This window comes from Chelon labrosus, assembly GCF_963514085.1.
Source record: "Chelon labrosus genome assembly, chromosome: 24".
In the NCBI taxonomy this organism is placed as follows: domain Eukaryota; kingdom Metazoa; phylum Chordata; class Actinopteri; order Mugiliformes; family Mugilidae; genus Chelon; species Chelon labrosus.
Window position 1 is genome coordinate 4,606,455 of NC_140357.1, and position 139,897 is coordinate 4,746,351.

General features: G+C 41.9%; 11 protein-coding genes across 11 annotated transcripts; 4 read left to right on the plus strand and 7 right to left on the minus strand.

The window, feature by feature from the left end:
* The first annotated feature begins 4,579 nt into the window (after nt 1–4,579).
* kpnb3 (karyopherin (importin) beta 3) lies at nt 4,580–14,124 on the plus strand. The gene is made up of 26 exons (XM_084574317.1): nt 4,580–4,738; nt 6,697–6,777; nt 7,361–7,553; nt 7,641–7,743; nt 7,838–7,934; nt 8,089–8,193; nt 8,610–8,732; nt 8,825–8,945; nt 9,027–9,114; nt 9,229–9,335; nt 9,414–9,538; nt 9,631–9,720; nt 9,809–9,982; nt 10,077–10,295; nt 10,387–10,470; nt 10,555–10,687; nt 10,765–10,886; nt 10,979–11,075; nt 11,176–11,348; nt 11,466–11,577; nt 11,677–11,732; nt 11,824–11,946; nt 12,023–12,242; nt 12,324–12,552; nt 12,639–12,780; nt 12,865–14,124. The coding sequence occupies exons 1-26, from the start codon at nt 4,661–4,663 to the stop codon at nt 12,949–12,951; spliced, it is 3,282 nt and encodes a 1,093-aa protein (XP_084430443.1). The 5' UTR covers nt 4,580–4,660; the 3' UTR covers nt 12,952–14,124.
* A 142-nt stretch (nt 14,125–14,266) lies between these two features.
* atg13 (ATG13 autophagy related 13 homolog) lies at nt 14,267–21,706 on the minus strand. The gene is made up of 17 exons (XM_084574318.1): nt 21,547–21,706; nt 20,793–20,872; nt 20,424–20,504; nt 20,172–20,291; nt 19,888–19,934; nt 19,080–19,220; nt 18,893–18,933; nt 18,357–18,453; nt 18,150–18,242; nt 17,951–18,044; nt 17,307–17,390; nt 16,923–17,032; nt 16,635–16,776; nt 16,470–16,547; nt 16,275–16,382; nt 15,820–15,948; nt 14,267–15,711 (listed from the first exon to the last, which is right to left on the minus strand). Exons 2-17 carry the CDS (start codon nt 20,859–20,861, stop codon nt 15,634–15,636), a joined length of 1,512 nt encoding a protein of 503 aa, XP_084430444.1. The 5' UTR covers nt 20,862–20,872; nt 21,547–21,706; the 3' UTR covers nt 14,267–15,633.
* A 237-nt stretch (nt 21,707–21,943) lies between these two features.
* Nucleotides 21,944–24,270, plus strand: harbi1 (harbinger transposase derived 1). Its single transcript, XM_084574487.1, has 7 exons — nt 21,944–21,997; nt 22,477–22,642; nt 22,737–22,939; nt 23,313–23,400; nt 23,515–23,722; nt 23,797–23,972; nt 24,069–24,270. The coding sequence occupies exons 2-7, from the start codon at nt 22,478–22,480 to the stop codon at nt 24,267–24,269; spliced, it is 1,041 nt and encodes a 346-aa protein (XP_084430613.1). The 5' UTR covers nt 21,944–21,997; nt 22,477; the 3' UTR covers nt 24,270.
* A 2,432-nt stretch (nt 24,271–26,702) lies between these two features.
* Nucleotides 26,703–47,644, minus strand: creb3l1 (cAMP responsive element binding protein 3-like 1). The gene is made up of 13 exons (XM_084574486.1): nt 47,278–47,644; nt 39,377–39,509; nt 38,185–38,271; nt 32,791–32,945; nt 32,616–32,697; nt 32,023–32,225; nt 31,392–31,538; nt 31,097–31,155; nt 29,464–29,532; nt 27,889–27,991; nt 27,596–27,755; nt 26,935–27,103; nt 26,703–26,839 (listed from the first exon to the last, which is right to left on the minus strand). The coding sequence occupies exons 1-13, from the start codon at nt 47,386–47,388 to the stop codon at nt 26,803–26,805; spliced, it is 1,515 nt and encodes a 504-aa protein (XP_084430612.1). The 5' UTR covers nt 47,389–47,644; the 3' UTR covers nt 26,703–26,802.
* A 4,407-nt stretch (nt 47,645–52,051) lies between these two features.
* Nucleotides 52,052–56,442, minus strand: LOC311509325 (ras-related and estrogen-regulated growth inhibitor). Its single transcript, XM_084574474.1, has 7 exons — nt 55,998–56,442; nt 54,997–55,053; nt 54,815–54,888; nt 54,082–54,211; nt 53,474–53,567; nt 53,296–53,367; nt 52,052–53,054 (listed from the first exon to the last, which is right to left on the minus strand). The coding sequence occupies exons 1-7, from the start codon at nt 56,047–56,049 to the stop codon at nt 52,946–52,948; spliced, it is 588 nt and encodes a 195-aa protein (XP_084430600.1). The 5' UTR covers nt 56,050–56,442; the 3' UTR covers nt 52,052–52,945.
* An 833-nt stretch (nt 56,443–57,275) lies between these two features.
* ndufs1 (NADH:ubiquinone oxidoreductase core subunit S1) lies at nt 57,276–62,481 on the minus strand. Its single transcript, XM_084574016.1, has 19 exons — nt 62,397–62,481; nt 61,462–61,538; nt 61,256–61,347; nt 61,061–61,168; nt 60,886–60,962; nt 60,710–60,791; nt 60,488–60,618; nt 60,197–60,382; nt 59,865–59,999; nt 59,661–59,775; nt 59,417–59,562; nt 59,202–59,330; nt 58,968–59,097; nt 58,716–58,876; nt 58,439–58,593; nt 58,168–58,343; nt 57,925–58,059; nt 57,761–57,833; nt 57,276–57,674 (listed from the first exon to the last, which is right to left on the minus strand). Exons 2-19 carry the CDS (start codon nt 61,532–61,534, stop codon nt 57,583–57,585), a joined length of 2,196 nt encoding a protein of 731 aa, XP_084430142.1. The 5' UTR covers nt 61,535–61,538; nt 62,397–62,481; the 3' UTR covers nt 57,276–57,582.
* Nucleotides 62,482–62,707: 226 nt separating this feature from the next.
* On the plus strand, nt 62,708–65,555 carry unc50 (unc-50 homolog (C. elegans)). Its single transcript, XM_084574180.1, has 6 exons — nt 62,708–62,825; nt 63,556–63,828; nt 63,955–64,075; nt 64,174–64,313; nt 64,472–64,579; nt 64,965–65,555. Exons 2-6 carry the CDS (start codon nt 63,561–63,563, stop codon nt 65,099–65,101), a joined length of 774 nt encoding a protein of 257 aa, XP_084430306.1. The 5' UTR covers nt 62,708–62,825; nt 63,556–63,560; the 3' UTR covers nt 65,102–65,555.
* Nucleotides 65,556–65,684: 129 nt separating this feature from the next.
* Nucleotides 65,685–69,046, minus strand: LOC311509121 (inosine-uridine preferring nucleoside hydrolase-like). The gene is made up of 9 exons (XM_084574179.1): nt 68,890–69,046; nt 68,700–68,752; nt 67,449–67,629; nt 67,196–67,375; nt 67,011–67,122; nt 66,796–66,932; nt 66,631–66,708; nt 66,436–66,552; nt 65,685–66,337 (listed from the first exon to the last, which is right to left on the minus strand). The coding sequence occupies exons 3-9, from the start codon at nt 67,626–67,628 to the stop codon at nt 66,185–66,187; spliced, it is 957 nt and encodes a 318-aa protein (XP_084430305.1). The 5' UTR covers nt 67,629; nt 68,700–68,752; nt 68,890–69,046; the 3' UTR covers nt 65,685–66,184.
* Nucleotides 69,047–69,553: 507 nt separating this feature from the next.
* On the minus strand, nt 69,554–74,369 carry LOC311509120 (nucleoside hydrolase-like). Its single transcript, XM_084574178.1, has 8 exons — nt 74,273–74,369; nt 72,750–72,930; nt 72,490–72,669; nt 70,878–70,989; nt 70,658–70,794; nt 70,481–70,558; nt 70,098–70,214; nt 69,554–70,022 (listed from the first exon to the last, which is right to left on the minus strand). Exons 2-8 carry the CDS (start codon nt 72,927–72,929, stop codon nt 69,870–69,872), a joined length of 957 nt encoding a protein of 318 aa, XP_084430304.1. The 5' UTR covers nt 72,930; nt 74,273–74,369; the 3' UTR covers nt 69,554–69,869.
* Nucleotides 74,370–75,187: 818 nt separating this feature from the next.
* On the minus strand, nt 75,188–84,875 carry LOC311509219 (protein-tyrosine kinase 2-beta-like). The gene is made up of 30 exons (XM_084574319.1): nt 84,325–84,875; nt 83,908–84,218; nt 83,501–83,679; nt 83,335–83,422; nt 83,183–83,262; nt 83,034–83,096; nt 82,667–82,721; nt 82,446–82,586; nt 82,205–82,276; nt 82,017–82,118; nt 81,780–81,897; nt 81,624–81,663; nt 81,349–81,380; nt 81,201–81,248; nt 80,669–80,763; nt 80,498–80,579; nt 79,669–79,769; nt 79,440–79,555; nt 79,135–79,235; nt 78,935–79,024; nt 78,499–78,703; nt 78,299–78,404; nt 77,908–77,955; nt 77,179–77,298; nt 76,974–77,006; nt 76,739–76,763; nt 76,534–76,574; nt 76,296–76,430; nt 76,016–76,096; nt 75,188–75,655 (listed from the first exon to the last, which is right to left on the minus strand). The coding sequence occupies exons 2-30, from the start codon at nt 84,109–84,111 to the stop codon at nt 75,413–75,415; spliced, it is 2,844 nt and encodes a 947-aa protein (XP_084430445.1). The 5' UTR covers nt 84,112–84,218; nt 84,325–84,875; the 3' UTR covers nt 75,188–75,412.
* Nucleotides 84,876–88,903: 4,028 nt separating this feature from the next.
* Nucleotides 88,904–104,215, plus strand: LOC311509380 (rho guanine nucleotide exchange factor 7-like; the record flags this gene model as incomplete). Its single annotated transcript, XM_084574569.1, has 22 exons — nt 88,904–89,068; nt 90,391–90,474; nt 93,420–93,504; nt 93,611–93,729; nt 93,849–94,053; nt 95,185–95,276; nt 96,411–96,505; nt 96,740–96,835; nt 97,397–97,519; nt 97,613–97,751; nt 97,910–97,969; nt 98,117–98,263; nt 98,412–98,498; nt 98,652–98,730; nt 98,998–99,134; nt 99,240–99,464; nt 99,588–99,681; nt 99,775–99,864; nt 100,278–100,436; nt 100,790–100,883; nt 101,015–101,069; nt 101,276–104,215. The coding sequence occupies 22 exons, from the start codon at nt 88,904–88,906 to the stop codon at nt 101,396–101,398; spliced, it is 2,553 nt and encodes an 850-aa protein (XP_084430695.1). The 3' UTR covers nt 101,399–104,215.
* Between the last annotated feature and the right edge of the window lie 35,682 nt (nt 104,216–139,897).

Below are 139,897 nucleotides of genomic sequence, written 5' to 3' on the forward strand. Positions count from 1 at the left end.
AGACTTTTGCCGAAATTCCAAACCAATACTAAAGCGGAAATACGCTATACTATCGAGCGGACCAGTCACCAATCTGCATCGCCGCGATGCGTGATCGCATTTCTGGGGAAGTGTACATCAGGCTTTGGTGTTAGGGTCTGAGCGGTCACCGCAGCTACAGCGTCAAATTTACGCAGAAGCCTAAACCGCCTATTAGTCATCTAGCTAGAGTTGTTAAACCTGTATACCTACACACAAGACAAAAGTTCTGCACTACACTTTTAAAGGTAAAAGGACCAAGATCAAGTAGTACAGACACACATAATTTCTGCTCATTAGGTGTCATAATGTGCATGTGATCAATCAGCCCAATTCCAGTTTGTGTCTGCCAGGAGGAAATATTACCAGTCCTCTCAATATTGACTGAGAAATGGTGGTTAGTCCGTTACGAGAAAGGGGTGGTGTCCCATTCAGAAATAAATGGCATCAATAAATCATTTACACTGAAGAACGACAGGCTCGTTTAGCTTCCCGCGTGCCCGGGAGAGCATGAGAGACGAATAACACTCCTCGGCCTCATCCCCAACTTTTACAGAGCAGGATATTCATCTCTCTCAGCCTCGGCCTCACCACAGCAGAGCACCAAACCCCCCTGAGAGGATGAATAGCTGGTTCCTGTGCAAACTTCGGGATGACCTCCTCCGGCTCTGTTTTTACAGCCCTCCTGTCACTGCTGAGGCTGAAAGATTATAGGCACGCAGCGGGACGCAGGGGAGAGCTGAGCACTAGCTGAACCAGGACCGGTGAAAAATGGGCAACTTTGAGCATTATAGAGGACAGTGGACTTCAGGGAGGCTGAAAGATGGGCAGCAAGCGCTCAGCTAAACAAGTGAATACGATAGTAACCTCTACATCACCTTGTGTGGTTCTGAAATTGTATCAGTTTTGGCTCAGTCACTTGTGATGCCTCTAAAATCCTTTTGCAATCATCTTTTATTTTTAGTGTGGCTAAACTTGAGTAGCTGCTATAAGAAAACACAGCAACCCGTGTCATACATATATTTGACCACCTTTAACACAGCTTTCAGTACATTTAGTCTACTGGTAATCTGTTATTAGTTGAGAATTATAAGCATGTTTTGTTGGAGAAAATGATTTTAATGACTTTAAAAAATCACGCCACTTAATCTCCAATGCTCTCCATTACACTCCATTAATCCATGGCCAGCTGCAAAGGAGGCCTGCAGTGGTTACCCAACAACTCTTCACCCCAAAACCCAGCACCCCCGCCCCACACGTCACAGCCTTCAATGGAGGCCTTGTGCGGCGCATAGTGCTCCACTGTGAAACAGGTCTGGGTGTCACAAAGAAATATTGACTTTTAATACTTCAAACATTCAGCTCGGTCCGTTTTAAAGACTGGCTGTGTTGACTTTTTTTGGAAAAACCCTGCAGTCCCTGAGGTTTACTTTTCTGCTGGAGCAATAAAACTACTGCTTACACGAGCCACATAGAGGTTAAGGAAGCAGCCCTGAGACGCTTATGGCAAATTATATGCATCCAAGTTACACTGCATGACATTTTGGGATATATATGCTAATTCAAAAAGTCCTAAAATAAGAGAATAAACACGCAGGATTGACATAGATAATGTATGAGCTTAGTTTAGCTTAGCATCAAGCAACATTGTTCTGCTCGCATGAATGAAATGATATTTCAGGAGCAGGTAGTTCCTGGCTACAAGGTTAATATCTCATGTTGCATCCTAAAATATGATACCTTAATTTCTACCCCATACAAGCTCATTAGCCGTTGACTGAAATTGTTAAATCCTTCCCGCTCCTCATCTACTACCACATGGCCCTCCAAATACGCCAACGCTGGAATGCTGCGGTTTTCTATGGAGACTTCCAGGAAGAAAGTAAAGTTTTAACAAGTTTCCCTAGATAAACAAAGGTTAAACTCACTCACACAGTCCAAGAGTCTTCTCTGAATTTTGGTCTGTGTGAGTGGAGCAAACCTTAACAGCCTGTCCATCACTGCCTCCACACTAAATCTACTCTTTTTCTCCTTTTCCACTTCAGCCTGACCTCATGAGAAACTGCGGAGGTCTGTGGGTAACACATTCAGGCGTCCAGTTTAATGATTTAATGCCACTTCCATTTAAGGGGTTATACATTAGCAGCAGCAGCGGGGTTGCAGCGTGTTGTGAGCTGTTTCCATTTAGCTCTGGGCCAGGTTTTAAGCTGAGGTTTACAAGGTGGTGGAAAATAAAATAAAAACTAATGTGCAGGAACGTCTTTGACCATTAATTCATTAGATATTACCTACACAACTGGTTCTTGTCTGTGGTCTAATTTTAAATTTAAAGTCTGACATTTTCAAATGTATTCAATAAATGTCGTTGACTAATTCATATGGGGCACTTTACATGTTGTTTTGTTTAAAATAAATGCATATGTTAATGTTCTGGGTGCACCATTTGTCATAGAGGTGTGATGATGCATGTGTTCTATCAATTCTTTGCAAGCAGTAGTCTGAATTTTAGATCTCAAAATTCTCACAAGAGCTGTCATATATGTTATATTAGCCCATGAAACACTATACATCACTACCAACTCTAATAATACGTGTAACACAAAGTAAACAACCTGCTGACAAATCAGCTGCTGGCTGAAATTGTGTAATTTCAACCCAAGATGGTGCTAGAGAACATAGAAAGGAAGCACCAGATTTAAATTTCATTCATGGCATGCAGTCATTTGGCAGGTGATTCTGTCCAAATCAAACCTAGATGGGGGATCTGTTCCAGTTCACACCAATAGGCAGGGCATGCTCTGGATCAGGACGCACAGACAGACATGCAGCCTGGATCACATCTACATAGTTTAGAGCTGCCAACTCAGGCCAGCTTTCTGACCGTGCAATCATCCATAATGTTTTTCCTTGCAATATAATGTAACACCTGAACACTGACTAGAACAGGATAAGCCACTCTAAGACTATTGATCATCAACATGAATGTATCTGCAACCAAGTTGCTAAAACACTAATGTGTGTTGGCTAACTGAAAATTAGATTTTGAGTTTATTTAACCGACATTCAACAACATCAATAAAAAAATCTACAATTAGCGCTACATTTCATTCAATCAAACTCTCAAATAATTATTTTCTCAACATTACATTTACATAACTTGAATATGTGTTAGTTAACGTACCGCCGAATTGGAGTTTGGAAGCGAAATACAATTTTCTTAAATGTTTAAAGTTGAAATGTGTCATCCAGCAACCGCGCCAACGACAGAAATTTAATTTTTGAACAGACTTCGGCGTCAATTATTTAGTCGCCGCGGCAAAAGAAAAAAAAATAAATCAGTGAGCTGGCAAATGCATCTCATTAACTCTCCGTGAAATTAAGTTAATATGTTTAAAATGTGCAACAATTTAAACGAATCTCGAGCTTACCTCTCAGTTTTGATTCATCTCGGGATTCCTTGCTGATTCGGGTTCAGAGACAGCTGGAGCTGATTCACAGCAGCCCTCTTACCCACAGCTGTGGAGTCTGCTGCAGCCCTGAGAACAGGAGCAAGTTATAGGAGTAACTCAGACCAGTAGGGGTGCTGTCAAGACCACACAGTGGACCACACGTGTATTGGACCCTGCCTGCTAATAATCTAAATCTAAATTAACTTCACATGAGTCTATATGCATGAATAACTGTTAAATATGCGATTTTATTTGCATTTTTCTGACCTATTTGAGGGGTTCTGAAAAACAATGACAAAGTGGTTGTGGTGAAATACTACTACTGAGACAACTGGTTTGTTTTGCAAACAGACATCTGTTTATCAGAAACCTTCTACATCTATTGCTAATTTCTGATTTCAATGGCACAATTAAGATGGATTCATTGAGAAAAAACTATTACAGCAATGGCAGAGCAAAGCTTTGCTGCCATCTAGTGGGAGAATGTATTCATACACATGCCACTCCAGTTAAACTGTGAAAGCTTGTATTTTAATCATAATACCGAATGAATACTCAACTATAAGTTAAAATGGTTAATTTCTTCTACGTTAAACTCTGGTTACAGTAGTAAAGAATTAAAGTAACGCTACTTGTTCTGCAAAAACTACAAACAGGTGTGGGGTATATTAATCTATAAAATATTATATATTAACATCGTGTTTTTAACGTTAAGTAATTGGTAATTATAGCTGTCAGTACTGTCAATAAAGCACAATACTTTCCTTTGAATTCCAAAATAGCACAAAATGTAAATACTCAACCCTAACTACCTCGAAATTGTACTAAAGAGTACTTGATTAATGTATTTAGTTACTTTGTAACAGCAACGACATCTATATACTTTAGCAGTGCAGTGTTTGTTGTTTCTCTCTTCTTACTGTTGATGTAATAAACTCCCGCGCTTTAGTAAATCGCTTTTAGTCAATAGGAAGAACGCATTCACTTTTCTGTGTGGATCCCATCCAATCAGCGTACAGAGCCCGTATCAGCCAATGGTGCGCGTCTGCGACAGGCCTCTGGTCCAATGAACGACGAGTAAAGTTGATAAAACAAGCCAATGGGACGACAGCAGCATTGTGTGACCGAGGAAGGGTCTACCGGGTTCATTTCGCCGCTTCTCCACCCGGCTGGTCTTTTTGGATCTCACTGCAATGGCGGAACAGCAGCAGTTCTACCTCTTGCTGGGTAACCTGATGAGCCCTGACAACAACGTCAGGAAGCAAGCGGAGGTAAGAGGAGGAATCGTCGCCGTTTTCGTGGCTGACAAGTTCGGCGATTGTAGAAAACCCGTGAGGTCATGTTAGCAACGGCTAACTGCCCAGCCGCGCGCAGCGAGCTCTCACGTCAGGCTCGGTAGCCCACGTGCGATGTGAAGCCGACACCAAGTACTAGTCAGCTAACGCTAACTGCCTCCATGTTGCGTAGTTATGTGGACACAACATGAAGCTTACATTTATGAGCCATGTCGTGACACTGTGTGGTTGTTTGTGTGTGTGTCTGTGTGAAGCTCGAGGGAACAGGTTGAAAGTGAAATGATGTGTTTGTTGCGTATCAATCCCTAAATCTCCAGCTGACAGTGGAGCTAGTCATGTAGCTAGTAGACTACAGGAAGTAGCACTAGCTAAGTAGCTACTACAGTCTTGCTAGTTTTTAGCTAGCAAGCTAGCGCTGAACATACAGGCTTGCTAACTATTTAACACAAGAACCAAGGAATTAAATGTGGACATACATGCCACGTTATTGACGCGTCTGTAAACAACAATTGAATTAGGTTATAGATTGAGTTATCATGCCAGTTCATTCAAAGGGCCAGCTATGCTGGCAGCACTTATGCAGTGGCCTTCAGCCGCTTTAACAGAAAGTCAGTCTAATAGGAGTTTTAAACGTGCTGCTCCCTGCTAGTCCGGGCTAGTGTCGCTCATGACGATCATTATCTCGGTTTCGGACACGTCACTACAAGGGCTCGTCCCTGACCATCCCCTCACTGGATTAATTTCTCTCAGAGGATTTGTTTGGGCTGCGTCTAGCTGGCCTATTCACATGTTCCCACCACGATTAGCCTCTCGCCGCGGCAACGCATTGTTGCCACAGTTTCCCTCTTCAACGCCCGACTTTTGGATGAGGTGGTTGAATCTTATCACACACCCCCCACCCCCCTCGCTAGCAGTCAGCGTTTCTCTTTATAAAACACAGACTGTCTGCCGCGATGCTAAGCTCATTGGAATTCATCCTTTATAGCGACTCTCTCTTTCTGTCTTGCACGCATAATAGGGATTGATCCAGCTGTAGAGGACTTAAACCCATACGTTAACAGCTATAGACTGTGGCTCCTGAACATTTTAGGTGTACTGATCTCTATTTCACCCCTTTTAAGACATGGTTAGGGCAATAGTATAACCATTAGGTGCAGCGTTATGTGGAAAGTTGTGTAGAGACCAATGCTTGTGTATGGAGATGCATATAAATAAATATTAATAGATGTATAACCACTGGGAGACAAGGCCACTAGAGGTTATTGTGAGAAATCTGAACGAAGCAGGAGTTGCCTATTGTGGTTTCAGGCACTGCAATAGTTACTTAATCTGAGCACTCATTCAAATTCTATGTAATTGTTAAAGTAATCTGATTTCTGCCCACCATACTGTTGCCACAGCGATGCTCCTCCCCGTCATGTGTTTTTGTTATGCGAATGTGTCCTCAACAACGCCCAGAGTCCATCAGAGATGCATTGTGTTTGTGCAATTGTTTCCGAAGCTCCTTTTAACCCTTTCACGTGATAAACGGGACGGAGTAGTTTTTGTTTACCGTTGGCACTGCTTGCACATGATCGTATGATCTTGTTCCTCGGAGCGCACACACCCAAGGCTCCGCCGCATCCCCACAGAGCCTCAAGTGTGTTTGCATTTCTCATTTGACTTTAATTGAGTAGCCCGGCAACGGTGAAGACCAAAGCAAATCGTGTCACAACTACCGGCTTTGATCATGAGACAAACATGTTGTGACAAAGTAATGAGTTAATGTCTGGTAACTTGAACTGTCCAAACTGCAATAAGAACTTGGACTGTTATTTTATTTTTCCACACTGATGTCTCTTAAAATTTTAGCTTCATGGTGTTTAACTGTAACTTGTTTAATGCTGTAAATGGTCCGTCTCATTCTCACCACTGTGCATTCGTTTTCTTTGCAGGAAACCTATGACACCATCCCGGGCCAGAACAAGATTACATTCTTGCTGCAGGCCATCAGAGATGCATCAGCTGCAGAGGAGGTTTGTGCATCTGACACGTCTACGACTGCGAATGTTGAATTCTTTGTCACCTACGAGCCAGTAGGTTGTGTTCACTCCGGCCTTATCTTAAGCGTTGGTGGATAACCTTTTAAAAGCTTTGAAATGGTGCAGCATTGATGGCATTTTAAGAATGCGGTGGAGCCATCACTACGATCCCTCCCCATGGCCTGTCAGCATAGGCTCGTCATGAGTCACAGTTTTAGATGTTGGGCAGTTATGTTTACTCTGAATCCACCAGCTGCTAGGTCCCTCCTCTCCTTTTCTTTACTTCAAGGTTGATATTTTTAGAGTCCTGAAATGGGAGCAGGCAGAGAGGTGCATGGCCCAGGGAGGGTGACTCTACCGTTCTGAGATGCTGCAGGTTTTGTCAGTGTGGTTTTATTTTTTTTTTTTTTAGGGTGACCAATGACTCTTCAGGAAACTTCCTGCATGCGTTTTGACAGTAGAAATTGTAACGTTTCTTCCTTGACACTTGCTTTTGACTGAATTGCTGGTGTTTGATAAGAGGTGCTGTTGACTGAAGCACAGCTCCATGTTGAACGCAGCGTTTTGTCACCTTCAGGTCAAACAGATGGCGGCAGTGCTGCTGCGGCGGCTGCTGTCATCGTCCTTCGAGGAGATCTATCCAGGCCTGACCATGGAGATGCAGACGGCCATCAAGACGGAGTTGCTGACCAGCATCCAACAGGAGACCTCGCCAAACATCCGCAAGAAGGTCTGCGACATCGCAGCTGAGCTCACCCGCAACCTCATCGGTAATGATCTGCACAAGCTATGATATCTAGATTAACAGTGTTAACATTTAGGATTTAATATTGGCAATCGTTGTTCCTTTAATCTAGATGATGATGGGAATAACCAGTGGCCAGAGGTGCTCAAGTTTCTGTTTGACTCTGTGAACTCTGACAGCGTCAACCTGCGAGAGGCTGCCCTGCACATTTTCTGGTGAGCTCTAGTTACATGATCAAGTCAAACGGCTCATTTATTCAGGCAGATGTACCAGTGGTTGACTGGTGTGCGTGTCTCTGCTGTGTTGTAGGAACTTTCCTGGAATCTTTGGCAACCAGCAGCAGCATTACATGGAAGTTATCAAGCGCATGCTTGTTCAGTGCATGCAGGACCAGGCAAACCCACAGGTAAAATTATATGACGTGGTGAACTTTGTTTCATGTCACACCCATCTCTCTACACCCATCTCTCTTTCATGTCTCACCTTCCCTATCAGCTGGATCCACAGTATGTTCAATGTTTCTTCGTGTTTTTTTTTTTTTTTTTTTTTAATTCTTCTAGATTCGTACTTTGGCAGCTCGGGCTGCAGCATCCTTTGTCCTGGCCAATGAAAGCAACACTGCTCTGCTGAAGCACTTCGCTGACCTGCTGCCAGGTATCCTGCAGGTAAGATACCAGTATGTTCCCAGGGTCTTTTAGCTGGGAGTCCTGAGCTGCCTCTGAACGTCAAATCATTTTGTACATTAGTTATCCCCATAAATGGCTTTGCAGTAGTCGCTACACAAGTGACTTGCAAGTTTACATGTGTTGGCTAATTTAGATCATGCAGGTGAAAGGGCTGCAGTGTTTACTTAGTTTTCCTCACTGAGGCGTAGTGCATATTTTCAGTCTTGTTAAGTGAGTCATGAGTCTTGGCCCTGAAAGAATAAGAAAGTTGAAATTTGGCTCAAATGAAGAACAAGCTGCAAGCAAGACTTTTGTCTTTGACTCGTGTAATGAACCTCAGAATGTTGCCGTGGAATAAATTCATCACCAGTTTGAATGCGTGCATTTGCAGCATTAACCCGTATGTTTCCGATCAGGCGGTGAACGAGTCGTGCTACCAGTCAGACGACTCTGTGCTCAAGTCTCTAGTGGAGATCGCAGACACGGCACCCAAATACCTGAGACCCAACCTGGAGGCCACGCTGCAGCTCTGTCTGAAGGTAACTTGGATTATTCTAACGTAAAATATCACTCTACCACTGTCTTAATGTTGAGTGAAAGATCACTATACGTAACTATGCTGTCTCCTCAGTTGTGCGCCGACACCAACCTGACAAACATGCAGAGGCAGCTGGCACTGGAAGTCATCGTCACCTTATCGGAGACGGCAGCAGCCATGTTGAGGAAACACACGACGATAGTAGCTCAGAGCGGTGAGGATTTAGTTCAGTGTGATCTCTTTTTGGCTACCAGAAGAAGTTGAGTAGAAGCACTAATATCTGTCTGGTCTTCAGTGCCCCAGATGCTGGCTATGATGGTGGACCTGGAGGACGACGACGAGTGGGCAATGGCCGATGAGCTGGAGGATGATGATTTTGATAGGTACGGCTTTTACTGAATTTTAGTGTCTACTGATTCACTGCAGGGCTTTTTTTGGACGATAACTTGAACCTTAAATATCACCCGTGCTTAAATGTGTTTGTCTTGTTTCACCAGTAATGCCGTGGCTGGGGAGAGCGCTCTGGACAGGATTGCCTGCGGTCTGGGAGGAAAGATCATTCTGCCCATGATCAAACAGCACATCATGCAGATGCTGCAGAACCGTGAGTAAACCCATTCATGGGTAGCTGCACCACGGGACGCAAATTTAAGAATGACACTGACCCCGCGTTTGTCGTTAGCTGACTGGAAGTACCGTCACGCCGGGCTGATGGCGCTGTCTGCCATCGGCGAGGGCTGCCACCAGCAGATGGAGGCCATCCTGCAAGAGATCGTCAGCTTCGTCCTCCTGTTCTGCTCCGACCCCGTAAGGAAAAAAACAATTATAGAAACGGTGACTAGTCTTGGAGGAGTTGTGCAGACAGCAAGTCTGAGTTGGGCTTTCTTTTCCCTCTGCAGCATCCCAGAGTGCGCTACGCTGCCTGCAATGCTATCGGACAGATGGCCACAGACTTCGCTCCAACCTTTCAAAAGAAATTCCACGATAAGGTAAATGAAATGAATCAGAATCACATGTGGTGTAACAAAATAACTGTTTAGTCCAGACTACAAAGACTGACCGCGTCACTTCCATCAGGTGATCTCAGCCCTGCTTCAGACCATGGAGGACCAGAGTAACCCTCGGGTGCAGGCGCATGCCGCCGCCGCCCTCATCAACTTCACAGAGGACTGTCCCAAATCACTGCTCATCCCTTATCTGGACAGCCTGGTGCAGCACCTCCACGTCATCATGGTTGCCAAGCTGCAAGAGGTACAACCCGGCGTCTGTCGTCATTCTGCGCTCAGCAGTTGTCCTACATATATGCAGCTGTCTGGAGTCGTTAGCGTGTGTTCTCTTCACTCAGCTGATCCAGAAGGGAACGAAGCTGGTCCTGGAGCAGGTGGTGACGTCCATCGCCTCTGTGGCCGACACGGCCGAGGAGAAGTTCGTGCCATATTACGACCTGTTCATGCCCTCGCTCAAACACATCGTGGAGAACGCCGTGCAGAAGGAGCTCCGGCTGCTTCGGGGGAAGACCATCGAGTGCATCAGCCTCATTGGCCTGGCTGTCGGCAAGGAGAAGGTGCGAGATCTCAGACTGAACTGGTTATTCAACTTCACATTCAGGCTTCAGGCATATTCACGCCCCTTTTTCCCCTTTCTTCTGTTACCAGTTCATGCCAGACGCCTCTGCCGTCATGCAGCTGCTCCTCAAGACCCAGACAGACTTCAATGACCTGGAGGACGACGATCCTCAGGTAGAAACTTTAACGGAGCGGAGCTGAATGATTATGTATGAAGTTATGTTCCCGCACAGTGAACATGTCATGTTTGTTGTTTAGATCTCGTACATGATCTCAGCCTGGGCCAGGATGTGTAAGATCCTGGGGAAGGAGTTTCAACAGTACCTGCCTGTGGTGATGGGCCCCCTGATGAAGACCGCCTCCATCAAGCCTGAGGTGGCCCTTCTGGACAGTAAGTAATGTGCATACGTACCTCTAAGAGCGATTACTTGAGAGGAATTCTTCGGATTAATAACGTCCGTCTTGTAGCCCAGGACATGGAGAACATATCGGAGGATGACGGCTGGGAGTTTGTGAACCTGGGAGACCAGCAGAGCTTCGGCATCAAGACGGCCGGCCTGGAGGAGAAGGCCACTGCCTGCCAGATGCTGGTGAGGAGAGAAGCACTGAAACAAGTGAATGCAGACAAAATAGATGTGGATGAAAACATCTGACGTTATCCTGTGTTCTTCTTTTATTCCAGGTGTGTTATGCCAAAGAGCTAAAGGAAGGCTTTGTGGAATACACAGAGCAGGTGGTGAAGCTGATGGTTCCTCTACTCAAGTTCTACTTCCACGATGATATCCTTTTTGACCTCTGACCTGCAGTATGAAAGCTAAAAATGTGGAGAATAATGAAAACTTGTAAAAGTATATGGGACTATTTCCTTAACCGTCTCACGTGTGCGGGTGGCGGCTGCCGAGTCGATGCCCCTGCTGCTGGAGTGCGCTCGGGTCCGGGGACCGGAGTACCTCACCCAGATGTGGCACTTCATGTGCGACGCCCTCATCAAGGCCATCGGCACCGAGCCAGACTCGGACGTCCTCTCGGAGATCATGCACTCTTTCGCCAAGGTATTAAAATGTAGCACTGGTTTTTCCTACTACCGGAATTCAGGAGACCGGAGCATAGTTTGAGCATTTCAGTGCTAAAGTGCCAACTTGGATGTCTTTTTTTTTTTTTTTTTTTAGTGCATTGAGCTGATGGGAGACGGCTGTCTGAACAACGAGCATTTCGAGGAACTGGGGGGAATCCTAAAAGGGAAGCTGGAGGAGCATTTTAAGAACCAGGCGCTGAGACAGGGTGAGAATGCATTTACTTTTTTTTATCATGTGCAAATAAAGCTCATCACAGCTGCCTCAGAATAAGTGTTGATCTCACACTTACCGTCTCTCTTCTCAGCCAAGAGAGAGGATGAAGACTATGACGAGCAGGTAGAGGAAACATTACAAGACGAGGTAAATATTTTCACTGCAGTAAAGACATCACAGCTGCTAATAAATAACATCCTTTCAGGGTTTCACAGTTATTCCTTTCCTTGTTTTTAAGGATGAGAACGACGTGTACATCCTCACCAAAGTCTCAGACATCCTGCACTCGGTGTTCAGCAGCTACAAAGAGAAGGTGCTGCCTTGGTTTGAGCAGCTGCTGCAGCTCATCGTCCAGCTGATAGTAAGTGCATCCCGTTAGCCGCTCCCGTCGTGCAGGCCGAGTAGAACGGGGAGTAAACTGTCCCGCTTGTCCGCAGTGTCCCAACAGGCCGTGGGCTGACAGGCAGTGGGGCCTGTGCATCTTCGACGACGTGGTGGAGCACTGCAGCCCCTCCTCCTTCAAATACGCGGAGTATTTCCTGCAGCCCATGCTGCAGTCACTGTGCGACACGAGCCCCGAGGTTCGACAGGCCGCCGCCTACGGTGTTGGCGTCATGGCTCAGTATGGAGGAGAGAGCTACCGCCAGTTCTGCACAGGTAGAGTCTCGTCTTTATTTACCAGTTGGATGTTTGCTGACGGCTAGAGGAGGATGATGATGATCTGTTTTCTTGCTGCAGAGGCCATCCCACTGCTGGTCCGAGTCATCCAGGCAGCTGACTCCCGCTCAAAGGAGAACGTCAACGCTACAGAAAACTGCATCTCTGCCGTCGGAAAGGTCACGAGGTTCCGGCCAGAGTGCGTCAACGTCAACGAGATCCTTCCCCACTGGCTCAGCTGGCTACCGCTCAACGAGGACAAAGAGGAGGCCGTCCACACGTTTGACTTCTTGTGCGACCTCATTGAGAGGTAGGATGCCGCCGCCGCCTGATTTTCCTTGTGTTAATCTTTTGAGGTGAAAGCATCTCTATAATATTATTATTTCTCCCCTGCAGCAACAACCCCATTGTCCTCGGGCCGGACAACTCCAACCTCCCTAAAATTTTCCTCATCATAGCCGACGGCGTCGCAAATGAATCGGTCAAAAGTGAAGATGCATGCAGCAAGCGGCTCGCAAATGTCATCCGTCAAGTACAGGTGAGCTGTCGCAAATAGGGATATTAAGATTTGGGCTCCGGAAACCGTTTTCACCTTTTTCTCACTCCTCTTCATTGCTTCCAGATGTCGGCCGGATTATGGACACAGTGTGTTTCAACACTGAACGAGACGCAGCAGAAAGCCATACAGGATCTACTGAATACTGCCTGAGCGCCCCGTCACCTCCCTGCTCTTTAAAAAAGAAAAAAGAAAAAGCCCATGAAGAAAAGCTGAGCTCCTGGATCTCCTCCATACACTCCCTCTTCTTCCTCCTGCTCTGATCTGTAGTGTGTATGGACGCCGGCTTCAACCCCCCATCACCACCCCCACCCTATTAATATAACTCCACCTACAATTCAGCCGACCAGGGGAGCAGGTTGGATATTAATGACAATGGAGGATATTGGCCATCCACCTCAAAGACTTTCACCCTTTATCCAAGGAAGTGGGATTAAGAGTAAAGCAGTCATCCATGTCTTATCACGTGTCTTCTATCTGGACGTTTTGTTTCCAACCATTCCCTGATGTGACTTGTCTCGCTGTGCCCGGAGGGACTCATTCACCAAGTCGCCCAATATGAACTCATTGGACAGCCAGGCTCAGAGGGGCCATAGAGGGGGGAAGTGGGGACAGGACATTCTAATGGACTGAGCAATTGAACGAGGTGGAAGTGCACACTGGGCGATCACTGCCTGTCTCCTGTGAATTTATTTTTTTTTCTTTTTGTATTTCTATTTTATTCTCGTTCCGTGTTCCCAGTGTTACCTGGGGGAGGGGGGGGGTGGGTAGCCTCTGTCTGCCACAGCTCAGAGTCTATGTTTCAAAAGTAACGGCATGTTTGTTCAGTGGCTAACTCTAGAAAATATACATAGTTAGGAAATTTCCTTCATTGTTCTCTGGGAGAGTTGACATCGATTTAAGCAGCTTTCCTCCATAGCCTTCCAGGGAGCTGCTCACAGGAAGTGTTTGCCGAACGGTTCGCAGCCCCCTTTAGGTAGCAGCGCGACGATAAGGGGACTCTGAAATGAAGCGCAATAATCAGTAGTTGGTTGCGAGGCGTGCGGCGAGTCGGAGGAACATGAATTGTAGAGTATTTGTAAATGCTACCTTACTCTCAACGTTATGGTTTTGACCCTTTGCAGTCCTGCGGGAATGTGGTGGAATTCCAGAAACTACCAACAATAAAATACATTTGAGAATTCTGAATAACGGGGTTTTTCGTTTTGACTTGAGTTATACACCAAAGGGAACAGTTTGAGCTGCATTCATTTTCTAAAATGTCAAAGCGACGAGACAGTTGAGTCTTAGAGGTGCTGAGAGTCTTATTAAAATATTTGGACAGGTTAGCGGTTTCCACTAGAAGTCTTTGTTTGGTTAATGTCTCTTTCCCAATTACTTAAACTTTGAGACAAACATTTCATCTATAAACCAAATGTCTAACAGGAGACACTGTGCTTTGTCATTGTTGGAAACGAAGAGGGGTAACACAAAATTAAAAATGCTGCTTTCAATGTACGTGACCTTTTCCATAGTTTTTTGTATTCTAAATGTCTTTCGGGCATATCTTCTGGGGCTCTTTGCATGGCACTGAATAAAGCATAATCCTCAAATTTAACATTCAAAATTAGCATTTCACTTCAAAGGTGGTTTTGTATTCTCCATTCTGATAAACTACCTGATCATTGAAGACATCGGTGGACAGAAACCAGTTGTTTGAACAGAGCAGCCATGCTTTATTAGGACATCTACACCAACAGAAAAAATTAAATTAAAGCTTTCAACCAAACACCGATGGTCATGGATTCCTTCCTGCAGACAGCTGGAAATGTGCATCCCATTTTTACAAAATCCTGAAATCTACACATTGAACAGTACACAGTGAGCGCTCTCATTCACCAGTCTATTAGAAAACTAATAGTGTAATGCAACTACCCTGCAATAAATCCAACCTTTATGGGGATTGCTATCTATACTGCTGCAGATTCAACTTCATGGTCACTTTGGAAGCTGTAATTGGAGTTTGACTGTATCATTATGCTACAGTCTTTCTTTAAACTCCACAAATTACAACCTCAACCAACCATTAGGTGTCAACACAGGCCGCTTTTATCATAGGGATGTCGTGTTGGTTTTGGCTCGGCGTCTGAGTGCGGTGGAGGTGTATTTTCTGTATATACATGGGGCTGCACTTATTTCACTTTAAACTCCACAGTGACTTCCACTTGGTTAATGTTTAAATCCCCAGACCAGCTCGGGACAATAAATGAGGGGCTCCTCCCTGCTGCTGCACTGTAACACAGCAGGTATCCACTGTAAGGCTATGTGCAACTTCCTTCACCAAGACCAGCTTCACAAGATTTCAAAATGGAAGGAAAAGCCTTTTTTGGAAGCCTATGACAATTTGTTTAGCTGATCTTTAGATGTGATCAGAAAGGCCATGATGGAGGAAGGGTCAATTACAGTGAGTTTGACAATAATATCATAAATACAGGTCGTCCTTGGATTTGCATGGCTGTCTGAAGAGACAAACCCTATGATTTCTGATTATACACTGACAGCAGATTCGTGCCACACAGATGATACAGACTTTCAGTTTAACACTACCAGACCAGAGGGAGATGTGTGCGTGCCAGTGTCTGAGGAGAAAATGCAGTATTTACATTGAAGTGAAAGGTCTGTACAAGCTGAACGTGTACTGAACAGAAAGGAGAATGTCAGACAGGAGCTTCACATTAAAACATGGTGATTTAGTCTGAGTAATTCTTACAGGACAAACAGAGAGCGAGAGAGCCTCCAGTCTGCTTCTCCCTTTCATTCTTGTTATCATACATTTTGGTAGTCCTTCTCTCCTATCTACTGAAGCATGTCCACAAAGGCGTCAAACTCGTCGATGTTTTTCTCATAGACGCGCAGCTTCTCTGGCAGCGAGTCCTGTCGAGGGAAAACACAAACTGCTGTTACTAACATACATTCAGTGTTTTGCTTTAACTTCTGTAGGATTCAGAAATTTAAGGAAAAAAAAACAAAAAGGGTGTTTACCAGGTCATCGGCCATCGACTGGGAGCTGATGTGAAGTGAGAGGCTGGCCAGCTGTGGAGGGTTCTGAAACTCCCTGTAGAAAGTCCCCAGATCCATCGGCAACAGGTCATCTTTGGAGAAAGCTGGGCGCTACACACAAGAAAACACATTTGAATTTTAGAACTGAACAACTCATCCAAATGAGATACAACTTGTTCATTATTGAGGTGCTTGTAGGCAGAGTTTTGTCAACTTTGGATCCAGCCAGGCCTCATACTACAATAATCAGCTGCTGTTTGTAGCCTCATACCTAGCACACATGCAGCATCTAGTCTAACTCTTGACAAAAAACAAAGAAGTATTTCACAGCATGTTGAACCATTTAGTTAGAATATTGTTTAAATGGTTGGTGTACATTTTACATTTCTGGAAAAATATCTTAAGACTCTAAACAGTAAATGTCAACAGGTACATACAAAGTCGACCATGACGAAGTCGTCCGGCTGCCCAGATCCCTCAGAGCCCTGAGAATGGAGACTGGCCTGCAGGGGTGACGGACAGGGTGGAGAGTCTGGAGGCTGAACCTGAACACACACACAAAATGTCTTTACTGTAGAAAACATGGAATCACTTTGGGGTATCATCTCCATCGATGATAAATCTTCGGTTACCATTGGATCGTTCTCCTCTGGGTCCAGGCCTCGAGGAGCAAAAGCAGCAAATGGCAGGTCCATATTGGCAGCTGTTATCTACATACACACACACACACAGCTGAATTCAGTGTGCTGGGTAAAGTGACTGCATCTAAAACAGCTAAAAATGCACATTTGATTTACCTGTGCGCTGGGTTTATTAACAAGAGCTCCAATCTTCCTTGTGAATGCACTGAGAGACTCTACTGGATCAGTGGGAGAAACGCTCCTCCTCCCTTCATCCCTCCGTCTTTCGGAACTCTGCGATAGGCCATCGTCGTCACCACTGGGAAGAGAGGTTCGTTATGATTTAATTTAATTACAGCACCAAACAGGAACCAGATCTTTTCTGAAAAAAATGTATCTGACAAACAGTGGAATGAGACGGATAAGTGAAAATAATTAAGCTAAGATTTTGCTGGACTTAATTACCTGCTGCTCGGTGTGTTGGGGGCGTGCTCTACTGTCAAATGGGCATCAGCTCCATGAGGAGGCTGAGCGGGAACCAGCACAACTCCGCCTTCCTTCCCAGTGTGCAACACCTAAAGAGAAAGAACAATTCACCCACTATTAGACCAACAGAAGTACTTTGATAATTATAGTAAAAAGTCCAAACTATCCAGCTTTTTAACTATTATCTAAAGCAAGAGATTTGTGGTGGGCAGTTTTTTTTGTTTGCTGGTCATCAAGACAAACTATATGTACTAGACATATATGCAGACACAGCGGCGATAAATTCAGCTAACGATCCTGAAGGTGCAGCTGTATGTCATATGTAAAATGAATCAGCTGGTGGTCATATGAGTGGTGTATTACCTGGTTAGGATTGCCAGCAGGGTGACAAAGCTCAGCAGCCCCTGCAAGAGCTGGAGGCTGATATAATAACCTGGATGCATACAGCTGAAGACAAAAAGAAAAAATATTAATGACAAAACATGGAGGATTTGAGACATACAGTGTGCGGTCAGAGCTCGTAAGATGGGTCAAACACCAACAGGTTTATTACTGTTGTTGTGTGATGGGGGTGATCAAACACAAGTCTAGTGAACAGTTGCCAACTAAAGCTACAACAACGCGGCACTAAATTAAGCACTGGAAATCTAAGGTGATGGAAAAATGAAGAACAACAGGATTGTTCAGTCTAGTTTCAGGGTGTCTAACACACACTCTCAATGGCCAGTATAGACTCACAGTGTGAGTGACAAGTCCAGGAGCCAATGGTAGCTGTAGACTGTCCAGGGGGAGGGGCTTGGACAGTTTAGAGGGAGACGGACTCAGTGTACACACACACTGAGTCAATGCAAACACACACACCCAGAGATAACCACACCATAAAGACAGGAAAGAAAACGGACAAGGAGAGAAAAGAGAAAGTGAAATGAAAAAACAGGTGGGAAAATGGAGAGAAGAAGTCACAGGATAAAGAGACTGGAAAGAAGAGTGAGGGAGCGTTCTCTTACCTGAGAGGGAGGGGAGGTGGAGAAGGAGGTGGTGCAGACCTCCTGAGAGTCCTGAACTCCTGCAAACTGACCTCCTTCCTCCTCATCTGGAGCTCTGCACAGACAAAGATACATTCTGATTTATACTATTGTGGCTTTACATCTTGTGTGTTGTTCATTTTAAGATGAAGCTTTTGTTTTCAGAGCTTTCCAACGATACCTGTAGTTGCAGGGCTGTCCCATGTTGCCGCAGGGAGGATCCACAAAGTGATCCACAATGATCCCCATGATAGGAGCGGATCTCTCAAACTGCCTGTAGAGAGCGACATTTGACAAATTTAATTCTAGATAATATCTAGAACATATGTTTCCCATTAAAATAAAAAAATATTAACACCTTTTGATTTAGATGTAGAGTGATGGTTACCTGTTAGACATAAATGCCAGGTTGGTGCGGTAGGCACATGAAAGTGTGACCGTGCCCACAGGCGTGCCAACGACACCAACACGCACTGTCTGAAAACCTTAAAAAGAAACCAGCAAATATAAACCACTGAGAGTTTTGCACGAGTTAACACATTCAGTTTCCCAAATGGTTACGATCAACAGTGAAGATTTTTTTGTTTGACTGATGTTCAAAACTCAGCTCATCTTAAAATATACTCATTAACTGTTTATTTTGTCCTTGTCTACTTTAGGAAACCTACAGAGAAATAAAAAAATTAAACTTCTTCAGAATAATCTAATGAAAAATACTAAGCCATTTTGCATATTACAACATTGTACAAAAAAAGCTCACTGCAAAATAAAACCGTAAATCTAGGACACACTGCCATGTGTTGACAAGAGTAGAACGCATGTAGGAGCCTCTGTTATTCAGGTCTTAAGTCACATGGGGCAGCAGAGCCTCCAGAAGCAACAGTGATTTCAGAAATGTCAGTGCAGGAGCACAGTTACAGTTACCTTCCCCTAACCCACTCAGCTGCACTTCCCCGAAGTAGATCCTGAAGAGAAGAGAGGCAGTAAAAAAAGAGAAACACTTAGATTCATATGACTGGAGTGTTCATAAACAAAAACTGCACAAACAGAAGCAGTCGTTCTCATGTACTGAGATGTGATCCAGAACAGAAAAAAAAAGATGCACAGTCACCTGTATAATATGACATAGTCATGTCCCTGCTTTCTAGACAGTTTATAGGCAGGCGTTACTCTGGTGATGGCCAGCAGAGACTTCAGAAGGACAGACAGACGATTATAAACGGTGTATGACACCTTGATGTCCTTATCGCACCTGCAACAGAGACAGACAATACAGTGAGTCAGAGCAATACAGCAGCCTGGTGATATTTCACATAAAGGTCAGTTTAATTTAAAACAAAAAAATAAATCTCTGCAGTTGATTTCTTTTCATGGCAATGCTGCAAATCTTTCCATGCTTCTGGCAGGAAATTTATCTACAGATGTCCTGATTAATGTTCTTGTTTATGGTCTAATACAACATCTATGCTTTCCATTTATAATGAAATAATGACTGAGATTTTGAATATGATTAGCTGTAGTTTTAACACCAGATACAACATTCAAATGTCACTGTAATACAGACAAAGCAGCAGCCGACACTCCCAGTAAACATTAGTTTCTTCTTCACTGCTGTATTTGATTTCATTGTTCACAAAGCTCTATGTTTAGACATCAATGTTTCGGCAGAGAGAAGCACAGATCATAAGTGTTGCACATGATGAATCCCAGCACAGTACTGACGCAACTAACATCAATGCTACATTTAAAGGATTTGTGATCCTCAAGGCTAATAATGTGCATTTTCTACAACAGAAGAATACAATAGAAGTAAGAAAACACACTGCCAACACTGACAAACTTCCTATTTTCTAAAATACTCACTACACATTTGGCCAGTAAAACAATAAAAAATAATCTGGAAGTGAAAATCAACCCACTTTTCATTCATCTCCAGGCACCAAGTCTCTAACTCCATTGAGTCACCCTGAAAAACAGAAAGACCAACGTAGAGACATTAAAGTGGACTGAAAATGGCTGCATACTAGGCAAATGCTTGGTCTGTTTATTGCTCTGTGTTTCAGAGGCACACAGCTTTGCATTTTGTCGTCAAAGGTATGCGAACACGGCATAAAGAAAACGCTTGTGTAAAATCAATGTATGGTTTTGCGTTTATCTGGGCCAAAGTTCTTTTTACAGAACAAAACAAAAGGGACGTTTTTACCTCTGACGTCTTCAGGGAGATCTCAACACACATGGAGCGTCCAATGCCTGGAAGTTGCCCAGCAAGTGCTTTCTTGGCTTCATGAGTAACCTCTGGGATGTCTTTGATGGCCAAATTAAACTAGAAGGAACATTGACAAACAAAAATGATTAGGACCAACAATACATGCTCGCGTGTGTATCTACGTGAATATCTATGGTGAATGTTAAACTAAATAATAATTTCAATAGCAAAAGATAACAGATAGCTCACCCAATCAGAGCCAGTCGGGGATGAGGATGAGCGAGTGCATATCTTCTCTCCAAGGCGAGCTTGCACTATTACCTGGACAGTCTACAAATAAAATAAAAGGCAATAAGAAACAATGCAGGACAATTTACATCCAGTGTGACAGTAAGACTGAATTGGAAAGAAAATAGTATTTTACGTCTCACAATTCAACACCGAGCGTCATAAATGAAAACTTTTACGATTCGATCAACCAAAACTGTCCTCAAAGCAAGAGCTCACAAGAGGTCAGTGAGAAGGAACGTATTATTAGAGGCTTCAAAAAAATCCCTTCAGACACTGACACATGCCGCATTAGCTACGGAAAAAAATCCCCCTAAACCAGTTTCTCACCTTCAAGGCAAAGAACTTGATGAACTTGTCCAAGTCTTTTTTATCCTGGGGACTCAGGTCACTGTCCATGTTGCCACAACCTTTCAATCACACCAGAAAGACAATTAGAAATGTTAAAACTATACTTAAAACTATATTTCCTGAGAAAATAAAACACATTATGTATGGATTTACAATCATATTTAAATAAAATTTGAAATAATACAGAGCTTTTAGTTGTAGAGTAGAATGTATATGTTGGTACAAATTAATATTGTAAGTGCAGCAGCTGAACAACATTAGTCAATTAACGAACCAAAGCCTGTTGACCAAAACAACCAACTTTATAGTGATTTGCTATATAAAAGTTTAACAATTACTACCTGGAAATAAAAGAAAATACAGTGAGGAAGCTATCTTCAGCATAAACAGGAAATATATTATTTATTACAGTTATATTTTACAATCTATATAGTAACTGTTGCTTAAGCAAGCTAGCAAATAAGGCCTCTACGTTGACATGAGACTGCCCTAATTAAAATATCCTACAAATGTAAAGAACAAGATACCGACAGTCACCTTACATGTGACAGTACCCACGCTGGCAACATAAAAATACACAAGTGAGTATTTTCCCCTCACGTTTAAGCTTCAAACGACGACCCAGAAGCACTGGATAGTGACTCACTGACCCATAGCGTTAGCCTATAGCTAACGTTAGCCACCTAGCTCAATAACGCGCACTTAAACTTCAACACAAAACAGCAACACTTACATTAGCTGTTCCCTTTAACAGCGAACCTTTAATAAAATACTGATCAGTTTTAACGAAGGTGACACTCAGCGCCGGGCTCCAGAAACATTTAACGGCCTGATTCAGATGTACACAACGTCAGCAGCGGCTGTGCTACTTTTCTGTTTATCTTCTCCATGTCGACGTGTTTGCATAGCAGGAGTTTCACAAAAGCACTTTCGTTATGTTATTCTGTAACTTCGATAAAATAAGAGTGAATACAAAAAAAGCGCGCAGTACGGACTAACACGCAAAACGAGCTGTGAATTTATTTGATAGCGAAATTACACTTTTTCCACATTGTTTTTAATATGTGAAGTTCATAACAAAACGGAATCTGCGCATGATCTCTGTGTCGAATCTGCGAATGCGCGTCGCAAGTACACACCGTGTTGTTCCTGTGACTTGTTTTGGTGGACAAATGCTGCTAAGTGTAAGATCGCTGGCCTTAATTGTGCAAAATTAATTAACTGTGCATTGCGTTTGGTTTGCAGTTATTCGTCTACATGTGTTAGTAGAGTTATCTACAGAATCGGGCATTGCTGAAATTAGAATAACTCCAACGCATGGTAGCTAGCTAGCTAGTTAGCACGCTGTTTTGACTTGATTCACTTATAGCTAAGGATAGTTGCTTACTGATAAGCTGGAACGTGATAAACGTGCCAGTTTCTTCAGGGTATCTTGGCCCTACAATAAGATGATACTGATAAAATTTTATGGGCAATAAACAACCCCTAAGAATTTATATTTCGTAAATTATTGAATGTTTTATATGGATGTGTGCAAAACACTGTGTTCTGTGTAAGATTACAATATAATAACACAGCCATAGATGCAAATTTAGAAATAAGAAAGCCTATTTTCTAGTCTCCGTGATCTATTGAATTAAACTAAATGTTTTCCTTCCCACAGCATGGCCATCTCTATAGCCATCTTGGACTGTGATCTTCTCTTACATGGTCGAGGCCACAAGACTCTTGACCGCTTTGATCTGGACTCAGTGTCAGACAACTTCCTCCTCACACAGTTTGGCTTCCCCAGAGACTTTATCTTGTACCTGGTGGAATTACTCAGAGAGGTACGCCCTGATCTTGAGTTTTTAACAGGCAAATCCTATTTATGATGCAGTGTCTGTACGGAAATCTGTGTTTTTTGGTATTTCTGTGCTCCAGGGTCTGAGCAGAAGAACCCAGCGATCAAGAGCGATCAGTCCTGAGGTCCAGGTGTTGGCTGCGCTGGGCTTCTACACGTCTGGCTCGTTCCAGACGTCGATGGGGGACACGATAGGGATCAGCCAGGCGTCCATGTCGAGATGTGTGTCCAATGTGACCAGAGCCCTGGTGGAGAAAGCTCCCCAGTTCATCACGTTCAGCAGGTATGCAGCAGACCGCTCCATTTGCGGGCCTTTTGGACAAATTCTCCATCTTAAGGCTTAGATAAGATTTGGAGACTTGCAAAATCTGAAGCAGTTTATATTATGTCCTGTAATGATTATATATGCCATTACATTTCCATTGAATTTGCATAGCTGTGCAGATGCATTAGTCAGTGTTGTTAAGTATTAAATAGATTATGTTGGTCATGTTTAAAATGAATCCACACAATTAGGAGGTTCCTGACATGGACTGAGGTTTAGTGACACTAAACTGGACCATGTAACGTCTCACTCTGCACTCAATAATTAAGCTAGTGTTATTGAAGGAGGAAGAAAAAGAAGAAAACACCTTATAATTCTGTTTTTCAAACAGAGATCACGCCATCAGAGAGCAGTCCTTCCAGGAGTTTCAGAGGGTGGCAGGATTCCCAGGAGTTCTGGGGGTGCTGGACTGTGTTCAGGTTAATTATGTTACACTGTATTAACAGCTCTGATCACTGGGAATATGTGTGCACACTTATTTATCATTCTCTCCGGGAGGTGACTGATTCCTCTTCTTTTCTCTTCGTGTCTAGGTTGCCATCAAAGCTCCAAACAGCGAAGACTCGTCGTATGTGAATAAGAAGGGCTTTCACTCTGTGGCCTGTCAGCTGGTTTGCGATGCCCGGGGATTGTTACTCAGCGCAGAGACGCACTGGCCAGGTGGACTCCAGGACGCCGTTGTTCTCGAGAAATCCGCTCTCTACAAACAGCTGCTGGACATCGAGGAGGGCTGGCTGCTGGGTGAGATGTGCATTTCATATCAACATTAGTTTGTGGTGTAAAGACCAGAGCGTAAAAGGTGGCGTGTTTCCCAGGTGACGGTCGTTACCCTTTACGGAAGTGGTTGATGACCCCGGTGGACTGCCCGGAGTCCCCTGCAGAGTTCCAGTATAATCTGGCGCACACGGCCACACATGAGATAGTGGATAGAACCTTCAGAGCCATCCAGACCCGATTCAGATGTTTAGACGGCACCAAAGGATACCTTCAGGTGTTATATTTATCCATCTTTTAGTATAATGCTTTCCCCAATAGTGTCGACCATGTTTTAATGCTTGTGTTATCACCTCTCCTCTCCTGTGAGCAGTATTCTCCAGAGCGGAGTTCATCCATCCTCCTAGCCTGCTGCGTCCTCCACAACGCCTCCCTTCAGTCTGGACTAGACGCCTGGACTCTGGAGAGGACGGAGCCTCTCGAGCAGCCCAAGACCCTCAAACAGAGACCCGAGGACCGCGACAGCCAGGCCGAGGACCTCCGACAACAGCTCATACTCAAACACTTCAGCTGAAGCTCGTGTTGAGGTCAAAGGGACTAAATGGAGACTGGGACCAGTGCAACGTTTCACAAATGAGCATCGCATTTAAAGCAAGAAAGTCCACAGACACCGTGTTGCTGATGCAGTTTTTTAATATTTTGCTGGTTTCTACTCTACTGACTATACTAAGATAACATAGTTAGATATGGAGGAACATGCAGGACGCTATACAACAACACCAAGGCAACAAGACATCCAAACACATTTCAAATAACTGAACTCACCGTGAAGTGCTTGATTGTTCATTCAGGACATTCAAATGTTTTCTAAATATTCAGTTTGGAATAATCAAGCACCTCAATGTGTTTTACTACTATTCAAATTGTGTGCAGCTGCTGTGTCGTCCAGGTTTCTTTACAAGTGAAACTTTTTGTTTTTCCCAATCCCAACCCTCGATCCTCCCACTATTTTTTTTACCCCTTTTCCACAGGTTAAAATCTTGGACAATGTCACAATACAAAAAAACAAAACAAAAAAAAAACGAGGCCCTTATTTACAACAACTGCACATTAAGTTGTCATCATTTATGTACATCGGTGCATTAAGACTTGTGAGTGAATGACAGGATGTGCAACGGGCTGCAGTCACATGATGTTTTCGTGTATTCTTGGCATGACAAAATAAAACGGATACAGACACGAGGAAGGAAAGCAAGACAACCTGTGACAAATGTGATTTGGTTTAGAGATCAAAAAATATTTCTGGGTGCTTTATAAGTCAGAACTCCTCCCTGAAGGATTTAGATTGGGATAGTGAAATGATATTTTTATTATATATTTTTTTTTGTGAACATGCTTTATCTTCTCAGTGGTAATGAAATAAAGACTTTTAAATGCCATAGCGTTCAATCAAATTACGTAGTAAACAAAACTAGTGGCATTTTACTTCCTGGAATGTAGTTAGTCCCCTGATTGGCTTCATCAATATATACACACTTTCTACAAACAGGAATAAATACACAAATGTACACTGCTGTCGCATGAGCACATTTTATCATCAGTGTTTTGTCTATTCATGATCTATTAAACGGCTTTTGGGCAGTAAAAATTTGCATTTTTGTTTGATTTGATTGTACAAATAAATGACATTTTAAAATCACGCGATTTCCAATGCGACAGCAGTGCAACATAAACACTGTATTACAGTTAAAAGACGCAAACTGATCATGTCAGAGCTTTACACGTGATGAGTCATCATCACCATCGTGTATAACTCCGCATCATCCTAAATGCCAACACACACGAAGCATACAAAACAATTCCCTTTTTTTTTTTTTTGCATAAAATAAATATGCTCTTTTTTGATGCTCTGAATATATTATAAGTCGTATTTTTTGTATCTTTTAAAACATTATTTTAAAAAAATGAGACAATAAGATAAACTGCCCTCAAAAACATTAATTTTTTTTTGTTGCATAAATTAAATATGCTCTTTTTTTCGATGCTGCAAATATATTATATGTACAATTTTTATTTCCATAAAAAATACTTTTATGTCACGTTTCCCCAGCCTCTTTATGGTATGAAAATATGGTCTCCCCCAAAAAGTAAAGCAGAGTTTTGGTCAGAGGTGAAAAAATAGTTTGAACTTCGGTTGAAAATGAATATCCAAAAGATATGCTGCATTGATCCAGGCTAATTTAATTTTACAGACGAACATTTTCATCTCTAACTTCAGCGGTTCTGTAGCAAATATGTGAGAATCCACCAAACTGAATCAAGTGGAAGGCACTTTGAAAATGTAAAGCGTGTGTTCATTTTAACACCAGTGGACCTGGTAATGTATGTCAAGCTAATGTATTAAGTCAATTATGAGCTTCTTAAGTGTGGCATTTGGGGCCTTTTGCACTATTTTCTGATTTGTAGGCAATTAGTAAATAAAATAAAAAAACTACAATTGATGATCATAATAAGTTAGTTGCAGCCCTTTGTTACAGAGAGTTAAAAATGAAAACTAAAGCACTGATCCAACACACTGGAGGTCTTTTAAGTTTCCACATGGGGGTACATGAGCCGTACTATTGAGTTTGCTGCGGGGAGACTCTGGCAACAGTTTGTGATGAGTTTAAAATGTCTTATGTCGCCATACTGGCTGGAGGTTCTAAGGTTTAATTAAGGCTACAACATTATTAACGTGAATTAAACACTATATATTCAGTTAGGTTAAACTGATTAGGGAGGGATTAGGTCGGTACCTTAAAGTATACCAAATTTTTAGTGCATAAAAATGGAAACTCTTAACAAGAAGGTCCATTTAAAGTCAAGAATATTCAAGTATAAGGAGGGAAGTGAACAACTACATCCAGGATACCAGGTGTGGAGGTCAGAACTGCCGTGCCCGAAGCCTCGTCAGATGCTCAATAAAGGGGGTGTGATGATGATGGAGGTTGTGTAGATACAGGAAGGTTTTGGGTCCAGCTGGACGCGGACATGAAGCAGTCTGGAGCGGTGTGGGGCTTTTTAGGGGTCAAGAGGTGAGAGGTCACGTGAGGAGGGGTCAGGCTGTGTCAGAAAAACTCTGAGACTCCGTCAGGTTTTGTTTCTCTGAGAAGGGAGGAGAGGCGGCGGATTAATGCTTGACACACAGTGTGTAAAGATCACAGTATCCGTGGAGTTTTTTTTGTTTGTTTTTTTTGTACCTCCGGTCTAACTTGGGCCCAGCTGTGTGGTTGCTGTGGGCGTCGGCGGTGTATCGGCCAGCCTGGATGTGAGAGTGGCCTTCTGACTCTAGCCTCTCCGCTTCTGATGGCACTAAACTTTCCTCCAGCGGAGCCTCCTCGTTGTAGAAGAGCAGGCTACGGGAACGGACTGGAACACACAAACAAAATGGTTTATTATTCTCATGGTCATTCCTGGTCTTGTGTTGGATTTCTTATGTTCATGAAGCATCAGATTTTAAATTTATAAAGCTTATATTACATGTAATGGTTTCGACTTTCTGTACATCCTTACGTAGCCTCCGTAGCTGTAGCCTCTATTTGCGCTTTAGACTATTCCAGACAGTTGCAGGGCACTACGCTCAATTTTAGATGGTTGCAGTCTATCAAACCCTTCCCTCACCACGCAGAGGATCCTTGTTGGCAGAAGGGAGTAGTACTTAACATGGTGGCAGGGGTTTTCCCAGGGGAGAGCGGTTAAAGGAAGTGAATTTATAGGGAAGTGGAATGCAGCAAGGAATGAAAGTACTTGTGTGCACTTCCCGGTCGGCTTTGGGACAAATAACTTTGGATGCGTGCCGTGAAACTGCACTCAACCTCGGCTAATGCAAACATGCTAATGCTGCTGTGTTTCGAGACCTACCCCGACTGGTGGTGTAGAGGTCCGCTGACGGCGAAGGGGGAGAGGAAGGGGAGGACGGAGGGGAGGAGGAGGACAGAGTGGAGGTGTGAGCGAGCAACGATCGGGGGGAGAGGCAGGGTGAGAAGGAGCCCAACACCAAGACAAAACACAAGGCCATCATCTGCACAAAGAGAGGTACAAAACATGCATGTTAATACATATTACAGTAACATGCTCAGATCTCAGTTCCAGGTTGATTTCTGTGATGTTCATCATGTGTCGTGCTGAATTGCGTTGTGCTTGCAGTAGTTTACCATGAGGCATGTTCCTGTTTGAGTCGAGGCCATTTTACAGGAACGGGGGACGACTTTCCCTGAAATCAGCGACTGAAGTTTCTGGAGCTGCTGAAGGAGAGACCTAAGGAGAAGAACACAGCGAACCATTAAAAGAGCAAGGACGGAAGACTCGCAAGCAAAGAAAGAGAGTTTGATATTGTTTTATATTTGGTCAGACAGACAAAAAAAAGCATAGAGGACAGAAAAAGCAATGAATTATTTATCTTATTTGCAAGAGCAAGTCAGCCAAAGCCAGTAAAGAGCACAGCACAGCACATGAGTAGAACAGGATAACTGAGTTGGATCTGGAGAGCAGGGTTCTGATGGTATGAGCAGTCGGCGGCTGCAAGGGAAAGCTGCGACCACTAAGTGGAGACAGAGAACCAGCTTCTACAAGGAACACCTCGAGGCAGCCGTCAGCAGAAAGCCGCCGAAGCGTTTAATTAGTTCCGAACAATGAGCCGAGCGAGCAGTTAGACGCTGTGTCTCTACATTTAATGCTTCTGTGACGCGACCCCGGCTGCAGCAAAGAAATCAGCAGCTTTAATAAACTGGTATGGGACGATTCGGATGATTCTCACCAGCATCAGACAGCTGCAGTTATTGCTGCTTAAAATAAACGGCATTTACTAAAACCAGGCTGCTCATACGAGTAGCTCATCTGTCTATGCCAGTATAAATAAAATGCAAATTTGCATAAGTGTGAAGCTTTACTCTTGTGCATCTAATAACCTCGTGGAGCTAGACCGGTCCTGTTTGAATCAGAGTTGACGTGCAGAGAAAAACAAGCAGAACAAAATGACCACTAATAACTGCATTTTAGAGCATTTTTAGAATCTTAAATTTAGCTCCTTTTTTTTTTTTTTTTTAGACCTGCACATGCTCTTTGACTTTATGAGAGCGAACGCGCCCACTCATGTTTCCCCACTTTGTGCCAACTCATTGTTCCTGCGCGCCCGCGGTTCAACATATTCATCGGTGTATGCGGTGGGAAGGGAGGGGGCTGCGTCTCATGATGAAAGCTACTGTGAGCTCGCCAATTTAATGACAGGCTGAGGCTTCACACACACAGACACAGACGGACCCCCCTCATCCATCCTCAGACCTCTCTCTTTCCACACCCACCCACCCATCTAACCACTCACTCCAGGATAATAGCAGATTGGTTTCATAATGTTGTAATAACAGAGAAGACTTGTTGAGTCTTTGCTTATAGAGGAGATACATTTCAGTTTAGGCTACTATAAGTCTTTCTGAGGGGTTACCCAGGTTACTGATGTAAGAGCATCCTGGTTGCAGTGATAATAATTCTCCATTACAGATCAGAGCAAACCGAGACCCAGTTTCTCCGGCCCCTGCTGCAACACAGACCACTTAGCTCTCGGCTTATCAGGCTGCATTCTTTACAAATGCGTTGTTGAAGATAATCCAAACATCTTCACATGAATAGCGGGGTCTGAGCTATGAGTATCTGGAGCCAACGGATTCAGTCGGCCCAGAAAGGAAGCAGGAAGAAAAGACTTAAATCAGCCAACGTGTGTGTGTAAATCTCACCTGTTGGCAGTCTCCAGGTTTTCTACTTTTCTCCACAGGTCGCTGTTTTCTGACGTGTAACTCTCCACCCTGACACACACAGACACACAGAGTTTTGTCAACATCTATCTGCTGAAACGATGTTAGTATTGTAAAAGGGCAGAGACCCCTGAGGGAACCAGAAAGATGTGTGTGTTCATTGGACATCAGCGAGACACACAGAATAACAAATAGGAATTTGTTTATTTTGCAAATTTCGACACTAAAGCAGAACTTTATTTGGGAATCGTGGCGTCCAAACAGTTCAGCCTTTTGTCCTTCAATTTATTTTGTGCTCTTACAGCACTTGCTCTTAATTAAACATGTTAAAAGACACACAGAGAATCTTGGCCGGGAGGTATGACTCAATAAACTTGTGCACGCTGGAAATACTTATGAAAAGTTGCCTACTGATTGATATCGATTGTTCTGAGTCACTAAAATAACATCTGGATCTTTTCACAAACCTCTAAATAACAGAGCTCCTGACTCAGAGCGACAAGGTCAGCGAGTTGAGCAACGGTTGCTGTGAAAATGTTCTAAACGAAACTGAACCGTTCCTGCGGGTCATCTTACTGACAAAATGAATTTTCGTCACTTTTTAATATCTTTACGAACCGGAGCCAGAACTTTTGAACCGATTCTCCGTTTTGTGCAGAAACCATACAAAGACAGACTCTCTCGTCTGTCTCTTACACTCATCCCCTCCGCTCTGTCACCTCCCACTAATCCTATTGATCTCTATTATCAACATAACATGTCGCTAATCTCTCACTCTTTTTGACTTAATCCTCCTGATCCCTTCCTATGTTTGGTTTGAAAACGGCTCATTCGTCTGCGTTCCTTTCACCAAGTCGTCCCTGCTGTTTTCTTTCTGAGGGCTCATCCAATAATCCCGTCGCTGTGTCCAAAAGAGAAATATAGATACAAAGAGGATATAGAGAGATGGATTCTCACATCTCGCCTCGTCTTACTCTAAAGGGATTAACAGGATGTTTTCAAATCACCTTTCTGGGCGCTTATTATTTTTCTTGTTGCGATGAAAGCGAGGTCAAAGCAAGCCCATATTTTCATCATTCTTTTATTGGCCCTGTCAAGAGAGTCAGTGAATCTGGCCCATGTGTTGAGCAGGTTATTGGAATCCAGCCGTCGCAAAGAACGGCTGGGATAACAAAGGAAAGAGGAGAGTGAGGGAGTTTCTGTTAACCTTAGCTGCGCTTTAACGGGTCAGAATAAGCACAGATGAGACGATGAAACGCATTTTATAGCTATTGTATGCTCTCCATCCTGATATATTTGTACCCAACCCCCTAAAGAGAACAGAGTTTGCCTCCACTTTCGTTCCTAAGCGCGGCTTTTGTGTCTGCTAGCACACAAGAAAGGCTCTGACTAAAATGTTCCTCCCAAGCTCAAGTCAGATTTACACAACTCTGTCTTTTCCGTCGTCGGTTAGTTGAAATTTCCTGTGAGCATATCGACTTAGCAGCCAACAGGGCTGCCTTCTGGGTCAGACTCATGCAACAGGTTCCGCACTGATATATTTAGGCATGAGTTCTGATTTCACAGCTCTGGACTAACTCTTCTAAATATATAACCGATATAACCTAAGTCTTACTTTTTCTCCAGACATTCCACATACTCTTTTTTCTTCCTCCGACTCTCCTGAGCTGAGATCTGTGAAGACAAACAGACGTTAGTATATTTATTATTATCATTATTATCACAATTTGTGTCGGGCGCCAAAAATGCATTTCCTTAAGTGGAGCTAAAATTACTGTTTGGGTAAATGTTACTATTTCAGTTTCAGCATCATTTTCTAGAGGTCACCGTGAGTCGCTTATTCTGGAAATAGCTGTAGTTTTTTGGGTTCAGCGGCGAGGGCAAACAGAACAAAAAGGTGCGGCGTTTACCTTGTTTTTAATCTTCCGACGGACTCTCTTCAGTGCCTTCTCTTCGCTCTTAGTGAGAGGAAGCTTGTTAGGTACTGGGTAACCCTCCGCGACCAGGGTCCTCTTCTCCTCTTCTGTCAGCATGAGCGGCCCTGAACCCTGCAGCTTCTGCACAAAGAAACTACCAATGAACACAACCTCATATCTGACGCTTCCCAATTCGCTTTTTAACAGCGTTGAAAACCGACAAAACTCTTAAACTTCACTGTTAATTCACTTTTTGTTTCTGTTCAAGAACAATACTGTAAAACTGGAGCGCCGATTCCACAGCAGTTCAGCCGTATCATTACAAAAATCTGAAATGCTGCTGACATTGAACTATTCTTGTTTGGTCATGAGGCATTACATTACTGCTTTAGAACAAATGTGATTCATTTGTTCAGACGAAAGCTGCTGAATCAGACAGATAATGGTCAGAGAGTGGATTTTCTGACTTTCTTTGAGTCGGGCCCATTCTGTCAGCAAATTATAGGGCTGATTTAACCCCGAAATGGCAGAAAAAACTCCTCACTACACAGTTTTTTTATTTGCACTCAGACAGCAATGAGTTTTTCCCAAAGTTCTTCAGAAAGCGGCACTTTCTTAAACTCACGTGTGGCGCAGTGAGGAGAGGCGAAGAGGAGATGGCCGAAGAGGAGGAGGAGGAGGAGGAGGAGGAGGCGCGACCCCCCGGCCTCTGCTGCGGCTGAGGAGAGGACGGTGGCAGAGGGAGGTGAGGGGAGGACGGTGGGAGCGAGCCGTCGCTGTCGCCATGGTTACTGCTGGGAGGGGTGGGCGGGAGCTGGAGAGCGTCGTCTGAAGGAGAGGAAATTGTTGAATGTTTATAGCGCCACAGAATGTATTCTCATCTCATGTGAAACTACTTGTTGTTGCACTTTATGTACTGCTGAAGAGAAAATAGATCCGCTAATATTTAATTTACTAATCCTCAACTCTCCATCATTGTGCTGCTGTGAATATTGTGAAAGAAGATAGATATACAGGTGGAAAGACAGAAAATTACCCTGAGTTTGGTCTGGTAGGTAGTAATGATGCTAATAACCAGGTTGTGCCTGGCAAGACAAGTTCAGGGTATGATTTTATCTGACCTGGGTTTGCAATGCCTGCATTACTTTAGGTGAAATGGGCCTTGATTATGAATAGATGTGGGTGTGTTTGTGCGTTGGTCTGTGGTGCGTTGTGTACCGCTGGGCAGGCTGAGGTACTGTCCAATCTCTCTGGGTTCATCCTTTATAGCTACCGGCTTCTCATCGTCTTGACTGCGCTCCTATAAACACATAAACGACAGTGAGCGCAACAGTAAACAACATCATTTATAGTGTTTTGCCGCCGAGACACGGGAGGCCTGACGGATGCTCACCGCGTGTTTCCATGGTGATCCTCTGTGCGCAGGGGCTGGACTTAATATGAGAGGGGGTCCTTCCATAGGTTGAGGGTCTAATCTTTGACCCACATCGGGCTCCTCCTGTTTGACCAAGATGGCCGACAGGTCCTGACTGAAGCTCCATTCAAACTCTGAAGAAAAGAAACCGTACAGTTAATGACAACTGCAGTTATTTTCTCCCTGATAGCTCCTGCAACTAATGCTGCATGTCAATATATCTGAGGCTGGAATACCGGAGGTGCACCTGGTAATTGTTGCATATCCATAAAGGCTAAACAGTTGCACAGTTGAAAACCTAGTTGATGTAAACTGGACACAATATAGTTACAAGAAGCAAAATGACCTCCCAACTGTCTGCGCCACTGTTGTAAAAGCAGCCTCTTCGGGGAGGCTTTGCTGTAGGTCTTGTAACGTGTAAATCACACTTTGAAAGCGCTTCCCCAAAATATTTGAGCACTTCCTGACAAGGCTGGTTATTACAGAGTGCTGGACAGCGTCGCTCTGGCAACTGTGGTGCATAATTTGCCTCCAGTGAGCGTGGATATACCCTGAAATAAAAGATGGGCTGAACCGGTAACTCGGCTTCATTATCCTCCCTGGGAAAAGACACAGTCGCCGCCTTTAAAAACTGCAGAAAATGTGCACGATCGGGGTGACAACAATTGAGTCTGAGTACAATTTCGAAGCAGAAAAAAAAATAATGTGTGCATGTTATAAATGCATCTAACAGGTTAGTTTGTTGTTTAGTCTACCGTGGACTGCAGAGTATTTTCAGTTCAACTGCAGAGCTGCAAATAAACATCCTATCCCCTGAAATGACATCTGATATTTAAAGCTGGCAATCAATGAGAAGCAAAGAGTTGACAGATTCATAAACAGACTTAGGGAGGCACTAAGTAAAGCTTATTAAACTTTAGACACCGTCTCGTTGACTTGTCCATAACTTTTTTACAGTTAAGGCCTTTAAGGCATCTGAGGTCGCTTTAAGCAGATTTATGATTTTGAGCAGCATAAATCAAAGTGACTTGACAAGGCTGAGTCCAGCTGATAACAGCTTGTACACTGAAGAGAGGGTGCTGTCATGACTCAGCAAAAGAAAATATAAAATAAGAAGAAAAACTAACTGCCACTTTGAAAACTTTACAGAACAGTAAAGTCCAGATTTGTAGTATTATAACCAGCTGTGTGGTGTTTTGATGTCTGCCTCCGAAAACCCATGGGTCTGTAACTCAAACCGGCCTTCCTGGATCAGATTACAATCTCCTTCTTGTACCTGTTCAGTGTTACATAATCCACAGTGACTCCAATCTTTCCATTAAGTGGCTTTAAAGGACCACGAAGTTCAATTACCTCATCGTGGGAAAGCGTCCCTGTATAATGTCCGCCGCAGCTCAGGCTGAAGTTTGTTGAGGAAAACCTTGGTTAAATGTGAGACTCTTAATGAAACGCTGAGACACCCCAGAGCTGCATTATGGAAACTGTATTAGAGTGTCACTGCATGTGCTTTGAGTTAAGTCCCTTTAAAGGTGAGATGTCGTAAGGGAGAAGCTTTTTACCTTTAGCTTTTCACTTTTAAAGCGTTAAACAGCAAGTAAAAGGTAACGGCAGGTGGAGAAGGTTGGAGTGCGTTTCATCATGTCAGCGTTAAGACGTGAACACCACGCCAGACACTTTGATGTTTGTCGCAACACACACAACCAAAAGGCTCCCGTAGCGTCCCGAAAGAGACCATTTGCAGTGTGTGTGTGTGTGTGCTTGGAGCCAACGTCACGTTAATCACCTCCCGGTTTCCTAGCAACATTGTGCTGGTAAAACGCTCTGAAGTTTACAAGCTGTGTGTGTCTGCGTCGAAGCAGAGGGGGGCGGAGGTGTGGAGCTGGTAGCTTGTCTCGTTATCCCGTCCATCACTGCGGCGGGGTTCGGGCACAGAGAGAGAATCCATCCTAAAAAAAACGAATCTCTGCGGCTTCTCTCCGCAACAATAAGTCAACAACCCAAACCCTAAAGGGCAAATATGACCGCTCGTGCATTTAAAATCAATAGGATCGGTTCATATGAGTCGACCCATTAACCCGCTGGGTTAGGGCTAAAGTGATGTCCAATCCAGGGTTGCAACTAACAATTATTATTGATTCACTTAATGACAGCCTTAAATAAAATTCTTCAAATGCTTGAACAGAGAAAAGAAGCACTGGAGATGCTACAGTTACAGCTTTATTTAAGAGTACACTTTTTTAGCTGCATCTTTGTGCACAAAACCACACAAGAAACAGCTCTGTCAACTAGTCGTGTCTCAAACTAGATGCTACTTAAATGCAAAAATTGCAAATGCATTTGCCCCAGGGGCATTTATCGTACACGGCAAACACAGCTGCTGCTAATAAAATAATATACATGCTTTATATTTCAATACACTTAACCCTGACTACAGCACGATGTACCCTCATTACAGCTCGTTACCGCCGAGATGTCACTAATGTCACGGGCCAGCATGTCGAAGCTTTTACGAGAATCAATGAGCAATTATGAGTAGCACAGCGGGTTCGTTTTTTGGGGTGGATCCACCGTTTAACTGTTCTCTACATCCTCTCCATCAAAAAGAGCCTTCAGACGCAGCTTCTCCTAATGAGGCCGGTCCCGCTGCTAGCCGGAGCCTTGTTAAGCCTCCTGAACTCGTTAAGCCAGGGCATGATTGGAAGCCCACTACGGCCATTTTTAATGAAAACCAGATGCTTTTAGCTGTTAGCAGACGCAAAACTGTCCTGGACATTTGTTTCTAGCATTCAAGTCCTGAATGAAATCTCTTCTTCTATCAAAAGAGCATAAATGTAGTTAGAATATTGAAGTAAAAGTCCCTGTGACTAATGTGCCATGGGGTTAGGCAGAAAGATGCCGTGAATTAACCAATAAATGTAAAACCCGATGTGTTGTGTTCCTACTTTCACTGGATGCTGTTAATAAAATAAAAGTCTTCCTGTGTGGGTAAAAAGTTGGAAGCCCAGGTAACACATCGGGCATTAATGACCAAACGCTCGGGGCGTTTATCGCAAGTGGGGGTTAACGGTGACTCTGTTTGATCCCGGCAGGGCAGCAGGAGCATTAAAACAATAGCCGGAGCAGCGCAACAGGAGCCACAGTTAAAACACACAGCTTCTCTTTGACTTGAGCAGCAGCAGCTAAAGACCACAGACTGAGAGAGAGGGGGGAAAAAAAGAAAAATTAAAGCTAGCATCTAAAATATAGTTCGTGAAGGTGTCCTGAGAGCTATAAAACATACAAAGCTTCATATTGTACGAAGCCAAAGACGACCGATGGGCTGACTTTTGTGCTGTTGTCCCGTCAGCACTGTGGAAGTGATGCATCTCACACCTTGCATTTCAACTTTCCATCACTTAAATTAAAAGCCTACCTGTAAGAACAAGGCATAGCAGGTAACTGGTTGTTTAAATATTGTACTTTTAGAAGAAATGTACACCCTGTAGTTCTAATTGGACGGGACCTTAAGCTCCTGTCAGGATTCTTCTCAAACAAAACATCCTAAGATCTACAAATTCCTTCATTCGGAACAGACCAGGGTTCGTGAAAGGTCAAGAACTTCTACCATCCCTCAGAGTCTAATTAACCTGACCCGCCATGACAAACACGCGGCGCACACAAGGATTCTTGGCGAGAGCGCTCTGTTCAGGTCTGCTCCAAGCTTCACCGGAGATTAGAGTTCAATACCAGGAACTGAGATATTAGTATTTACGGGCAACTCTTGCCAGAATCCACCGCCACTTCAGGAAAAATGCCTGTGGGACTCCAGGAATTTTTAGTGTATATTTGTACTGTCAGTTTTCTCCAAACCACACACAGCTACGTCCAATCCATATTACAGCGCCTAAATCTTCAGATTGGGTCTTGTCAGTCATTTTTTTTCCTCCCAGTGTAGCCGTGTCACGATTGAAAGGACATGATGGAAAGCAGGAGACCTGTTTACGATTACTTATGACACTAAAAACCTTGGCTTGCTGTGCTAATCTACAAGTCAGAAAGACATGCCTTGACAGAATCAAACTAATGCTGCAAGAGCTTGAATCAGTTAATTGTAAGGATACAGTTTTTCCTTTACCATATATTACATCTAGTGCTGCAAAAGCACATTAAATGTTCCATCTGCACACGGCTAAGAGAAGACTAAAAAATGAAAGTGAAAGTAAGTTTATAGTCAGGCTTTATGGAGCATTTGCATTTTATAAAATGCATGCATGCAAACGTCCCAGTATTAAATGTGTGTTTGTGTCATATGTAAACACGGACTGAGGCAATGGGATTGGAAAAAAACACACCTACATGATTCATTTTAGTCTTTTTATTAGGCAATAATATATATATAGCGTTTTAAATGTGCTGGAAGTTTTTATATCGCGTGTGCTTTGGCTTCAGCGCACATGCTTTCAAACCAAATGACATATGGCATGTTAGGTTTGGACCTCACACTGATTTATTCTGCCTGTCTGACATTATTTTATTCTTTCTACGGAGAAGAATATTATCTGAGTAAATATTATATTTCACAGTAGTTGTACTAAAAGTGACCGACAACACACAGTTGTTTTATTGTTTTTTTTTTTCATGTGTTTTGTTATGCTAAATGTGGTATTTTGGAAATGCCAGTAATCTGATATTCCAGTAAAGTGGATTTAATTGGATTAAAAGAGACACAGAAGCAGAGGAAAATAGAAAACAGGAGTCAGGGAGAGAGAGAGAGAGAGGGGAGGAAAGAAAGAGAGAGAGGCTAAGATAACCTGACTAAAGAGAGAAAGAGTTTCCGTTGGCTCCGGCTAAAGCTGCAGACTTAAAACCATATGCTTGTCATAGTGTTGTGCGTGCCTGTGTGTGTCTGTGTGTGTTAGGGGGGCAGGGCTTAGCTGGAGGAGAACTGCTCCGACTAGGATCCCGCTGCTCAGACAGCAGGATCCCCGGGACAAGCGGAGAACAGACAGACAGAAAGACAGAAAGGAAGAAAGACAGGTGGGGACAGACGGGCGCAGACGGAGAGGACGACAGATCGGGATGATGAGGAAAGACGATCGTATTTTTATACTGCAGCTGAAACCGACTTCTGGAGGCACTGTGTGTCTCACATACTAAATGACAGGAAGTGAATCCAGCCAATCAGAGTGTATCATATTTGATATACAGCAGACAGAGTCAGACGTCATGCTAAGTGTTGATATCAGACAGAAAAATGAGCCAACCTGATAACAGAGGAGACGAAGACAAACCAGACTAAACATCAGCAGCACCAGGAGCAGCAGCAGAGTTTTGATTGGCTCTGAGCAGGTTTCAAAAACAGCAATAAAGTATGAAAAAAAGTAAGTGACCTACCAGACTCTTGGTCCATTTTGACTGACAGGGCAGGGCTCTGGGGGGCGGAGTCTTCGCTCAAAGAGTAGCTGTGCTCGGCTTGAATATCTGCGAGATTAAAAAGATCTAGGTCAGGCAGAGCAACCAAGTCGCGCTCGTATTTGGCTGATTGACATGGCCGATAATGGCCGATGATCTTCACACAGGTGCATTGTTTGAGCTCCATCATCCAGGCTCCTTATTACGAGGCCCAAATATCATTCAGATACACAAAAGGCGTCTGATATGGAAATGTCCCTCCCAGCTTTATTCAAACATAACGGGGCCATTAATGCCACGGTGCTCGTGGAGCGCTGCGAGCTGAGTCACCACGGGAGAATAACGGTAATGATGGTAACTAGCAGGACAAAAGAAGCAGCAATCAGTCTGCAGCAGATATTAAGATTTTTTTTCTTAAATGACGATCATGAAAGATGTCAGAAATAAAGAAAGAAATTAAAAAATAAAACAAAAGTCACAAGAGATTCATTGAGAATCATTAATTCATCCATGCAACTTGAAAAATATGATAATTGCTGGTCAAGTTGAAAATATCCACATTTAAATGATGCTTTGGCCTTTGTGTTAATTTAAGTCACTCAGACTTGTACGATGAAATATAGTCCACATAGTGCTGCTTGTTATTGAGATAATAATAGCGGAATATATATATATATTCCTTCATCCAGTCATTTTGCTGACCGAGTGACCATGGCAACGTCAGGGATACTGATTCGTCTCCCTGACAAGTACTGCAGCAAGATGGTGACAGCCTCAACAAAGTGACAGACAATAGCTCGGAGCAACAAGTGAGCCTAATGTGTTTCCTTCTGGTTTACAGGCAAGAGGTTTGGAAGTCATAAACTTCGGCAGCGGAGACAAGCTGGATCTCATATCATGAAATTTGACCTCTCCGGGGTGGAAGAAGCCAGCGCTGATGTCACCGAGAAGGCTTTCAAATCAAACCGAGTAATGAGATTGGGGGCTTGTTGAACGAAATGTTGGCGAAGGAGCGCACTGATGCACCGACGGCGATAATGGAGGAAACAAGAAGGTCGTCTACACAGGACTACGAGGAAAAAACGAGAGCTTCTTGGGTCTAAAGATGCAATGTTACACACTGTACTTGTTTTTCCTTTTCTTTTAATGCTGTGAGTAGCTGTAGGGGGCTCACCTGGGCTGCTGTCCATATCCATGTGTAGAAGTGAAGGTCTGTCTGCCAGAAGGGGTCGCTCCAATAGGTGGTCGTCAAAGAAACTGTTGAACAGCTCGCTGCTGAAGTCGTCCATCTGGTCACCTGAGAAAGGCTGGAACATGCGAACAAAAAAAAACACACGGAAACAAATAGTTTAGCCAAAGAACTGTTGATCTTTTGGAGACAGGGCTCTAAGTTACGGCTGTGACACGCCAAGCCAGTGGTCTAGGTTTGCAGGTGTCGGGCCAAGGATACAGCCAATTCAGGCCTTCATTGCAGGTAGATCTTAGTTTGGCATGTCTGCACCTTTAAGTCGCCAGTGTCCACCGGATACCTGTAGTTTTATTAGCTTGATGTGTCATAAGACTAAATCAAAGCAGCCAAAAATATTCTGGTCACTGTAAACGAACAGAACCAAATCTCCTCAGAAGTAAATAGCTGGAAAAGGACTATTTCTGGAAGTCCACCAATCAAACATTTAACCTCTAGTTTCAGTTCTACGACGATTATCTCTGTGCGTCAGCAATAGAGACAACCTAGACCGTTGTGATAGCACGGCGAGTCAGTCAATGGGAAACAGCATCGATAGATTAATCTTCAGTCTGGATGAATGAGTCACCGAGCTGAGAGACGGTGTTCTGGGACAGCACGGTGCTCTGATTTCACTGCTTTACACACACACACATCAGTATACACACACACACACACACAACATGAGTCACCCCCGGTCTCGAGAAAACATTCAGAAAGTGGAACAAAAGCAGACGCACGGAGGTCGGAGCCCACGCTCCTTGGAGGCTCCCCAGACAGTGACAGAAATAACGTGATCCAATTAGCGACAAATAGAAAAATTGATTTACATGTTTTGTCCCCGGGAAAATTAGCTTAAGCTCGTCTCCAAAAAAACTGTGTGTCAAAGCTGATCGACTCCAGAAGCACCAATAAAGACATGACTGGGAAAATAAACACAAGGGGGACTCCAGTTCTTTTTTTAAATGTCAAACGATAAACCATTAGAGAGCTCGAACCCAACTCTCTCGCAACTTGTTAAGCGGAACCAGGGAGCTTTCATAAACAATCTGGACTTAATCTACTTGCACAGAAAACCACGTTAGCTTTATTTTTAAAACCTTTTTGCATGCTTTTATTTTGATAGGTAAATACTTTGTGAGCACCCCTGCATGCATATCCCCTTTTACCTGAATTCTGACTGGCAGGCAAACCCAACACCCAATAATCTACATACCTGATTTATTAGACTTTTAAAGCACCACATTTGTATATATGTGTCTGTAATTTATGCAATATTCTCCAAATACTGCTCAGACAAGCCTTCACACATGCATTATCTCAAGGTACGCTGTGTGTGTGTGTCTATATTTGTGTTTGAGAGGTCAAGTGCGTCCGCAGTGAACCTCTGGGACACATGCAGCTGCCTAATGAAAACATATGGAGCAAGCGCACACACACACACACACAAACACCGAGGGAATAAGTGCAGATGCTGGGCAAACTGACAGAAGCGCGACACGTGAAGAGGAGCGGATGTTTTGAAGCTGTGCGCACTTTCGAAAATGCGAGCCGAGAAGGAACGTCTGGATGACATTTTGATTTGTCGCAGCAGGACGAGTACAGGTGTAGCTAATAACGCCGAAGATGTTATATTTAGAAGGTCCAGTGGGCCAGCGAGGCAGCCGCCAAGAAACAGTCAACCACACAACCACAGCTTCTAATAATCTGCGTTTCTACTCTATATATACACATCCAACTTCAGATGGCGGAGTCATGTGTGTCTGGAGCCAATCCCGGCTACACAAGGGTGACATCCACATGAATACGTTTTCATTTTAAAATGTGACAATTCAGGCTACATTCAGGCCAAAAGGGAGAATTTTGGAAAATGTGTCTCTGGTTTGAATGAAGCTTAAATTTGCAAATCCTATATGAAGTCTTGTAGCTTCACAGTAAAAAGAATGGGAAGCATTTTAAAGCCGGTCAATAAACCGTAGCAACGTTTATACTTCACAACAATCTCAAGGCTCACTACAGAATAAAGCAACCGACTGCTGCTAAAGACCTGTGTGCACACACTCAGTGGTCCTGCAGCTTCTTTCATGCACACGAATGCCCACTCATTCATAAACAAACGCACCCACACACGGGAATAGTACAGTTGCCCTGACAGAGCTGCCTTGTTCTCCTGCTGCACTGAACGTCAAAACAATATCCGTTTAAAGAACCCCGCCCCTTTAACTCGGCTCCATTAAGGAGTACAGGTCACCCTTAAACGGGTGGAAATAAACACTGAGAAACTTTCCTAATGGGTGGAATAATTGCAGAAATAAAAAGCACACAGGCAGAGAAAACACAGAGAAAGTTCCACAATTAAAACAATTATATAGCATAGAGTTTGACTTATAAATTCTTCAGAGTTTCATCTCTGTGGCTTGAAACCAGGAGGTGGATTCCACACAAAATCGAAGGCGGCGAATAAGCCGCAAGGAGTCGGCTGGATGACGGAGTGTGTCTTTGACTTAAACGCTGATAAATATCATTAGAGTTTGTGTTGTGGGAACAACCGCGGCGTGCACCGTCGCCCTGCAGCCAAGAGCAATCATTAAGATTAACAGCAGTCCCCCGACATTCCTCGCATCTTATAATTACCGCGACGGCAACAAAAGCCCTCCTCCACGGTCATTTGTCTGTCACACCGCAACATGTGCTAGGATATGGGTTCAACGGTAAATGAATGCTCAGTCAGTCGTTAAATCAGTCAGCAGGGACTGATTTACCGTTGTCTTTTGGACAGCTAAAGAATTAAGAGCAAGCAAATATTACATGGCTATAAAGAAAATAACTAGAAAGTGTAATAACATTCTAGCTCCTGAGTCAGGCGGATGGAGAATGTCAGCCTAATTGCGGTATGGATGCAGACGCCACAATATTGTCCCACCAATTCATTGTTCAGACAAAAGGTCAACACCCAATACACCTGCACTAGCTGACATTCACATCATTCTGCAGCTCTGAGATCTTTAAATGAACAAAAACATATACTATGAGGCTGGTATTGTGATTATAAAGACAGGGAGCTTAATGGGTCCAGAGTGGCTGAGAGTTAGGTGGTCGACGGTGGAACAGCTGTAGTCAGTGTGAACAGAGGAACCAAAGTCTGGACCTGTCATTACCTGAAACCCTTCCCTCTCTGCTGGGAAAAGGGGCACATTAGGGAAAAACCAGTGTTTAAAAGCAGTTGACAGTTTTTATAGCTTATTTCAGGCCTGGTGTGTCATTAGGGGGTACGGAGCTGAGATGTAAACCACACAAAGAGAGCTGGGAAAGCCACATGCAAGGGGTAATTAGAAATGCAGAGAGCGGCTTTGTTATGCCTGTAATCAACGGCGGGGAGCCTCAACACATCGCTCTCCTCCCCTTTCATTTGGATGCCTCGCCGAGTTCAGGTGAAACAGAGGCAGACAAAGACCAAACTTTGGTCCGAGGGGAGAAGCGAAGTTTGGCGGCACGAGGGACGGTCAGAATCAGAGCCGAACTGCTCGACCGCCACCTTCTATGCGCGTATGCTCACAGTTTCCCAGACGCACCGAGGATCAACCGGAGTAGTGAGCTGCGAGGCCAAAAACTGCATGTCACTGCGGAATGAATATTGCAGTGGAAACTATCGTAAAATCTTCAGAACATCATGTCAAGGCCAAAGGAAAACGCAATGAAAGAAAATGGTATAAATGAAGTCTAACATTTAGCCTCCAAGGCTGTCATAAACAATCAGTTTGTTCTGATGAAGGAAAAAAAAAAAAAGGAAATCGCTGACAGCAGACGTAAATTGAACTTCAAGGCAGCAGGAAATATAGCTCTGCATGAGACAAGTTTCTCACACTGATAGCGTCTTGTTGCATCACTACTGTCATCGCCACTTAATTTTTGCCCTGTCATAAACATCGCACTTCATGTACATAACTAGATGTAGGTGCAAAACTGCAGTTGTTATGTCGTCTTTAGCCAAGTTTACTTCTTCTGATCAGTGTGCTGGTGATCAATTGTAAATAAAGCCATGATGAAGTCAATATCAGGTCTCAAGGAGAGGTATGTTAGGTCATATGGTTCTCAGGCTGATCCACCCCAGCTCCTCCCTCTCAGCCAAATACCGGCTTCAAAACAACCAAGACGGCAACGGCGGCGGCTGAATGCCAAAATCAAGGTTTCAAAATGGTTGTCCACAGACCGAAGGGTGAAGCCGCTGCGGCTACGTCCATTTGGGTTTCCATTTATTTCAGTTCACATAACAGCTCTGGCCCGTATTTCGTTTTTTTGTACAACAAAAACACGCCGTCATTAAATCAGCTGCAGTATAGACTGGGTGGTCATCAGAGCAGAGCTGTGTTAACATAAAATTCTTTTTTTTTGTGTGATTGATCGCTGGGGGAATTTCTCACACCAAATCCAAAAGCAACATGATTTTATCAGCAAAATGATTAGTCAAGTATCAAGATAATGAAAATATGCAAAACACTGGGCTAATCTTTTATTGCATATCCCTATATTAATCATATTAAACTGCTAAAATAAACTCATTCCTTTGCACTGGGGCTGACTTTTTTTTTTTTTTTTGCATTGTAAAACGAAATTGCAATTTCTTGAGACCTGAAAACATCGTGTCATTGTCCTGTAATCCTGGCTGCCACAGATAAGAAAATGACAATGTCCTCTACTGTATTTGGCCTCGTGTGGTGATGTGTGGCTGCAGCGCGCTGGCTGCATTTGGCTCCCCTTGAAATACACTTGCGAGGGCGGCGAGGCTGAGGTGGTCACCGCGTTTGTGTGTGTGTGTGTGTGTTGAGGCAGACGTGAACCGAGCTGTAGTTCCCAATAAAACAGCAGAAGAGTATTTTTCCTTCTCACACACACACACACACACACTTTCTCTCTCGGTGCATGCCTGCACACATTCCTCCTGGCAGCCGAGTAGCCAATCGGCAGGCGGCATGCAAATGAGATGGGTGTGTCCTTTTAAAGCTGGAGTACAGGGTCTGAATGGAGAGAAGAATAGAATAAAATAGAAAAGTGTGGCTGGAGGATAAAGGGGGGGGAAAGAAGAGAGGAGCAAGAGGGTGAAGGGATAAAGAAGAAATAGGAAAGAAAGTGTGTATCTGTGGAAATCCTGGACGTTTGTGCAACTGTAGAACAGAATCACATAGAAATATCCTAACTTGACCTTCTGATTTTTGTTAATGAATCAAAATTTTGATAATGTTACTGTTATAAATGTATAAACAGTGAAGAAAAAGCTAAATTGTGCTACTATGGCTGCAGTGGCTTTTGCTCATGCATGGTGTACATCACATTAAGCTGCTAGATATTGTGATATGGATCAAATGATTAATTAATGATCTAATCTGATATTAATTCCTTATGAAAGAATCATCAGTTGCAGGCCTACAGTTAACGTGCTTCAGGATTGAGGAGAGCTGCGTGCACATCTGCTCCGACGTGTTACGAGTTCCCGGCAGGTGGTAAATTTTATTAGCCGTGATGCCTGATATTGACGCAGCATGCCCGTCAGTGATCAGGTTCAAAGCATCCGAGCTCTGAGCGTAGCCATGGCATCCTCACATATAAATTGATAATGACAGGAGATAAAATGGTTCAAGTGTTGGCAAAGTAATTCACTCCCACATAGTAATCCTAGCTCAGTTTAAATCCAAGCACATGCATGGAGGCTTTCTGCGGCTTCTGTTTGTGAACTCATATCTTCTAAATTAAAAATTACAAGTTAATTAATAACATGCTTTTGTCCTGATGTTGTTTCTTTGGACACAAGCCTTTTATGGAAGACAACTCGCAGCCAAATGTCTCACTGATAATGAGTGACTTCATTTTATTCTTAAGCAACAGTCATCTCCTCCACGCTGCCAACACCTACTACTTATTCCCCCTGGTTATTAACAGGGCACACACTGTACTGGAAGAGGTAAACAAAACACAGAGCAGGAAGTGTCCAAATCTCTGATGTACTGCACCACAGTGCACTCCTTTGTAAAAACCAATGAGGTGACGCTTCTCCTTGTGTGTCGGTTGGGTCCTCCAGCTTTCAAAAGTCTTTGGTAACACTCATTTTAGAACGATTTGATAATGATTGCCATAGATGTAGCAATATGAAATCAAAATCATTGTTATTAAATTTTGGGTAATAATAGATGCAAGTACGACATGTTAGGAGAAAGAGTTACCAGCTGCTGAGGTAAGTCGGTAGAGACCAAAATAGAGGTCTCTACCACATTAGAGTGAAAAACTATATTTACATCAGGTAACCAGACACAATGAATGCTAATATATAACTACCACCACCTAAATGCTAAACAATACCGCTAACGCAGGTTTTAAAAAGTGACACACTGCCTTATTACGCATAAAGGGCAACGAGTCAAGTAGAGTTAATTCATGTCCATGCAAGAGACTAAATTTTAATAATTCGCTGCACTAAAGCTTGTAGCAGCATGCCATTTTTCAGCATGGCTAATCAGCCATCCTTTCCCATGTCCTCAGTGGTTCAGCCCAGCCCAGTGGCTTCACAGCGGAGTGGACTACTTTATTTAGAACAAGGGGGGGTTCAAACCACAAGCAGACTGCTCGGCTGACTCACTGACTGGAATAGAGGTCTTGCTAAAAAAAGAACTGGTTAGGTTTTAAAAAGTTAAATAAAGAGGAAAAGACACAAAGTGGAAAAAGAGACAAAGTGATGGAACAGGCGTGAAGACAAAAGACATCCCTCCTCAGTCTGTGCAAGCAGGGCAGTACACTTTTAACAAGGGATGTCCCGATCAAGTTTTTTTGCAGCCCGATCCAATATTTTAATATTCAGTATCGGCTGATCCAAGATCCTTACCAACCAGTATGAAAACAGAAGAGGAAGAAAACATTTTGACTTTGATGCAGCTTTGGTTTGTGGAAAACCTAAAATAAATAACTACAAAAATGCATGGATCAGCCCCAACACTGATTTCCTGATACCAGTCGGGACATCCCTACTTTTGACAGTTTGTGGCCAAGGTGCACACCCTCAGCAGGCTAGCAATAGGATGATTTACTGTCTTTACATGCAACACACTGCCAATACCACCAAAAAGAGTGCATGAACCAATAAATCAATTGCTGTAAGTAGTATTTTTTGTTTTTTTTGTGTTTTTTTTATTTTAAAACCACATTTCCTTTAGCCAGCATGGGTGTATTGATTAACAGGCATGATTCTGCACTACCACATCCTGTTGCAGTCACAGTTCTCAAGAGCTGAACTTGAAGACGAGATGTCTCAGGTGCCATGAAAGGATGGGGACATGCGTCGGTAGAGACAGGTGGTGTCTGAGGGGGGAGATTTCTTCGTGCAGCTTTGTTGTGTGCACACAAGTGTGGGATTATTTTGCAGCATAACACAAGACTTCCAGAAAACACTCAAGAGGATAATTAAAAGGTAATGGTCAATTAATATTCACACACACACACATATTAATAGCCAGGTGTGTTGCTCAACGCTGCAACACCTGCCAGCTGAGCACACACACAAACACACACACACAAGTTAACCAGTAACCTGTGTGAGTGTGTGTGTGTGAGTGTTCCCATCCTCACACTTAAGTTTACACAATTAAACACACACACATATTACGCACGGTGGGTATGAGCCCCGGATGTCTGTCAGGATATAATAACTACACCGCCCTCCTGAGGTCCGGCTCCGGGCGGAACAGGCAGAGAAGGTGCGTTTGATTAAAAGGCAGCCAGCTGACTTCCAGCTGAGAGACACGCTGGACAGTTTAGACTCATTAAACTGTGTAAGTAATGAGAGGCTGAAGGAAGCAAGGACTCACCACATTAGTGAGGAAATCCCCGTCGCTGAGTTCCTCCAGGTCCAACAGGTTGGTCCCTCCGGACGGATAGAGTTTCTCCGCTGTTAAACTGTCTAAGATAGACTCCATCATGACTGTCTGTGTCTGTCTACGGCTGACTGGACGGATGGACAAAAGCTCTCTGCACTGGTCGCGAAAGCAAGTCTATTAAATGCAAGTCATTAAAATGAGGCAGTTTGTTTTTCACGCGACCGTCGTTGATGACACCACCTGTACGCGAGCTGAGTCCGGCTGCTGCTGCCTTTCTTCAGTGACAAACTTGACAAATGTCGGTATTTGACATCCTCCTCCTGCTCCCTGCCGCGGAGACGTTGTTATCCATCCAGCTCTCTCCTCTCGTGCCCCAGTCTCAGCCACGCGCCGATGAATATTCATTACAGCCACGCCCCCCTTGTCGTCAACTATCGGCCACGCCCACAAACACACAAAGTTTGTTTCTGTCAAACGGTCATCAAAATTTAAAGTAAAATCAGTAAACGGAATCTTTTGAACACGTAGGATACAAATGAGAGACTATTGCATTTCACGGAGAAATACTGTAGTCTTCCCAATTATCAATGTATATCTAGCGAAGCCACGCCCCTGTTTTCATGTCCACGCCCACTAAACGTTGGTAAGGCAACATGGCAGCAACAAGTAGACACAGTTTTAGGTGCTTTTTCAGGAAATTGTTGTACTTTAACTCCACTTTGTTAATTATCACACCAATAAAAGTTGTTATGGTTCTTCTTGGTGTCAGATCAAATCTTTGCCAGTAGAATTTAATATAAACTCAGCAATAGAAGGTAACTAGTACACACACACACAGTTCTGAGGTGATTTTTGAGGGAAGTGTTGCACCTAAACTCCACTGTTTAAGTTCCACCTAAAATGAAGCTAGTAGCTACTAGTTATTGGTGCCTTCAAATGTTTTTGTGTCCATGCAAACGCCCTCCTCGCGTGGAAGACGTGTTCAGAAACGGTGGAGTCTATGGAAGTTCATTTTTAGACGGATTGTAAGAATATACTCCAATTTTTTTTCTAAAGAATATGTTGAAATTCCCAGCGGCCCCATCCATTCATTACAGCTTTTAATTTACTACATTAGGTAACCCAGTCTTTAGCTTGCTAGTGGTGTTTTCACAGCTTGAGCTGCGTTCAAGATTCGAGTGAAGTTACAAAACAGCTTACACAGCTACACTGCTGGCCAGTTGCCATTGTTGTTGATCCTTTTACTTCAGATCTTCAATCTTCTTTCACTGTATGCCATTATGAAATAAGTTGATGGAAAAAATACAGACAGATAAAAAATAAATCATGAAATGTAACTATAATTAATCACCATTTCAGTTTTCATGCTGTGTATATTACTTAAATGATAGCAGTTGACATTTGAGACTTATTTTTGCATTATATGCCTCGTACACTCTTGATACATCCACACAAGTAATTTGAATTATTACAGCTGATTTATTATCACGGTCAGAGTGTGTGAGCGTCTATATGAACTGACTGACTGATGTCTTTCATATACATATATATATATACTAATGACAAAAAGTGCTGTGCATGAGCCGCCTGCTGATCTTCAGGCCTGGAATACATGGTGTGGTCTGAGTCTGTGCTGAAGCAGATCCAGAGTGTTTTGACACCCCCTGCAGCTATTACACACACACACACACACAGACACACACGGGAAAGTGGGAATGAAAACGATATTTCTTTCTCTTCCGTGATTGCTCAGGCTCGCCCGTCTCATTCCTCCCCACTCATTCCGCTTGAGATTGCGTCTCCTCTGAGAGACAGATTGAAATACTGCGAGGAGAGAGACGCCCTGTTCATTCTGTTGCAGAGGTGCATGCATGTGTATGTGTGTGTGTGTGTGGGTTCTACAGCTCTGACCTGTTACGTAATGCGGGGGGAGATTTCAGTCAACTCACTGTGTAGGAAACTGATACATTTATTTCCATTTTTATTGCATTTTAGCCACACAATAAATAGGTTCCTAAGGGTGACAGTGATGTCAGTGTATGACTTTGATTCTGACGGAAACATTTAAAAGTTTATCAGAATGATTGCCAAAAATGTGTGCACACTCAGTCATAGTCCCCAGAGGTTGAATCCATGAATTTGATCCCCTTGCATTCTCCTCTTGAATAAACACGAGTTTGAAATTTGTGGTTGCACTGGAATTTGCACAGAATGAATATTAATCATGTTGGTATTTGGCTAAAAACTAATTACAGAGACAGTGAATGGCATTTCCTTCATGTGCTAATTAGCAAATGTTATGCTAACACACTAAAATTATTGTTACTGTGACCAGTTAGCTCATATCTTGAGCTCATAGCGCAAAGCACCAGTGTGCATAAACTGCCATACAGAGGTGTAAGCATGCCACCATCAGTCTATTGTATTAAATAAGAAAGGCTTATTCATTAAACTTCTAACTATTCTGATACAGGATCATTTTGGCTTAATTGTTTCAGCTTGGAACCGGCACTTGGTTTGGATTTGAAGCCTATGAGAACATGTCCACAACAGTGTCCAGGTTCCTGACTGTATTGTTCATATTAAGGTCACTGCAGAGGGTGTGGTGGAGGTTAAGAGACACAACTCTTCATCATAATGGACAACAGTGATTATCATCAGCCTTTTTTCTCTTTTATGTTCTAATTCAAACAATAGATTGTTATGTAACTGTCTCTTCTTACTCTCCAGGCTTTTTCTGCCTTCGATGTTATTCTTTTTTCTTTTTCTGCCTTTACCTTTTCCATCCTTCTTTTTTCCTTCCTCATATCAGCTTACGGAGGGACAAAGTGTCTCTGTATTTCTCTCGCACACACGCTGGTGTTGTATAACTGTGGTGACCTTTTGTTTACTATTGTAATTCCCACCTTAGCCTAGCAAATACTAATTAAAATTGAAAGGTGCTCCGTGCGGAGATTAACATTTGAAACACAAGACTAGTGTTAAAAATACAGTGCATTAGAATTTGTCATACCTAACTCTTGTGTGGTCATATCAAGTATAACCCAGAACATTAGGCTGCATTCATTCATATATTTTCTGACCACTTGTGTGTAGTTGTCAACGTATAATATTCCATAATGTCCATAGCGTTTAACGTGAGTGCAGGGTGCAACTGGCAAATGTTCTCATTGTTCTACTTTGAGCTCAGTTTTGGTCCCCACCAATCCCTTAGAGACTGATCTGTATCTTTAGATCTTAAATGTTCGACTATGTCTGCGAGGTAGTTGTTAATTTGATCTGCTGTTAACGTACAGTGTGTTTTTGGAGCGTTTCGAGAAAATACAGATGTCTGTGGCATCTGAAAACGAGGCTGTTGAAACCAAAACAAGGATCTTAAAGGCACTTTAATTGTTAATCTAGAAATATTGATTAGTGCAGCTTTAATGATTGGACATTTAAAGAGTGCACCGGCCCCGACAATGTACTACAAACCATGTAAAATTAAATTGCTGGCTAATCCTGTTTTGATTAGTTTGTTTCATGCCACAGCATTAATTCCACTTAATCTATGATCTTTGATTTAAACAGTAGTCATCTAATACGGAAAGTAAGTGTTCATCTCCCCTTAGTCACAGCACATAGCCCAGGTTGCAGACAGAGAGCAGGGTACATGGACTGTATGAAGTAATAAACTTTGAATATAAACTGTTAAATCTGACTAAGACCTCGGTCACACACTTAAAAGCTTTTTTGTCTGAATGCCCTGTGATTGGCTGCTCATCTCTCGATGCATGCTGCAAGAGGAAGCCTCCGATTGGCCGTTGCCGAAATGATGCAGGTATGACTCATCTTCTATTCTGAGCCGAAGAGTTGACATGGGGTCCTGACCTTTCATCTCCTTGGTGACCGCTGTGATGTCACCTCCTCTACCCCACCTCCCTAATCCGCTCTGGTTTGTTGGCATGACAGTGGAGAGGAGCAGCAGCATCGGAGCAGTTTTGCGCATGTTTGTTGTGACTCAGTGATGGGTTCACTGTCCGCCACACTGCCACCGCCAGACTATTACTACGAGTCCTCGCATCATCGCGCTCTCTGACTCCTTCTAACTCTGTTAACAGGCTCTGGCATATTCATTGTGGCACCCACTCCTGCTTTGAATATCAATTTACACTTTGATTTTAATGACTTCTATTTCCATGCAGTCTTTTAACATTAACATCGGATTGCACAAGCAGGAACCGACCCTAATCATCATTAAACACGCAGTTAGCCGTGGCAGAAATGCAGTTGAAAAACAATCAAGCAAATGGAAAGATAGATATAAATCAAAATAGGGTTTGACATAAAGGAAAAGCCATAATCTGTGACTATCTGCACATTTTCAACCTCTGTGTTTATTTCTAAGGTCCATGGGGCTTTGTTTGTGGTTGGTTAATGTATAATAAATGGTCATTGGGGTGGACATGGTGCAGGGACGGAGCACACATCCATCCTTAATAATGTGTAGTCAGACCCAGTGCAGTTGCAACAACCGGCTCATACTCTGCTTTCCCTGCTGCTCGCTAACTAACCGAGATGCCAGAGGAGAAGCCCTGTTTTTTTCCCCTTCCCTGTCAGATTCCGCTTTATTTTCTGTCTCTCACTGTCGTTCCTTTTTTTCTCTCTCTCTCTCTTTCTCTCGTTGATCATAAAGTTCAGAAGTTCAGAGAAAAGGGAGAAACACGGAGAGACGCGGAGAGCCAAGCCTGTAATGAAAGCCAGCCTCATTCTTTACATACTGTTACATCATCTACACCAAGGGTGACCGTTTTACTCACAGGTTCACTGACTTTATAGATTCTCGTGCTCTTGTACAAACCACACACGAAAAGTCAAAATTAGAAAAATTAATCACAGCAGAATGAGCATAAGTATGTGGACGCCCAGCCTTGATATTGTTCCAAATCTATGGCTTTGTGCTGTAGCAGCAGCTATTCTCTCTTCTACAAGCTTTTGCATGTCACTTATCTAATCAATGGGTTGAGGTCAGCTCGTTGTGCAGTCCACTCCACGCCAAGTGCTCTGGCCAAATAGTCTATTTGCAAGACTGTGGCCAATCTTCACCAAATCAAATGGCTGTACCGCCCCCTACTGGAGGATGGGTCGTATAACAAAAAAAGGACACAAAGTGGATGAATGTGTGCTTCTGTAATAAAACAAACATAATTTCTTTGTGATTCATGTGCCAGATAATATTTCTACTCTACAATAACTCATTGTGTACTTTAAATTCAGCCTGTAAAGGACAACATCCATCCTGTTTCTCTTCTGACTAACGGCCTGATACCCTCATCCAGGCCCGTTAAACTGTCCGCTGTCTTGTTAAAGAGGATGACAGGATTGGATGTGATTGTTACTGAAGCTCACCCCAGCTCTTTAAATGCTGACACGTTATTGCTCCTTCTTGTCATGTGTTTATCTTACCGGCTGAGCTGGAAATGTGCAGTAGGCTAAAGTCATACCTCATACCTCCTGCAGGATTTTTTTAAGCCAAAGCGTCAAGAAGCTGCAGGATAAAGCTACAAAAGGGCCAAAGCATCAGTGTCTTTAGCCTTCCATTTTCCTCCACGCATACTGATTGACATATCTTAATGTTTCAGTGGTAAGTCCCAATAGAGAAAGAGAAAAAAAGGGTTGGTCACCACTGCATGGTCTTAGATCGGGTTAGTTTCCTGGTCAGAGCGTGGCGAACAGTCAGCATGTAGGAGCGTCGGTCAGGCAGAGGGCGCTGCTGGTCCAACACCAGCCTGTTGTACACACAAAATAAATGATCAGCGCTGAGCCAAACACGTGCAACACAGTCACAAAAAAAAACAAAAAACAAAAAGCATCTCCTAGTCTCTCTCCTTTAATACTACATATAGTCACTACTGCTGTAACCAGGATTGGCAAGCAGCTTGTGTCACATGCATCGTGTGTGTTCTTATTATTTAAACATAATTTGATCAAGACTAATCTACAAGCAGATACAATAAAGCAGAAACAAACCTAATAAGCTGAAGCACTGCTGCCTCCACTGCTAAAACTGCTTCGGCCACCGACAACTCCCTGAAGCCACACCTAAACACGCACAAATTCAATGTCACAGATTCTTTATTACAGAAGATTATTAGGTGCATACTGGATCTGCAACAGTTTTGCATCAGTGCACACAAAGCACACAAACCTTAAATCCTTGGCAAGTCTCTGTCCTTCCTCTGTTGTCACCTCCCTTCCAATTTCCAAGTCGGCCTTATTGGCGACCAGCAGCGCAGGAACAACTGACAAACACACACACAGTGAAATGACAATAAAGCTGCCGGATGATGCTTCGGCACGCAGAGTTTGGCGTTCGCCCTGTCAACACGCTACCAACAGAGCACAGGAGGGTCTACCAAACATGGAATGTATGTCCTGCTCTGTCTGTGCATCGGTGTGTGTGTGTGAAGGTGACAATAGACAGATGTCAAACAGAGCTAGAACAGAGACGAGAAACAAAGTGAACACACTGTCCCTGTGGGGACCGGACCGCTGGTGTCAGTAGTTTCTGCAGCTACTTCATACATATTTACACAGGAAAAATACATAAGAATGATATTTTCTGTGTAAATCTTTAATAACTTCACTAACCTGCAATGGTTAGTAAAAAAAGATGTTTTTAATTGTGCTTTGTTTAGTTTATTGCTGTGAAATGAATGCCATTAAAGCTTTTATATGTAGGATTTAAACAGCTGTTACTTCTTAGTAGTAAAAATTATGTTTCCTCTTATAATGACTAAGATAGTATCTCCATACCCAGGCTCTGTTTGGTCTGGTCGATGAGCGTCTTGATCCGTGGGACCTCCAGGAAGCTGAGGCGGTGCGTGATTGAGTAGAGCAGCAGGAAACCATCAGCCCAGCGGATGGATGATTCCAGAGAGCTCTCCTGGATATCATCAGAAACGTTGCTTACTTGAGTTTAAACGAGCACACTTCCATGCTTCTATGCTAAATATGGTGCTAGAAATTAGCTAAGCTTAGCTAAGCTAAAACCACTAGCTAGACTAGCCCTGTCTAAAGTTAAAACCACCATTATGTTTGTTCTTTTTCATACATGTTTAATTAATTAGTTCATTAATGGCATTTAAATGTGGCTTAGGTACATTTTTTTACTTTGAAATCTAACCGTTTCTTTTTTTCTAGTCTTTACGCTAAGCTAAACAAAGCTAATTAGCCTATACTGCAGTTTCGTAGTTAGCATTCACAATATTAGTGGTTATCTGTTTTCAGTTAATTCAGAGGAAAGCTTATCTTTCCCCAAAATTTTAAACATACTCAAACCTTTTCCAGACTTTGACTTTTAAGAATATTTATTTACATTTTTTCTGTATTTAGCTTTTGTTAAAATGAGGAGGCTGGGCTCTGGCTCTGATTTAATAAGACAAACATTACATTTTAAACATCTTTCAGACATAGTATATATTTCCTTTGCGTCCTGTGACTGTACACATTTTATTTTTATGTTTTTTAAATAGAACTCAAAATGTACCTTACAAGCTATGTCCAAAATCTCCAGATCAACAGTTTCCTGGTCCACCACTCGACTGCATCTGTATGTCACCTCTGTATGAACACACCAACACACTCATTTTATCCTTTTAGAGAATAATGCAGACGAGTAAAGTGTGCTCCAATTAGTTTGGCAGCAATGGAAAATAAAAGCAGTCTTACCCTTTTTGTGGTCGTATTCGCCAATAAAGCGTTTGGTTATGAAACGGACACACAGTGCTGCAGACACAAAACAGACACGGTCACTGGATATATTGCTCTTGCACATTGTCACACTTGAAGTTACAGGCTTGCATGTGATCCGCATGCCGCTCATGTCCATGTGTCAAGTACGTTGTTTCTCTTAGAACTATCCCCTTAGCTTGCCGCGTGTTTGGCTGGAAGGAGTCTGAAGGGTTCATGTTTGTTTGACGTCTCTGTGTCTGCTGTTTAAGGACTCACTGTGTTTTAGCACCGCACACTGAAAGGTCTCCGAGGCTTTGTCATGTGAGCCTTTACACCTGGAGTTTTCATTGATTTCCACCTCTTTTTACCTGTTTTTGACATTGTGTGGTGTCTCTGAGGATTTCACGTATGGTCCTTTTAACCTATGATTGCATGCTTAAATCTCTGCAGGAAAGTGACTGCAAATTTTCCTTTAACGCACAAGTCAGTCAGAATGCTTTATGATTAAAATAATGCTTGAAGCATGCAAACTTATTTTTATATGAGGCTCAAATCTCCTCTAGAGTTTGAAAACCTTCCTCAACAGACTCTGTATTGTTTGTTCAACTACTGTATCATGGGATTCCAGATAATATGTTTACATATATAAGATAAATCAGTTATAAAAAAAAATTCATTTTCTGGCAGAAAAACAATCCTACAAGATCACATAAATTATCCAAAATGAGCACAATGAATAGGCTGGATACATTTACACTTCAACGTTCAGGTAGGTGGGTCAACTTCAGACCCGTGTATGGTTTCCATTTTTAGCAAAAAACCTCTAAACCGTGACAAAAACTTGACCGTAAACTTAACCTATTTCATTCAGTGATGAACATGTGATAATGTCCAGTCTACTGTATGCCACTGTTACATAATCCTGATTTCCAGAGTTCCCCTTCCTTGTCTACCTGTGCTTTTTGGCTGCATGGCGCGCTGTGCTCTGAGAGGTTTACCTGTTTTCCCGGTGTTCTGGGCTCCCAAAATAAGGACCTTAACTGGAACCATTTTCCCGCCGGGACCACTGTTAGTCCACCGTCTGTCCCTTCATGAAAGTCCTACAGAGAAAACCAGAAGCTTTACATTCAAATATGAAGTTATGGAACTATAAGTAAATTCAAGTTTGCAAGCAGCACAGTTTGCATAATCACACAATACTGACCTCAAAGTAAAAATAAATCCCAGATATGGAGAGGATATAAAGAAGTCAGTGTTCAGAGACTGAGCAGACAGCGGATGAAGAGATGTCTTCTCTCTTTGTGTGTGCGTCGCTCTGCTTGTTTGGTTACAAGAGCTCTCTCTCTCTCTCTCTCTCTCTCTCTCCCTCTCTAATATGACAAGAGCCATTCGTCTGGAGGAATGGTGTCCAACTCTGCATACAAATCCTGCAGAAGTACAGTTCATAGAGGTTTAAATGGATCTAAAATAGGATCTATTTAGTCGTGTACTACATTAGTGCAATTAAAAGGGGAAAAAATTGCCTTTACTTGGAAGTATTCTTACATTATAATTTCTATTAAAATTTTATGACATAAATATCTTCATCATGAAGTGGATGGGGTGCTGTCTTCGGGGGCAACACACTGAGGGAACTTCTTTTCTCTCAAACAACAGCTCTACAACAAGTACAACCCAACGCTATCACACCATTAATGACTGTGATATTAGCCCCGGACACTGCGAAGACTTCGAGCCTTCTTTATTTCAGCAGCTTTGTTCCAGACCTGACCGTATTTCTTCAAGGACTGTTTGGCAAACGCTGCCTGGAAAGTCTGAAAATCAAGACATTTTAATGTCTGATGTGTAGTTTGTTTAGGTAGGAGTACGAGGCTGCAGCTTTAGATATAACTTTAATTTAGTGTCCAGCAATCATGGAAATATCTGAGAGCTAAAGAAGCATGCAGGATACAGACTTGTGATGATTTGTTGTCCTGCTTTAAAGATGTTTTTTTTCACCCGAGCTGAATAATTCACATAAATGCAACATTTAAATTTGTAAAGTTTATGATTGGTGGTATGTATGAGAGCCATTAAAGGCCTGTGTATGGGAATTAGTGACATCTAGTGGTGACACTGAATACTGCAACCAAATGAATCACTTCATACTACTTACAGTGGCCACCACTTAAACATAAAAAGTTAAAGGTCCCGTCTAAAGCCAGTGTTTCGTTGGTCCATTCAGTGTTACCATAGAAACATGGTGGTGCCACATTCAAGAGAAGCTGCTCCCTATGTAGATACAAAGGCCTTTATTCTGAGCAAATGAAAACACAATCATTCATAGTTCTGCTCTTATGTTAAAGAGTGTAACACAACCAATGAAAAGCTCTTCAAAATGGATTAAGGACATTTGTAAGATTTTATTCATATACGCTTCTGGGCTTTATTCAACAAGGCTCGTTCTCAGGAGGGAAAACGATTTAACTGTATACAACAAGCATCAAGGACAACTTTAAATTAAACAGCGTGTTTGTTCAAAGAAGAGTGTGTCGTTTCAGAACAAGAGAAAGAGTTATTGTTATTTGGACTGCGAGGAGGTGTTCAGCAAACAGATGGCTCGTCCACAGCGGCGGCTCCTTCTGTGACGGCTTTGACGCACTTGGCCATCGTCTGTGAAGCCCTGCTAATAGGGTCTGAACACAGAGAGGGAAAGCATGTAAGCAGAGTGGTCTTTAACTTTCATACTGGTATTTTTACATTTGATAGAAATCCATCTTACCTGTCATGTAGAAGTCCTTTGCTGTAAGTTGAGGAGGCACCAGAGGAGCTGCTATGAGGTCCTGATTCACAGCCTGGGAGGAACAAAGGAAGGAAAAGTTTGAGTGAAGACATCTGGAAAATCTGCTCCAAATATAGAGTAAGTGATGGTGTGTGTGAGTGTACCTTAGCGAGTTCGTTGGCCTGTTTGAAGTAGTTTGCCTCCTCTACGTCGTCATAACGGACCAGGTTAGGAGAGACCTCCGCTAGCCTGGATCTGACCTCGTCCAGAGTGTCGTAGGGCAGTGTCACACCAGCCAGCTGCAAATACACAGAGACATTCCCCTTAATGAGTGTGTTTCTGGTCAAATTAATGTTAAGTATCTGTATGGACATTATTATAAGCAATGGAAGTGACTTCCTCCTTACTTCAGATACAGCTCTGATGATCTTCCAGTCCTCTCTGGCCATTCCAGGAGCAGTGACGGCCAGCTTGGTGTGCTGGCTCCTGCCTTCAGTGTTGACATAGGTGCCGTTTTTCTCTGTGTATGCAGCACCGGGGAGGATGATGTCTGCCATGGGTGCTCCTACGTCACCATGGTGACCTGAGGAGTTGAAAATGAATGTTGAGTATTACCAGAAATTTGAACATTGCTACTCTCATGTTATCCACTGACTGTGTGTTTGTGTGTGTCCATACCCAGGTAGACGATGAGGCTGTCTTTAGGCAGGTCGGCTCTGGTGATGCAGCCGGCATCAGCTCCCAGCAGGAACAGGACTTTGGGTGGATTTTTTCTAACGGCATCCACGCCGGCCTTGTAACCCAGATCCAATGCAGCCACCTGACTGGCGACTCTGTTCACACATACACACAAGAAATCTGACTCACTACGTCCATGTACAAAAATGAGCAATAAACTGATTTCGAGAAACTTGCCTCTGCTGAAAACCTCAAGTGGTTTGTAAATTAGTTGTACCTGTGAAGAACATTGAGAACTTTCCAGCCCTCCTCCACTCCGCTGCTGGTTCGGGCGTTCTGAGCGATGGTGGAGGCGGCGCTCAAGATGGCAGCTCCGTCCTCTCTCTGCAGAGCGCTGCTGCCCACAACCACCACTGGACGCTTAGCTGATGCGAGGACCTGCAGTTGAGGAAATAAAATAATTCAAGCAACAACTAACAAAGTTAATCTGGAAAAAAACTCCTTGGACTCGGGCACGTGTGTCTATTACCTGGCAGAAGGGGTGTGTGCCATTAGCCAGCTCCTTCAGGACTGAAGTCTCCTCTCCGAGGTGGTCGTATGTGTAATTCAGGTCAACGCTATGACCCACCATAGCAACCTGCAGCTCATTATGGAGCCAGCTGACAGAGGAAGAGGTAGGACAAGGGAGAAACATGGAGAAAGTTAAATATTCAATCGGATTTAGTGGAAAGAAATACCTATTAAGTGTGATATACGATGTTACCTCTTGCGGATTCTGGCGTTGAACAGCGGGGCTTCGTAACGCGGGTTTGTTCCTATGAGCAGCAGCATGTCGCACTCCTCAATACCGGCAATGCGGGAGTTCAGCAGGTAGTTGGAGCGCAGGTCAGTGCTGAGGAGACGGCAAGAACAAAACCACTGATAAATGAGACACTGAGAATATTTAAGGAATGATGGGAAGAGCGGAGTTTTCTTTACCCTGCTCCTGCCATAGGGAAGACCTCCTCGGTGCAGAGGTTTTCTGAGTTGAGTCTGTTGAGGAGATCTTTGAGGGAGACCAGAGCTTCGGCGTCGACCATTCCTCCAGCTATGGCTGCTACCTCATTACCCTGCACGCTCTGAAGCTGCACAGACACACACACGTGTTTATGCATCAAGGATTGCTCTACTCAAAGAACCTCTGTGAATGGACAACATCACATCTGGTAACACATCCACTTACTGCTCCAGCAACACGAGTGAGGGCGTCCTCCCACGTGGCCGTCGTCAGCTGACCCGAATTATCCTTCACCATTGGCTGAGTCAACCTTTGCCTCTTCAGACCATCGTATGCAAACCTGTGGATGCACATTTGAATCACAGCATCTGTCCCCGACATTTACAGAGTAATCAGATCTATAAACATTTTAATATTTTCTGGCTTTACCTGGTTTTATCAGAGATCCACTCTTCGTTGACGTCTTCATTCAGCCTGGGCATCACCCTCATCACCTCCCCTCCCCTTGTGCTCACTACGATGTTGCTGCCCACAGCGTCCAACACGTCGATCGACTCGGTTTTCCTGCAAAGAATAGGAGCATGAGATGAAGCTCAAGAAAAATGCATGACACAAAAACACGTTTACTGTAACTGCACTGCCTTAATGTACTCCAGGAAGTTCAGGAAAGCTCAAATGTTTACATGTCAGTAATTCTTTGATACCCAAGCTAATGGACAGATCTCTACCATCACATTAAAACAGAGCAAACACTTTCCGACCTGGTCTCCCATGGACGTGCGGTGAAAGCGTAGGGTTTGGAAGTGAGCGCTCCGACGGGACAGACATCGATAACGTTCCCCGACATCTCCGACATGAACATCTTCTCCACATAAGTGCCAATCTGCAGGTTGTTTCCTCTCCCAGTCGTTCCCAGATCTTCAACTCCGGCGATCTCGCTGGCAAAGCTACAAAATACCCACAAAAGAAGACATGAACGTGCTCTCTCAACACCTTGTTTATTTCACAAAATAAGTAAGATTATAAGATTATTCTTTACTGGAATCACTCACCGGACACAGCGTGTGCACTGGATGCAGCGGGTCATGATGGTTTTGATGAGAGGCCCGATGTTTTTGTCCTCCACTGCTCGCTTCGCTTCTGTGAAACGGCTGCGGTCTGAACCGAACTGCATGGACTGATCCTGAGAACAGAGGTGAGGTTTTTCTATTTACCTTTAAAGCCTCATTTGTGTATGTGGGAGCTTTGTGTAAACTTGAAGTATCCAAGGTTACCTGCAGGTCACACTCTCCTCCCTGATCACAAATGGGGCAGTCCAGAGGGTGGTTGGCCAACAAGAACTCCATCACTCCCTCCCTGAAGACACATCATCAAACCAGTTTACTACATTTAAAAAAAAAAAAAGAGTTATACACAAATAAAAGCGCACAGTGACTACTGAAGCTTGTACCTGGCTTTGCGCGTCTTCTCTGAGTTGGTGAGGATGTTCCAACCTTTCATGACAGGCATGGCGCAGGCTGCTACCGGCTGACAACACACAATCAATCAATTAGTAATTACAACAATTTATATCCTAAATAAATGTTGTTTAGTTGATGCTCTTGCGAGAGGGATATCCCCGTTACCTTTGGAGCTTTCTCAATCTCCACCAGACACATGCGGCAGTTTCCTGCAACAGAGAGGCGCTCGTGGTAACAGAACCTGGGGATTTGAACTCCTACCTTCTCACAAGCCTGACGAGGGAAAAGAAAGGGCCGGATGAGAATGCTTGAACGTGAAAGAAGTACCGTGAAAACTCTGTATTACTTCATGTTTATTACCTGTAACACGGTAGTACCAGGTTCCACCTCCACCGGTTTCCCATCCACAAACACTTCCACCATGTTGCTGGCAGCACGCACCGGAGTACGCACTGAAATTGCACACATAAAAGGACAGCCGTTTAAAACCTTCTCAAACTCAACCAATAAAACAAATGTCTACTTTATGCAACACTTTGCTCTGATCTTAACAAACACAATCTCACCTGGGTTGGAAGGAGCAAGGCTGCCCTTGGCGGCTCCGGCCAGAGCTCGGCCCACGGTCGGCAGTCGCAGCATGACGCTGTGAGAGAAAACAAATCAACTCTAACCAGGCATAACATATACCAAACGCCGAATAACAGCTTGATTGCGTGCTTCTTATTCTATCTGAGCCACTAATTATGTCATTTTAATTTCAAGTCTTTTATTGTCATATGTGAAAATCAACCACATTAACCTTTACAGTAGGAGTCTTGTATCAAGGTTACTCCGCAGCGACAACATGCATTACACATCAGACAAGTCACTAACTAGGTATTTGCAGCAAGGAGTACTATATATTTACAGGACAGATATGCAAACTGGAGGATGACAGCTGATGTGCAGCGTGACAATAGGTTTTGAACATGAATATTTACAATTCTGCTCAACCACAGTCTAATTAAAACGTTTTATAGAGACTTGGTTTGAGTCAAGGTTGCTGTATTGGACTAAATAAGTTAAAAACTAGCTGATAAACTCCCGAGCCACTGTCAGACAGTTTATAAAACCATATCAGTAACGGGTGCTAGCTAGCTTAGCTGTTCTTGTCAATAACAACAAGTGTTACTGCACCTCAGTTACGTAGCTAACGTCTTGCGGGGATAATGCAGGATTTCCCAAACATGCTGCGGTACCAACATGGTTAGCAATATTACATACAAATTTAAAATGGGCATTAGAAGGGGCTAACAAGCAGCACGGACGGTCCAGAGAGGACTCCTAGCTTGCAGGCTAACCGCGTTAGCAAAGAGTCCTACTCAAGGGCACGCGCACTGCATGTTGTTAGAGGGTAACTGAAGTTAAACGGTCAAACGCGACATTTTAGTCTGGTCGTACAGTTTAATAACACATTAACTTTTATACCTTCATGAGTGCATAATATGTTTTTGGTTCTTACCTTTCGCTATTTGGCCTTCTTGACCAGAACAGCAGTGATCTTAGTTATGCCACCAATGAACAGTTATGGCGTTAGCGGAAATGGTATTGCGTCCTACTTCCGTTTGAAGTGCTGTCTAGGTTTTCACAATAAAAGTAATATATGTAAGCAATATATATTTGCTTTTTAGGGGATGTCAACAAAAACATCCAAGGCGATTTCACTTTATTATTACTTTTATATAACTGTTCGTTTAAATAACATAATAAGAGTTGCATTAAAAAGCTAGGGTTTACACATTCGACTACATTTCCCATGATGAACCGGGCGTTTTACCGGAAGTATCTACGTGTGCCTTTTCACGAGAGGCAGTTCAGGAAGCGTCTAAAAACAGCTACAGAAACGAGCAAGAGTTGGTGCTCTCTCCTGTTAGGAGTACAGCAAAGAAAGGTAAATGTTGTCCACAGATAATAAATATTAGTTGTTTTTTAAATGCTAAACTGTGACTGCGACGTATGTGTCAAGTTTATTGCAGATAAAACGTTGGAGGCCTTCTCATCTTGTTAAACTAGCTAGCAACATGCTAACTGTTTGGTAGCAAGCATAGCGTGGAATAACAAGGATATTAAATATATCACTGTTTGTAGAGGTTGGAGCTGATTTTGTAAGTGTGTAGCTTTTTAAATCTGAGAACGTAAGAAGGTTTTGTGTAATTTTGCACAGTCTGAAGTGCCTTTGTGAGTATATAAGCATAGCTTTGCAATATCATCCTGTGTTTATGTATTTTAAAGCAGTTTTTTGTAAAGAAGTTGGTAATGTTTAGGAACTTAATAGAAGCAGAATGTTAAGGGAGATATGTATTATTCAATTAAATGAGTATATCATCAATTGTTGTTATACAGGACTCCGTCACATGTTGTAAACATGTTGTAAACATGTTGTAACTAAGCTACAGGCAGATCTGACATAATATAAAACTCTGGTTTAAAAATGTTATGAGCTGTAGTATCATCTGTGGTCTGATAGTTTTAAACTGAACCTTTACAGAGGATATTTTGAAATCAGGTTTTAATTTTGTTTTAATTTAAAGAATATTGTGTATTTCTGACATTTGTTTTATGCGTTTATCTACATGTTGACTGTTCCTAAACATTTTCCATACTCTTCTAATTTGATGCAGGCTCCATGTTGCCGACCACTTCTCCACACAGCAATGGCGCCCTCAGTTCCAGGGACGCAGCACGCCACACAGCGGGTGCCAAGCGCTACAAGTACCTGCGGCGGCTCCTCCATTTCAGACAGATGGACTTTGAATTTGCCTTGTGGCAGATGCTTTACTTATTTACGTCACCACAGAGGGTTTACCGCAACTTCCACTACAGGAAACAGACCAAGGATCAGTGGGCCCGGGACGATCCTGCTTTTCTGGTCCTGCTCAGCATCTGGCTATGCGGTAAATATGCTAGTTCATTAATAGATAATAAACATTCTCTATCAGGATTTCACTCCTTGCACTTGAATTAGTCTGAATTTGGTTGCTGTACAATGGTCACTAAACAATCCTTTTGTTATTGTGCAGTGTCGACAATAGGCTTCGGTCTCGTGCTTGACATGGGAGTCCTGGAGATGCTGAAACTGCTGCTGTGGGTTGTCTTTGTTGACTGTATAGGAGTTGGTCTGCTCATATCAACTTTTATGTGGTGAGTGGCGAGTTGATTGTGTGAATAAAATGTAAGTAATGAATGACATTTGCATAGGCTCATTCTAAGTTCTGTGTATCATTTGTTTTGACCTCCAGGGTCTTCAGCAACAAGTACCTGCTGAAACACCCCAGCAGAAACTTTGATGTCGAATGGGGCTACGCATTTGATGTTCACCTCAATGCTTTCTACCCACTCTTAGTCATCCTGCACTTCCTGCAGCTTTTCTTCATCAATCGTGAGTAGAAAACGTCTCCGTATGAGTTTAATCAGAAGTTGCATCTAATTCAGGTCATTTACTGATCATGTCTGATCAGTTGCTGATATTTAGATATGACAATTTAAAAGGTTCAGTTCACAAACGGCTCATGCACAGTTTTGTTTTGTGTGTTCCAGATATTGTTGTGATAAAGTCAGACTGGTTCCTCGGATACTTTGTCGGCAACACTTTCTGGCTGGTGGCCATTAGTTATTACATATACATCACCTTCTTGGGCTACAACGGTAAGTTCCCTGCTGAGAGTTCAATATTTTGCATCTGGAAACTCTTCTGTAGATTTGTCAAAACAAGATATTTGAAGACTTTAACCAGAGGTGTAGGAACCTGGCATGTACATTTGTTTTTACCATTTTCTGACCTAATAATTCATAAAAAACAAGTGCAAACAGAACCAGCAGTTCATCTGTTTCCCACACTACGTTTATGATCCTAATCTCTGCTGCCATCTAGTGGTCAAAAACATGCTCTAATTAAAAACACTGCACAGAAGTGTGAGGTTGAGATGTGGCACATTTCATGCTGAAACACAGATGCTAGTTTTATCATTTGGTGTTAACACTTCTGTTAGTGTTTCATTCAAACTCTAACAGCCTCTTTTAATCCTTACAGCTTTACCCTTCTTGAAGAACACAGTAGTGCTGCTCTACCCGTTTGCTCTGCTTGGTCTCCTCTACGTCCTCTCCGTCTCGCTGGGCTGGAACTTCACTCAGGGTCTCTGCTGGTTTTACAAGTACAGAGTCCAGTAGAAGCAGTTTCCTTCAGAGGGTCGAACACTAGTTGGCTCCGGGCCGACTCTAAATCTGTTTTGGACTATGTGAGAACGAATTGAAGCTGCTGCCAGAGACGGACCTCTGATTGGCTCTCGGTGAACTGGGACTCTTGGTTGGTTTTCTCTTTGGCTCTAATTACGAGCTGAAGCCGTAGCTGCAGAAACAAGGTGACAAGATGAGCCGCAGCTTTTATCGTTGGTTCTTTTTGTATGATTTGTAAATAGTGCTCTGGCAGGTTGTAATATATACACAGATGATTGTTTGTGAAGAGGTTCGGTTTGTTTCTTTGAGTTTTCTTAAAAAAAAATGATGAAGTCCTGCTTATTGAAGAGAAAAAGTGGAGGAACGTGGGATGCAAATTATTTCCTTTTACTTTTTCCTTGAAGTGTACATTCCAAAGCACTTTCAATAAAAGGTTTTATTAACTTAAGTTGCCTCAGTTGTTTGTGTCTGGAGTTGGAGAATCAGAACCGTTCTTTCATACTGCAGCAGTTTTGTAAGGTTTGCATAAGGATATTTTATTGTAGTGACATGCTTCATCCTCATAGTGCCCCTGCTGTTCTTCGTGCATTAACTTCAAAAAGACATAGTTACAAAAGGATGCACGGTATCTTCCACACAATACATATGAAATACTGGATGGATCAATAAGTAATGACTGAATACTGAGGACAGAAAGAAAGATTAGACCCCTTTCTTATTCAGGTCTTACACTAAATATAAAGTGCATAGATCACACCAGAAATTCAGTTTCGTCCTAAACTTCATATCTCACCACAAAATGTTTCTCTAAAGTCTCGTGCTTGTCCACAAAACCTACAAATAGTGCATTCCTCTCCCAGCTGGTCAGTTCCTCCAGCTGTGTGTCCCTTCAGCATCAGTTGTAAATACGGTATACATAAATGTGTCTTCAGCTGTGATGAACTACACTTAGACAAATGACTGAGCAGGATTCCAGAGATTGTTGTCAAACTCCCAGTAATTATGGTCTGGGTAATGATATGCGTTTGACTGGGCTGGAACGTTACTCAATGCTCTTTAAGGAATGTGGCTCAAGAGCTATTTCAGAGCATTCATCAACATCTGTTTGAACCGCTCCGTGTTAATTTTCTTCATGATGAAAACCTTGTGCTCCTTCTTCAGAAGGTCCATGTAGTCCAGCACCATCATGCCCCGGGTGTAGGTTCCCTCTAGCTCCACAGTCACGGCAACCTGGAAGAAGGAAGACGCGGAGTTGTGTCTAACCACCCTCGGCCTTTCTGCACGTGCTGATGCGAAGCAGGTTAAATGGATGAAAGCGGTGCTCTGACCTGTTCGCTTTCCGTCACCAGGGAGTCGTCGATGGCTGCGGCCAGAGCGTAGGAGTCACAGGAGTTGAATCCAGGTCCTGCCACCATCTCCTTCTGATACCGCTCGGTGTTGACCATCTGCGAGGAAAACTTATTTAATATCAAATGAAGACATGAGATGCTTATCCTAAAGAAATGGAAAAACTCAGGACGTGCCTTCCTGGTGTGGCGGGAAATCCTCTCCATGAAGCGAGCCTTTTCAGTGTCTTGGGCCAGCCACGTGTCACAGAAAGACTGAGAGAGAAACACACTCATGTGTCAGTCAAATGAGCAGTCAGTGAAACGAACTGGTTTTAAACTGGCTCCACTGCCTTTACAGACCCACGGCAGGCTGTTCCTGCAGCTGAACTCCCAGGTGGCGATGTAGGTGGGACAGGTGTAGCGATCCAGCACAATGTAGGCGGCCTCAGAGTCGGCCACAAAGTTGAACTCTCCACACACCGTGGTGTTCCCCCTGGCTGCACACACACACACATTTATCTCAAGTTGCTGTTAAAGTCAAAGTGACTGGCACACTGTTGATACAGACGACCTACACTCAGTGTTTCCTCCCATTATGTAGAGGGCCTTCAGGTTCTTGGGGAAGGATGGGTCCACTTTAACAGCGACAGCCAGGTTAGTGAGTGGCGCCGTGGCAACCAGAGTCACCTGTGAAAATATGAAACCACTTAGCATATCAAATCCTGACTTAAACGACATAATCCTCTGATAGTCTACCCACCTCTCCAGGGTTATTATTGACAAGCTTGATGATAGCCTGCACCGCATTTTCCTCCTGCAGCAGCTCCAGGCCCGGAGCTTCGGGGTCTGGGACGTCGCCCAGTCCATCCTTCCCGTGGAAATCCCCAGCGTGGAGTTTTCTGGCCAGGAGTGGCTCCGAGGAGCCTCGATACACTGGGATCTGTCCAGCATTAGAGGTTTTACTACACATGCCAACACATATGGGCTTAAAAAGCGTGACAACTGCAACTCACATCCAGCCTGTTGCAGATTTGCAGGACACGCAGCGTGTTCTTGAGGGCGTTCTCCACGGGTGTGTTGCCATGGCAGCAGGTTATCCCCAAAATCTCCACACTGGGGTCGGACAGGGCCACCATGATGGCTTGAGCATCGTCCAGCCCAGTGTCCACATCAAGGATCAGCTTCTTCTTCATCCTGGGAAAATACGGCCAATAAATCGCATCATCTCGCCATGTCCATTTCACCTCGTGATCTTTCTGTGCGTAGTGTTTCTGTGCATTGTTGTGTGTTGTGTGAACTTTCGGTAACAGTGATGCAGTTAATTACTTAATTAAAAGCCCTATGATGCCTCCCTTTTTGTTAAAATTATTACTCACGTAGTGTAGCGACCCTGAAGAAATGTTCTTTCTTATAATGTTTAAGTTCTGTGAATGTGTGGTACGGGCAGGTATGTGGTTGGATGAGAAAGCGAGGGAGTGGGGTGAGGTGAGGACGAGAGAGGCTTGCGTGTGTGTGATTAGGGAGTATCAGTGAGGAGCAGAGGAAGAACGGAGAACTGTCAGATAAGTTAACTGCCATGGTTGTTGTTTGGGTGAAGTTACGGCCGACAGTAACTATTGGGGTTCATGTAATAAAAGAAAGGTTTGCGACCAACTACTCGTCATCCTTTTAACGTCCGGTCGGACGCCACAGTATGTTTATGAGTGTAGAAAGTGTTTAAGTGTTTGGAAAAGGTTAATAAGAGTGTGGGAAGGGTTCATAAAGGTCTAAAATACATATACAACAGTATAATTAATTAAATAAATACATATAAAACAGCATGAATAATAAAATAAATATGTGGTGACGAGGGAATACTGTATCTTCATTTATCACGTTCTTTCCTCCATAATTCTTCCATAAAACTTGAATTTCCTTCGGGATCAATAAAGTACCTATCTATCTATCTATCTATCTATCTATCTACCTATCTGTCTTTCTATCTATCTATCTTCTTTTCACAGAGCTCTGTAAAGGTTCTGCGCTACAAACTAAATGCAGCTGCAGCTCATAAAATGACCAAATGTAAGGTATAGTTGAGGCAAAACAATTAGTCGATCCTCAACACCTGCTCTGTGTTTGTGCTGCACATTTAAACCCATCTATGCTAAAACTGTCACTCAGCTGTCAAGTTTGATTATTATATTCACTCAAATTCTATTGGTCAATCCCAACCTTTTTTTATGTAAAACAAACAACCATGATACATTGAGATGTTAACTTACCTTATCAGAAAGGTTTTGCAGGACACCTGTTGTCAGTTCAACTTTTGTCTCTGCTGCACATGTGAATGGAAATGGGGGAAGGTTACACAACAAAAAGAAAAAAGAAAGTGTGATGACTCATGCATGTCCTCAACCAATGCTTGACAGATGTAGCTGCATTTTTGTAGTTTGGTCTCCTCCTCCTACTCACATTAGAGCTGCAGCAGTTTCATTCCCATGTTACATGACAGCTGTTTTATCAGCTGCTTTGGGTAAAACACGAAAAGTAGTGTTATTGTTGTGCATGTGAGAGAGAGTTCATTAATCTCAGACAGGAGATTTGTGCTTTCTGCTATTGTCTGTCTCTGCTTACTTCCTTGCTTTTTCTCTCTAGGGGCGGGGCTTAATCTGCAGCAGGGAACACACCTGGGTCAAGGGCCAGAGCAGCAGGAAGTTGAACAAGTTGTCCTCTCCCAAAACACCCCCCGAGCTGTCTGGCGAAACTTTACAGATGAGTTCCGTATGTCACTGTAACATGTTCATGGGAATACTTAGCTTTGCCTAAACCAGAGTTTCATGGAAAACAGATTTATTTTTATTTTTTTGTTGGCTGCAGCAGCAATGGAAAGTCGCTGCATTATTTCTGCTACTATGGAGACTTTTATCCACTGTCTTCTTTAAATAACTCGTGCTTAACTATTTAGCATTCAGCCAATGGAACAATGAAGCTGAAAAACATCTGCAAGCCATCTTCACAGCTTCAAAAAACAAAACAAAACATGTGCTTATTTTGTGCTTCCAACAAGTCAATGAAATGTGTATCCCTTGAGAGGGGTGGGTGTTTTATGTGGTATGTGATAGACGACCAGAAAACATTTTCTTTTCTTGTTTATTCTTGATTTTGCAGTCCAGCTTATGAAATTCTACAAAAACAGGAAATGACATGAAGCGGCATTTTGAGTATATTCCTTGTTTATCCTGCGCTGTGGGTGCATGCATAGTCAGCCAAACTCACTAAATGTTTGCATGTTCTTTAAAATGTAAAATCTTAAATTTGAATGTGAACTGTTTAATTAAGATTAAGGAAATGAAAGGATTCTTGTCACCTCAGGCCTGACCAATTCAAATAATGCTTTACCAAACTGTTGAAGCCAAATCAAATTCAGGCTTTTGGCTTGTCAAAGAATCATTCTACTTGACTGAATTCATCAACAGTTGCTTCAGCTTCTCCAGGTCAACGGTTTTCATGACGAAGGCCTTGTGTTTCTTCTTCAGCAGGTCCATGTAGTCCAGCACCATCATGCCCCGGGTGTGGGTCCCCTCCAGCTCCACGGTCACAGCAACCTGAAGGTGGAGCGCAAGGGTTTGTTGAATAATGATTTTGGCCTGAAGTGTTTTGTGCTTAAAACAGACACCCACCTCAATGCTTTCTTTTATGAATGAGTCGTCGACGGCTGCAGCCATGGCGTAGGTATCACAGGAATTGAACCCACTTCCTGCTATGATCTCCTTTTGGTATTCAGCTGACTTCGACTTCTGTAGATACATATCATATTGAGACAGTATGTGACTGCTCATCTGTCGTCATAATCCTACTAGCTTATAAAAGGTAATTTAAAAATAATGAGAAACATAATTTAAAGACTGTATGTCAACCTTGACAGTGTGTGTCTACTTGCAAGTGGAAAATAACACCATGTTACACTGGTGCAGACATGCCCAGTCTTGAATGCTGACACATTTCTGATACTTGTCAGATTGACCACATAAAACCCTCCTTGTATTAGTTTGCAGGCTCTTACCGTCAGTGACAGGGCGGAAATCTTTTTCATGAAGGCAGCCTTCTCAGTCTTTTGGGCGAGCCACTCGTCACAGAAACACTAAAGGAGGAAAGCATTTTCATTTACACATGCAGCGAAATTGTTACGGAACCAGAAAGCGACGGGTTTCCCTTTTTCAGTGTGTGTTTTCAGCCTCACCCACGGCAGGCTGTTCCTGCAGCTGAACTCCCAGGCGGCGATGTAGGTGGGACAGGTGTAGCGCTCCAGCACGACGTAGGCGGCCTCGGGGTCAGCCACAAAGTTAAACTCTCCACACACTGTGGTGTTCCCCCTGGCTGCACATATACGTACACATCAGATATCATTCTCACTAATAAAGGCACAGAGACGGAAAAATAGGCGAAAAGAGATAACCAACATTCAGTGTTTCCTCCCATGATGTAGAGCGCCTTCAGTTTCTTAGAGAATGAAGGGTCCAGTTGCACAGCGACAGCCAGGTTAGTGAGCGGGGCGGTGGCCACCAGAGTTACCTGGAAACAGCATATTTTGTTTTGCAGATATTGTATTGCCTTTTGTTAATGGTAGAAACAGAAAAGAAGACGAATAGTTACATTCTAAAACTAAACATTTTAAAAATCCCTGTGGCTTTGAAAATTATTATTATTATTATTATTATGAATGCTTAATGCTGATGAGGTGAAGACTAGCACACCATGAAATTAGCATTTTGGTAGCTGGGATGTATAAGCTAATAGTCTGCTAATTGTTAGCAGGGTGTCTAATTATTAAACAAGTTTAGTCTTCTTTTGAACAAAACAACATTTGTAAAAATTAAATATGTCAAACAGAAAACAGAAGCGCATGTTACATATAATTTAGTAAACGGTTTATATTGTTGTTTTTTCCGTTATCTGCCAGATCTCGCGAGAATTGGGACAGGACAAATCTACACTGAGTCCATTGACCGTAGGCTTTGTCAGGTTAAAAAATAAAATTTAATTGTTGTAATATATAGAACACATGAATTCGGTGAAATTGGTCCATTTTTTTGTTAAAAATATTCGTATCAACATAAATATGCGATCCCTGGGCGTGGCGTTACTTTCTTAAAGGGGCGGGGCAGTGGCGAAACCCACGTGACACAGGTACAGGAATTAAGTGTATCAGGTTTTTCTGTACGGTTTAAAATGAGTAAAGACTTACTTCAGCTCTACAGGGAAAATCTGTTTAATTTATTAAATTTAATAATATTTAATTATTACATATTTGTAATGACACAAATTACTTGAACAGAAAACAGGGCTCTCAAGTTTTGAACTGAGTTCAGAATGAGATTTTGGCGGCAACGGCAGGAATTTGGTTGGGGTGGGGACGGGGGTTTCATCCGATAAATGACACATAAATTTGCACAAATAAAAATATTTATTTAATAATATGGTATTACATTATTTAGCCCCCTGGGAAAGATATTTCTGCAACTGAGTCAAATATGCAGCACTCATCAGCCTATCACGGAGCGAGGTGAATGCTAGCTCCTGCATGAGCCTTCAAGCTTTTCAAGCTTTTTTTTTCAAATCTCATCTAAAGTTGGTAATGTCCTTCCTAGAAGTTGGTCTCAATTGCTTTGTGAATAACGTTAAAGAAAAAACCTCTGAACTCTACGGGAACGCTTGATTCAGACCTATTCCACTGTTAATTGGTAACCTTGGTACGCGTTATCGTGGTAATTTCTCTGCGTGAGAAATACAAGGTGTGGCGTATGAGCGTGTGAACGGGTTGAAATGCGTGTGTCTCATGCCCAATATGTGAGACTTGAGAACCCTAAAAAAGCAGAGCAGAATTAAGGATTACATTAGATGAGTGATCCTTCTGCTTTCCCACACAGTTGTTAGTAAAAGCGGCATTTTTACTAACAACTGTGTGGAAACAGTTTGGTGTTAACTGTGTGTAACAACTTGTTTCTCAACCTGATACCTCTGTCCACCCTCCTTCCCACAAGTGGTTATATTTCAAGTATTAGTTTGCCTCACCTCCCCAACATTCTCTTTAACAATCTTGATCATGGCCTGAGCTGCTTTCTTGTTCTGCAGAAGCTCCAAGCCCGGAGCGTCTGGATCGGGAACGTCTCCAAGGCCATCTTTCCCGTGATAATCACCCGCATGTTGTTTATTGGCCAGGAGGGGCATTGAGCAACCTCGATACACTGGAATCTGTGGAACGGGTTGTATTTTAATTAAAAGCATGTCAGTACAAAGCATTCAATCACTCCGCCAGTGCACCGCAAACTCACGTCCAGCCTGTTGCATGCTTTCAGGACACGCAGAGTGTTCTTGAGGACATTCTGCAAGGGTGTGTTGCCATGGCAGCAGGTGATCCCCAAAACCTCCACATCGGGGGCGCTGAGGGCCACCATGATGGCCATGGCATCGTCCACCCCAGTGTCCACATCAAGGATCAGCTTCTTCTTCATCCTACATTCAAACACATGAGAAGTTTCTTGATGCCTTCTAATGAAGGACACATTCTCGAACAAGCACAATCGAGTTACAACCTGTTTTCCTGAAAGATGTCGAATGACTTTGCATGTGGTTTTACTAACTGATTTTAATTTTGTTGCTCAAAGTATTAAAAATAAAATATTATGCATGAAATTTGCCATTTCATGCATAATACAAGTCCTGCACTTTGGGTTTGAACATAGAGAATTTTGGTTTTGAGCCATTTATTGTGGATGCTTTTGTGTTCTTGGTCGGTAGTGACAAACGTGTCCCGATTAGGTTTTTGCGTAACAAAGGTGCTAAACATTCATTTATTATGGACTCAATACTGCCTTTTTCACCCAAAACGGAAACTGGAGATTTTGTGTTAATGCACAGCATGGAGCTTGGTTTGATTCCTGTGCCACGCCACAATATTGTATTAGATTGTGAGCTGGTACGGGGTACTGTTCCTGTCGGGGTGCGACCTGCATTACCACTTGATGTGGAAATGATTTTGGGTAACGACCTGGCTGGTAGTGCTGTGTGGGCCTCTGGACCATCGTCACCTGTGGTTGTTTCCAAGCTACTCGAGAGACGTGAGAGTGAGCAGGGAGTACCTGAAGTTCTTCCAGCCTGTGCCGTGACCAGGGTACAGAGTCTGACATGTCTGATTCTGACCCTGTTGTATTGGAAAAAGGTCCTGGTATGATGCTTGCTGATCATACGGTTTTGTTGCCTGATCTACCTCCATCTGTTAACAGGGAAGAGTGGGTGGAAAGCCAGAAGACCGATTCGTCCCTGTCTGGTTTGTGGAATGAAGTTTTGCCTTTGGACAAGATCAGGGAGGTTGCTCATGGCTACTTTGTTCAGAAGGACCTGCTTGTACGTAAGTGCCCTGCAATAAAAACTTTGTGGGGGAAGCAATTTTTCAGCTGGTGGTGCCAAGTACCTTCCGTGTTGCAGTGTTGAAGACAGCGCATGATAGTTGCAGACATTTGGGGATAAATAAAAGGTATGACCGCGTCTTGCGTTATTTCTTTTGGCCCTGGTTAAAGCGCGACATTTCAAGTTATATCAAATCATGTCACGCATTTAATGAATAAATAAAGTATTGTTCGGATTAAATACTGGTGTGTCTCTCAGTTATTGGGACCATTTGAGTCAGGGCATGACTTGCAATTACATTTGGCAATTTCCTGCAAACATTTTCAACATGTTAAATTCCTACAGCGTTTAAAACATCTTGATTTTTGCTTGTCGCTGAGAGACAAGGAAAATGCTTGTGAAATTACCACCAAGCGCCTAAAATTTGAGTAAAATATAAGATTCTCACCTGGTGAGTGGATCCGTAGAGGTGTTTCCTGCTCAGTGAGTAGAGAAGTTGCTGCTGTACGTCCTCTTCTAAGCCAGACTTATATAGGAAGGGGAGGCGTATCATATTACAAAAGGCAAACTCAGCCTCTGGGGAATTCCTGTAACTGTAGGTTTTTTAAGCCTTTGGTTGGTGTTTGTCATGTAAGGACTGTGTGTTCATTCATTATTTCATCTTCTGTAACCGCTTGTCCTGTGAAGGATCACGGGGGGGCTGGAGCCTATCCCGGACTGTGTGTTTATGGGACTATAACTGGCATTAATAGAAATATAAAAGCAGATAAGCTCCAAACACAGCTTTAGAGGTAACGCAAGCTTTAAAGTTCTGCATCAAGAAAGAAAGAAATGACAGCGGGAGCAGATCAAGTAAATACAGGAAACTCTCACAGGACACAGGAAAAGCTGTCTATTTTATTTCGAATGTTACCTTTTCTTTGCAAAATGGCTAGTCTGCACTCACCAGAGGCAATAGAGAACTTATTTTCACAGAACAACCCGTATGTGTTCCTGAAAAACATTTGCAGAACTTTTAACTTAGGTATAAATAATATAATAAGAGCAATTTGTGAAACTTAAAAAAGATTATCATTTTACAAATGCACAAACCAATTACTGAAAACAGAAATGAATGAGCTTTTGTTGCCAACGCTCTTCCTGGAACATCTTGCCGGGAAGATACTGTGTTCTTGTGTCAAGTTACAAGCTTATCACTGACGGTGCAAGATCAGCAAAACACCTGCGGATCTAATGCCCTGCACAGAGCTGTCATGTCCACTTATGAAAAGTGTCACCGGAGCTCCATGCTTTTATACCATAAATATGAGTAGATTTTATTTCTGTTTCAATTCAGCCTGGTGAAAAAAAAAAAAACATGCGGTGCATTTTATCAGTCTTTAATAGTAACAAAAAAAAAACAGAAGAAACATAATTGCCTTCATGTACTGTGGTAGTTCGTTCCTGTTCAGTTTAACATGGCTCACTCACATCTACAAATATATTATGATTTCTTTCATTAGAATTGTGCAGCAACGTCCCCCGACAACAAACTCATGCCCTCATAATTCAACCCCGATTCGATCAACAGGAGACTGTTGCTTTCTTCTCATTCGGCTGAATCTTCTCCTCCTTGAGAGTCCGGTCTGGGCTTGGCCAGGTTGGCCCTGACCCGAGCCTGATCCACGGCATCCAGCAGGTTCTTGGAGTCGAGCGCCAGAGTGTGAGCGGCCGCCAGCATCTGCCGCTGGCACTCCTCCTTCAGCGAGGTTATGGCGTTCTGCTGGGCCAGCCGCATCTTGTTGATCAGCTCCCCCAAATCCTTGTTCAGCAGTTTCTTAGTGCCCTCGATCTGAGACGGAAAGGAGAGGAGGTCACATGGTGCAGTTTGTTCACACTTCCTTCAGCTGAAAGTGCCATTTATCTAACTTTCTCTGCAAGTTCCTAATAGTGGTATTTATATTGCAAAATGGCTCCAAGGGAAGTTGTTCAGTTGCAGAACCACAAGAAAAACTGTGAAAATGCAAATAAGCTGAAAACTGTCGAGTCAAAACTAAGACAATGACCATGCAAAGTTTATGTGACTTTACATAGAAAACTTTCCACATATTTATATTATATAGTAAGTTTTACACGTCCGATCTAAAACATCATTTTATTATTTAAATACCATCTCCAAAGAAATAATGGTGACCAGTCTTATGAAGCCTACCTCTGTGGAGACGGAGCTGTGCAGAGAGGGCAGGATCTCATCGACACTTTGAATCAGGCTACGGAGAGTGATACCCACGGCCTGGAGGTGGATGGATGGAAGGAAGGGAGGAAGGGAGGAAGGGAGGGAGGCAAGAGGCAGGTGGAGGGATGTGGATGAGAGAGGGGTCGAAAAAATGTCATCAGCTGGAATTCACACAACAGTGCCCCCTCCCGCTCACAAGCCCTTAAACCCCTTCATTCAGTCTCCCTCACAGGCTGTATCAATGTGATGGAGCTACCTTGACAGCGTTGGGATACTCCGAGGCCGGGAGCGTGTTGACGTCATTCTTCAGCTGGACCACCTGCTTCACCATCGCCATGACGCCGGTGTAAACCTGATCACCTGATCGGTCCAGCTCAGCGGTGGGCAGAGGCTGCGACGCATTTTAGTGACCAAATTTAATATTTTCTTTTCAATTTTTAAAATACACAATAGACGGTTATGTTTGACCAAATCTTACTATAAAGGAGTTATACCTTTGTGACTGTGGGAGGCATTGGGGGTTTATCTGGGGCATCTGAAACACACGAGAAGGAGCTAATGAAGCCAACAATGTGCACATTTGCTATACATACACATATACACCGTGTTGCAGAGTAGGTCTATTTCATGCTCATCATTTGCTCCTTTCTGCATCATTAAACCACGTTCAAGAAGTTTAGCAAATGAACTCGGACTCACCATTTTCAGTTTTTTTTCCTGTAAGCTGCAAATGACAGAAAAAAAAAAAACATTTAATAGGTTTTAAACCTCTTTAAACCAAGAAGATGAGGCTTTTCTGTTTAATCTAAAAGTAATAAAACACTGAAGTGAAACCTTTAAAGGGCAGATTACAGAGATGCAATATGTATCCAGGTGGCTTTCTGCCCTCTAGTGATCAAAGCATGCTGAAAATTTGCAAAAGAAAACAGCGTACCTTGGTTTGTGAATCCTGCCGCACAATAGGGTCCTAGACATAGACACATCATTTGTAGTTTAAATAAAGCTTCGGTGAGACATGTTTACATCACGCAAGCATAATTATAGTCAGGTTTTTTAAAGCAGCACCAAGTTACCAATGTCTTTTACATCATTCGTTCACCACAAACACGACAACTGATAAAAGTGTGGGCATGTCTCACCAGTTGTCTCTCCTCTTTCTCCAGCCACTGTTTATCCATCATCATCTCTCTTCTTTGTCTTTGCAAAGTGTCCTCCACTCTCTCCTTCTCCCATACTGGCATCTTATCCGGCTCCGGTGCCTGCAGCCACACACACACACAGGAATTCTCACACTCGCATAACATTTCAAGCATTAAACGTTGTGTGGTTTCCGCAGCTTTTGCTCAGTTTCGAAGAAATTAATTTGCATGCTAAATCTGTCATCATTTTTTTGTCACTTAAATGTCACAAATATGTTGAGGTTGGCCCACACCTGCTACTGCCAGCAAACTTCCCTTTGGGTTGGAATGACTTAACATTATATACTCATATAAAGGATTTTTAATTTAACCCCAACTGATGCAATGAGTAGCTTCTCATTTCTTAAACAACCATGTCTAAAGACACATCCTGTGGTCGTGGAAAAGATGTTAGTCTGTTTGAGAAGGGTCAAATCATTGGCATGCATCAAGCAGAGAAAACATCTAAGGAGATTGTAGAAACTGCTAAAACTGGGTGAAAAATTAATGCAACACTGGATGGAAATAAATCTTGTGACACTGCAGAAGCTTATGGAAACAATTCCACAGTGAATGTGTGTTGTCATCAAAGCTAAAGCCGGTCCAACGAAATATTAGAGTGTGCGACCTTTTTCTTTGGCCAGGCAGCGTATATAGTATACTGTAAATGGTATATGTGTGTTTGGATACCATTATCTGTCTGGGCCGAGGTAGGGTGTTGCCTTGTGATCTGGATGGCTGTAGAGAGAGAGAAATTATTAAAAATTAGACAGAGGTTATTTTCATCCCGCTAAGCCACCAAGAGCCACTTAAAAAAAACTTGAGATTCAAACTAAACCGCAGACAAGTATTGAAAAAAAACACGTTATGTTAATATGTCAGAATTTATTGTGACTTTCTTTACTTTAAACGTCTAATTTGTGACGTCTAACTTGTTCATGTTAAAGATGTGCTGTGACAAAACTAGATGGCATCAGATCTAACTGCTGGCGTAGCTGGTTTCACGCCTAAGCAGGAAGGAAGTTAATACGAGTTACAGTTAACAGTTCAGACTCTGACATGGTGAGTGTGCGTGTAGTACTTTGGGTGGAGGCTCTGCCTGGACGGAGTCAATTATCGACGGGATGGAGCGCGACCGGTCCCGCCTCACATCCGACTCCTGCTCCTGCTCCATCCTGTGGATATCGCTGTCAAATGAATGAACACGGACGTCAGCTGCTTGCTTCGATGAGTGAGGGAAGACTTACACAAGGTGTAAGTTGTGTCTACAGGTGGGCGTACCTGAGGGAGCAGACCAGCTGGCCGAAGGAGGGGCGGGCTTGCGGCTCGTAGGCCCAGCAGCGGGTGAGCAGGGAGTAGATGGTTGGCGGGCAGTGCTGTGGCTTGTGGAGTCGAACTCCGGACTCCAGATGGTTGATCACTTGCCCGTTCTCCAGCCAGAAGAACGGCTGCTGGGCCTCTGAGAAGACCTCCCACACGCACACACCTGGGTGAACACACACACCAGCCACAGATACTTTTACCACGCTAAAAAGAATCTCTGTTGTTTAACACAAAACAAAAAGTAAAAGTTCCACATAAAAACACATGGAGAAGACAGAAAATTAAAAGCCAATCTCTTGAATTGATCATCATTTTAAACACTAATAAACACTGTCTGTCTTTGTTTCCTGTTCCTGGTTGAGGGTGAGTGGTTGAAGATGAGTGGTTTTCTCACCAAACATCCAGACATCACTGGCTGTGGTGAAGCGCCTGAAGTTGATGGATTCCGGCGCCATCCATTTGATCGGTAATCGAGTAATGGAGGCTGCACACGGACGAGAGACGCACAAAAGTAAGGACTTTTCATGACATCTCCTCACAAAAAGCTGAGATATTTTGTGAATGCACTCTTGAGGTGTGAGAGGACGTAAGGACCTTTATAATACTCTTGTTCGTCTATGTAGCGGGACAGGCCGAAGTCGCCGAGCTTGACGCATTCGGGCGATGCCACCAAAACGTTTCTCACCGCTATATCTCTACAACACACAGACGGAAATTACACAGGAACCACAAGATAAAGGAATATCGCACATCAGATAATCCTGCATACAATCTAGTAAGGTCTCTGTAAGCAACCAGTTTTTTTAATTGTTGCTTCCCCTAGAATGAGACAGTGGTCTCTTCCATCCAGTCCATTTAGCTTGGCGAATCTTAAATATAAATGCATGAGGCAGCGTTACCTGTGCACCATATTGAGACCTTCCAGGTAAGCCAAGGCTTTGCAGATTTGGAGACAGTACAGGATTAAAGTCACAGTCGTCAGGATGTGCTGCTGCTCCACGAGATAGTTCCCCAGCTGTCAGGAAAACAAATAATATATTATATAAGATACAGCATAGGGTTCTTTCAAACTCGAAATCGTCGATGATGTGTTGAGACATAAACATTCTGACGCGTCAAGAAACTCACCTCTCCGTGTTCATAGAGCTCCATGACGATCCAGACGGGATCGGCCTCGATGACTCCGACGAGTCGCACAATGTGGGGGTGATCCAGATGTTTCATCAAGTCTGTAACAGATCACATTTTCAGAAATGTGAGACTCTGCAACAAACTGCAAACACACAAATCCGGCGACTAGCTGGCGAACGGACGATTCCCTCGGAGCTGGCAGAGACCAAAACCGGAGCTAAAAGGATTCATCGTGAGTCAAATGAATGCTAATACGAATCTGAGAAGTGTCACTTGTTTGCTTGCACGTCACACGGTGGTCACACGTGCGGTTACAGCTTTTCTTGTTTCCTGTGTTCCCTGAGTTAAAAGATAAATGAGCATGTCTGTGGCGCCACACCACAAATCTCTAAAAAAAAAAATTATTTTCAATCACCCTACATCCTTTCCTGAGCTTTATATCATCAGGCCCATCAGTGTGACGTTGGTTGTGCTCAGCTCTGCTCTGAACACTGTGACCTCCAGGCTACCACAGCCACCTGCCAGCGCTGCAGCACGAAGCCACAAGCAGACTACAGGAAGTCGACTACAGCAATCTTCTGGCTGATGAAACGTGCAAAACCTTGAAATGTATTAATCTGATATACTTGTTCTGTTCTGTCGCCACACTTTTCCCGCTTCTGCTTAGTATTCAAGGAGTGTCGAACCCTTTAAAACCGATGTTAATGCCAGCTGAGGAGATTATTTTAAAGGCTTTGCAGCTACGCCACAAACCTTCACACTGATAACTGAAAGTGTGTCTGAGTGTTTTGAAAGCAAATAATCACTGCAACGGATACACACTCACCGGCTTCACTGAGAAACTTCTCCTTTACGTCAGCAGAACTGTCCTTGCATGTTTTGATAGCGACACGGATCCTCTCACCTGTCTGCACACACACACACACATGCGTTACATTCTCTATGATACTGCGCTCTTAGCATGAACCTGTGGGCCGTGCTCCTCATCCCAACTCACTGGGCTTTTATAAACTCCCTCGTGAACCTCCCCGAAGAATCCCTCGCCCAGGATCCGACCCACGACAACGTCATCCCTGGAGATCATGTGCTTCTCTGAAGGTGAAGAAACAAGGGTTAAAATTCAGCGGTGAACGTAGGACGTAATATGGCGTGGACAGCCATGCGCAAGCGAGATGCGAGTGCTGTGGTTTGGTTGAAAGTGTACGCTCTATTTTGGTGTCACAAAGGTTGTGAATAAACTGTAGGGACAGAAAAACACTGAAGCGATACGTGCTAATTCGAGCTGCTGTACATTTCATTTGTCTCCATCCAACCAACCAACCACAAGCTCAAAATCTACTTTACTTTTTGTGTTCTTAGGGTAAATTTGGAAGTTTTACTCCCCTGCTTAAGTCCATTTTAAATATTCCGTGTTTTGTAATGATTTTTCAACACGCTTCTTTCTCAAAGAGGAAGCGATCAGTGTGAAGGATTTTTTTAAGTGAAGACATGTGGGTTTTTTGACATGTTCACGCCGAAGTGCTGCTTACCACGAGGTTCTGTTCTGCCCTCTGGAATCTCAGCGTAAATATCTGAACCTGAAGTTGAAGAAGAATGTTGAAACAGACATTGAGGAGGCTGAAAGGAAGCCAGACATCTGATGTAGAGTGGAATCTGTGAATGAGTAATTGCACTTACTTAATCCTCTATCAGGAGCCCGAGAACCACCACTGTAAGACAGAGAGAAAGAAAAAAACTTATTTGAGTACAAATCGAGTTGGTGCCAGCTTTGCCGAAATGTTGACGACATTTTTTCTCCAATAAGAGGAGGTTGTAGTCAAAATAAAAGTAGTCTACTCCCACACAGCTCATGGTTCCACCACATTATCAGTTCGCTGGAAAAAAGCGTGTGTGTGTCATCTTTGTACATCATTCAAAAAACGCGTCTTTCCAACGTTATTCACCACGCTCACCATTTTGGGATGTCAGGAAGTTTCAGGTTTTTGTCTCTCCCTGTAAAAATCAGACGTGGTTAGCTTTGCTGCGGGGTTTATTTATTTATTTTTTAACTTTTTAACAAATCAAGAGGAACATTTTAATTGCATGTTAAAACATTGTTCTTGATGTACCTTTGCTGGGCCTGATAATGAGTGAACTCTCAGTTTTGGCCTGCAGCCGACAGTAGCCGTCAATCAGGTCGGCCATGTTTTCTGCTATGGCCAGGGAGGAGGTGTTGACTGAGAGCGGCTGCGTGGTTCAAGACGGAACATATATAGAAAGCTCAAGGTTATTAAAAGGAGTTAATCTATCGCATCATCTGAATATTAGAGAAAAGGTCACTGGACATTTGAAAATTGGGAGGTTACCAGTTTGGCCCCCTCTATGTGCACAGTGAGCAGAGCTTGGCCGTCGCTCTGTGCAGAGCAGGAGATGCTGCGAATCTGAGAGAAAGTGGCCAGACAGATGGGCTGCAAAAGAGACAAAGGAATAAATAACAACACCAGGTGAAAAGGCAAATTACTAAATCTGACAGTGCGGCAGACTTTCAGCCTACCGTTGAGTTCTCGGTTTGTTGACTGATTCCGTCGGGGCCGATAACCAGGTCTATTGTTAGATTCCAGCTGTGCTGTAAACGAGAGCAAGGTGCAAACAAATTTGCTTCTATAACAGTATTCTATTCTATTCTCTTCTATTTATTTATTTATTTTTTTAATATCTAAGAATCAATACACAGTAAAACCAACAGAGAGAAGTCGCTGCACGGCAACAAGGAGGGTTTCCTCTAAAATGCTCACCACGAGCTTGCAGGCGAACCGCTCCTGTGTGTAGCTGTAGCACTGAGCCAGAGTGGTGAAGAACTTGAGCATGCACTGGTCCTGCTTCAGAGTGGAGTAGCCCTGAAACGTCTGCTGGATCAGCCGACGCAACTGCTTGGGCTGACACGACAACACAGAGTCACTGACAGTTGCATTTCTTTGCTCAGAGGGAAGTCTGTAAAGCTGTTTTTGTTCTTTACCTTCATGCTGTCGATGAGCTCTCTGGGAAAGAACAGATCTAGGCCAACTTCCTTTCTAAAGGAGGAATGGAGGGAAGTCAGGCCATCATAATGACACCAGAGCGACATGTTTGCGTAGAAACAAAAGCTCTTCGAATATGTTGGTTAAGAGCGTGTAGGTTTTCACAGTAACCACAGGCCGAACTACTCTTTCTCTTCAACTACCATGAGCTAACCAGATGCGACATTTTTGTGGCCAAGGCTTAGAAATAAGGTTGAAGTGCACACGGGTTTGGTGTCAAAGATCGAGCTCTAACAATGTCACAGTAAAATGTATCAACCATTCAAATATATTGGCAATACATTCAGGCTGAAAAAAGGCACTTACTCAAGTAATTCAAAGTTGGACTTTTTCTCCAGCCCATTTGGATTCATGTCTTTGTAGAATCTCCTGCAACCACAACAACAGCGTTTGACTTTCCATGGAAACAACTGATGTCCTGTGTTTTTTTTTTTTCTGTAATCAGCAATAGTTACCTAATTTCCAGACAACCAAGCTGTAGCGCCATCCCATCACTGACTTTTGAGGCGTACTGCTGCATATAATCGCTTCGTACCTAAGCACAAAGGCATCTCTGTTACTTTTATCTGAACCTAATGCTGATTCTTATAAAAATGCCCAAACTGACCTGCAGGTAAAAGTAGAGCAGGGTGGTTCTGTCGTCTTGCAGTTTCTCCATGAAATCGGGTGGGATGTATCTTATCCTCAGGTCATATCTGGACAAACAAACATCACGGTTAGCTCTTCCAAGTCTTACAGATGAGCGTCCAGAACCGATCGTGGCAAAGACCGACCTCCACTCAGCCTCGAGGTGCTGCTGCTCGTAGCGCTGGGTGAGTTCGCACACAGTCAGGTCCGGGTGCAGCCAGTGCATCTCTGAGGACTTGAGGTGTTTGAGGAGGAGGCCGTAGCAGAGGTGGTGTTTTATGTCTGGACCCACACAGCCGCTGGACAGCACCATATTGACGACAGTCTGCGGTAGTAATACGTATACAGGCTAAGTATTCACATCTTAACACACAGCTGTCATAGTAGGCGCACTAGGAAATGGCTCAGTGAAAGTAAAAGTTTTCAAAGAATGTCTGTGTGAGGGTTATCCTTTATGATATTTCTTGTTTTATTACTTGAGTGTGAGTGTGTGTGTGTGTGTTTCAAGAAAGTTCAGCAGAATACCGTAGAGTATGGTGGCAGAGTACGATACCTTAACAGTCCATTCCTCCTCGCAGCGGATCAGTTTGAAGTTCTTGCCCATGTTGGAGCTGTTGCTAAGGAAACACACTTTTATAATCTTCACCGGGAAGATGCCTTCCGTGGGAACAGTCGTCGTGGGAGACATATCCAAAGAATTTGACCGGCTGGCGGGAGACACGCTCCTCCAGGACAGGGTGCTGGTGTCTCCTGACATCACACTACTCACGGGCGTCTACTTCACAAAGACATCCATGACTGACGCTATTTCACTTTGGCGCTTCCGTGTCCCTCACACGAGTACCGTGAAGGGCTGCATTGAAGCTGGGGACACACAAAAGTTTGGATATCAACAAAACCACGCTGTTGGATTGAAAGAAATATGTGTAAGTAATGCCAGTGACTACTGCTGCAATCCTTCTGTACTCACCAGTCTTGCAAAAGCTCCACACGGCTCCACAGATCAAAAGATTCACTCTCAATTTTTAAAAACTAAAAACAAATCAACCCCAGAAAAACACCGTATTCACACTCCGTTGTAAAGCGCAGATTTGTATCCTCTGACTTCAGATTAATAGAGAAAAGTTATCCGAAGCTGTCGCAGAAGTAGAGTCATATAGCTAACGAAAGAGGAAATGGTACTCACAGGCAAATAAGGAAGTTGAAGAGCAGCTACAGAAAAAATGACAGGACTGATGAAACCGCTGCATGTGTCACCCCTTCTTGTGTGCAATGGCACAGTCCAGCACCTTGCCAAAAAGCCACAACCCACAATTGATAAAAAGTGACCTGGCCCACAGTACAGTCATTTCCTCCAACAGTTTTCATGAACAAGTACACAACACAGGTGGAACTGGTGATTTATTATTACCCTAAATATTATGACACAACTATTTGTGTACTTTCTATAGTATTTTGAAAGAACTTCTTCAGTTTCAATGTCAGACATTACAGCCAAATTACAAAATCCAAATTCAGATGTTAGAGTGATTACTGAATTTTGTACGGGTAACATTTAAGCAAATGAAATAATTCTGTTTATGACTTCAACAGTAATGATATTCTATTCACCCTACAATGTGTATTAAGCCTTGTCCTTCTTGTTTGTCCTTAGTGGATCTGACTATTTTAAAAAGTTTGACACTGTAAAATGTATGTCATGTTGAGCAAGTGTTAGCATGCTAACATGCTAAATAGTTAAGTACGGCTTCATAGAGTAGATTTGGATGAGTATATTTTTTGTTCTTCTTTACTTGACTTCACTACGCTTTATTAATTAATTAATTAATTAATTTTTTTAATTAAAGATATTTCTTCACCCTACTTTGATGCTAAAGCCTTTAGCAAGTTTCAGCATTTGAACATGCTACACATAGGGTTGCCAAGCGTACCTTGAAAAAATCGTCCCGTATTACCCTGAGAATCAAAAATAGTGTGTAAAATGTCAATGGAATTAATGAATAACAGGGCGCTTTATATGATCATTTACGGTAAACCTATTCCTAGGGCCTGCTCTGTGACCAATGAGCTGACAGCGGGAATCCCACTCATCTCATTGGTCGAGGTACTGTCGCTTGCGAAGAAGATACCGGAAGACAACAAAGCAACAACTTGTCCTCACACTTTATGTTTACACTTTTCTATTGCACTATTACAAGAGGAATGTTCTGCTTACTATTGTTTTATATTAATTTATGCAGTTTTAAGTGAAGCAGGAGAGGTTTCTGTTTAAGAAAGATATTTATTTTATTCTGTTAATTTTATTATTTTGTATTAAAAATAAATTGTTGAATAATTGTATAAATAAATGTTTTCCATATCACTCAAAAATATGAATCTAATTCGAACCAGGTTTGAGTCAAATAGTAAAAAATCGTTTCACACACACAAACACACACAAAGGGGCTAGAAAAATTCACCAAGTAGGGAAGGGTGAAGGCAATCTGGTCGGCTGGTCCTGCCAATGAGGTGTCTCTTATGTATTTTTCAGGGAGTCGGCAACCCTTCTACACGGTGAAGTGAACAAACATACTTTGCTACTTGCTAGGTAACTTGCTAAGTATTAGCCTAAGGTATTAGCATGTTAATATAGCGAATGTTAGTGTGCTAGCTGTGCTAACACGCTAGATTTGGATGGCGAACTGCTAAATATTAGCATCTTAGCGCTGTCACTGTCAGCAGGCCGTATACTCTTGTTATTGAAATTCCCTTGCTTTTTCTGTTCTGTATTATTACATTTTATACAGAGAATTGACCTTATGGCTGTACACTAAATTATATTCTGTTCAAGAACCATAACAGGTGATGTTTCTCAAATACTAGCATGCTAACACGCTAATTTAAGATAGTTAACTGGATAAACATGAATGCCTGCTAATCAGCTAGTATTGCTATGTCTAAATATAGCCTTAAATAGTAGCTATGAGGCTGTAGACCCAGTTTTAAATGCATATTGTATATATTTTTTAGTCATGTTTGACATTAATACATTTCTGAAGTTAAAATTAGCAATTTGCAAGATTTCCACCTCACCCAATACACTGTACTGTAGTAATTAAAAGCTGCGCTCTCTCTGATGTTGCATTCGTAAAGCTGCATATTTAAAGCAAACTCGAAAAGAAGCAGCTAGACTCGCATGTGGTGAGACTGTGTTTGGAAAGTTCTTTAGCCCACTGGTTTCAGATACCCCCGCAGTGGTTTTGTTCTACTTTGAAGCACAGTTAGGTTTTACTAAGCATGTGGATTTGGTCACAGATGTTCCACAAGTGTGTGCTGTGTTTGATGACTGTCTAACACGCATGCTGACACTATAATGCTACTCATTTTTTATTTTTATTTTTTAGGATTATGCTTTTCTGGTGTTTTGATAATGATGTTTTTCTTTAGTTTTTCCCCTGCTTGTATATGAAAACAGTTCAAGTATATTCTAGCTGGCTGGTTTTAGACGCAGATGCCATGCCAAGGTAATGTGCCAAGTAAAATTTGTCTCTAGGCCAGTCGTTTCTTAGGCGCAGATAGTCCAGCAATGTTAAATAACATCAAGAATCTAACATGGACATTAAAAATGATTAATAACAGCACCAACTTAGCAAAAGCGAAGTCTGGAGTTGGTGTTGCTGAAAGCCTTGATATAGTTAGTGCATGATACTTTTTGAATTCTTAGTGTGACATCCTGTTGATACATGAAATTCTTCACACCCACAGCCCAGCCCAGTTTGCCTCTGAATGCAGCATAAACTTCAGCTGCGTTCATCGAGCACATGTGTCGAGTCACACATATGAGAAGGTACAGGAATTGAACTAATGTCAACATGTTTCCAGTTTTCAGTAAAGAAGAATAGAAAAATACGTCAGTTTCATATCATAAAACTGGAGCATCATGTTTTCTGGAACCAAAATCAAATGCAGAGGTGTATGTTGGCCATGAATTACACATTTTGTGATGTGTGCGTGTGGTTCAGGAAGGAAACAGCTTCATTTCTGACAATACAATGACATTTTCATATATTACTGTGCTTTGCAGTTGCCCTGTTATTATTGTCGGGCATTGACCTTCACTATTCTGAACTATTCTGTTTTCCAAGAAAGTTAGGTGTGACCGAAAGCTGTGAGCTGAACTCTCCTATAGGTGGCGATACAACCCAGTTTGACACAGTTCAGCATAGAAAGTTGTCCCAGACACTCAATATTGATGCATGACAGAAAGAAATCGACTTAACACAGGAGTTATGGTTCATTGAATGAAGTGCATTAGCATATTTAAAGCCCAATGAGCAACCTTTATATATCTATATTATTAGTTAAACGTGTTTGAATCTACAGTCAGTGGTTTGAATTGGCACATTTTAAGACAAGAGACTTTCTTCCTCTTCTTTTTAATAAATGTCCCGCATAACATTGGGGTGGTTGTAAAAATGTATACCTTAAATAAATAAAATTGAGACTAGATGGGAACAAAATATTCTAAGTGAGCCACACGTTTCCCTGTGGACAATTCATCCACATGTTTTAAATGTGCAGATCTTTAAACGGAGTTCAATGTGCATGTTGCTTTTGCTACCCTGTACTGTTCAATTGGTCCGATAGTCATCAGTGGGACAGTCCCGTGATGTCCAGCTGTCAAACACTTCAAAAGCGGTGGAGGTTAAAACGGAAGTGAGACGGTTTTTCCGTCAAAATAAAAGTAAGAAACCATCCGAAGAATAAACGTCTCAAGTGCAAGAGAAGATACATGATTTGTTTGCGTTTAAAGTCAAATCAAAAGTAAAAATGCAGGGTTTAAGTAATGTTTTTGGATTCATCACTTGCTCTGTCATTGCCTATCAACAAGTGTTTACAGTTCTGGCAAAAATAATTTCAGAGACCATTTGCTTTTCTCTCAAGCAAAGCACTTGGAAATGATGAACGATAAAATTAATTTGTTTAATTCTGATTTCTCTCCTTACAATAGAATACAATGTATTTAAAGTATTTTTAAAGGCAGCAGCGTACTTTCTGATTGTGTTACTTTCACTTAAGAGATTATTAGCTATTGTTTTTAGTTGGATTTATTGATTTCGAGAGTATAGACGTTTGTGTCGCCATAATAATGTGCTTAAAGTAAAATCAGTGAACGACAGTGATGCTTTATCACTGTCCTCAGATAAAGCCTCCTTTTAGTTTGAAAAGTATAACAGGAAGTCGTTTCTTACAGCACCTGTCTTCACTGTGGTGCTGCTGCTACAGTTGTGCATGAGGAAAGGTGATGCCAGCATCCGCTGAGAGAGAGGGGGAGAGACAGAGAGAGAGAAAGAGAGAGAGAGAGAGAGGGGAAGGAAAACCCTTATTCCTCACTTCCATCTTTATTTATTTTTTCTATGCTGGAAAACAGCCCGAGGATCCAGCCAGCGCGCGTTGATTTCAAACAAGGCGGGGCTGAGTCTGCTTTCTCATTTTGGACGAACCACAAGTAGGGTAGCTCCAAGGGAGTGTGCTTCTGCTTCTGCTGCTGCTGCTGCTGTTTTATGAACATGAATTCTGCCGAACAGACGGTAACATGGCTCATAACGCTGGGGGTCCTGGAGTCTCCCAAGAAAACCATCTCGGATCCCGAGGCTTTTCTCCAGACGTCTCTGCAGGATGGAGTGGTGCTGTGCAAGCTGCTGGAGCGACTCAGACCCGGGACGGTGGACAAAGTAAGTGGATGCAGGGATCCGGGACTATGACAGAATTAAGAGACTAGAATATAATACACATTGTTCGATATGATAAATAAAATCATACAAAAACAATAAAGCAAATCGACTGAGAAATGTTAAACCCTTTAGGCCACCTGCATGATGTATAAATAAACCGTATTGGGCTTCCTGGAGAAAAAGTTAATTAATAGTAAATCTATAGGGTACTTAAATAAGAGGAAAATATTAAGGGATTTGTTCTTGCTGTTGATTGTAGCCCAAACTCTAGTCAAAACAGAAGAGTTCTTTGTACATGTATGTAACAACAATGATGCTAATTATGGAAGCAGGCCCCTGGAGTTAATTTATCTGCCTTTCTTTATTTATTTTTTTTTACTGTATGGTTTGTTGTATTACACATTCCCTTTGCGTTATCTGATTTATTATAATATTCCAGGAGCAAATAAAATATGAATATGACCTGACTGAGGCCTAAATTAAAGCATACTTTGCTATTATGTTACTAATGCCAAAAGGAAATGCTGTAATAACCAACTATGAAATAAAGCCAAATTATACAGGCCCTTTTTTTAAGACACCTGCGCAGATTTACGCATACCTTTGTTCATGCTGAGACTGAACAAAACATGTCTTTAATTTGAATTTTACATGTTTATATCTCCGTCTCTGTGTCAGAAACAAACACACTCACACGCGCATACTTAAACAATGGACCATGAACCTGTCAACGTCATATCCTCCTTAGGTTTATCCAACCTGTTTCAAAATAGCCCCTGTTAACGCGACACCAAGGGAGTCCTTTCAAAATAAAGGCGCAAACGTGTCCTCTGGCGTGGATAACGTTATTGTTTGACTTTTAGGAACAGGTTTAATATATTTGGTGATATTTTATGAAGGAGTCAAACTTGTTTTCAATGTTATATTACATTTTAACGCTCCATTTCTTAATACGCTGCAAATATTATGAAAACGAATAGATGCTAGGAGGAAAAAATAAATAAAATCTAAGAGATAGCTGAAAAAGTAAAGATACACAAATTATAATAATTGGAGGTCAAACTATCTACAGCAGTAAAATAATGCCAATAGTGTGTTTTTAGTCGAAATTTAAATTAAACTAATGAAAACGGCTCTCAATTAATGCTTTATTTTGAAAGGTCAAACCGGATGTTAGGCTTATTAGCTAGCTTGATCCTGGAAAGCAGCAAGTGGCAAGTGCACCAGGAACGCCTGGAAATAAGATTTGTTTTCAAACGGGAAAATCTTAAACAGAGCCCTTAAACCGATATTGACGTCTCTTTTTTTTTGTGTGTGTTTAGTTTTTCCAAGAACCGAGGAACGACGGCGAGTGTCAGAGGAACATTACTGAGTTTATTAAAGGCTGTGGGGCTTTCAGTGTAGAGGTGAGTTAACCATTGACTTAACGCATCTATAATGTATTTGTTAGTGCACTTCCACAGTGGGAAGCCTGGAGGACAGGTGTCCCTTTGTCCACTCAAACATATTCATCGGTTAAAACCAATTTTTAAACTTGCATGTCCAATTATTTAACCGCAACGTCTTTATCCTTTTAAACTGTTTAGCTCGTTACTCCTGTTAACGGTGTGGTGCCAATGTAAGTATCCCCCCCCAGGAGGTGTGCCCCCTCCCGCGGGAGCGCGCATAGATCCAGTGAAGGCGGACCGACGTAACTACGGTCGATTTCACCTCATAATATTAATCAATGTTAATTTAATCAAGTGTTATTTGCCTCAGATATGTCTACTGGACTAAAATGTCGTCTGTCATTTTTAACAACCTGGCAACCCACAATTTATCATAGGTAAAGGCATTTTTATTAGTCATTAGTAAAACTCAGTGTGAGTGCTGTTTATGAGTTGGCCTAGGTGAGTATATTTCAGCCTGTGATAACAATATGTTGTTTTTTCATTGTAAAAAAACACAAAGTCTAGTTTAAAATAGCAAAGAGACTGTACAGATTGTGTGCATAAAAAAGATTCTGGTCCTGATAGACCACAACCTCCTGCCAGAGGGGAGTGACTCAAAAAAGTTTGTGTCCGGGGTGAGAGTGATTGGCTGCAATCTTATCTGCCCGCCTCGGCGTCTTGTCTTGGAGGGGTACAGGTCCTCGAGGGAATGTCAGATCGCACCCGGTCACCCTCTCAGCAGAGCGGACGGTACGCTGTGGTCTGTCTTTGTCTTTAGCAGCGGCAGGAGCTTACCTGTGATGCTGCTTCATTTGTAGTTATGGAAACAAGAAGACGGACATGGACACGCCGTTTTCAGTTCTGATTTGACTTTTTGAGTCTCTGGAATAGATCAGTGAATGGGTAGGTCTTGTTTTTATGTTTAGGATGATTGTAGTCCAAACAGTTGGCATTCATCATCTTTGAAATAAGAAATATGAGTTGACTATTGCTACAGTGCTCGTCTGGTGCATGGTATATGTGATAACAATGATTATAGGTTATAGCAGAGCTCTATGCTGTTTGTTATACTCTGATAATATATCTATATAGGCATTACAACAGCTGTTTGGTTCAATAGTGTCAAATATGAAGTCGGTAGTTGTGGGTGTGTTTCCTCAAAAATACCTGTGTTGTCGTGCACGTATTTGGGTGTGTGCATGTGTCTGTGTTTGCACAACAGTGAGTCAAGCCAGGTTATATCCTGCCTCGCAGTGGCTGTGCAGATAAGAGGGAGTGGGGAGTGTAGAAAATGACTACACACACACGCACACAGACATTATTGATCACAGCCATGGAAAAAAAAACATGTAATCATAATGGAAAAGAGAAGATTATGCAACCAGAGCCCTGGATCTAGATGTAATTTTGTTGTTGTTAAATCTTTGTTACAAGAAGGGCGGGCGTTTTAAAGAAATCTTGGTAAAGGTGGACTCTGGAGGGAATGAAAAGATGAAATTAGGGAATGGAGAAGAGTGGGCTGATGTAATGCAGCATGCCAGGCAGCCAGTGGATTTTCCAATCAGGTTGATTATAGAGGCATGTCAGGCATGTTGCTGGATGCCAAGGTCTCCATTACCAGCGGTCCGACTGACATCAGCGTAGTAATTCTCCCAGACAGTCATCGGACAAGCAGAGGACAAGCCAGACGGTCCGATAGAGGAGGATTACAGAGTGGATGGCAAGTGCCAGCGTGAGTGTGGGTCATGATTAGGAAGAGCAGCAGAGTTAATCACACAACAATCATACATTTACCATCAGCTAATAATTAAACCTGATTGGTTGAGATTCTATTTAATACGCAGTGATCATGGTTTTTGTATTACATATTTATTTTTAAATTTAAATAAATGTGTAAAGCATTTTTTCCTACACATTTACTTTCTAGATTTAGACAAAAATTCAACATCAACAGCAGTTTTTGTCCATTAGTAGGAAACGAGATCTCTCTGTGAGTGCTTTTCCTTGTTGGCGACATTCTACACGTGGTTCGGATTTCAGTATTGATCAAGTTCATTGATACGTGGGACCTGGAAGGAGCATCAGCTACAGTAAATACTTAAATTGTGTATGCGGACGCAACACTGGTGCAGTTGTACTGCAACGGGGAATATGAAGCCTCGTGTTGTATCTTGGGCCTGTGCCAGCGGAAGAGGTCAAAGTGTCCATTAACTGTTGGGTGCCTGCTGCTCTGACTGCCAACCGGCCTCTGTAAATAAATCAAACCGAGTGCATTCTAAAAGGATATGTTCTGTGGTTTTATTATTGGACTGAGACCAAATCTGCCAAATCAGTCAAGAATTAGGATTCTGGAGAGGAAATAATTTATGATAAAAATTAAGCAGGATTGACTTTCATGCCCCAAATCACACCACCGCCTTCACGCCTTGGGAGTGTAGGAGTCACTCGGTGTGTGTGTGGTGTACACAAGATTAGGAGCTTCGGAGGTATTTTGATTATAGTCGTGTGTGTGTGTGTGGGGGTGTGTGTGTGATGGGGAGATTATTGTGGGGAGCTCAGACTTTGAGTAATCCAGCTTGAGACTGCAGTTGTAGCTGGGCTGTATCGTAAACGCCCACGAAACTGTGTTTTTTTTAAATTTAGGCTGATGTACTTATTCATGGTGTAAAGTTACGAGGAGGGATTCAGTCTCTAAATCTAAGTAAGCGGGATAAGTGAGGTTCAAAACCTTGTGAATCATTCGTAGGTTCCTTCTTTGTTTACCTCCTCACTTCACTTCAGTGTCAGATACATACATGGATTATTCAGGAAAGACAGCTTTGTGTTCTTGTTAATGTCGCCCGCTATAAATTTAACATGAATGTGTGTCCTTTTTATTTTATGCCTCTTTCCATTACCACTGTTTTTTTTTCTCCTTCAAGGTTTTTGAGGTCAATGACCTGCTGCAGGGGCTGAACTTCTCCAAGGTGCTTAACTCCTTGGTTGCGCTTAACAAAGCCACTGAAGGTGAGATTGTTTGTGCGTGAGGTTCCCTCAAATTCATCGTTTGCAGGATTTCTAATGAATTTACAATACTTTGATTGTTTGACACTTTGTTCACGCTCCGATTCAGGTGATTCTGTAGAGAGGGCGTGTGTGCCGCACTCCTCAAATCTGAGGATCAAGTCATTCGACTCTCTGAACACTCAGAGCCGCTCCTCAAAGCTGCTGCTGCCTCCGTACCGCAGCCTGGTGAGTTACCATGACAACGACGACAACCCGAGTCAAGTAGTAGACTTGAAGGTTCCCTTCTGAACGACACTAATAAATACATTTAACAAATTGTTGTTCATTGCTCTCCTCGTTTCCAGGACATGTCCGAGGGCGGTGGGTGTGGCCACATACTGGTCAAGGCGCGCTTCGCCTTCCAGCAGACCAATGAGGACGAGCTCTCCTTCTCCAAGGGTGACATCATCAGCGTGATCAGGCAAGAGGACGGGGGCTGGTGGGAAGGCTCGCTGAACGGCAAGACCGGGTGGTTCCCGAGTAACTATGTACGAGAGCTGAAAGGAAGCGGTGGGTGCAGCTCTTATTGCTTCAGCCACTGTCAATTTGCAATGTACCGGCTTCTTATTGTTTTGCTTACAGACGGCGGTTTTGTATCTCTCCTGCATATATATGAGTCGCATATTAATGCCTTCCAGTATTCTCATCTTAACCACCTTCAGCTGCGTCAGAGCAGCTTGTTTATAAAATATTTTGCATGTGCTTCCATCAGGACTGCAAGATGAGAGTCATGGAGTAGAAGTAAACACTGTAGGGAAATTTTGCGGTTACACTTCTTTATATCAAATGGACACAAACTTTGCAATATGAATTTAAGGTGAGGTTTTTTCTCTGAAGAACTGACAAGGCCAATTACACTTACGGATACACACAAACAAACACACTTCCTGCACGTCTGTTCTTACTGATAATGACTTCCTGAGCTCTTGTAGCTGCTGTGTATTTTTCAAGCATGGAAGGAAGCTATCCTTGAAATGAGGGCTTCTTGGAGAGTAACATTTGTTTGGGTTTCTTTGATTGATTGGATCAGAAATCCCCTTCATTTAGATAGTATAGCTGAGTTGTTTGTGTCCACCTTTGTCTCACGAAAGTATCACCAGAAAAGTGAGATATGATATTTTCATTCCAGTAATGACGTGTGATTTCTGAACTCCGCTTGAGCATGGATTTCAGGGAGCTGTTGACTGCCGCCGCCACCCCCCCCCGTGATTGTAAGAGCCACATCCTCGTGGCTCATTTGATTGTGTCGGTGCATTGTGTTGCTTTCTGAGGAGGGAAGGCAGGAAAGAAGGAAGAGCGCTTCATAAGCACACAAAGACAGGAAGTTCCAGAGCAGCTGTATAGAAAGGAACTTCCTGACTTAAAGCTCACGGCAGAAAACAACGACGGCCGTGACAGCGGCGCACTGAGGGATGTCAGTAAATGTCCAGTGAGAGCAGTATGATGTGTTTGATAGCAGGCTGTGGTAGTTATGTCAAGTGAACAGACGTGAATTGTCGTTCTTGAGACTGAATCCTTGTCTATATCACACTCAGTCGGTCACATGATGCATTCATTTACTTGAATTTTCCTCATTTGCTTTATTTAATGAAACATTTCTGTCTCCACTTCTTAAAAAATGACCTCCTTCTCTATTTTTAGACAAAACATTAGAGAAACCAAAGTCTGGGACTCTGAAAAGTCCACCCAAAGGCTTTGACACCACTATCATCAGTAAGACCTACTACAATGTGGTAAGCATCACTGCACCTGAACATATGAAGAAAATCTACTATTATTAAATCTATGCAATTTAATTTAGGTATTTAAAACAGTTCTGTCATTAGCCAGAAATCAAACAATCTGTGTTTGCCTTCGATATTTCCTGGCGCAGCTTTAAGGTTACAGCACTGTTGCCACATGTGTCTGCCTTTGTGTGCTGTCACGGTCAATTATTTCTCATCCACACATCGAATTAATCACTGTGAGGCCGCGAATGTGTGCGTAATCATTTGCGGAGCCCGCATAGCACCCCCTACGTGTGTCATCCGTGTGTGTGTGTGTGTGTTTGCGAGACAAGAGTGCAGCAAATGTAATGTAGGTTATTTCTTCCATCCCAGTGGTTTCTGGGGCAGCCTCGCCCCAGGGTCGGCCCCTGCTGGTGTGTGTGAGCGCTAGTGTGTGTGAATAATGCAACAAGCTGTCACAGTCTCTCTAGACAGCCCATATTTGGTTGGGATGCCTGCATCTTTCTCATCCTCGGACACACACGTAGACCCTGCCTGAAGTCAGAGCTGTCCCCAGACGCTAATGCAAAAGCAAAGTTAGAGATACATTTTTTTTTCCTTCTCAGTGGGAGTGTGAGTAGGAGATGCAGGCTTTGGGCTTTTTGTAAGTTTGTGCGCATGTTCCAGATACATGCACTTAGATATGACATATATTGTCGATAAACAACCGGAGTTCCTTCAAATAATGTCAGAATTCTACCGCCTCATGACCTAAAGGGAGACACAACATCTTTTACTCCTCCAACACTGTGCAATTCATTATCTGAAAGCTCATTCCTGTGAGGTTTCTGATGTCGCGGCAAGATTAGCTTATTAGCATGTGAGTTAGAGCCTTGGAAAGCCACTCAAGGCAGTGTTACAGCTCCCAAAGGGTCTGATAACTCACTCCATTAGCCTATTACAAAATACATCTACTACTGAAAAGCCAGCTCCCTATAGACTCATCTTAATGTGTGCATGGATGTTTGGGTCTGATCTTAATGGGCTCAAAGTGACAAAAGCAGAATGCATGTAGCAGCTGTAACCAACACTTTTTTTTTGAGCTCTGCTTCTTACCATTAAAACAGCACCACTGTCTCCGTTTTCTCCTTCCTCTGTCAGGTCCTGCAGAACATTTTGGAAGCAGAGAATGAATATTCGAGGGAGCTGCAGAGTCTCTTGGGTTCATACCTTCGCTCCCTTCACCCCACAGACAGGTAGAGTTATTTTTACTCAGACTTTAGAGTCAGATTTTGGAGGTAGATAAAACACACACTAGCATATCTGTTGCGTTATTCATATAATCTGAATATATTTGTATACATATATACCACCTAGCACACCATCTATCCTATACTGCAAACATACAGTATATGTCAGAAAATATGTGAACTAAACGAGCACTCGAGAAATGTGTTCTGTCCTCACCTCACCTCGCCTCTGTTTTGCAGACTCAGCAGTGTTGACATCAGTCACATTCAGGGAAACCTGGAGGAGATCTCAACCTTTCAGCAGATGTTGGTGCAGTCCTTGGAGGAGCATACCAAGTCAGTTTTTCATTTTTGTCTGCTAATAATACAATATAATGATGCTTTCTCATCGTCACCTGGATAAAATAATGTTTTTTTTTAGAATGCACAGCTGTAATCAGCACATTAAAAACAGGCTATGATACTTTCTTTACAAGTTGTAAAATCTAGTTATGGGCGTTGTAGTATGTGTTTGTGTTAGCTTTCAAGTGGTGTCACAGCTCTTCAACTCGAGGTGCGTACCCTCAGGGTTAGCGAGCGGCTGGTCTGAGTGGAGCGTTGCGCAGGCAGTTCTTAAAGCAGCAGAGACATCTAGTGGTCTGTTATAGTTCAGATGTTTTTGTCCGATAAAAACAAGCAATTGACTTAGTGTACTTTGTTATCCAGAGCTCACCATTAAATAATCAGGAGAAGAGGAATCTTTTTGGTCTTAAACTCAGCCTTGATGGGAATGTTACTACTTTTTTCTCCATATCTTGAATGTCTGAATGCCAGTTGAGTCCCTGTAATTGTCGCCCTTGCAATCTTAGCAATTAATGTAACACGAGTCTAATATTATTATCACATTTGTGTGTGTAGGCTGCCTGAAAGCCAGCAAAAGATCGGGGGGTTCTTCCTGAGCCTGATGCCCCAAATGAGAGTCATCTATGTGGCCTACTGCTCCACTCACCCGTCTGCTGTCAGCGTCCTCACACAGCACAGGTACGGGCTGACAAATACTGGGTGGGTATATTTAAATTTCAATATAAAATTCCCATAAACTGTGTTTTGTTTCTTTGTCTGTGTGCGTTACAGTGAGGAGTTGGGGGAGTACATGGAGTCAAAGGGGGCATCCAGTCCTGGGATCCTGACACTGACGATGAGTCTGAGTAAACCTTTCACCAGACTGGAGAGATACCCAACGCTGCTGAAGGAACTGGACAGACATATGGAGGTAAGTCTTCTCTCCAGTCCTGCATATTTAATGTTTTACAGATCACTCTTAATTGTTAACATACTAATAAACTGAACAGGTTGTCCTTCTGATGATGAGAGGAGAGAAAAGACATTTTTCTTCTGTTCTTGTGTTTAATATTTCCCATGTTTTTTTAGGATCAACACCCTGACAGAGCTGACCTCCATTCTGCCATGACGGCCTTTAAAAACCTTAAAGTAAGACGCAGATTCATCTGTTGGATGAATTTTACTTATTAGAACTAAACAGAGTCTTCATTTAAATTTCAGGCTGGTTTATCTTAGAAATGATCTCACTGAGGCTTTGTACATATGTGTGCCTTTTTTTTTTCTGTGTGTGTTCAGGCTCAGTGTGAGGAAGTGAGGAAGAAGAAGATCCTGGAGTTGCAGATTTTAACAGAGCCCATCAGAAACTGGGAGGGAGACGACATCAGAACCCTAGGCCCTGTTCTCCACATGTCCCAGGCCACAGTTCACACAAAGAGTTGCCAGGTACTCGTCACAGCCTTAAACCGTTAAACCTAGTTAAACAAGACATTTGATTTAATGGAGGAGAATTTATACCTCTGTCATGTGACTCAGCTTACTGTTGAATTTGAGTGTCCATGAAGGTGCATGTAAAAAGTACTTTGTCTTTCAGGAGTCAAATGAACGCTACCTCCTCCTCTTCCCTCACACTCTCCTCATGATCTCTGCCAGCTTGAGGATGAGTGGGTTCATCTTCCAGGTATGTTTGCAGTTTGTAATTACACTCTTGCACAGCGGAAACAACACTCCCTGAATATCACCGTCTCAGATAACATACATATGCAGAGATTTGCTTTTGTTCATTATTCACCGTGTTAGGCGTCGAACACACTGTTGGTGTTTGTGTCTGCAGGGAAGGATGCCGTTATCAGGAATGCTCATCTCGAGAATAGAAGACGGAGAAAAACTGAAGAATGCTTTTGAAATATCCGGTCAGACCCCTCTCTCATTTAACTAGGAAGATTTCTCTCACCCGAAATACAGTCAATACATCAGTGCGTCAGTTCTATCACTCTACAGTGACTGTCAAACCACAAAGTCACAGAACAGGTTTCACTTTGAGTTTAGACCAAAAGGGAGGTCTTTAACACTTTCACTTATTACAAGCTAAACCCAAACTAGTTCACTGGATGTTTATGCACTTTCTCTTTGTACAAGCGCCAAGACGTTATTGTAAATTTGCGTGTGTTGTTGGGCAGGCGGCCAGTGTGAGCGGATGCAAGTAGCGTGTAACAGCCAACGCGATCTGCAAGACTGGCTGGATGTTCTCACCAAATACACCCACACTTCTGCTGCACACACTCACTCGCACAGGCCTCAGTCCATCTGTCACACAGTAAGTCTCCACGCTCTCTGAAGGATAACTGGTTTGACAAGAGTCAGTTGATCTTCACCCCCTTCACTGCCCTCCTTTCTGTTCTCTCTCTTCCACTTCACCCAGTTGCCCTCTCATCCTGTCACTCCTTCCAAACACTCTGAGTCTCGAGGAGGAGGCAGCGGCAGCCCTTACCACACACTTCCTCATCTCTCCTCGTATGGTACGGGCCACAGTAGCAGTCCAGTGTGGGGACCCCTGGAGCCACCGAGCACCCCCAAACCCTGGAGCCTGAGCTGCCTTCGCCCTGCGCCTCCACTCAGGCCTTCTGCTGCCCTCTGCTACAAAGAGGTGCTGTACATTGAGTGCTTCCTAAAATGAGACCATATGTAAATTCTGGTGCAATGCAGGGTACGCGTTGCTCAAACGGAAATCTGAATTCCTGTTTCACATACTTCTGATTCTCTCTTGAAGGATATGAGTAAGAGTCCCAAAAATATGAAGAAGTTGCTCCCTAAGAGGAAGCCGGAGAGGAAACCGTCAGAAGAGGACTTCACTGTCAGGAAGAGTGAGTATGACACAGCAGCTTAAACACAGCACAGTTATGGTGAAGGTATAATATGAGCGATAAAAATAGCGATATAAATGTCTTGTGTCTTAGGCACGGCAGCTCTAGAGGAAGATGCTCAGATACTGAAAGTGATCGAGGCCTATTGCACCAGCGCCAAGACACGACAGACCCTCAACTCCAGTGAGTACACCCATCAGCACATTCATCTGTAAGCACACCTTAACACGGACCCATAGGTACTGCATGTCTTATTGCTAACCATTGTTCTCTGCTTTTGGCTCTAACAGTGTTTTTCTCTCTCTTCTCTCTTTATGTCTTGCCTTGATTCTTCTGTTTTATTCAATAACCGTTTCATTCCCATTGTCCTATTTGCTTTTATCACCATCATTCCTCTTTTCTATGAATAATGTCTTCCTGTTGCTTCCTTAATTTATCCCACCCGACATTTTTTTTAAATTTCTATTTGGTTCAAACGTCATCCCACACCTTGACTATGGTTTATCCGACACCCCTCATCCTTTATCCAATATGGTTTGTACCCCCCTCCCTCCTCTCGTCAATTTGGTTCGTTCAAACCCTATCTATTGCTAAAGCCTGGCAAGGAACAGACCTCATGCACAATCACGTGCTTGCTGACACCAGCCTCGCCGTGACTGGTTTACCTGGCAATCTACCATGTTCTGACCAATCAGAAGACTCCGATTATGACAGTATCTGGACCGCGCATAGTTACAGGACTGCCTCATTTTCTCGTAAGATATTGGCGACGCAAACCCGAAAACCTGCTGGTGAACCAGTTAGAGATGTATACATATATATCCATATCTTGGACCTTTCACTTCCTGTGTGTATCTGTCTATGTATTGTGCATACTTGGTGTATGTCTTTGTGTACAGTTGTATATTCCTACGAATGTATAGTTGCTTTAACAAGTATGCTTGCAGTTTGCTTGTAGTTTGTAAAGCACCCCAAATGTATTCAAGCCCTTCTTTAAGGTCCTCTTTTAATGCTGCATTCATAAATTCAAATGACGAAGTATGTTTTGTACGCTTTTGTGTATTTGTGAATTTTCTTATACCAATAACTGTTGTTGCTGTTCGATCAGGCTCCAGTAGGAAGGATATAGTGCTGCTCTCAGAGGACGAAAAGATTATTGTGGAGGAAACCAGGAGCAACGGACAAACTGTAATGGAGGAGAGGTGAGATAAAGATGTTTTTGTGAGTATACTTCCGCACAAAAAAATTTAGGCTGAGCTTGTTACAGAACTGAAGCAAAAACTTGATGTTTGCTGGCGTCTTAAGCTAACGAAGAGCTAATCTGTTGCTGCAGGAGTTTGGTGGACACTGTGTACAGTCTCAAAGATGAGGTCCAGGAGCTCAAACAGGTGAGTTTAGTCACTAACCAGAGCTTCTTACTGGGTTTAGGGTTTAAAATGAGGTCCAGCTACATTTTAATGCAATTACAACGGTTCCTCAAGAAATTACTATGAATGAAACCATTGCTATTCGCTAGCCTTGTTTTCGCAGGACTACTATACTTTTGTTGGATCTCATATCTGCTCATTTTCTCACCTTCTCACTCTCCCTCCAGGACAACAAGAGGATGAAGAGAACACTGGAGGAGGAACAACGGGCGAGGAAAGAGCTGGAGAGGATTGTCAGGAGAGTTTTGAAGAACATGAACGACCCAACCTGGGATGAGACTAACCTCTGAGATCAATATGCATTTTGAAAATTATGGAAGAGACCACTTTCTGACTTTAAGACGACCAAATGACAAGAACTCAAGAATTCAACCTGTATGGACGAAAGCTGCCGCAACCCGACATGTCACCATTTCCACTGGCTTTGACCTTCACAGTAACTTGTGTGCCAAACTGTGGTGTGGACCAAGAGAAAATGCCTGCCAGCCCTCAGTGAAGCCATCTGAAGTGACCGTAAAACTGTGAAGCAATAACAGCTGGTAGGCGTGATGATCATTTTCTGTCAAGCTCCTTCGTTCTTTTTCGTCAGCCTTGGAAACTCTGACAAAAGGATCACGTTTTCTCCTTAACTTGTTCTCCTCTGGTATAAACTGTCACCACTGCCAGGACAGTATTTTATTGACTGGCCACGTGCAAGAGTGTGAGCTCTTTGTGAGTTTAAAAGCAGTATGTGAGTGAAATTACTTACCTGAACTTGAAATAGACATATTTTCCCAACACTCCTCCTTTCATTAGCAGTAACTTTTTCTCAATTCCTAAGTTAAATCATCTTAAAAGCATCTGTTAAAACACTATATGTTTATAATTCACAGAATATAAAGTTATTTGTTTTAGCATACATTTTAAACGTACTACTAAAGACCAGCACTTATAAGTGACCATGACAGTTCAGCTTAACATTACTTTACAGATCCACATACATAGTTTGATTGATTGTACTGTGACAGTTCTTCCACTTTTGCATACAATTGATTGTTTGGAGGCTCAAACAAAAAAATGTTTTTGACAATTATATGATTTAATTAAGAGTTAGATATATTCAAACTTGTTAAATTAAAGGCAATTCTCAGGAATTAACATGATCATCGGTTTAAATCTCAAGCTCCAGATAACCATTTCAGATTTCACATCTAAAGCAATAGTTTAGGGTTCACAAAACCGTCTCTGCTAACATTTCTGCCGCTGAGAGAAGTTTTCTGATGAAAAATACTTGTTCCTTTCAGCACTTTTCCAGAAGTAGATTAATAAATCATACGTTTGTGGTGAAAGTGCAACGTTCGATATTTTTTAGGTAATAAGAAGTCAAGCTAATTAACTTAAGTAACTATGGAGTAATTCACAGCAAGTGATGACTCCTCTTAAAGCCGAGTGGGCAACATTTTTACTTTTGTTTAACTCTTTCTAAACTCGTCTTCTGCACTTTCTTTTCCTGTTGTCACTGGGATTTTCAGCAGTAAAAATAACTATATAAATTATCATATGAGCTAAGATACAATCAAACAAAGTTAATATTGCCGTCACGATGACTTGCAGCCATTCATAATATGCCATGTGTATGCTGTAATATAAAGACGGCCCAGAATGTAGGAAAAAAGCTAATGCTACTGTATGTTACTGTAACTTTATCAATCTGTGAAGATAAAAAAAAAAGTGTATTACAGAATGGAGACTGAATTTATATTACATATAAAGAGACTGCCAATCTTTAGATGCTCATTTTATTAATTAAACACTGAACAATTAAACTGCACTGAACTGATGCAATGGCACTGATTTGTCCAGGAAGAACTGACACTGAATGAATATCCACAGATGCTGCCATTCTTTCTACAGCTAATCAAAATGTGTTTCTGTTTCACGACCAAAGCAATACAACACTGCAAAATGTTCTTTTTTTTTTTTTTTTTTAAATGATGTCAATATACTTACTGTAGATGATTTCTTATTTTTTATATTTGTCAATGTGTTTCTACTCCGGCTTTGATTTATAACACCTATGATTTTTTTTTACCTGACGTGTTCGATCACACTTAATATTATTTGTACAGAAAAGCAGCATATTTAGCGTTCGGTAAAGCGTTCAGCTTCACCTACAAATGACATAATGAAATTAGAACCACACTAATGAAAGCTATGTAACACAATATGCAATATGTTATTTGCTCTAACTTATGTATTTAACTGATTTATCTAAGTGTGTTGTGTGTTCAGATGTTGCAGTGATGAATTGCAGTAGTTACGATGACAAGAATCGTCCCCCTCTATTTATTTCACCCATTTGTCTGCCAGTGAATAAAATATTGAATCAAACTTGAATCTCCAGTAGTTTTATACGTCTGCAAATAAAGTTATGAGGGTTCACCGAGTTTGATATTTTCATTGACTTTTGCAGTTTCTGGTTTATTTAATAACTTGTGTTTTACATTTTGACGTTTCAAAGGGGCCTAATGATGGAGATGACATGAATGTCTGCAGCAAGAAAATGGCTAATACAGTATATCGTCAAGCAATCCAACAATAAGGAATCCTGTATTATTGTTGTACTATTTTATACATTACTAGGATTCACCTGTTCAGAGCAGAGTTTTGGATTGAGCAAGTGAAAATCATCTTGATTAGAAACAATGTACCAACTTCAAAACCATTTATTTTCTTTGCTTAGACACTTTTTTGTTATTACTAATTTTGTTTTTGCCCATTTACCCATTGACTGTATAAACTAGGGAGCAACAGCGCCCCTCTGGGATGTAACGACTATCTAATGTTACCTAATGTTAGTGGTCAGAACGAGTATTGCAGCTTTATTAAAGAGACGCCAGGTGTAAATCGGTTACCTTGATTAATAACGGCTAAAGTATCAAACAAGTAAAAGAAAATTCGGACACGACGCTGGGAAACTTTTTGACGGACACGTCGGTGGGAAAATAACTCATGAAGTGAAGCTGTGACGCCAGCCTGCACCTTGACTCTCTAAGACAAACATTTGGAAACCAACAATTTAAGCTAAACAATTTAAGAGTTCGCCAACGTACTGTCCCAACGGTGCTAAAGACGTTAGCCGAGATGCTAATGGAAACTGGAGCTGGCGACGACGCCGAGAGGAAACGACTTCTGTCAACAAACAAACTGTAGGAGCAACAACAACAACAACATCATCTTCGAAAAAGATGGGAGTGGAGTATGGACTTCGACGTTCTTCTTCTTCTTCTTCTTCTTGATTTCCGGCAGGCTGTACGCTATCCAGCGTAATGCTGCCCTCCACCGGTCATACCCAGAACTACTTAATTAAATTTTCACATATAATCCAGCAGAGTGCAGAACTTTTAATACTGCCCTCCCTAAGGAGTTAGATTTTTCTCCTGATGCAAAGATACCTCGAAAAGAAATCACAGACAGACCCAGATCATACAGGTCTATAAATAGCTGTCGTCTCTGACTGGAATATAGCTTGCAAGAAAGAAGCACACGCACCACCGTCTCCAATTCTCCACACTCACACAACCCATTCTCATGCTTACCTATGACTTTTAAGCAACTGGCCAGACAGCAATGCCCCAGCCTCAGTCTCGTTAAAACAACTTCATCCTTCCGCCCAAACATACTTCTCAATTTTTTACACTTTACTGAGGGTTGTAAACTAAAATAATGCCTTCCCCTCTGCTCCTGGTTCCACTCATTCTGCCACTGCAACTCAAGTTTTACATTACAGATACTCACACATTCACTCTTACCCATCATGACATTCAATTCTATATTTTCTTTAGACAATGACTCTCTAGCCAACCTGTCGGCAACTTCATTTCCCTCTATCCCAAAGTGTCCAGGCACCCACATAAAACATACATGGCACCCTGATCTCTCAATTCTTAAGAGACAACACAGAATCTCCATTACCAGATCTGGACGGGCACTAGAGGAGCCTTCTCCTAGAGCCACCAAAGCGGCAGCAGAATCTGAACAAATAACACTGTTCTGAGGCTTATTTTGTTCTATCCAATCCAAAGCTTTTAAAATTGCTAACATTTCAGCTGAAAATACAGATAAATTGTCTGATAAGCGAATGCTGAATTGATGATTCTCATCTGCTACAAAAATCCCAGCCCCAGTTTTCCCCGAGACAGGATGGACTTCGACGTTAAACGTGAGTCAAACATTTTATCTGCAATTTTCTCTTTGCTGGCAGGAGTCTTCTTCCATCGCCAGGTGGCAATAATCACTTCCTGAGCTTTAAACGGCCCGCCGTGGCTGTCTGTGATTAACTCTTTGCTGTGTTGTTGTTGTTGTTGTTGTTGTATATGTTTGTGACATGTTGACTTTAAATGATACTTGTTGTCATTTGCTGGTGGCCTTTCTCTTTGACTAAACTATCTGAGCCTTTAAAACGTGTGCATGTAATCTCAGTGTGTTTCATGAATGAGCCTCTGCATGTTGTGATGATATCTCGACCACTGTTGTGTTTTTAAGCTGTGCTTTATAAGGAGAAATCAGCTTCAGTTACACACTAATATGCTCAGATCAACCTTATAGTCTAACATCAATGTTAGTTCTTGCCAGTAAAGATATGTGTCTAATTCATGGAGCTCCTTTATACACCGATCAGGCCTAACATTATGACCACCTTCCTAATATTGTGTAGGTCTCCTTTGTGCCTCCAAACCAGTTGTGACTCATCAGAGAATGGACATGGTCCTTCTGAGGGTGTCCTGTGGTGTCTGGTAACAGATTGTTATTAGTGGGGGGCCTTTGGGTCCTATGGGTTGAGGGTAGGGGCCTCTGTGGATCATCCCACAGATACGTGATCAGTTTGAGATCTAGTGAATTTGGAGGCCAGGTCAACACCTTGTGCTGTTCTTCTGGTTTTTTGAGTTGAGTTTTTTGTGTGTGTGTGCCTTTATCAGGCTACATCCTGCTGGGGATGGCTGCTGCCATCAAAGAGTGTCATTGCTATCAGGTGGGGGTTACCTGGTCTGGTCTAGGTGGGTGGTACATCCACATGAATGCCAGGTCCAAAAGTTCCCCAGCAGAACATTACATTGTCACAAGATTTATATTTATAAAAGCCAGTTGTAGACCATTACTTTGGCATTTTTTATTTTTTTTTGAGCACTTCGCAGGAGTTGTATTCTTGTCATGCTTTTCAGACTCTGAAATCATCAGCAACAACTAATATCTTACCATTGTATGATTGCATTTGAGGATATTTGGTAATAACTAATGACACATAATCCTTCAACCTCAAAACTGAAGTTTTAGTAACTAAATTAGCAAGTGTACAGTGATAATGATCTAACCTGCACTTATTATTTTATTTTTTTTAACACTAGACATAACACATTCTTTCAGTCCACAAAGGTGATGAGGAATTTGCATATGAATGTGTAATCCTTAGGACTTCAGTACTGATTTGGTGACACGTTACTTTTTACTGTAGAATTGTGCAGTGACATTTTTGTAGATGATTGTTGATACTCTTGTTAAATTTATTTCTAATGATTTTGCAGAAAGGTGCACGCGAAAGACGGCAAAATATTATTAAATTCTGACAGTAGCTGATTTCCTCTGCCAAAACTGAAAACGCTGTGCCTTGTACTCCCCTACGAAGAAAGTAGATATTTTATTTGGACATTATTATCAATGCTTTCAGACAGCTACAGTAAGAACAGAGGGAAGATATCCACTGTTTTCCACGTTGCGTCGATAACAAGAAGTTTACGTTGAGTCTGATCTGAAATATGCATTTGTGATGTTTCTCAATACACTACAGACAGTTTGATGGTTTCCACAGTAGATGTCTGTTATCAATGCAATCAATAATCATCACATGACTAGATTGCCAAGAGGTTTTGGCAGGACACCAGTGAAAAGCATTATTCCCATAACAACGGAGAAGAAAGGAGTCTTTGTGGAGTTGTCCTTACGAAATTGACAAGGCCTTTTACAGCCTTTGATACAGGCTCGCTGCCTCGCACAATGGAAGGCATATAAATTTGCAGATGTCGTCTGGTAAGCTCAAATGTCAACGCTTTTCACAACAGCACCAGGGCCCTGCAAAAGGAATAATTGATCGGTTCACCTTTTGTCTTGAGCCAAATATTCATCCAGGAGGACAAAAAAAAAGGAGGCGAACGGAAAGATGAAAGAGCATCTTCAACGTCACAGTCAACCTGTGCTGACATTATTCAGCTTCTTTACAGTATTTCAGAGGCAGCTTAGTGCTCATTTGAAGCATATGCAGGCTTCAGCTTCAGTCGTCTGTCACTTCACCAAAAAATAGGAAGAGGTTTGAATTAAGTGAACTTTCATCTTGCTTTGTGATGCAGGGAGATTGGATTTTGTGCTGTGCAGTTTTGATTTTTATTTATTTTTCTTCCTTAATACAGATACTTCTATAGTCAACATGGTTTGGGCAATTTAGACGGACTGCTCTCACGCCATTTCTTCTGATTGCAGCAATAAATATCCAATAATTGACTGCAGTATGAGCAGTTTTTATTGGTTTGCCTGTTGCTACAATTTCTTGTCTTATTGTCCTTGATTGTAGTTTAATTTAGTCCGTAAATTAGTTTTTAAGAACCATTAATATGTAATATGGGAAACATGAGAGTAAATGTAAGTTAATGAAGATGTGAGAATCTAAGTGTTTCTTAATAACAGTTGTTAATAGGAATCAAAAGCAGATTAATCACATTGACGATGATCAATGGCAGAGGAAACTCCTAATCTGGCTACAGTGTGTAGTGTGTGTGTGTTTGTGTGTACGTAAAAATGCTTCAGTTGGAGCAGCCTGGCCTAATCTGAAGGAATGTTCAATTGGAGAGAGAGAGAGGGATGTTTTAAAAATTTGGCAATCCATTCAATAAGAAAAATACTTTATAATAACAAGTTCAACTCTTGATCTGATCATTTCTCCCTGGGTGCAATAAATACATTCCTTCTGTGCATGTAGGGGGTCTAGTGGATATACATTAGGTCACATGATGAGTTTCAGGAAGGGACAGAAACTTGGTGGAATTGATGCGGGTTAAAAATGTTTTGGGATCAATTTATTCGGCATCTATTTAAACAGTGCGTTCACGTGGATACAGTTTCCTGCAGCAGCCTTATGGAGGTTTACTCTCTCTACTGTCATGGTGTTGTTTTCAGCTGAAACAAATGGGCAGAGGAGCAACCAGCTGGTGAGCACTTTGCAACCACTTAGCAGCTAAAGAGGCAGACGTTTTCCTCTGATGTTGGTAGAGGCCAAAACCAAAGCTGACCGATAGTTGATGTAGGACTTGTATTCAGAAATACGACTCCGTATTGTGGTGATGCTCCATAACTGTTCCCAAGTTCACCAGCCTTAAAAGATGAATGGAAACGTGCCTTGCTTCTACTGTACCCAAGAAATTGAAAAAAAACAAGCACAATTATTGTAGGCATAAAATAATGAGTGATTTTTTATTTTTTTTCCCCCACACAGAAAAAATGTTAAGTAAAATAGATGCTATTGGAACATCAATAAAACATCTATAAAATGAGGTAATGTGAAGATCAGACTCAGGTTTTGAGGTCTGACATTAGCAGTGAAGCTGTCATTATTCCTCCCAGTATCTCTAAACACACACACACACCTAGAAGTCTGTTAATAGTGAGTGAAACACACACACACACACACACATGCAATCGACAGCCCTATTGTAAATGAAATGACAGCGTGTCACTGCGGTCGTATTGTTTTTGGGCAAAGAACCAACAGGTATCAGTTTTGTGAAAGGTACTCCCGCAGCACACGCATTCAAAGTCCTCTCAGGTCGTACAGTACCCTTCTGTCTCTTCACCGTGTTCAATAGCCAGTGATAATTTATATTTGACTCGTATTGTTGCATTGTATCTCCCTCCACTTTCTCTCCAAAGCTGTGCCATTAATTTTCAGCCTCTGCAATTTTCCTCTCCAATTGCAGAAAGGAGCAAAAGAAAAGGGGAAAGAAAGATGACAAAGACAACACAGGACTCCTCTCTTTCCCCGGGCGCTGTTATTGTACAAAATAGCCAAGCAATAATTTTTTGTCATTGGTTTACTCCTAAAAGCCCATTTGACGTCGGTCCTGAAAAGAAAGCAATAAAGAAACCTTTTCAGAGGAGTTGAATGAGCGAGGGAAGGAGGAATGAATCCCTTCGGGACGTTGCGACCGGAGAGGCCTTTTTATTTTCTTTGCTCTGGTAATCAAATGGAGCTGAAATGAAAATGGAGTTTTCTATGAAAATAGGGGCCTTTGTTGGCTTTGGAAGGCTGGTAATTCATAAACAATAAGCCGGCTTCTTTTGTTTGGGTTATAATATATTCCTGCTGCTCTGAAAGAGGTCTCTCTCCACACACACACACACAGACACACACTGAAGCCAGGGTAAAAGCCAAAGTGAGGCAGCAGGGGAAGAGAGAAAGACAGAATATAAAAGGAGGCAGAGAGGCAGGCTTTCCATTCATCCTCCTGGCTGAGAGACGGCAGGATGCTCGACTCCTCCGCTCTCCATCCTTCACCCCTCTTCCTCTGTTCTCTCTGTCAACCTCTTCCTCTCTGTTCGTACCAGCGCCCACATTTCTGTCATTGCTCTTTGACTTTTGGCTTTAAGTTGAATGGGATTGTCTTGGCCAGCCAACAGGTGTGAATGGATTACTTCTCTCTCTCATTGCTGTAAGAACACATTTGCTCCTTTTATTCGGAAGATTATTGATTATGTCGCATGATCACCACAGCTTGGATTTTCTATTTTTTTTTTTCATCTGTTTTTTGAATTGAATGCTTGATGCTGGAGCAAAAGAAGATGAAGATGACGACAAGTGATGCAGGTCGAAAGGTGACGACAAACCTCAGCATCAGCAGCGTGATGGGATCGTATCAAAGTACTTTTGACCTCTTTTGTAACATTGCAAGGATGTTGCTTTGTTCACTTTACAGAGAACTTCTACAAAGCTACTCCTCAGTATGTGGAGAGTAATTTGGCTGCAGGGTTTCAGCCTTTAATCCAGGTGGAGGATAGAAGTAGTGGAATAGAAACGGATGACATTAGTGGAGTTTTTGGGGCATTTGGAGTTTATTTGCTACGTACCAAAGGGAATATGAGTAGATTTTTTACATGTGACTTAGGATAATAGTATTATGATAATAGTTGGAGCTTCAAACAGCATCATATTTTTCCTCTGACTTGAAATCTACTTGGTGGAACGTGCACACACAACAATCATCAGGTGAGAGAAGCTCAAGAAAAAAGGTATTGTTATACGTTACATCCTTTGGAACAAACTTAATGAACTTGGATAGAAACTCAGTGTGTATTTCATGTGCTTTTATACAGGATTTCATTCTCTTCTTCTCAGTTTTTACTTAGTAGAAAGAAATGCATATTTCTTTAGTTGTGGGGTCAGGAACTGCAAAAAAAAGTGGGCCACAAAATGCAACCTGGATGTTTTTATTTCAATCATTTACATGGCAAACACAGTTTTGATTGCCTTGACGATCTCTCTGCACATCCCAGTCTAAAAAGTGTGTGCATATGCATTTTTACTGAAATTGTTCTGACTACTGATGATAAAAGACAGTATGCACGTATCTGCATGGGTTTCGTTGACCAACAGTACTTTGTCCAGGAAGTGCTTCAATATGTTCTCATAAATTTGACCATGGTTTTGAGGGCTCCCCTTTGTGGGTTGTTAAATTTATCTAAAGCTGTGATTCCAAATCTTGTTCAGTTATATGAGAATTGTCATTATGAAACTTTGGAACGAGCCGATTCTGCCAATCTGTATAGGAATGAGATGATTTAAGCTGCAAATAAAGGTTAAAGGTCTTGGAGGTTAAAGTTAGGGATGATGAGTAAAGAGATCTTTGTTAAATACTTTTTGAACCTTGTTGTCTTCTGCTGGAAGACTTTGCAGATGATCAGTCAGTCATAGTAATGTGAACATACAAACTTCCATAGTTTATGTTTTTCTCGCCACAGTATTTGAATCAGAATTTGTACCTTTTGACAGTCTGACATCTTGCTACACACCTACAGCCTATTTCTTATTCTCGTCCACTTTAACTTACTTAAATCACTTGCGTTTCTAGTTTCCAAAATGTGTGCTTGTGATCGTTAACAATTCCCAGTCTATAAAAAGTGCAGTATGCTGGATGCAAGTGATGACTAGTATATTCTTGTTTGGCCTTGTGATGGCACTGTTGTTGAACAGTTACTATGAAAAAATACAGATAAGAAGTCTTTTGCCTTACTGTCATAGAGGCCAAGGCAGTTTTCTTTGTGCAGCAATTTCGAAGGGCAAACAAATGCAATACATGTAGTATGTACAGAAAAGAGCAAGGCAGCGAATTTGAAATATATTCAAGCAAGAACCAAACATGATGTATATGATGTCAAGCAGCTTCCACACGACCTCCTTTCATGAGAGACTGGAAAGAGCACAGACTACGACTCGGTGGAAGACAGCTGACAGTCCGGAGAGAAGTCTTGGTAAAAGATGAAGGACACACAGGGACTGAGGAGCTTTCACAAGCCAGATTTTGAGTTTCAAAAGCCCTCTCTCTAAGCCTGAAACGCTTCTTAAGAGAAAAGAAATGGGAGCTCAGGAGGAAAAAATGCAGGAGTATACAGAAAGTTATGTTGGAATGACGACATTCATACATAAAGTGACTGATTAGTGATACCTGTTGTAACTAATTTGGCTGCGCTGAGAAATATTGATGAATTTTAGAAAAACAACTCTGGCATCTGATACTGATTGTTACTTTAGACTTGTTAAAAATGTTCAGAGGTGATATGGTTTTCATATATTACTTAGTCTGCGTTAATTAAGTGCTAGCTATTTTAAAAATTGTCGGTATATAGGAAACAACACCAATCAGGCATAACATAATGACCACCTTCCTAATCTTGTGTAGGTCTCCCTTGTGCCTTCAAAACAGTCCTGACATGGTCTGTCTGACGGTGTCCTGTGGTGTCTGGAAACAGAATGATGTTAGTGGGAAACTTTGGGTCCTGTGGGTTGAGGGGAGGGGCCTCTGTGGATCATCCCACTGATACTTGATCAGTTTGGGATCTCGTGAATTGTACAGTTTTTCATGTGTCAGGCTGCATCCTGCTGGCGATGGCTGCTGCCAGCAAGGAGTGTCATTGCTATGGGGTGGGGGTGCCTGGTCTAGTCTGGTCTGGTCTAGGTGGGAGGTACATGTCTAAGTAACATACACACCAGGACCAGGTATGCCAGGTCCAAAAATTTGCCAGCAGAACATTGTATTGTCGCAAGATGATCAATGTTATTCACTTCACCTGTCTGATCGGTGCACATTCGTTACCTTGGGAGAAAAGGAGGAGACAGTAGTCTCTTATCTGAAACCTTAGATTTCATGATAGTCCGGGTTCCCTGCAGTGACATCAGTCTAAAATGTCCTTAAAGACAAGAAGTACACAGTAGATCTCATGTAAGTTACTGTAATTCAGTTAGTGCTCATTATGGCTGCTGGGTGTTACCAGTGTTGTGTTTTTGTTCTGTGTTTAAAGTGACAGCTGCAGCATTAGTGTTGATTTAATTTCCCAAGAAAAAATATATGCGTTGTGTGATAGTTTGGCTAGAGTCAAATTTCTTTTGCAATGAATAGCATGGCATTGGTTATCAGTAGCACAATATTCTGTCTTTATGTCTTTAAATAATATCACCTGTTGCTAAAATGATGCATGAAGTAGCAGGAAGAGTAAAATGAATTTGCGGCTGTTAGTTGCCCAGCTTATCATTTGTAATGTAACGTGTTGACTGATGGAGGCTTGGGGCATCAGACAGGGTTTGCTGTGGATGTAAGACATCATTTAAAGTGATGACTTCTCATGTATGAATCATCCTAAATCCACCTTGAAGAGATTCAACTTGAGCCTCTGTTGCTCTGACATGACAAAAAGTGTAAGCTCTGGTCGAGCCACTAGATGGCACCACAGTCTAACAAACAGGAAGCCCTCTGTCTATGTTCCACATAATTAGATAATGCTATGTTCATCTAATGTATTTCCTCTAAAATTACTTTAATTTCATCAGCATGCTTTTGTTCATTGACAGTATTTTCCTTGTTTCTTAGCTTGTGACTGTAATTTAATTTAATTTATTTTTTTCATTTCTAAAAAGAAATTCCAGAAAGCTTTTGAAAAATGCCATTGTACTAATATTCATGAGGTCACTTCAGGCCTCGGATATCAAATGTAGCTTTACCCCGATTCAGGACTGTAATCATAATTGTTCTGAGTCCAAAGTCGTTCCACCAAAAATTTCTTGAGTTGTCACAAATTGTTGAATGATATTTTTCCCTGTGTTTAGTTTAGCGTTGAAGAATGATAGAGCTGTTGAGTGCCCGTGTGTCCCATAACTAAAAAAAACAACATCGTATTAAGACAAAAGAAGATGCAAATAGATGAGAAATCATGCAAAAAAATAAAAATAAACTTGGGTAATTTTTGAACATTTGTAATGTCAGTGACAACACACCACATCTGTCCTTTGCAGCTATAGCCATGTAGTAAATACTGGTTGAGATGTCTGTTAAAACATTTCCTTTCCCTGTTACCTGTACCAAAAAAGCAGAATCGTGTTCAGGTCTAGATAGTTTGATTCATATAGCCCAGTATCACTAATTGCCATAAAACACTCTAGGGTCCTGGTTTCTTTAACGTAGCTGTGTGAAGTGTAAGAAACCGTCCACTAGAGGGAACTTGATAACCGCTGTAAAACCTTCATTTAAACCTCAGACAAATCATTAAAGCAGTGATACGCTACCCTGCTGTGGGTATAAACTACTTGCAGTCCATGCATTTGTTTTCCTGTCAGTCTCTGCGTACAGATACTAACTGATCATGTGCAGAAAAAAGTTTATCGTCAGTCGCAGCTGTTTGATCACTGTGGGGGAACGGCTGGAGAATATATTGTCTTTTGTCGGTGTTAGTCAAAAGTTTGAACCTTTTTATCATGCTGCTTAGTTCATGATATAAATTGTTTAATTTGAGGGAAACAATCTCCTCTTATCACCGGTAAATACTCACATTTGAATAGTTAAATTGTATTTTAATAACAGAAGTTAATATTTTGCAGACATGATTATATATTCTGATTAAATTAAAACAGGAGACAGTATTTTAATTTAAAAAAAAAAAGTTACATGCCTACACCAAAGCAATATAATGTAATTCATCGGATCATTTTGACCCATAATGAAATATTTATAGTCCACAACCTTTTGTGATCATATAGCATAGCCACTGGACAAAAGGCCCCTCAACATGACTGTGAAACATGTTTTTATTATATTGTTCTGATTTCATTAACTAAAGCACACTCATTCACTCCATGAATTCAAAAATAGCTTTCACAACAGAGTGTACTGGATGTTTGTTTTTTATTTTTTTCCAGAGGCAGAGAGATTAAAATTTGAATAGGCAGGTAGGAAATATCACTTCCTCTCACTGTGTGCACATTATGCCGTTTCTTGTGCTGTTATTTAAACTAACTGTACCATAATGGCCAAACGAGCTCGAGTGGAATAAAGACTGCCATTATGTGAGCTCAGTGTGTCGACCTGTTGATGCGCCATTAGCTTCACTTCTCAAATGTGACCAGATTGTTAGACTGTGCTGTTCACTGCTTGCAGAGACTGAGGTTAACTGGGTGTAAAGACTTGAGCAGAAAAATAAGATTGTTGATTGTGCTATTGCCCAAAAGTCTGAGCTGTGTGTAACGAAAGCTCTACAATATTTTAACTTTTTGAAGCCATTATATTTTATACATGTAATATAATATAATAATAATTTATAATAAACACGTAGGTAAGCTTAACTTGAAGCACAAAACCCAATGTTTTTAACTGAATTAAAGTTTTAGTTTACTGTTACAGGTATAGTTGACTGATTAATTCACATTTAAATTGTTCAAACTTTTGCCAGTGTGAATATTTCTACAGTTTAATGATTATAGAGATTCTGACTATACTATTTGAAATACTATTTAAATGTCAGATGTATGTAGAAGAATTCAAGTAACCTAAAACATCCCAATATACATATTGTGCTGTATTCAGCTTGACTGTTACGAGGTTTATCTCCAGCTTGAATAGTTTGCTCACACTCGGCATGACGTCGCAAACCCTTAAATGCATGTTTCACTAATATTATTAAGCTGTTGAAGCATTTATACAAAACAATGTTTTGAATATTTTCTTATTTTTATAATTTAATGATATCAGTAGACACAGGAAATCATCGGTGTTTAACAAAAGACAAATGATCTCTTCCAATATCTACAGTTCTTAGTGCTTCAGAATAATTTGTACAGTTGCTGTTGACCTAACAGTTTGTGTATAGATAAATCAGTTTTATAATGACAGGCTAATTTGTTTCATACAAAGTTAACAAACCATATTTTAGAGCATGCAGTAACTAGTTTGCATTTGCTTATGGAGAGATTGTGAACCTCCTCGTTATGTTTTTAATGATTGTCTGAACTTCCAACTTGACTTGAAGGTGAAACGCTGAGAAATAATGCTGATGCTTGTTGTGATGACCGAGTGGCCAGTGATTTTTTAAAATGTTAGGCTTTAAATGGACTTGGTCAAAAGTACACGACTGACTTGTTGAGTCTTAATGTGCCTGGTCGATGGGACTCTGCTGGTGACTAATGGAGCCTTGGCAGTTAAAACTGTCTGTCCTTTTAACTTCTTTGACATTTTCTCTTGTTGTTCAATGTTCATTTATATAATGAAGATTCACTTTTTCTCTTATTTTTCTGCTCCATTTATGTTTTCATTTGTTTATTATGTTTTTTATTGTAATTTTCCTTTTACATTTATTAAGAAAAGGGGTAAGTTATTTATAATATCATGAATACAATACAAGCATGAAATTAGGGGGTGTATGAGTCCTGTCAACATCCAGTTTCTCTTTTGGTTTTCAAACGTAAATTAAAAAAATGCTCTCTAAGCCCAAGTTGATATTTCACTAAAAGAGGTTAAAAGCAATGCAATACAGCAAAAATAAAAGGCTTTGCTGTGGACTTCAATAAAACAGTCTGCCAACAACACAACTGCACTGAAATTGTTTTTAAAGCTTCAAATATAAGTGGCGTGGAGCACTGGTAAGGTACCAGTGGGATACGAGAGCCTTCCTGTGGACTGAATTGCCTCAAAGTGCCAGACTGCTATCAAACCATGCTAATGCGATGGATATCCGGCGTTCTGCATTCATTCTCCATGCAGTAAACATGGGAGCTGACAAACAGATCCTGGTGAGAGGGCCTCCAGCACAGTGCAGCCGCTCAGGCACTCTCTGCCTCTAATGCATCGACAAATATAGCCTGGGTTCAAGTACATTTTGTGTAAAACGCACACAAACAGACTCACTTTTCCTTAACCCAATTTTTGCCATTTCCTAAGAGAAAGCAACTCCTTTCGTTTTTTTATTTTTGGTGGTTATAGTATATGTGACCTTGCTCATTTATTTATTTATTTATTTATGATAGCAACCTAAGACTAAGAAGATGGCAAGCATGCATGCATAACTATCTAATATTGCTACCTTATGGAACTGAACAATAGGCTTACACAAGAATAATTAAAATGAGTGTACAAAACCAAAAAATCCTGATTTATATATGTTTGTGTAGTGTCGATTAGTCTAAAAATGTTGATTCCCACATTTCCCACAGTGCAATTTAATAGCCTCTTTCATTAGGCTTCTCTTAACTAATAAATGGCCACATCTTTTAAATTCCCTGCCTGAGTTTTTAACTTAAAAGATGTGGCCATTTATCAATTAAGAGAAGAATGCAGTCCTGATGTTGACTTAAAGCCTTCTGCTTTCTTCCCCCTCTGTCTTTGTTTTTTTTCTTCAGTCCCACCTCCAACTTTTTCTGTTTCTTCCCGGCCGACCTTGCACAGATGGGTCCTTCCATATGAGTTGGGTGTTGCTCAAGGTGTTTAAAGGTTCTGTGTCCTTTAAACGCTCTAGTGACAATTTAGATAATGACAGTGACAATACCAGCATATTATAGCTTATCCTCCTTTAACATTTTGCGACTTGCAGTTTTAAAACAAGACTATATATATATCTTATTGCTGTGCTTTTGTGCGGCACTATAGGGCACAAACTGGACATGACTTTTGTCTTAATGAACTTAAGGGTTAAGTCTGTACTATGTGCATGGCCTGGCAACATATGTATTATACAAAAGGTAGTTTTTAATTATTATTTTTACTGTAAAACAAAGAACTTGGGATCAGATCTGGCAAGCTCCAGCTGCTTTGTTGACAAGCATCATTAATGAATCTGTTAACTATGAAGGAACTGTGCTGCCATCATCACACCACTACAAGCATCACACAAGATATCAAGTCAGACTAAATGGACTGACCAATTACATTGATTTTAGGGGAGCTATGTTGTTTGCATTAGCAGAGGAGAATGGACCGCTATTTTCCATGTTGTTAAGAATTGAGGTCTCTTCAGGGTTTATGATGGACAGAATACCAATCACCCAGCTGATGTAACTCCACACGCTCTCATCTTTTGACCACGCATCCCATCATGCTCTTATACCATTAGAAAAATCTTTTTTTCATATGCTTTTAATTACATGAGAAAATATATTTTGTAGCTCACCCAGTCAGTGTCTCTCTGTAGATGGCAGGGTCTCCCTTTGGTTTGGTTTTGCCATTTGTATCAATCTGCTAATGGAAGTTTCTGATTGGCTGTGTACCAAGATACCACAAAAGTAATGCTGATTAATGGTTTAACCAGTGGTCTGCCACTGTTACTTCACCTATGGCTGTATGTACGTAATGTTACATCGGAAATAATCAATAACTGCAAAGTTATTTAAAGTAGTATGAATGCAGAATGACGGAATAACATTATACAACTCAGATTTGTTAAAAGAGCTGATACTGAATAAAATAAAATGATAACGCTCTTTTTGATTGATCTAAAATAGCTGTCTGCCCGTGCATATATTTCCAAGTGTGAAATAATACACACTAAACCTGAGCCACATACACAGCTAGATCTCCCTCTGATACACACACACACACACACGGACACCTAAAGGAGAGTGCCACTAACTAAGAAATCAAATGTCATTCTCGGGGGCAAAGTCGATTTCAATCTCTATTTTCAGCCTTTTCCAAAATCTATAAATGCAGCTCTTAACACAGGACTGAGAGCTGGGCGAACAGAGGGTTAAAGGGAGTCCAGGGCTCTGTCAGCTCTGGGTTAACTGCCGCGTCATAGCAGCTTTTTGTCCTCCTGATCTGAACTATAATAATGGTGTGTGGAAGACGGCAGAGCCTGAAGTCATCTGGAAGGTTGTCGGTTCGAGTCTGCACAGTAAAAAGGCCAAGTATCGCTGCTTGAGTCTTGGATATGGCTATTAATCTTTTCAGAGGGACGCAGTTCTTTATTTCGGCGCTTTAAATAGAGCAGAGGGATGTCTTATAGGTCGTGTCACTCAGTAAAGACAAATATGTTGTTGTATATGTTGCTGCTGATGATCAAAATGCATCGAGACTATATAGCTGGCAATAACCACGACAGAAATGCCTCTTCAGCCACGTATCATGGCTGTCTCACAACAAGCCTCGCCTCAAAATAATTTCTTAATCCATTAATTGGCGTGGAGCAGCATTCGGGGCAGGGCTTTTTGTTCAGTATGTTTTTCAGAGATGCATACTAATCATATAAAGTGATCCTTTGTACTCAGGTTGACAGCAACAGCGAGGGCTTTTAGACACACACACACACACACACACACACACAGTGAGGCATGTGTCTGGGAGCGCCGACGGCAGAACGAGTGTATTATTTTCCCTGAAGAGTGTTATTTTCCTGTCAAGGCTTGATGGCAACGTGCCAACAGATGTGACAGGGAGCGATCATCCCTCCTTCATACAGTACAGAGAGAGAGAGAGAGAGAGAGGAAGGATAGATGAGGACGGAGAGAGTAAGACAGACACACTAGCTGGGTTTCCATCCAGGCCTTTTTTTATGCTAATTGTGATCTATTGAATTTGAAAAGAAGCATGGAAGTGGCTAATTCTGATGAAATTTTCTCACAAAGTTTGCCGCTTGAGGCTGGAAGGCTGATTTGAGACTTTGTGATTGAAACCCATTTGTCACACACAGGCTGATGCTATCTGCTGATCTCCCAACAGTGATGGACTGCCGTCACACCCACACATGCTTCTGCTGTCCACTTATTTATACATTAAAATCCCCATCAAGTGTATGTACTAAATAAATATAACTAAAATACAAGATTTGGCTAACACACACGTGTAGCTCTTTGTGGGCATTTCCTATGACCCTGTATTTGTTGCTTGTTTGACAGAACAACAGAGAAATGGTTAGTGTTGGTGCGTACTGTTTGAGAGGGGTTTGTGATGGGTCTGTGATTCTTGAACTTGACTTATAAATGTCACATGTCCAAGTCAGAAAAACACACATTTAACTAATAATTTATTGAATCACTGCAAACAGTCTTACAAGAAACATTTGTGTCTGGATTTTGCTCACTGCAACTGTACGTATATGTCTTACATTCATTATCAGGTATCAGGTGTTTGAATTGTTGGATTTGGATTTATCAGGTAGGGAACATAAAACAAAAATCTATCCAGGCTGTCAAAGGCTAAACATTTACATGCAAACCTGCCAAGATGGTAGATGCTTTCGTCTTTCTTTGAGGGACTTTCTCATGCTCCCACACTCAACAACTGGCTCCACTTTATCTGTGTGTTTGTATTAGTTGCTCCCATTTTTGAATCTTAATGGAGGATCGCTTTAACTTGGTAATCTGGATTCTCAGTAATCTGATCTCCTCAGCCAGCTCTTTATGAGAAGCCAACTGTTGCATCGATGAGCGCTGCCATTCTGAGCTACCTGATCAATAACAGCTGCAGCAGATAAGATTGTCGTGCGTCTTAACTGTACTGTTCTGCCTTGTCATCTGGCAAAGTTGGTAACTAAACCAATTCTGGCCATCGTCTCTCTTGCTTTCTGTGTTCCTCAGTATCTCTCTCTTTGCTCTTTTGCCCTCTTCATTCACTTCTTCTCTAACAAAAAAACAAAGAAAAGCAAAACAAAGCGGAAGAAAACAAAAGGAAAGAAAAAGGAACATGTCATTATTGGTTTTGTTTCTACAGCGGCACAATACCCTGACCACCCTCATCAAATGATAGAGATTGCATGCATGCAGGCAAGTACAAGAGAGCGATAGAGCCCCCGTGTGACGAAAGAAAGGCAGTTTAATTTAGATAATTATCTCCCAAATTAACCACAAACTCCTTCCCTGTTAATTACCTGTCTTGGGAAGCGGTGCAGGAAAACAAAAAGCAAAACCAGGGAGGTCTTTGTTCACATCTTCTTGGGGGGGCCATAAATTGGTGACGCCCCTGCTGAAAGGCCAGATAACCCTTTGAAGGAACAACCACTAAAGCATTTGATAGGCTAATGGGGAATACTGTTAGCATCCCGGTTTGTAATTGGACGTCATAAATCTGGGCCAGGTGATGGGGAAACAAAAGATGGGTTTTGTGTGGGTGTTGAGGCCACAGGGCTACTTGTAAATCGTTCCCTCTGCTGAATGTCGCTATCTGACGGTCCACATATGGCTACGACACGAAATGCACGATGAGTGGATCCCCCCCCACATTGATTGTATCTGAGTCCGAGGAGTATTTATGTGAGCTCGCATATACAGCCGTATATATGTATATGTGCATGTGTGTGTGTGGCATGTGTATCTGCCCCAGCAGCGCTAATAAAAAGACCCTTTCTTATCTTAGTGTCTGCTGAAGGTGATTCTGTCGGCTGCTATTAACCTCGCCTTTATAATGACAGCTCGCCTGATTAGTTTCGACACTTAAAGCCTTGACATTTTCAATTTCACTTGCTTATTTTTCTTCTTCGGGTCTTTGTGACAGTAGGAAATACATTTCGTACGTCTTTATCTTCTCTAATAATGACTTATTAGCATTGTTAACAGTCCTCATTATAAAAAAACATTAAAGCTTTGTTGTTTTTACCTTTTTTGTTAGTGAAGTTTCTTTCAACATGTAAACAATGCACTTAGAAGAAGAGCAAAAGGTACAATAAATGATTCATTAAATTTGAAAGTGAATTTAAAAAAAATAAATAAATAAATAATAATCCCACAGAAAGCACAGTAGGTGGTCAAACCACTTAAAACATCTGGGAAACAGATTATATTTTAGCTTGTGTGAAGTATTTGACAAGGTTAGTGGTTTAACAAAAGCTCCTCATCTTAATTTCCCTTTATGTCTCCTCTTAAGTGCTAATAAAAAATAACTGCCTTTATCTTTGGTCAGTGTCAGAGAGGTATTTTGTCATCGTCTCATTTCAGTGATTTTTGGAGCTTTAATATGATTAAACCACGTAGGCGAATACGTCAGAGTCTAGGTCGTCTGACATCTAGTATTTCGCTGTTAGTTGGAACGACACATTTAATGTCCTTCTTGTCTTAAAACTTGTCAAGTGAAACATATTTATGTTGCAGACTCCTGGAATACTTGGGTTTTAAAACCTCCACCAAATGAAGTATGTTGTGGTCAAGATTAATTTCAGAAATATGAGTCTTTATCTTCTACTAACTTTGTGTATATGTGGTGTGTGAGGACTTTAACCTAACTAGGTGTCTGTGCACTTCCCACATATTACCTGTCAGTCAATTACTGTAGCTAACACACAATATGACATAGTTACAGAGTTTAACTAAAGTTACTAGTGCTCAGTTTTATTTAGCACTAGGTTAGAGTGATTTAGATTACACTGTGGCTGCCAATGGAATTTGGCTGTGTCTGGCATTGAGCATCTACAGTTAAAATCCTTGGTCTGCATCATTTGATTGTGTTTACTTTGATTTTATTTTGCTGCAGTTTTTAGTTCAGGTTTGGTTGAGGTTTAACCAAAAAAAAAAACCAACTGCCCTGACTGTCAGTTTGCAATAGGAAGCAAACCTGTGTTATAATCTGACATTTAGTCTACCCAGTTAGCCACCCAAACCACCTCCTTTGTGGCTCTATAACAGTGTTGCATTATTTCCTTAATTAACAAACGTTTTGGTGCATTTACTGAAAAGGACTGCTGTTTTCTTGGGAAACGCTTTCGAGCCACAGTGTTGATCTCTCTGATCTAAGTTACTGCTTCAAAGTTCCTCTTGTGGTTAATATCGACACAAATGAAACGCATTCTTTCGGGAAAGACATACAATACCATTTATTTATTTTTTTTTACAATGGACATTTAGACTGTCTTTCATAACTGCAGCATTCTTGCAAACCGTATATGATAAAACAGTCTTGAAACAAAACCATTTCTGGAGCTCTCACTCGCACGACATGACCTTCATCAGAAAATGGATCTTATCTCCTTGATGACAACGTCTTGTACTGGCATGTATGCCACTGCAGACTGGTCCTCCTATGGGTGCTATAGAGAGGATATCATAGCGACATTCAAGATTCAACAAATCCGTCTCCATGACAACTAAAAATCCATCTGCTGATGAAGATTGTATTGTGAAAAGGAAAACAGGACCTTGTGGTCTAATTGTTTTGCCGCTGTACAAGAATTTCCTTTACACCCTGTCCTTCTTAGTCCAGTATGTCTTTGCACAGCATTAGATAACCAAAAAAAACCTTTACTTAGATATTGAAAATATTGAAAACTGAAACAAAAGTTAAATTAGATGCAGATGCATTAAAAAAAACAAAAAAAAACAATTCCTTTCTTGTGAGTGCATTGAAAGAAATACATTACCATTGTATGTGGCGACACCGCTAAGCTGTAGCCGTGTTCTCCAGACCAGGTGACACAAGAGCACACACATACATCAGCAAATACAGTCACGCACACTGCTCATACTTAACACACACACACACACACACACCGTGAGGGGAACATCAGAGCTGCACCAATATTTGTGTTTTGCGGCTGTCACGTATTTGTCCAAGTCCTTGTCGCTGCTCTCCACAACTACCGGCAGCAGGTGTGAACAACTCTTGTGCTGAGAGGGACGCACTCTGCTGTCACCCTGTCAGAGAGAGAGAGAGAGACGCATAGACACACAAACTCGGGCTGGGGGAGGAGGGGGGGAGGAGCGGAGGGAGAGATCAATAGTAGTGAGTGTGGAGTTTGGATAATTACAGTTGTTAGCAGGGAGAGGAGAGCAGCTATAGTGGCCTCTCCACTCAGAGTCTCTTATCACTCTCTGGCCTGTCATTACAGCTTTAAATGCTGCCGTGGAAAAGTGGCGTGTGTGTGTGTGTGTGTGTGTGTGTTTTCCTCTTTATATCTCCTCTCCTTGTTTCCTCTTTATCTCTTCTCCTTTAATATCTCTTCTGTCCCTTCCTCTCTCCTCTGTATCTCATCCCGTTCCCTCGTTTCTACTTCTCTTTGTGACTCTTTAACTTTTCTTCCATCCTTCCTCCTCTCCTGTCGAAACATCGTATTAACTTCCTTTTTGTTCTTGATACATCTTCTCCTCTTTTCTTTCTTTTTTATTTCCTCTTCTTGCATTGCCTTTTTATTTTCAAGTGATCTCTCATCTGCTCACTTCTCCTTCATTCGGTAATGTCTCTTCATCTCCATTGTCTTGGTAGTGTTCCTCTTCTTTTCTCTACCTTTCTTGCACCAAAACTACCAGACTTTTTTTTTTAGAGAGTCAAATAAAGATTGAGGTTTTAACGTGGCCATGTGTCTTGAAACCAGGAAACTTTGCAGCATCATGCTTTGCTAACTCCACTTTCTCCGTGGTGCAGATATGAGTCACAGGTTTTATTTTATAAACTCTTATATGACATGGTTTTTATTTTTAGTCCATATTATTTTGGACAGTGTTCCAAATCACGGGCATCTTTGTCAACAGGCGTCGATACAAAGAATCACAGGTGTGTTGTGTTCAAAATTGGAGATGTACTGTGCAGCAAAGTTGACAAAGCACTTGTTTTCTTTTTTTTTACTGCTCATTTATCTCACTCATACCCTCTTGTCCAGTCTTTATCACATCATTTATTCCGTCACTCATAATTCTTTTCATTTCTTATTTTTGTCTTAATTTGTTCTCTCCAGTTGTTCTTGACCTTTCCTCACATCCTCTCTTACATCTTCTTCAATAATCTCTCTTCATCTCCTTTTGCCATCTCCCTGCTCCCCTTCCCTTCTTCTTCTTCTCTTTCTCTTCCTTTCCTCACATCATGAGCGGTGCCAGGAAGAAGAATTTATTCTGGAGATCCACGCTCTAATTTCTCAGAAAGAGGCAGAGAAGGGTTTTGAGTGTCCAGCCAGACAGGATTTTCTTAGTTGTTGCGAGTCCTGACACGCGACACTAAAATAGGCCCAGAAAAACTGGAGTTAAATCCCTTACGGATTGCTGTGGTTGTTTCACCATTCACCGTCTTTGTTGTCTCCACTGATGTTGAGGAGCCTTGTCAGACATAAGAAGGAGATGAAAATGATGGAGAGAAGGATTAGATGGATGCAAAACAACGCCGGTTTGTCCCCTCCAGGCTGTTTGCTCTGATTTAGATGGAGAAGGATTAGCTGAGGATGAGGAGATCAGAGTAGTGTGTGTGTGTGGAGGAGAAGTGGGCTGGTGATACGTAGATGCTCGAGGCAAAGCTGTTAGATATTCGACCGTTTTTCTTGTTGTGTTCTGTAGGTGGTGCATAGTACACCATGAAGGATCCACACATACACTGATCATACGCTGCATCCAACTCAGCCAAACATGAGTAAAAACAAAAGTTGTAAATATACAACTTAAATTTCTGACTCCATTTCCGTTCTCTTTTTCTAAAATGTGTACATAATGTTCACAAAATTAGCGATTTACTTCCTTACTTTACTTCCTTAATATTTTGTGGCATCATTACACCAGAAACCACAGAAAGATTTGAGTAAATGTTGTGTGAGGCTGAAGGGGAAGCAGAACAACGTGAATGTGGTTTTGATTGTCAGGAAGTGTTAACATGGCCACTCATGCAACCATGTGACTGTCAGCTGTCTCTCCAATCCGTGCGTGTGTGTGTGTGTGTGTGTGTTACGAGCATTGAGTTGGGTATCACAATGAAACAGGAAATCACTGCAAGGATAAAAAATTCTCTCTCGCTCTCTCCCCTCGTACACACAACACAAATAACCCGCTAATCTCTGCCTCTGCCGCGTGCCATTCAAGGCTTCCTCCAATTAAAAAGCATCAGGGAGTCGAACCCGCCATCTTATTTATCATATTAATTAGAAACTCCCCTGACAACAAAGAGAGGCCTACAGCTGTGGAGCAGAGGAGAGGCCTGGGAAATGAACGATGGTTTGATTTGTTGTCTTGCTAATGTGACACCTATTATACAGGTTAGCCTTCGAAATACAAAGACACCACAGCAGCATATGGTAATTGGGAGTGCGCCCATGTCTGTGTGTATCTGTGAGGTAGATACAAAGGGTCTGCTTTGACTAAGTACAATTTGCACTTGGTTATCCACAGCTTGCTGTTTTTCATGTGGGTAACACATCAATCATTGTCCATCGTTAAACATTATACAGTATATGAGTGAGCCCTAGTAGGATATGCTAGCTGTTTCCTCTGTTTTCAGTCTGTATTCTAAGCTAAGCTAACCAGCTGTTAAGAAGAAGAAGGCTGTATTCTAACGGAGTGGAGAGATGGATTTGAATCCATGTATTCAGAGTCAACTAGACAGGACCAACTTAAATCTTTGTGCTATAAGGCATAAAGCAGGGGTGTCAAACTCATTTTGGTTCAGAGGCCACATATAGGAGGGTTTATATACACATATTGCAGGAGGGTGGGTAAACCACCTCAGAGCTATTCTGAGTAATCACTCTTTGCATGAACGGATGAGGGGTCTACTAAAGTATTAAATTTGGGATGTGTGTATAGCAGCAGTTAGAATGTATGACTCTTTCTAGGGTGCAGAGAGGCCTGATTGGCCAGGTGTTAAACTTAATATCAAAACAAAAACGTGTATTTTGAATAGATTCTTAGTTAATTACTGTATGGCAGGCATGTTGGAGCCCATTTGAATAAAGTTCACAGTGTCTTAACAGGATGCAGAGTGCTGTTAGATACAGTTTGGCAAACCCCTCCTTCAGCAGTGTCCCGTCACTGTTTTGAAGAAACACGTACGTAAGCATCCAGTAGGTTCTCAGCAGCTTGTTGCAGTAAGTGTTTCCCAAGAACAAGTCTCTCATACTGCGAGCACGAGGAGCTAACTAGCAACAGTCCGCAGTGTGGTCACAGTTCAGCATCAATTAAGTAGAATTCCCGACAGAAACTGAGCGTGAAGTCTCTCCAGCAAACAAATACACTAAGTCATGCAGGCAGGCATGTAACCAAGTCACACTAACGTAAATAAATATAGCTTATTGTTTTAGTGGTGACTTTCTTTCACGCTCCATCTCTCTCCTCTCAGTCCCGCCCACCTGGTTACCACGTAGGTTAACTCAAACAAACAGATTGACACCTGTCCATACCATTAACGCCACTTTAAAATGGTGCGTTCGGGAACCATGTTGAACATAGGACATTCCAAATATTTAATGAACCGTCCCAAATACCAGTAAACTTCAATGTAATTTGCTCATTTTGCACCTTGCACCTCATCCCTCTGGCGGGCCGGTTTTGGCCCGCGGGCCGTATGTTCGACACCCCTGGCATAAAGCGAAATATGGATAAAGGAATTTGTTTGTAAGCTTCAGTGAAAAATCCTGCATCTGTCACTTCTTGATAAAGATGTGAAGAGAACAAGAGAGCCAAGAGGAGGTGCAAAGGTGTAAAAAGGAGCAGGACAGACTGATCGAGCGAGCATGGGGGTGATGTGCTCTGTAATCATGGGTCTATTAGCCCGCTCTCTATACAGCCATGATGGCTCTGGAGCGCTGCCCTATGGAAGATAAATGCTCAGCATATTTAACAGCTGACAGGTGTGTGTGTGTCTCGCTGGTGTTGCTTGTGTGGATCAGCCTTTGTGTAAATGGTTTGGTATAATTTCTCCTCTTAAGCACGGGCACGTCCTTAAATAATTTATGAGACCTACTATTCCCTAAAACTGTAATAAAAGTAATTTGGGACCAATTAAGTGGCCAGTGATCTGTATATGTGTCAAACAATTAGGTGTTTACATCATAAATGTGGTACATGAGGATCCATGTGTGGGCTGACCGCACCAAAAACTCTTTATTCTTCCGCTAGCGTTTTGGTTTGCTTCTCAAATATGGATAACAGTTATTTTTCTTCAGTCGAAAACTGATTATGTAAGAATGTAGTGAAGAAGCTTAAAATGAGAATACAGTGGGTCTCTAGCCATGGTGCTGAATCTGAGACAATCAGCTGTATGTACTGGAGCTCTCCACAGTCCTGAATCTGACCATCTGTTGTCTCCACCACTGGTGATCTCTGTCTCCATGTGAATTCTTTTTTTTTTTGGACTGAATTTGTCCTTGTTTGTTTTTTTAAAAAGCAGTTTATGTTCTGAATACACACATAGATCTGTCTTAAGTGTACCCAGCCACTCAACCAGTGAGATCCTGCAAACAAGAATAGAGGAGGGATTGTACTATTTTGTAGTTTATTAACCATTTAGAGTTTGTTAAGGTTGTTTAATCTTGAAACGTATGGATTAGAAGGACAGATAAATAGAAAGACGTCAATGTCAATATATCAAAAATAATTTCAGGATTTCTCATCTCTAGAACAAGCCTCTGATTCTCTCTTGCAGTGGCTTCCCTACAGTTTATGTTATTTTTTTTTTTCAAGTTAGCAGCTATTGAGTTTTGATAGACACTGGTGTGTGTGCATGTGTGTACATGTGTGTGTACATGTGTGTGCGTGTGTGTCAGTCCAGCCATCTGGTTACCAGGGCATTGTTTACTCTGTCACAGCTCAATATTTGCCCATCCATCTCTTGTCCCACTACACACTACGAGTGTGTGTGTGTGTAGTAAACTGTGTGTGTCTCTTACGGGTTTATGTTGAACACTAAATTAATCAAATTGTGAATAAACAGCTTTCTTTCCAGGTCAGCTTTTAAAAATAAATGTACCCTGGCAAAACGAAACCTTCTGTGAGATGTTGGAGACCGAGGGAATTTTTTCCTACTTTCTATTACTATTAAAGCAGCTTCTATGTTTTGTCTTGTCCAGATATTAGAAACACATTTTGTCTCATTCCTTCATTCATTCGTTCATATTCTGTAACCGCTTGTCCTGCACATTTTGTTTACATCATTACGTCAAGTATTAAACCACCAACTTTTCTACCTCAGCCTAGCCTGAAAGCTATTTTAATTGCACTGCAACTCTTTAAAATTTTAAAAATATTTATAAAATATTAGATGTATACCTTCTTCCATTTCCATTACCTGAGCCAACATCCACATCGCAAACCTTTTTTTTTGTAATGCTCACTTCGAGTACTGGTTAAGATCAGGTTATGTATTGGTTATGGTTTGGGTAAGAAACCGACTCTGTCCCCATAGCAGAAGCAATGCCAGGGTGTAATTTTCCATTTGGCTGCTGGTCAGAAAGATGCATGTTGGCTAGACAATCTACTTACTGTGGTAAACACACACGTCCACACACGCACACACGTCAGCATGGAGATCCTTGCTATTATGCAGCTTTCATGTGTTTGTGTGTACATAAAGCACAGCGCCAAACTAAATGCACTGCTTTGACATGCCCCAATAGCAGTGCACTTAACACAGGAGGGGAAAGATATCTTTGACACAGACGTTATTGCTTACATGGATCTCCATCTCCTGTCTTTCTTCTGCTGGAACACTCTCATTCTTCCGTGTCTGTTTCCGTTCTCTCTCCTCTCTTTGCAATATGTTGTTGCTCTTCCCTCCATTCTCTGTCTCCATCTGCCCTTCTCTGATCTTCTGCAGCCGTTTGAGCATCAAAGGTGTTGAAGAGGTTTGCCATCTAACCTTCTTCCCCCACAGATCCCTTCATCTTCTTCAAACAGAGGAAAGTGCAAAGGCTAACTGTGGGTTTCAGACATCTTCTGTTCTATCGCTTTGTCCTTCTCTGTCTTGTCTCGCTCCTCTGTCCTGGCCTTTGCTATAAGTAGTAAGTATCTTGACAGAAATGTTCCGTGTATAGATATGGTTCATCCTAGATTGAGACTGCCGTGACCTTGACTCTCAGATCTGCAGAGACTCAGGCCAGGCTGTTTAGCTTGTCTTAACAGTTTTACAGTAAAGGAGTGCCTTGCTTTGATTACATCATTGCAATAAGTTACCACATCAGTGTGTTATCTGGCAGAGTTTGAATTGGCTTCTTTAAAAAGTAAGAATCTTTCTAATCTTTTTAGTTTTTTTTTCATTCAACAGATATATGTATTGTTTTCTTTTCCGATAACAACACATGGTTTGTTGTGTGGGAAGGACTGTTTGTAGCTTGGTAACAAATATGCCTTTACCTACACAACGGTTAACCTTAATAACAATATATTAGTGTAGTTGCTCATACCCCTGACTGAATATGTTAAGCAGTATTTGTTAAACTACATATATAGTTAAGTTGTGGCAGCTAATTAATGCTAAAATTAAATATTGGTTTTATTTTTTATTAAACCATAACTCTTGATAATAAACAACTTATTTTTACTGATTCGTGCTAACTTAACGACACTGGTTGGGTTATGTTACAGTCAAATTTCTATCTTCTGGTTTGCCTTTGGTTTGAGATACAATACTAAATCTACCATTTTGTGGCTCTGTACAATACAAGTGCGTAAAAGAGGGTGACCTGCCAGTAATCCTGGCAGCTGCTCTTCACACACACACACCTGCTATTTTGTGTGTTTGCTGTGTGTACTGTATGAGCACCTGTCTGCACAGTGATGGACAAACGCTTTTATGACCGTGAAGGTGGGAATCCTTTAGATCGTTAGTTTTTCTATTTAGTCTCCTTCTGAATTGCTCCTTTAAGAGATCAGCTGTCACCTGGGATATGTCATGTCATTAGTATTCCACGAATAAGGAATAATGTAGACACAATTTATAGTATTAGCGTTAGTATGTTTACACATGCATTTGTGTAGGATTATATGGGATTAGAGAACATTTGCCTTGCTTAACCCTTTTGGATATGACATTCAAAAGAGCCCTATAGCCTAGACCTTACATGCTACATCAACCACACACACACACACACACACACACCACACACACAACACTCCAACCTTTACCCTAAACCCATTCCTCATCTCTGAGAAAGCAGACTGAGTGAATAGCCTCGCTAAAGGCTTTTTAATAGACTGCTTTGTGTGGGGAAAATTCTGGGTGACTGGGTGGGGAGTCCCAAGGGAGACATGGGGGGTGGAGATGACTGAGAGAGGGAAGCTGGGAGACGGTGAAAAGGGCTCATTGAAACATTGCGTGCAGACTCGGTGCAGTGCTGCAGTACTGCTCCTCAAAGATGCTTTAAACACCTTATTTGAATATAGTAAATTGCATGTGTGATATCTCATAATAAAAATACAAATGAGCTCATCTACTACTTGCTGTGACTGACTGAACACAAACATGTACATGAAATATTTAGATTTATAGTGTAGGAAAACGCCAAATAACTGGTGAACATTTTGAGACGCTCTGAATATTTGAGTTTTTATCCTGTGGGTTTCACTAAAGGGTTCAAGACCCCTCACATTTCTCTGCCACCCTGTAATCATGACAGCCATAAAAGATTTCTATTTGCTGCTCAGTAGTTTTGTGACCCTCTTTGTATCAAACTTCATTTAGTTTCAATAAGAGATTACACAACATTTAGTTTAGAGGCGTTTCAAACAGCTTGAACTGACTCCTCTAAAATGCACCCACACAAACGGTAAATATACTTTCTGGAAAGAGTGTGTTGGATCACCTTAAATGAAAGGGGAAGCAAATCCACTAGTATTTACACTGTACTTTTATTAATTAATTGAATCTCTTAATTGAACATTTGCAGCACAATGGCTCCTCATATTCAGACAGACTGTTATCAGGTCTTTCAGAACTTTTTTGTCTCCTAAATCTATTTCAGCAGACGATAATTCAATTAGTTTTAACTCGTTGTAATGAGATATTCAATGATAAAAATGAAGTCTTTACCAGAAATGTTTAAACCTAATCTAATGACTGAAAAACAAAAACCATGACGGCACCTTTTCAAAGTTGAAACTGGTTGTTGTTGTCATCACGTTTTATCTTTTTCTCGTTGGAGAAGCCGTTTGTTGGTCCGAGACGGGTGCCACATTTTTGGGTCAGACCAAGGTGACATGTGTGACTGCATCATTCTTGGGAAGGCGACATGTTTGCCGTTGCTGTGTATTCCTGTCACCTCTCCACAGCAGAGTGTGTGTGTGAATGAAGACATTTATTACAACAGAGACACACAGGATTAGCAGAGGGCTTAAACCATTCTCATGGTAATGCACAGAGCTGGGAGTGCGCAGATAAACACAAACACTCACCTTATCAAAACACCCAGACCTGAAAGACTACTCCTTAACGGGCACTGACAGACTGGCAGAGAGACACTGACAGAAAACAGAAGACAGACGGATGTCAGTTAGCTGCGGCAGATTATGGCTTCATTCAGAAATATTAGTCAGACAATGAAATCTTTCACCTCGCATTACACCTTAATCCGAAAGGTTTGACTCCACTGCTCAAGTCAAAACTTTTCACAGAGACATCAGACACTTAAATGTGATGTGCCATTTTCTGTCATTTAAAGGGGTGTATAAGTAATATTTATGTATAACTATTCAGTCAATGCACACATGTGAAGATCTGCTGTTTATTAATGACTTTTAATGGATACATTTGCATTTCGATATCTTTTCCCCCTTTGTGTACCTGTGTCTGAAGAACAAGGACACAATTGAATTCTTGTTGTTAAGCTTGTGTGAGGAGTTTTACTTTGTGTTTATGTATTGACCCTCAATATGGATGTACATTGGCCAGTATTTACGGAAGCAGCTGGTTAACATCATCATTACTTGTCAGAGCAGATCTGCAACTTTCCTGAATGGTAGAGTCAATAATTGCTTTTTAAATGGTCAACAATTTACCCCAAGGGGAAGGGATGTTTCTAGTTGGACTAAGCTGCTGATCTGATTGTGGTATCTGAACAAAGATGTATTGATTGATTTTTTTTTTTTCCCCCCTCAAGTGTATGCACATAAAACAGAGCAGGGGCCACTGTAATCCACAGTGTCCTCTCTGCTCCAGACAGTCCACTGTGTTCACTTGTACCTTTGCATCATCAGACAACAATCTCCTCCACAAAATCCTTGTCTCCCCAAATGCTTCAGATTTGTTTTGGCAAATAGTTGAGCTGTCTGGATTTTTATTTTCCTCTCTTCAATAGACTCTTCTTAAATGTTGCAGTGTGAGCCCACGTGACTCTTTGATCTGAGATATTTATATATATATTATATATTTTACAACAATTGTTAAAAAGAGGTCTTTTCAAAAGTGATTGTCTGCGGACCTTGGAGAAAATGTCTTTAACCTCCTTCTAATCTTGTCAAGCCCTAAGTTTTCAGTGCAGGTCTCGAGACATTTAGTTCAAAGTCATGTAAGAAATACTTTGTATGTAGCGCAGTAATAAGTCCTTCCTTTTAGTTTAAGTCTCAGGTCAAATGATTTGAGTCTTTTAGAGCATTCCTCAAGTGAAGTCTCAAGACGGTGTAAGTTGTGCCAAGGGCAAATCTGAATTTAACTAAACACAGATTTGGAATTTAACCCTGAGCCATCATTATGGACGTTTTTGTCCTTTTGGGCATTTTTTTCCTCTCCACTTGGCCCTCATTTTTGATGTGCTAGCTACAATTTTTTGTAACAAAGTCACTCGCTACACAAAGTATGAAATTCAAAAAAATAAAAAATCCAATAGGCCAACACAATACTATTAAACCCTACCCTCTCGAGTCTTGAAGGACAAAAATGTTCACATCCAAAAAACTGTTATAAAATCTTAACTGATGCTTTTTTTTCTGCATAAATCTCTTAAATCATTTCAGCACTTTACAAAACTACTACACATGTATCTTTTTAAATGAAAGTTTTATTACTTAAAGTGAATGGATCAAAAAGAAAAAAAATGCCTTGTCTCTTGCATATGACCAAGATTATGTAAAATACTGATGGAATGTTTGGTAGTTTTGTAAAGTGCTGAAGTGGTTTAAGAGATATATGCAGAAAAAAGCAGAAACAAATATATGGACATTTTTGTCCTTAATGACTCAAGAGGGTAGTAAACGCCCGAGGGTTAAATGATTGAGCATAAACGTGTCATTTTTTTCTTCTTATTGACTTTAGTGTAAAATAACAAACTTCATCCCCACCCCATTAACAAGTTAAATGTTGAGTGTAACTGTTTCTCGTTTTTCTTCCCGAGGTTCAGTCAAGTCCACAGGGTGTATAAAACCTGTAACCTTTGCTGTCCATGCCAGAATTATTGCAGACACGTGTTGTTCTTCCTCCAACCCCCTCCCCTCTCCCCTCCCCACCCAACTGCCAGTCTTCCTCACTGTGACAGAGATGTAGTTTCCAGATCTTTCCCCTGCCACCTCTGATTAAGGCCACCGTGGACGAGACACACCTGTACAGCTGATGGGAGACAATGCCACCGCTTCCTCCTAGAGATTGATTTTCTCCATTAAAACGGGCTCTTTGTCTAAAAACCCTGCACCCTCTTTGTTATGCTAAAGAGAAGATGGAAGATTTCCAATTCAATTTGGGCTGAGCTGAGGGCCGGTCAGCTATATGGGCTTCCATTGTCCTGGCCGAGCCCGCTGGGACAACGCTAGCGTCTCCCAAACGCCAATTAAGCTGGACGGAGGGACGGACAGGGGGATAATTGACAGGCAGGAGAAAGATGGCCTTCTTGGTCTCTCTCTCTCTCATCATTGAAAAAGAAAATCAAAGAGGGAGAGCAAGAGAAGAGAGGGATGAGAGGGGGAACAAGGAGGAAAAGAGTAATAACCTGTAATATGATGCCCAGAGCAGATTTAGATTACATGAAATGTTTTCCTCAGGACTTGGGCGCTAACAGTGAGTGAAAATTATGATTAGGAGGAAAGAGAAAGCTCAGATGTTGCTTAAAATAGTTTGATTTAATGTTTGTAAGAAGTAAACTGATGTTCCCATCAACACAGAATGTGTGGTATGTCTTCCCTTTAAAACACTTATGTGGATCTCTTCTACTTTTTGAAGTTAAAACATAGTTTTTATAACCTGTAACGGGATTGAAAAATTCAGTTTAGGAGCAGTTGGATTAAATGCGGGGCCACAGTTATCCTAAACATAATCTTGAATACCGAGTTCCTGTATCTTTGTATTTACATGTACAGTTGCAAGTACACAGTGGCTGGAAGCTGGTTGCAAAATCATCCTTTCTTAATTTTATTTTATCTCCTTTTTTTACCTCCAAATTATTATTTTTTTCTATTTTATCACGCTGTTTCTACCTTCCTCTATTTGTAATCCCTCTCACTTTCTCTTCTCCCTCTCTCTCTCCTCTTCCTTCCCCCCTTTTCTCTCTCTCTCCCCCTCTCTCTCTCTTCTGGCTTGTGACAGACGGCCTAATAGGATTTAATAAGCCCCATTTGCATGTCAGCCTTTTAGATTTTCTGTAAGAAAGAAAGGTGATGGGAGGGATAGGGGGGTGTATGGGGTAGGTAGGGAGGGAAGGAGGGATAGTGTGAAGGAATAGAAATAAGGAGAAAGAAAGTAGGGAAGGGGTGGTGAGCATGACGATGGATGGATTGGTTTAAGCACTCGTTTCTTTTCTGATAAACTTAGAAAAGTATTAGTTCTACCAAGTGGTTTAAAGTATTGCTGGTGTTGTCTATTATGATTATTTTTAATAATATGTGAGCAAATAGTTCATAGATGTGAAGTGTGCGTTGTTTCAGAGGTGTGTCCACTCTGATTTTCAGTGTAAATGTGACATCAAATGGCACCGACGGCTTCATGTCACTTCTGCCAAGTGGCTTTTGTGCTTTTTGTTTGGATTCTGTTGCCATTTAGAGCAGATGTGAAGAACGCGGTGCAGCACGGCGTCGAGATTGTCAAAAATGGATCACAGGACGATGAGTCATTTGGTATTACTTGACAATCAAATGTCATCGTGTTGGAAGAGCTTATTGTTCCCAATGGCCAATCACTATTTTTTTCAATTTCACCCTCTTTAGGGAGCTTTTGTCAGCAGCTTATTTCTACCTGCATGACTATGAATAATAACTATTGTCTCATTGAAGCAGAGGGAAAAGTAGCATGATGTTGTTATGGCTCCACAAAACATGCCAAGGAGGAGAAAACACTGGTTTCTTTTTACCATGACCCCAGTATTTTCTTACCCGTAACCACATTTTGGTAAGAAATAGTAAAAATAACATGAAGTCTTTAGTTGGAGCTCTATAGTTTTTGTCTACAGGCAGCAATCAATCTATTTCTGAGTCCATGACTCTGCAGTAGTCATGTATATATTATCAGCAATGGAAACATAACGCCTATATGGACACAAAAGTGTTTAGGAAAGATACCATAGCACTTTTTCTCTGTTTAAATGGTTCAAAATAGTTTTGTCCCTTGAAGCCCAGTTATCCTTCACATTCAGGGACGTATAGTCACACTCTGGCTCACAGGTAATCTCTTTGAATCAAAAGTCAAGTATTCAGATTTACAGTAAAGTATCATGCTCGCCTTGTCCTCACGCGGATACTAATAGAAATCGTATAGAGTGTGTGTGTGTGTGTGTGTGTGAGAGAGAGAGAGAGAGTGACAGAATGACTGTTGTTCTCTGAGGATTATAAAAGGTCCAGCCAAAAACCATAAGTGTTGCTCACATCTCCACACACACTCGGTAATCCCCATGTTGGTAGCTGATGTTTATTGCCGTGTAATAGGATCAGGATGAGGCAGCGTCAGTATCAGAGCAAACATCTCACAGTCTCTCTCTCTCTCTCTTACACACACACACACACACGCACACACACAATTGCTGATCAAACATAGCCCAGGAAACATTGTGATCCAGAAGAGATGAGAGGGCTAATCCTTTTAGCCTTCTAAGAAGACTCTCCTCCTCTTCTCTCTTTCTCTTCCAGACTCGCTTCTTCAATCATTCTTTTTTTTCCGTTTTATTTCTTCTTCTTCTCCGTCGCTTGACAACATTGTTTTCCTCTCTGCCACTTTTTACAAGGACAAGGCTGAGAAGACAGGGAGAGATCTACAGAGCTAAATATACATGCCAGTGTAGTGTACGTCTTGTGTGTTAAGAAGAGATTGATCTGCTTGGTTTGCTGAGAGATTAGGCCTGATAAATCCTCCTTTTTTAACCAAACCCACCTCCCTCCTCAGCCTCCTACACTCTGCATCCATCTATCTGTGAACATGCCCTCAGGTCTACACACCGAAATAAAATTTTAACATGAGATATTTAAGTCAGTTGGTTTGTGAATATTGCCATGGCATCAGTCACCTAAATTTCTAACTCTTTAATAACCAAAGCCCCTAAACTAGCTGTTGGATTTCAATCATCTTTATTATTCTTAAAGCTGCCATTGTACCAAATATTTCCTTCTTATCATGTCTCTAACTATTCAAAATCTGTAATACCTCACTATATGCTATAACAATTTATTTATGTATGGTAATAAAAGACGGCCTACTAACGTCGGATAAAAATTGAGAATACATGTACTGGATCAATGCAACCAGACTGATTTCCCTTCAGTTTCTCCTGGTATTGTCACTAAGATTGGAGGAATTTTGATTTTATTGACATGCTGTATTTACAATACAACATAATTCATCCACTGAAACAACTGAGGCTGTGTTTATAGGCAATTTAACAAATTTGTAAGTTAAATTGCCTATAAACACTGCCTCAATTGTTATAAATAAACATTAAAAGACGTCAAAGTGTAAATACATTTAAAAATAAAAAGGAAAATCCTTTCTGTTCAGTAGATTTTGGGAAGACTGTCTTGTCTTCTAAATAAATGCTCATTTTCCTCCTCTCTGGTTGCAGTATAAGTGGCTTCACGTGATAATATTTCATTGGTTTCTGTATCAAAATATATATTTAATTTTTTAGCTTCTTTCTTCTCCTGGAAAGTGAACACCCAAATTTTTTTTATTATGAATATAGCCAATTCATTGTGTGGTATTATTAGTGCAGATCACATTCATACGTTCAGGTTAATGCTCACTACTGCAAACAGAACACATGCTTGTGAATACGCGCGTGTGTGCGCATGTATGTGTGTGTGTGTGTGTGTGTGTGTGTCTTCAAACAGAGCCGTGAGTGCTTAATGAATTTACTTTGCTCTGATTGAAAATTAATTAAAACAGCCTCAAACAGACAGCCGCCCACAGAGAACCACTGGCAACACACTGACAGACAGATTACTGCTCTGAGGAGAGAGGGAGGGAGACAGGAAGAGATTTTACAACTATCTGATGCACTTCCTATGACCCTACGTGGATTGCAGCAACCCGAGCGTAGCTAAGGTTCTGCTTTCTCAATCCATCTCATCCGCAGCATTAGAAAAAAGGGCAGTCTTCATTGTCGACAAGTGAAAGAGCTGAAGGGATGCCAGCAGATATTAAGTTCTGAATTCACTAAACAATGCAGGTTTAGAATACTTCAAGGCCAATCTATTGCCTGTGTCCCTCTAGGCCTACACTTGATACTAGTTTCCTTTGGTTCTGGATCAATCAGTGAATCATCAGGTCAATAAAAGCAGTCAGACAATGTAGAAAGAACCCAAGCAGTGTCCTAAACAGATGTTCAAGTATTCAAACTGCTTGTTTTTGCGAACCAGAAGTCCAAAGCTTTGTTTAATATTCAGCAAACAAATTGCTTCAATGGTGCTTGAATTGTTTTCTGGGTAATATTTGATATTTGTGATTTAAAATAGATATTCATGGGGGATTAACACATATTTATTAAACTGTGAATGCAAACTAATTGAACTAAAGTATTTGATTAATCAGTGAGACCGGCTTGAAAGAGAATTTACCCCAGTGAGTAATTATCTGCCAAACCCTCAGGAGGAGTTAAACACAAAAGGCTTACAGGAATAAGACTGTATATTCATAGACAAACAACAGACTCATCAATAATGACAAGTTACGGTGTTAAAAGCATTTGTCAGGAGCAAATACATGTCAGACTGTGAGTGATTTCTCGTCACACAGTCCCTCTGTCCTGTTGCTCTCTGCTGCACGTCAAAACAGAAGTGGTTTTTGTCTTTTTAGAAAATAAGGAGCCTTGATCCTAAATGTAACTTTGTGATTTAGAGTAGATTCAGCTTAGTTTGAAATGATACGCTTTGTTCTTGTTATTTTTCTGTGCTTCTGTGTATTAAAATAACATTGGTGTTAAAACTGAAGCAGAAGAAGCTTGTGAGAGATGATGCTCATGTTAGTTCATGAGTTACCAGAAGCAGGAACTGTATTGTTTTCCTTAAAGTTGCTCTGGATCTAAAAATTACGTGTCTCATGTCGTTTTGTTCTGATTTGACTAACCTATGATCCATGGGAGGAATACAAACTTTCCAAACTGCCAACACGTAAATATACTTATAAGAAATGACATATAAAAATGTGTCTGTGCAAAGTTGAGGTTGCTTCCTATGATGCTGTGCAGTAGATACAGTATATTCTGTTAAAAGGAGCTGGACACCGCTGTCGACGTGTCTGAGCTTCTGGTTCAGGAAGTGTTAACCGGTCCAGCTCCCTCAAGCAGACAATGATGTTAAAGACTAATTGACGCGCACTTTAAATAAGTCCTAATTAGAGCACGGCTGGTAATAATTGGGCAGGCGGTCTGAGCACTAATTAGTGTTTAAAAAAAAAAAAACGTGTGTGTGTGTGTGTGTGTGTGTGTTACTATGTGGATGAATGATCTCTACAGGGGGGCTGATGAAGCCCATACTTTCAAGAAGCAGAGAGAGGGAGTGAGGTAGCTCGAGAGTGAAGCAGAGAGAGAAAGAGGGGAGATGGACCTCCGCCTCTCTTCACTCTTTTGTGTTGGCGTATGGTCTGCGGGTGGCCCTCTCTGCATGGGAGGGACTGAGGGTGAGGGCAGGTGTGCGTATGTGTGTGTGTAAGAGAGAGAGAGAGAGACCTGAACTTACTCCTAACAAGACTAATTGATTCTGTAGCCTCTCTTTATCGGTCCACGTCTTCTCCTCGCACACTCTCTCTTTTTTTCTTCTCCTCTCTGCCTCTAATTGTTTATGCTGAGAGGCGTCTAGAAAACGGCAGTAATAGATTTCCCACCTGCTGCAGAAACACATTAGTAACACACTCAAATGACTTGTTTGGCTCTCTTGGTCTCCCCCTGCTGTTGTCTACTCATTGTTTACTGTTCGACCTTTCAGCTGGTGACCCAGGTGTACCGATACACTCCGGGTGTTAAAAATACAGCCACGGTATCTCTCTTGTAAATTTAGAGTATTTTTAGTCTGTATTTAATTAGTCGCAAATAATTTCACATGTAAGGTTTGATGGCGGTGGTTGTCTCTGGCTCTAATCTAGTTGGGAAATATAAATGACAAATATATAAATGGTCAAACTATGAGGCATGAGGACAAAAATGTTCGTTCTGCATCTTTGTCATCAATCTCA

What these genes read in the sequence shown, in the direction of transcription:
- LOC311509325 (XM_084574474.1), bottom strand. Translation starts at nt 56,049, where the DNA reads ATGGTTCCAGTTAAGGTCCTTATTTTGGGAGCCCAGAACACCGGGAAA. An exon ending in CGAATACGACCACAAAAAGG is followed by an intron (nt 54,889 to 54,996) that starts GTAAGACTGCTT and finishes GTGTTCATACAG; the next exon opens with AGGTGACATACAGATGCAGT. An exon ending in CCAGACCAAACAGAGCCTGG is followed by an intron (nt 53,568 to 54,081) that starts GTATGGAGATAC and finishes TGTGTTTGTCAG; the next exon opens with TTGTTCCTGCGCTGCTGGTC.
- harbi1 (XM_084574487.1), top strand. Translation starts at nt 22,478, where the DNA reads ATGGCCATCTCTATAGCCATCTTGGACTGTGATCTTCTCTTACATGGT. An exon ending in TGGTGGAATTACTCAGAGAG is followed by an intron (nt 22,643 to 22,736) that starts GTACGCCCTGAT and finishes TCTGTGCTCCAG; the next exon opens with GGTCTGAGCAGAAGAACCCA. An exon ending in GGGTGCTGGACTGTGTTCAG is followed by an intron (nt 23,401 to 23,514) that starts GTTAATTATGTT and finishes CTTCGTGTCTAG; the next exon opens with GTTGCCATCAAAGCTCCAAA.
- atg13 (XM_084574318.1), bottom strand. Translation starts at nt 20,861, where the DNA reads ATGGACAGTGACCTGAGTCCCCAGGATAAAAAAGACTTGGACAAGTTC. An exon ending in TCTCCCTGAAGACGTCAGAG is followed by an intron (nt 19,935 to 20,171) that starts GTAAAAACGTCC and finishes TCTGTTTTTCAG; the next exon opens with GGTGACTCAATGGAGTTAGA. An exon ending in CTGGCATTTATGTCTAACAG is followed by an intron (nt 18,243 to 18,356) that starts GTAACCATCACT and finishes CGCTCTCTACAG; the next exon opens with GCAGTTTGAGAGATCCGCTC.
- LOC311509219 (XM_084574319.1), bottom strand. Translation starts at nt 84,111, where the DNA reads ATGTCAGGAGACACCAGCACCCTGTCCTGGAGGAGCGTGTCTCCCGCC. An exon ending in AGCTCATCGACAGCATGAAG is followed by an intron (nt 82,587 to 82,666) that starts GTAAAGAACAAA and finishes TTGTCGTGTCAG; the next exon opens with CCCAAGCAGTTGCGTCGGCT. An exon ending in GGGCAGAACAGAACCTCGTG is followed by an intron (nt 80,764 to 81,200) that starts GTAAGCAGCACT and finishes CTTCACCTTCAG; the next exon opens with AGAAGCACATGATCTCCAGG.
- kpnb3 (XM_084574317.1), top strand. Translation starts at nt 4,661, where the DNA reads ATGGCGGAACAGCAGCAGTTCTACCTCTTGCTGGGTAACCTGATGAGC. An exon ending in GCTGCCCTGCACATTTTCTG is followed by an intron (nt 7,744 to 7,837) that starts GTGAGCTCTAGT and finishes GCTGTGTTGTAG; the next exon opens with GAACTTTCCTGGAATCTTTG. An exon ending in AAAAGAAATTCCACGATAAG is followed by an intron (nt 9,721 to 9,808) that starts GTAAATGAAATG and finishes CACTTCCATCAG; the next exon opens with GTGATCTCAGCCCTGCTTCA.
- LOC311509121 (XM_084574179.1), bottom strand. Translation starts at nt 67,628, where the DNA reads ATGAAGAAGAAGCTGATCCTTGATGTGGACACTGGGCTGGACGATGCT. An exon ending in TCAATAATAACCCTGGAGAG is followed by an intron (nt 67,123 to 67,195) that starts GTGGGTAGACTA and finishes ATATTTTCACAG; the next exon opens with GTGACTCTGGTTGCCACGGC. An exon ending in GCAGGAACAGCCTGCCGTGG is followed by an intron (nt 66,709 to 66,795) that starts GTCTGTAAAGGC and finishes TTTCTCTCTCAG; the next exon opens with TCTTTCTGTGACACGTGGCT.
- LOC311509120 (XM_084574178.1), bottom strand. Translation starts at nt 72,929, where the DNA reads ATGAAGAAGAAGCTGATCCTTGATGTGGACACTGGGGTGGACGATGCC. An exon ending in TTAAAGAGAATGTTGGGGAG is followed by an intron (nt 70,990 to 72,489) that starts GTGAGGCAAACT and finishes TGCTGTTTCCAG; the next exon opens with GTAACTCTGGTGGCCACCGC. An exon ending in TCATAAAAGAAAGCATTGAG is followed by an intron (nt 70,023 to 70,097) that starts GTGGGTGTCTGT and finishes CTCCACCTTCAG; the next exon opens with GTTGCTGTGACCGTGGAGCT.
- unc50 (XM_084574180.1), top strand. Translation starts at nt 63,561, where the DNA reads ATGTTGCCGACCACTTCTCCACACAGCAATGGCGCCCTCAGTTCCAGG. An exon ending in CTCATATCAACTTTTATGTG is followed by an intron (nt 64,076 to 64,173) that starts GTGAGTGGCGAG and finishes TTTGACCTCCAG; the next exon opens with GGTCTTCAGCAACAAGTACC. An exon ending in CACCTTCTTGGGCTACAACG is followed by an intron (nt 64,580 to 64,964) that starts GTAAGTTCCCTG and finishes TAATCCTTACAG; the next exon opens with CTTTACCCTTCTTGAAGAAC.
- creb3l1 (XM_084574486.1), bottom strand. Translation starts at nt 47,388, where the DNA reads ATGATGGAGTCTATCTTAGACAGTTTAACAGCGGAGAAACTCTATCCG. An exon ending in GGATATGGACAGCAGCCCAG is followed by an intron (nt 38,272 to 39,376) that starts GTGAGCCCCCTA and finishes TTAATCTCGCAG; the next exon opens with ATATTCAAGCCGAGCACAGC. An exon ending in CTCTCCTCACTGCGCCACAC is followed by an intron (nt 31,539 to 32,022) that starts GTGAGTTTAAGA and finishes TTCTTTGTGCAG; the next exon opens with AAGCTGCAGGGTTCAGGGCC.
- ndufs1 (XM_084574016.1), bottom strand. Translation starts at nt 61,534, where the DNA reads ATGCTGCGACTGCCGACCGTGGGCCGAGCTCTGGCCGGAGCCGCCAAG. An exon ending in GCACGTCCATGGGAGACCAG is followed by an intron (nt 60,000 to 60,196) that starts GTCGGAAAGTGT and finishes TATTCTTTGCAG; the next exon opens with GAAAACCGAGTCGATCGACG. An exon ending in GTTCTCAATGTTCTTCACAG is followed by an intron (nt 58,594 to 58,715) that starts GTACAACTAATT and finishes ATGTGTGAACAG; the next exon opens with AGTCGCCAGTCAGGTGGCTG.